Source organism: Marmota flaviventris, chromosome 12 (genome assembly GCF_047511675.1).
Source record: "Marmota flaviventris isolate mMarFla1 chromosome 12, mMarFla1.hap1, whole genome shotgun sequence".
NCBI lineage: Eukaryota > Metazoa > Chordata > Mammalia > Rodentia > Sciuridae > Marmota > Marmota flaviventris.
Window position 1 is genome coordinate 108108476 of NC_092509.1, and position 140057 is coordinate 108248532.

General features: G+C 52.9%; 3 protein-coding genes, 2 long non-coding RNA genes and 1 pseudogene across 6 annotated transcripts; 3 read left to right on the forward strand and 3 right to left on the reverse strand.

Moving 5' to 3' along the window:
- The first annotated feature begins 16017 nt into the window (after positions 1-16017).
- Aldh9a1 (aldehyde dehydrogenase 9 family member A1) lies at positions 16018-35828 on the forward strand. The gene is made up of 11 exons (XM_071600366.1): positions 16018-16249; positions 17516-17661; positions 20066-20195; positions 20989-21123; positions 22720-22916; positions 23663-23803; positions 26526-26714; positions 26922-27009; positions 31194-31335; positions 33411-33523; positions 35166-35828. Exons 1-11 carry the CDS (start codon positions 16069-16071, stop codon positions 35258-35260), a joined length of 1557 nt encoding a protein of 518 aa, XP_071456467.1. The 5' UTR covers positions 16018-16068; the 3' UTR covers positions 35261-35828.
- Positions 35829-40038: 4210 nt separating this feature from the next.
- Positions 40039-53988, reverse strand: Mgst3 (microsomal glutathione S-transferase 3). Its single transcript, XM_027922836.2, has 6 exons — positions 53880-53988; positions 44918-45041; positions 43944-44017; positions 43173-43230; positions 41290-41362; positions 40039-40280 (listed from the first exon to the last, which is right to left on the reverse strand). Exons 2-6 carry the CDS (start codon positions 45032-45034, stop codon positions 40144-40146), a joined length of 459 nt encoding a protein of 152 aa, XP_027778637.1. The 5' UTR covers positions 45035-45041; positions 53880-53988; the 3' UTR covers positions 40039-40143.
- LOC139701431 (uncharacterized) lies at positions 41727-49869 on the forward strand. Its single transcript, XR_011704024.1, has 2 exons — positions 41727-43634; positions 46365-49869. It is a non-coding gene; the product is annotated as an uncharacterized lncRNA (long non-coding RNA).
- Positions 53989-54311: 323 nt separating the features above from the next.
- On the forward strand, positions 54312-57409 carry LOC139701430 (uncharacterized). Of its 2 annotated transcripts, none has more exons than XR_011704023.1 (3): positions 54312-55279; positions 55399-55468; positions 57184-57409. It is a non-coding gene; the product is annotated as an uncharacterized lncRNA (long non-coding RNA). The 2 variants fall into 2 exon arrangements; XR_011704022.1 differs by having other exon boundaries at positions 54312-54705.
- A 36615-nt stretch (positions 57410-94024) lies between these two features.
- On the reverse strand, positions 94025-94142 carry LOC114081343 (U2 spliceosomal RNA; annotated as a pseudogene).
- Positions 94143-101784: 7642 nt separating this feature from the next.
- Positions 101785-116836, reverse strand: Lrrc52 (leucine rich repeat containing 52). Its single transcript, XM_027922830.2, has 2 exons — positions 116215-116836; positions 101785-102227 (listed from the first exon to the last, which is right to left on the reverse strand). The coding sequence occupies exons 1-2, from the start codon at positions 116834-116836 to the stop codon at positions 101902-101904; spliced, it is 948 nt and encodes a 315-aa protein (XP_027778631.2). The 3' UTR covers positions 101785-101901.
- Between the last annotated feature and the right edge of the window lie 23221 nt (positions 116837-140057).

Sequence of the window (140057 nt, forward strand, 5' to 3'; positions counted from 1 at the left end):
GGAAAATGGTCTTTGGAGAATTGCAACCAGAGCACTAGGGATGCCTATTGAGACGGGTCTAGGAGGTTTCTATGGGGACTAAGATACTACTGTGGTGGCTTTAAGATAAAATACTCCATGAGTTCATACTGGTAATCAGGGCTGCATGGTTTTTACATTTTTTTTTTTTTGGTATGTATTTGCCTTACGAAACCAATGCTAAGAATACCAGTTTTTAGCACCAAGAATGATATAATTAGGATATCACATAATCACTCGTTTAATTTTCTTTTTCATTTTCAGAGATTACTTCTTAATTTCCTTTATATACTGTTTTAATGAGCTTCCGGGCTAGTGTGCAGAAACATTTCAGCTACATAGAGATGGGCACTGACCCATTCCTCATGCACTTTCATGGGTGCGGCCTCGTTCATGAGCCCCACGCTGTGGGGCAAGATGGACAGGTACAGACATTGCCTGGGTGTGATCTCATTTTAACTTGGTGGTGGGGTGGCAGGACACCGCTGTAGAGACATAGCCTCTTACTCCTCCCACACTTGCTGGCCAAAGAGAGAAGACCCAGCATGTGGCAGGGTCCCCTTGGGACCTCTCACCCGTTTTCCCGCAGTCACCTCCCAGGTGGCCTCCTGCACTCGGGTCTCAGCAGCCCCATCTCTCACCCTGCGTGGTGATGGTTTGGGTAGAAATGTTTGTTGCTCTTCTGGGGAAAGTTGCTGGTGGCTCCCGTGGCCTTGAACTCAGTGTCTTAGCCCCAGGGTCATCCAGTGTGCGCCTCTAGCCCCCCCATCCCCCTACTAGGTCCCTGGCTCTGGTCAGGTGGCTTCAGTGACAAATTCTGCTTTGGGAGTGTTCCTTTGGACCTTACTACCTCTGTCTTCCCTGCCTGTATGTCCTTCCTCTATGTGCCCAAGTTTCTACTGCTGCGTTCGACTCCACGTCATGCCTCATCAAAGTTTCCGGTGACCTCAGGTGGCTGGGTTCCATCTGCCCTTCCTGTGTTGTCATTGTGACTTCTCCACACCTCAGCTGCCTCCCCTGGGAAGTGGGGTTGATTACCGTGTCAGGGCTCCCTTGCCCTCAGAAGCTCGCTGGTCCAGCTCACGTCACTGGATGCTCTTGACCACACTGGGGCTTCAGCTCCCACCAGTGGGTTGCGTGATGTGCTTGGCTTACTTATTTCAGTTAGTTAACTGCATGTTTGTCAGCTCGTGAAATGTGAGTACAGAATGGGCCTTCTGTGGAACTGCACTGAGTCATCTGGAATGGCCGAGTGCAACAGCGGGTCGCCCAGCCACTGCCGCTGTCTGCCTGTGGGTGAGAGGCTAGGGGGCAACAAGGACCCAGGAAGGTCTCGCACCCACAGCCTGCCTTAGGTGTTTTTCTCCGTCTGCCATGTTACAGAAACCCAACCTAGAACTCAACAGGTGATACACGTGGGGTTTGCTTTATGCTCCCCCTCCAAATGAGTCTCCTTCCGTAGACTCAGGCAAAAAGCCTCGTCCCCACACCAGAAGAAAATGCTTGCATTTTTATGTTTTAAGTTAAACTAAACATGTCTAAAGGATGTATGTAGTTTTCACAATTCTACCCTGTAACTCACTTTTTTTTTTTCTTTTTTTTGGCACCCAGGGGCTCTCAACCACTGAGCCACATCCCCAGCCCTATTTTGTATTTTATTTGGAGACAGGGTCTCACTGAGTTGCTTAGTGCCTCGCTTTTGCTGAGGCTGGCTTTGAACTCACAATTCTCCTGACTCAGCCCCCCAAGCTGCTGGGTTTACAGGCGTGCATCACTGCACCCGGCTGTAATTAAGTTTTTAGATCAACCAAGTTATTCTCACATCAAATAAGAAGGTTTGTACTTCACAGTATTTTTGATGGTTACATAAAGCAATTGATATTATGCCTGGCTTATTGATTTCAACTACAGTAATCCTATGACGGAGATGGGATATCTTTTTTTTTTTTTTTTTTTCTTTTTTGTGGTGCTGAGGATTGAACCCAGGGCCTTGTGCATGTGAGGCAAGCACTCTACCAACTGAGCTATATCCTCAGCCGCCTTTTTTTTTATTATCCCATTCTATGGATGAAAAATCAGGTTTAGAGATTTTAAGTGACTCATCCAAGATTACACACCAGTAGGTTGCAGGACCAGGAAGAAGCCAGGTCCTTAGATTTCAGGGTCTATGCACTTACTGCTGTGGCACCCAGTAGGGCTGACTCCTTTGGGCCTATGATGTCAAACTGCTGAACGTGAATTCTGCCTGGACTCATTATCCAGAGTGCAAAATGCCTTCCTGTCAGATAAGTCAGGGTCCACAAGGGAGTCATTAAGTGATCATCACCATCTCTATTCCACTAAAAAAAAAAAAAAAAATTCCTTAATTTCTATATCACTGTCTAAGTAGTTTACATTAAGGAGACATTTGAATCCTAGAAGAGATTTTAAATTTATTCAGCTGTCACCAGATGGATAAGGAAGAAGATAAACAAAAGTCTACAGAAAGATGATATTGGAAATGACTGCCTTCTGCAGATGGAAGTCAAACACATTTTTTAATCCAGAAACATATTTGGATCCAAGGTTCATCTGGCTGCTCAAGAAATACTTCAGTGTAATCAAAGGCCTTTTTCTACGCAAAAACAATTTTTAGGTTTATAATTATTCCATCCATTTGCTGAAGAGCTGTTTTGATCTTAAAAAAATGTCATATCAAGAAAGTTGAAAGAATTTAGAAACCTGCTTGATCTCGTGATAGACTGTTCCATTCTAGAAGAATGTTCTATTCTTAAGAGGAAGGTGGATGGTACTCAGTGCCTTTATGAGCACAAGCCAAGCAAGGCCTTGTTATTTTAATCCAGATACAAAAGTTTCATGAAGTAACACTCACCTCACATGCATTCAGACATCTTGTTCTTCACTTTCAGCTACTAGGGATGTTGAGGTGGAAGGATCGGTTGATTTTATGAGTCTGAGACCAGCCTGGACAACATAGTGAGTCTCTGTCTCACAAAAAGCAACCAGTAGAGTCAGGTCTGGAGCACCAGAGAACACTGCCCAAGTTACATGTGGTCGACTCATCCCAGATGACTACACTGATGGATAACTACATGAAAACATAAAGAACAATTTTCTTTCTTTTTTCCAGTACTGGGGATTGGACTCAGGGGTGCTCTACCACGGAGCTATATCCTTTATTTTTTATTTTGAGATAGAATCTCACTAAGTTGCCCAGGCTAGCCTTGAACTTGTGATTCTCCTGCCTAAGCTTCTGAAGTTTCTGGGCTTACAGCCATGTGCCACCATGTCTGACTAAGAAGAACCAGTTTTCTAGAAAGGTATTAGGCAGGGAGCATGAATTCTTTCCTCAGATACAATGGCATGTACTTTCTGGAAGACAAGAAGTTCTGAGAACCTGTGTTGGTATCAGGGTGATGGCACACGTCTATTCACCATGAACAAGCACATCAGTACCACCTTGGTGCTGGGAGCGTTGTGGACACAGAGTGAGCCGAGCCAGGACCTGGGCTCCAGTCTCACCAGTGGCTGCTGTAAGGGCCACTGCAGAGCAGCCTTTCCTCAGCCAATGAAAGAGGACAACAGCTCCCACGGTGACCTGCCACTCAGAGCACAGGTTCAAACCAATCTAGGCTGCATCTAGATTATGTTTCTAAAGTTCATTTGTCTGAAAGCTTTCTCTCGTGAAGTCTCGATAACAAAGTGCTAGACTTATGGTGCATAAGTCTCATTTCCTCCCAGTCTTGGTTGCACTCCATGTTCACCAGATCATTTAAGGTATTCCATTTAATTAAAACCTTATCTTGTCCTCCAGTGAAAAATAAAAACAAAACCCATCCCTTGCTTACACACAATAATGATCAAGACACCCAGAAGACTTCAAATAACATGACATACGATAATACTACTCTTAAAAAGTTACATGACTACAGTACACAAATTATAATCACAATTATAAACCCAAGTTTGACACCCTAACCCTTCAAAGCCAAGGCAAACCAAGCAGCCCTGATTAGCTCAGTCTACCGGAATGTGCTCTGGTCAGGTGGACTAGATATGGGAGCAAAGTGGGGCTGCCAACCTGGAAGGGGCAGGAGTGGCTTAGAGTAGGATACAAGGACCAAGGGGCATGGACAGTGATTCTGTGAGGCTGCTCAGCACAGAAATGAGCTGCCTCGGGGTGGTCAGGCCCTGGGGTTTGTGACTTACCCCACATCTTGCCAAAGGCTGCTGCCACCTGGTGCAGGGGTATTTCTTTTTACTGTGGCCAAGCACCCCGCTTCAAGTTCTCAGGCACCCAAAAAGCAACCTGGCAGTAAAGATCTCAGAAGTGCAGTGGACGTTGGAATGATGCTTCCCTCATTTTTAGAGTACCCCCCCCCCCCCGCCCTTTTGGTACTGGAAATTAAACCCAGGGGCACTTTGCCACTGAGCTACATCCCCAGTCTTTTGTATTTTTTTGAGTCAGGCTCTTGCTAAGCTGCTGAGGTTGGCCTTCAAGTTGCAATCCTCCTGCCTCATCCTTCCCAGCTGCTGAGTGATGCCCCACCTCGAAGCCCTTCTTCTAGCTTCCTGACCTCCATCTTTCCTAGGGCTCAACTTCCTGCTTATGTGCAGGTGCCACCTAGTGGCGGCAGCTGCCTTGCCTGCTTTTCAGGGCAGGAAGTGCTTGGTATCCACTAAAACAAAAGGGAGGCAGGTAGAGTGCATCAGGCGCTGCCCAGATTCTCGGATGGGTACTTGAGTGGGTACTCGGGTGGGCCCAAGCGGAGGCTCCCTGAGGCTGAGCATGGAGACCAGACCCTGCGCATGCATGGCAGCTATTGGAGTCTTCCACTGCTAGACTCCCCTCTTGCCATGTGCAAGCTTCTCCATGTCCTTCTGTGAAAAATCAAAGCAACAAAAACACTAAAAGAGGTCTGTGAGCAGGGCACAGTGGTGCACACCTGTGACCCTAGTGATGTGGGGAGCTGAGGCAGGAGGACTGCAAGTTCAAGGCCAGTCCCAGCAACTTAACAAGACTCTCAAAATAAAATTTAAGAAAAGGGTTGGGGGTCTGGGGTTGTGGCTCAGTGGTGGAACCCTTGCCTAGCATGTGTGAGGCACTGGGTTCGATTCTCAGCACCATGTGTAAATAAATAAAATAAAGGTCCACTGTATATATATATACACACACACATATATGAGAGTGTGTGTGTGTGTGTGTGTGTGTGTGTGTGTAAAGGAACAAGCCTGGGGATGCCAGTGTTAGCTAGCATGTACAGGAGGCCTGGGTTCCATCCCCAGTACAACATACACACACACACACACACACACACACACACACGAATGTTTGACAGAACTGTAAACCTAGGAGAGAGCGAGCATGGGTGGACCCAGGAGGTTCCGGCATGTCTGGCAGCACTTGCCCCTCACAGTGCCCTCCCTCCTGCTACCCTCTCCATGCCTGGCAGATCCACTGGGGCCATGGAACTGCCCTGGGTGAGTGTCCTGGTAAAAGAAGGCCAGCCCACCTCCCTAACGTCTCACGGTTACCCATTGCCCTGTCCTCTACTTTTCAAAAATCCTTTTTTTCTTTTCAGACTCATATTATTGGTCTGTAACATCTTACTTGCCTTCTTTTTTAATATTTATTTTTTAGTTATAGGTAGACACAATATCTTTATTTTTTATGTGGCACTGAGGATCAAACCCAGTGCTCTCAGATGCTAGGCAAGCGCTCTACCTCTTGAGCTGCAACCCCAGCCCCCTTACTTCCCTTCTTAAGAATAATGCTTTTAGAGGGGCTGGAGTTGTGGCTCAGTGGTAGAGTGCTTGCCTAGCATGCATGAGGCACTGGGTTCGATCCCCAGCACCACATAAAAAAATAAATAAGTAAACAAATAAAATAAAGGTATTGTGTCCATCTACAACTAAAAAAATTTTTAAAAAGAATAACACTTTTAAGAAAGAAACATATACACACGGCAAAAATGTAAATATTTAAGTAGATGTAAAATGAAAAGAAAAATCCCCGCCCTTCCCCTGACTTCCATTCCAAAATTTAGCCACTGTGAGTACTTGGGTATGTGTGATGGTGAGGCCGTGGGACCCAGTTTGGTCAGACATCAGTCTAAATGTTGTTGTGCACGTACGTTTTAGGCATGATAAACATTTGCAATCAGTAGACCAGGTAGAATTGGCAACCTGCATAGTCTATGTGGGCCTCAGCTGGTCAACCAAAGGCCTTACAGCAAAGACTATGGTTTCCCAAAAAAGAAAGAACTCTCAAGAGTGCAACAGAGGAGCTGGGGATGTGGCTTAAGGGGTAGCGCGCTCGCCTGGCATGTGTGCAGCCCGGGTTCGATCCTCAGCACCACATTCAAACAAAGATGTTGTGTACTCCAAAAACTAAAAAATAAATATTAAAAAATTCTCTCTCTCTCTCTCTCTTTAAAAAAAAAAAAAAAGAGTGCAACAGAGAAGCCCTGCTTGGTTCTCAGCTCGCCGCCCAGCAGAATTCCAACTCAAGACTTCAAGGTCAGCTCCCACCTGAATTTCCAGCCTCCTGGACTGCCCTGCAAGTTTCAGACTTGCCAGCCCCCACAGTCAGCCAGTTCCATAGTCTCCCTCTGTCCATGCCTGACTGATTCCTCTTCTCCGGAGCATGCTCACTGACACGTGTCCATGATGTAGGTGGGCCACTGTCTCCCGAGTTGCCTTGCAGTCCTGTGACCAGAGGCTGAGAGTCGACTGGGCAACTTGGTGATGTCTTGGTTCTTGTGTGCAACTGTCTGATTAGACAGTGACCCCTGCACAGAGATGGAAGCACACGAGGCAGGTGGAAGTTAAGGCAGGTTCACACAAGTCCCCTGGAGAGAGTTGCAGGTGGTCCAGGACCCTAGGCTTTGGCTTCTTTGGTGGTGGGAGGCCTTGGCCACGCCTGTACGGCCATGTGCTCTGTAGCTGCTGTTGGGTGGGAGGAGTCTTCACCATGCTTTGTGAAAATTGGGGGCTTGCACCTGTGTGCCTGGATCGCTTTGTCCTCTCTGGCCTTGTGCCACTGGTGGAAGGTCATGTGATGGTCAGCTGACCTCCAGACCAGCTTGTGGGTGTGCCCATGGCCTAGGGTACAGGATGCATAAATCTATAGGAGAGTGTGCTGTGCCTTTTTCTGGAGTGTGGAAGAAGACTGGTACCTCTGGGTTGGTCAGTGCCTGGTTGGGGTCCCTTCCCTCATTCCTGCTCCTCTGTAGCTAACTACCTAGGCTGACATTCAGCGTGCCTGAGTTCTCTCTGCTGGCCTGGGAAGATAAGTGACAGGAACACTTCCATGCCTGACCACTGAACGTCTTGCTCTCTTTCTTTGCTGGTGACCTGCAGAGGGATCTGAAAGCATCCTTGGTGGCCATGTATTGAAGATGCATCCTGAGTCCTTTGGTAACTTTGTGGGCAGGGTTGCTTCTGCCCTGCCCATGTCCACAGATCTTGAGGCTCTGGTGTTAGGTAGATTGCAGATACATTTCTAGGAGCTGAGGCCATAGCACAGTGGTGGGACACTTGCCTAGCATGTTTAATCCCCTGCACCACTAAATAAATTAAAAATGTTTTTATTGTGTTCAGCAGGAGGCTAGGAACAGATGCCCTTGGCTAAAAAGATGGTGTCCTCCTGTGTGTGGCAAAAAGTCTGGTAAAACTGTTGCTATGGTAACCTGAAAGGCAGACATCCTACTGTGCTTCTGGGAAGGGGGTAGGAGGAGCCAGTGTAAGCCTGAATTGGCCGCTTGCTCTTGAGCCAGGTACTACAAGAAAGATGAGGCCACTGGTGTGTAAACAAAGGAAGGACAAACAAAGGACATCTGGACCACGTCCACTCAGAAAAGCCGCCTGCTCATGCCCTAAGAGCAAGGGCTGAGTCGCAGAGTGCAGGCCTGTCGGGAAGGCCCGAGTTCGTCTCAGTCCCACCTGCTTGGCCTACAGACAGTTCCGAGGCCACGACAGTGACAGAGGCTTTGGGGAAGGGAGCAGAGATAGAGCAGGACTCCAGGGCTGTCTGGAAGAGCACTCTGGGTGAGGCTGTTAGCACCGAGCAGGAAAATTGGACTGAGTGTGTTTAAAGTTCTGAAGTGAGAGCAAAGCCCAGAGACCGCAGGAAACCCGGCCTGGAACTCCTGGTCACCCGCGGGGCGGGTGGCCTGGGCCTGCAGTCCCAGCTCCTCGGGAGGCTGAGGCGGGAGCCGCTCTTGAGCTCACCAACTGGAGACCAGCAGGCAACAGAGCGAGATGCTCTCCTCGTGCCGCCCCGGGAACCCCACCGACTTCAACAGGAAGCGAACCTCGGGCTCCTTGCAGCAATCAGGATGCAAAAGCGAACCTGTAAGGAAAGCCTACTCCGCGGGCCTGCGTTAGGGTCCCCCTCCGTCACGGACTTTCAGCCTCTCCACGGGATGTGCTTTGGAGGGTCTTCTTGACGTTTCTTCTGCTTGAAGCTCCTTGAACTTCCTAGATCAGCAAGCCTGCCATTCCGCCTGTCCCTTCCGAGGGACATCGGGCTGGGTCACAGACAGCCCACTGACATGTGTCCGCTTGCTTTTCCGTTTCTCTGTTTCCTTCAGAGTTTCTGCCGCTGTCTTCAAATCCACTGATTTTTTTTTCTTCTGCATTATCTCATCTGCTAATGCCACCCAGTGTATTTTTTATTGCAGAAAATATGTTTTTCATCTTACAAATTTGACACAGGTCTTTTATTTGTCTCCCACTTTCCTCCTCATGTTTATGATTTACCCCGTTTTATTTTTTATTTTATTATTTTTTGTACCATGGACTGACCCAGGCATGTTTCACCCCTGAGCTACATCCTCAGCCCTTTCTCCGTTTTATTTTGAGACATGATCTCACCGAAATGCCCAGGCTGTCCTCAAACTTGGGATCCTCCCGCCTCCTCCCTCTGCCTCTGGAACCTGATGGGACTACAGGCATGCACCCTGCACCTGGCTTACACTTTACCTTCTTAAGCACACAAAGTGTGACAATGGGCTTAACACCATCTGCCATCTGTGTGGTCTCCAGGTCTGTTTCTTTTGACGGGTTTGCCAACTGGCTACCGGTTGTCCTTTTCTGTTTCTTTGCATTTTTCCTTCTGAGGTGCTGGGGAGGCTAAGCCAGTGCTGTCCTACTGACCCCACCCCCAGTCATACCTGATAATTACTTGTTGGCTCCAGGACACTGTGGTTTTTAACCTTGCTAGGTGTTGGGCTTTTTGTGTGTGTTCCTTTAAATAACCTGGAATTATTTTTTTCTGGTACAGAAGTAGGCTGTTTGGGTTGGTGGGTCCTTGTGAGGCCTGCCTTTGAGCTTTGATGGGCAGCGCAGGGCAGCCATCAGCCTGGGGTTTGGTCCCTCTGTTGAGGCGCTCCCCTTTTGAGGACTCCCCTAGCACCCTAGATGTCTTTCTCCTCTGGAGGGAACCCAAGGTGTTCCATTCCCTACATGAGCTCAAGGGGTTTTTCTACCCATTCCTTTCTGGTGGCTTTCCCTTGGCTCTGGGTAGTTTCCACCTCAGATTGAGGGACTTTGCAAGGAGAGTAGTGGTTTCCAGTGGTTGGCAGTGGGAGAAACGGCAGGTGTTGGTCACAGAGCCAGCAGCTCAGTTACACAGGATGAACAAGCTCTGAAGGTCTAATGCACAGCATGGTGACTGAAGTTACAATACCATGAACTTGAGATGGGCTAGGAGAGTAGGTCCCAAGTGTTCTCCCCACACGCACTCACCCCGTGGAAACCTGGCAGGGTGATGGATAGCTGATCTTGGTGATCACTGAGACTGACCAGGTGTATCAGAGCATCCCACTGTAGCCTTAAGTACACATGATTTTTATGCTGGTTACATCTTGGTAAAACGAGGGAGGTCAATGGGGGGGACTCTACGGATCCCTAAAACTCTTTGGACAGCTCGCTCCTTTCTGGAACTGCCCCCACAAGCTCTGCCCCGTGGCCTTCTCAGCTCTTGACATTGCCCTTCCTGCAGTGTGGCCTGGAAACACCTTCCAACACCTTCCAACACCTTCCAGGCAGAGAGCTGGGAACTCAAGGGTCCCCTCAGCTCCCTTCTCAGAGAGCACTGTCCTGTGCTTCCTGTTGTCCAGTGTCTGTGCATTGTTCCCTGTCCTTTGTCCAGTCTTCTCATTGCTTAAGGCAGCAATGTGAGCAGGTGCCCTTGTCGCATCATGGTTGAGAGCAGGAGGCTCTCACGGCTGAGGACAGAGGAGGACTCAAGGGCGGTGGACGCCAAGGCCCCTTGCAGAAGGCTGTGGCAGGCTTCTCTCAGACCTTGGCTCTGCTGCGGCAACACACAGGCCCGTCCCTCAGACTTGTCAGGCCTAACCGATCGGCCTGCCCTTCTCCCTCCCAGCCTTTCTTCTGGCTCCTTTTCAGGTGTCTGACACCTGCGTAGAAGGCCAGTGAGTAACTGCTGCTCACTGAACCACTTCCGCCCTTCACGTCTTTTTACATGGCTCCTGAAGATGCTCATGTGTTAAGGGCCGGAGCTAAGAAGTGGCTCCGTCACCACACCTCCTGCCTGCTCCTCCAGCTGCGTGGTTCCTCTCCTCTGGGACGCAGCTTGCCTCCAGCCCAGCTGCTCTCAGCTCCACCTTCTTTCCTCCTCGTTTCCAGCAGGTGATGTTTTTCCTGCTTCAGAGAAAAACGACTCCCTTTATGCTATGTCCCTTTACTTTCAAACTATGTCCACACTGTGTTTTTGTTATTTTTGGGGGCACGTGATCCTAAAGCAGCATTTCCCAGAGAGGGTTTAATAGTTGTCACCTGCCACACAGTGATGGGCTCTGGAAGTCTGGGAGTCTGGGTGTGGAGACACCAAGCAGATTGCTTCCTGCAGCATCTGCTCAAGCTCCAAATGTGTAGTGGGCACTGTGATCTCTGAGAGGAGGGTACACACGTGCTGTCATCACACTGACGTAGCAACAGAACCCTGTTTAGATGCACACCCCACGGAATCAGTGCTCTGGGTCAGAGTTCGGAAGCAACGCCGTGTTGTTTTGAGCATGGTTGAGATGCTTGTGTCAGAGTCACTTTGGATGCTCGTTGCTGACATGAAAGACCTCGCTGTGTCGCGGTGCCAGAGCGCTTCTGTCAGGAGCTCAGTGGACTGGCTTTCCAGGGACCCGGGGATGCTGAGGCATAGGACGGCAGAGAAGCAAGACCAGGGTGCCTGAAGGCCTAACTCTTTGCAGCCACCACGTTATCCCTCAACCGCTCAGCATGACGGAGAAATCCATTAACTTCTTGTGTAAGCCACTGCCATTTTTGCCTTGGACAATGCAACTGACCTGAAAGCTAATTAATTCAGAGATGAACCTACTTTTGACTAATTATGTATACTGAGGAATTTAAATGTTTTCTATTCTTTATCAAACACAAAAAGATCTCTTTTCAAAGTGATTTTACTGGCTGCTCCATGGCATGAAACCAAGAAAGCAGACCAGCAGCTTCTCTGTAGGTGGGTGAGCCAAAAAAAAAAAAAAAAAAATGTATGCCCCAAACAATGGCATATCTATGTACGTCAAAAACCCTTCTCAACTTCAAGAGTCAAATAGACCACACACAGTAGTACTGGGTTCAAACATTTTTAACCATACATATTAATACAGACGTGAACATATATGTAAAAATAGACATGAAAATATTTAAATGGATATGGATTTGCGTGTAGTTATTTTTCTTTTGAGATGGATGTTTACAGTTTTGGTAAAATATAGGATATGATTATACAACTGAATATATATGAAAATTTATGGGTAGGATTTGGGTTGTCATTAGGGTACATACACATAAAAATGAATGCATATAAACATGGAATATGTATGTGAAAATACATACGGATATTCAGTAATATTTTTAACTTTTGTTTAAAAGGCTTATGATTATGGTAGGGTTAGGTTTAGTTCTGAGCTACTACTTTGGTTTAGGGGACGGGTTACCTTTGGAACATATGTATCAGTATATATGAATAGAAATATGAATATAGAGGTAATATTATATATTAAATATATATATACACATTTTATGGATTATTTTTAAGATAAGCAATATTGTCATATTATGTGTGAAATCTGGGTTTTGCCTATGGAAATGAGTATGTGTGTGTGTGTGTATATATATATATATGTATATATATATATATATATATATATATATATATATATATATGTATATGTATATATATAATATCTATGGGTTTTTATGTAAATTTATGACCTTATATCCCCAAATATTATAGGTACATTCATATAATGTTATGGTTTATATGTATAGAGGTTTCTCTGAGGTGCATTGGTAGGTATAGAGCTAATGTAGAAAAATAGTTAGGGCTAGTTTAGAGATGGAACATTTTTATCCATATACAGGAATACAAATATGAATATATATATGTAAAAATACACATGAAAATATTGAAATGGATATAAACTTGCATATAGTTATTTTTCTTTTGAGATGGATGTTTACAATTTGCTTTAGTTATAGTTTATAGTTATGTAACTGAATATACATGAAAATGTATAAGCAGAAATTTGGTTGCTATTAGGGTATATTCATATATAAATGAATGTATATGAAAATATATGAATATATATATGACAATATATTTGGATACTCAAACTAAAAATAAATAAATAAATAAAAAGATAATATATTTTATAAAAAGAGACCGTATGTCTTATTTTATTATAAAAGGACAATAAATATCACTTGTTAGGGACTAAACACAATCATAAAAATAGCAATTTTTTTCCAAAATTGGAAGTAAAAAATTATGAACTACAACAATCAATACATTATGAAATATATTTTTAAAAAGGTGATTTTACTACAGAATCTGTGTTACCCACATGAAATGTAAGCCTTATTATCTGTGTGCAGATCAAAATTTGGAAATATAATATATATATATATATATATTTGGTACTGTTGATTGAACCCAGTTACCACTGAGCAACATCATCAGCCCTCACCCTTTAAATTTTTTTGTTTTTAAATTTGAGATGGGGTCTTGCTAAGTAGCTTTGGGCCTCTCTAAGTTGCCCAACCTGGCCTTGAACTTGTGATCCTCTAGCCTCCGCCTCCCAAGTTGCTGGGAGTACAGGTGTGTGCCACCATACTCAGCTTTTCTTGCAATTTTTATGATCTATGAATTAGATCAACAGACATCATGATTATATTTTGAAAGTAAACATCAGAAATCATGATGTGACAAGTCAAAATTTATTTGTTGGGCAGAATATTTTAAATAGGCATTGTCCCATAAAATTTGAGATACAGCCAGGCACCACCAACACATGCCAGTAATCCCAGTGATTCAGGAGGTGTAGGCAGGAGGATAGAAAAGTTTCAGGCCAGTTTCAGCAACTGAGCAAGACCTTGTCTCAAAGATTAATAACACTGGGGTGTAGCTCAGTGGTAAAGCACCTCTGGGTTCAGTCCCCACTAGCAAAAATAAAAACAAGCAAACAGAACTTAGGGTGTTTGTACACATAAATCGCCCGTCCTTGCTGCAGTAATCCTGGAGACCTGCGGTGCACATCACCAAATCCTGGTGTCACCATCTGCTTCTGATGGACAGTAGTTGTGATAGGAGAAGCAAATGTGACTCCATTTTGTTTTATGACTTCATCCTGTAAAACAACCATGCCATGTAGAAGGGTCATGACTGGGGCAAAATGTTCTTTTCCATTTGCTATAGAAACCTTTAAGAACACGGAACTACCTAATGGGGCTCTGTGTCTGTAACTGGGGTGACTGGGCTGTGATTGGTTAAGCTTCCCGCCGCTTGACTGCACTCTCCTGCTTCTGTAACCTGGCTTGCTTGCATTGGCTGGACCCCCTAACATCCCTTTTGCGGTTTTCAGGCTTATAAGGAGTGCCCTTGCAATTGTTCGGGGCTGACAGGGGAACAGCTTTATGTTCTGGTCAGCCGCCACCGGTGTGCTTCAATAAAGGCTTGATTCGATTATACGTGAGTGGTCTGGATGTCAGTTTATGAAACCCCAGGAAGGAGCTTTAACTATAACTTAATAACAAAGGTGGTCCTCTGAGCTTGGCCCAGGTGTTCTGAGTTTGTGCACTACCATTTCCATTTGAAGACAAAAACCTGCACCTATCAGAAGCATTGAAAGGATTAACGAATTGGTATGGTGTTGGAAAAATTCACCAGAATAGTTATTTTCTGCTCTAAACCTAAAACCATACTCCTAATATTGTGCAGATGTGCTGGTAGCTAAAGGCAGGCAGGGGGAAAAAGAAAAGAGAAGAGAAGAGAAGAGAAGAAGGAGGAGGAAGAAGAAAGAAGAAGGAAGAAGGAGAAGAAGAAGATTTCTTCCAGAGGATGCAGACTACCACGACTGCATCCTCTGGAGGAGAAACAAGCTGCAAGAGAACGTCCACATACATCATGGACTGATTTCTCTTCATGAAGGTCTCTATGCAGATGCACAGAAGTTGAGTAAGAATGCATAAGACTGCCTTTGTGCAAAATCCCTTTGCTGTCTGAGACCTTGTGTGAGCCCAGGCAGCAGGTGGAAAAGATTTCCCTCACCCCACACCTTTACATGTGGCCTTGGCCCTTTATGCCCTGTACACCAGGCTTGTTTGTGTCACTGTTTGTCACCATCAGCATTTACATTGCTTTTAGAATTTAAAAGCATTTCACATCATAGTACCGTGTATCTCCGGCCTTCACAGTAATGCTTTTTTTTTTTTTTTTAAGAGAGAGGGAGGGAGGGAGAGAGAGAGAGAGAGAGAGAGAATTTCAATATTTATTTTAGAGAGAGAGAATTTCAATATTTATTTTAGAGAGAGAGAGAATTTCAATATTTATTTTTTAGTTTTCAGCGGACACAACAAAGATGTTGGTATGTGGTGCTGAGGGTCGAACCCGGGCCGCACGCATGCCAGGCGAGCGCGCTACCGCTTGAGCCACATCCCCAGCCCCACAGCAATGCTTAAACAAGTATTATACGTTTTAAAAAACCCCAAGTCCCAAATTTTCAAATCTGGGAATACTTCAGTGAAACTGATGCAGGTGCATTAAGACAGGACGGACGTCATAATCTAGAGCTTGTATACATTATAATTATAGATTATACACTAAATTTAAGTTTTTATTGGTGTTCCCCATCTGGTCGACGGGACAAAACAGGTTAAGGATGAAATAACGACTAAAGTAGGGCCTCTGGCAGGCCAATCTTCTGCTTTCTCTGGGCGATAAGATCAAGAGTGAGATCCTGGGATAAGTGCATGAGATGACACGCTCCAAAAATGCTTTGACGGTGTCCTGCCAGGCTGTGTGTAGCCCGGGTCTAGCTTGCTCGGAGGCTCTGGGACCTCAGGGCCGCGCGCGCGCGCGCACACACACACACACACACACACACACACACACACAAAAGTGCTATGCAAATACGGACCAGGAAAAGGGTGTCCCCTCAGCCGTTGGGGTTGGGGGTGGAGGAGCCGAATGTGCAGCTCCACCCTCCTGGTGCAGTCGGGGCAGGGCCTCGACCCCCCAGTGTCCTAGCTCCGCCCCCCGAGGCCGCGCTCTCCCCCAACTCTGATCTCACCACGCCACGCGGCCCTGCTCCACTGTCCACTTTTTCTGCTCAGGCCAGCGCCTCCCCAGCGCCCCGGCCCCTGGGACCTGCCGCCCTCCCAGGGACCAGTCTTCGGCGGCCCCGCCCTCTAGGGGGCCTCATCTCCCCCCGGCCCCGCCCTCTAGGGGGCCTCCTCTCCCGCCGGTCCCGCCCTCTAGGGGGCCTCATCTCCCCCCGGTCCCGCCCTCTCTGCCCCCGCCCGCCGCTCTTCCTGAGACCCGTCCGCCCCTGACCCCGCGGCAGTGAGGCCCCGCCTAAACCCCGCCCTCTGCCCCGCCCCGCATGCTACGACTCGCCAATCAGGCCTCTCTCCCACACTACCCGCCCTCGGCCACGCCCAGAACGCTGCGACACGCCCCCGCAGGCCCCGCCCCGTTCCGCGGCCGGGCGCCCACCTCCGCGCAGATAGATGGTCCTCCGAGCCCTGCTAGCCACGCTGCCCACGCTGCTCCGCGCCCCTCGGCCTGCTTGCGTCGCCGCCATGAGCACTGGCACCTTCACAGTGTCGCAGCCCCTCAACTATCGCGGCGGGGCCCGCGTGGAGCCGGTGGACGCCTCCGGCACCGAGACGGCCTTCGAGCCCGCCACCGGTAACGCGCGGCGGTCACCCTGGGGCGGCGCCCCGCAGAGCCGGCCGGGCCCGCGGCCGCCCTCCTCCGCACCGTCGGGGCGCGGGCAGAGCCGCGGGCAGGCAGGCCGGGTGCTCAGGGAGTGCTGGGGCAGGGGGCAAGGGACAGAGGGCAGGGGGCAGGGGTGGCGGAGCCGTGAGGCCGCAGGCCGAGGGGCTGGGCGTTGAGGTAGCTCGGCCCCCCGGGGACTGGGAGGGACAGGGAGGGCCGCGGAGCGCCGCTGGCCTCGGCTGGGCGGGAGCATGGCTCCGCCCCTCGGGCCCGGAGAGGGGACGAACAAGGCTCTGGGACCTTATCTACCTGCAGTCTGCCTCGCTGCCTTTGCCGGACAGCTGCTCAAGTGTGTTACAGACATTGCAGGCTTTACTATCTCCGGAAAAAGCGGAGTCCCCAGGAATTCTTGTGAAAAGGAAATGTTGAGTTGCTATTCTTAAAGAATTTTTGTTGATTTAGTTGAATCTGGTTACAATCCTTGGGCTATGGGTCTAAAGAAATTGATTTTTTTTTTCGTATTTTGCCCCAGCTAGGGATAGGAAATAAAGTTGGAGTAAGAAAGACTGTTTTCTTTTTGGGGAAAAACATTTCTTGCTTTTAGTAATGTCTTTTTCTGATATTGCTGCTTATTAACCATATTTATCCAGTGTCAGTGGTATGACTGAGTTAGAGAATAGAAAGGGATTTGAAAGAGTTTACATCCAGAAGACTGATTCCTTTCAATTCTGATTTCTCAAGACCCTGAGATTCTTATTTTTTAAAAATTATTTTATTTTGTGTTGTGCTGAGGATGGAACCTAGTGCCTCACATGTGCTAGGCAAGAGCTCTACCCTTGAGCTACAACCCCCCCCCCCCCCCCCCATTGTGAGAAGTAGTAAGGAGTGTTGCACTGATTTTTTAGAAAGTTAATGTTAGTGAACTCAACTCTGAATACAGGACAGGGGTTATCAGCCCAAACATGGTTAGTTTACAACACGGGACATGATCTTTCTCAGTCTGAAATGTGGTTAAGTGCTTTTTTCTGGAGAGAGGTCTGCAACTTTTATTAGATTCCAAAGGGGTCAATGACTACCAAAAAAAAAAAAAAAAAACAACTACTTGCATAGCAGTGGTCACTAAATCAGACCATACTTAAAAACAGGAAGGGGATCCCGAAAAACACATTAATACACAATTTTATTTAAATATGTTGCAACAATTTGAGATAAAGCTGACTTTCCCCCTTTTTATAGGCCGAATAATAGCTACTTTCACATGTTCTGGTGAAAAGGAAGTAGATTTGGCTGTTCAAAATGCAAAGGCTGCTTTTAAACTATGGAGTACGAAATCTGGCTTGGAGCGGTGCCGAATCCTCTTGGAGGCTGCCAAGATAATAAGGGTGTGTATTAATATATTCCCCTCTGCCAAGATAATAAAGGTGTGTATTAATATATTCCTCTCCAGAAGGCTCCTCACATATTGCTCCAAGGGTTCTTTGTAGTTAAATTTGGTGCAACATTAGGTTTGACTTTTCTTTTGGTGCTGGGATTGAAGCCTGGGCCTGACACAAGCTCTCCCACATCCACAGCTCCAGGTTATATAATGTTTGTTGAAGTGGAAAAACATTGCCACGTGTTCCCTTTGGTATGAAAAACAAGCTTTCATTTCTTACTGGATCTTGGCTTTTGGCCATCTCCCTTGGCAGATTTTCTTTTCTGTATTTGTTTTGAATTATAATGTACTTTATGTGGCTTGTCTCCTTTTTTTTTTTTTAATGCATTTTGTATGTTAGTTCCTTTTTATATTTTTTCTTCTAATACTTAATTGTATCTTCCTTTTTTAGTTTTTAATTGCCTGGAAAGATGTAATAGATTCATACATGCTCCCTTTAAAAAAAAAAAAAGAGAGAGAAAAGAAAAAAAGACCACATAAATTCTTAGAATCTTATAAATGGAAACTAATGGGTATTCATCAAGTAAAGTTGTAAAATTCAGAAGAGTACACATTGAAATATGGGTCATGCATAGCCGAGTAGTAGGACTGTGGGGATTCTTCTTTTTTTGGGGGGATACTGGGGATTGGATTGAGGAGCAAGCAGATTCTCACTAAGTTGCTTAGGGCCTCACTAAGTTATGGAGGCTAGCCTTAAACTTGTGATCCTCCTGCTTAGCCCACTAAGTAATTGGGAAGAAATTGATTTTTTTTTTTTCTTTCGTATTTTGCCCCAGGTAGGTGTACTATACCCAGCTTGGTCTAAATGTGTTAAGTAACAGGGTTTGAGAGTTGCCCTACTTGCAAGAGTGTGTATGCATTTGTGACAACACATGAGGCTCTGGGGTCAGAGAAGAAGATGGTGTGTCAGGGCACAGTGTAGCAGGCAGAGCTGACTTGAACGCGGCTTTCCAAGGCTCCTCCCCTCAGGTGATGCCTGTCCATTTGTACATGGGTTGTACCCCAGGGGAACCCTAAACCTATGAGACAGCCTGTCTTGGGCTGCTGGCACATCTTGCCCTTCCTGTCCTCTGGAGAGAGATTATCGTTAAGCCCATTTTGGGGGTTCAGAGGGAAGGGTCACTGAGATTTTTACCCTGAAATGTAAGCGCATGTCACCAGGAGCATGCAGCGGAGAGCTTTGTGTGTCCATATTGCTCCAGAGTTCTCTGCCTGACAGAGACGTGGCCTCTGCCTCCCAAGCCTTTGCCGTTCACACCACCTGCCCGAGTTCTTGGCACAGAAGCCTGGACCATGCAGAAATGTCAAAAGTCATGGAGAACTTTTTCTTGACAAAAAAAAAATTCCTCTTGTTAAGAATTTAATTTGGGGCTCAGTGGTAGAGTGCTCACCTAGCATGTGCAAGGCCCTGGGCTCGATCCTCAGCACCACATAAAAATAAATAATAAAGATATTGTGTTAACTACAACTGAAAAAATATTTAAAAAAAAAGAATTTAATTTTATCATTTTAAGCTGATAATTATTTTAGTTTGTCCTTTTTTTCTTTTTAACAATTCATGAACATACGTGGTTATGTCTTCTTGAAAATGTCTGTAGGGGCTGGGGTGTGGCTCAGTGGTAGAGCGCTCGCCTAGCATGCACAAGGCATTGGGTTCGATCCTCAACACCACATAAGTGTAAAATAAAGATATTGTGTCCACCTGAAGCTAAAAAATAAACATTAAAAAAAAGCCTATAAATCTAGCAGCTTGGGAGGCTGAGGCAGGAGGATCACAAGTTCAAAGCCAGTCTCAGCAATTTAGCAAGGCCCAAAGCAACTGGGTGAGACCCTGTCTCTAATAAAATATAAATAAAGGACAGGGGATGTGGATTGGTGGTTAAGTGCCCCTGGGTTCAATTCCTGGTACCAAAAAAAAAAAAAAAAAAAGAATTGGAATTAAAATGATTTCTATTAGTCCTAAATAGTATCTATAATATCTTTTGCTCTGAAATCTACTCTGGGAATAATGCCTTTTCTTTTTGTACATTTCCCTAAGGACTGTTCTCTCTCACCATATGCTCAGGCCCACATATGCACACACGAAGACACAGAAACGTAGCATCACTCTTCACGAAACTGTTTTTCGACTGAGCTTGTAAAGAGGTTGTGGGCTTAAGTGTCTGTCGCTTGGTGAACTGGAGAGGAGGGCAGGAAGCATCTCTCTGCCAAATGCCACGGGGCCATTCCTTTCATTTTCATTTAAAGTGAAAGCTGTTGCTATTTTAAAAAACCGAGTAGTGTATGTCGTGTAGGCCCTGAGTGCATCCAGATGTACGTGTCTTAAGGTTCCTCTTGTGTTGTGCCCTCAGGAGCGAACGGATGACATTGCCATTGTGGAGACCATCAACAATGGCAAGTCCATCTTTGAGGCCCGCTTGGATGTGGCATCTTGCTGGCAGTGCCTGGAGTACTTTGCGGGCTTGGCTGGGTCCCTGGCTGGTAAGCTAACAAAGGGCAGAAGAGCAGAGGTTTTGAGTTAAGCTAGGTCAGAGCTGAAGTCCGGGGTTCACAGTATTCTCTGGGGCGGGGAGGGGGTAGGTTTACTGGTTTTCCTTATCAGAGCTGGAGCTGTAATCTCCACTTCTTGGGTTGTCTTTAGGATTAGATGACATGCGGCAAGTAAAGTGTCTGGCATGGTGCTTGAGCTTTGCACCAGGTTGCAGGAAAAACAATTTTTGTAGACGTTAGCTTGTCATATTTACCAGTGTCACCTGTTTAGCAAAAAACTCTCTGACAAGTTATGAAGTTGGCAACAATTCATATTGGGCAGTTGGTAAGGCCCACCTGAGCATGGGGAGCCACAGTCTGAGGTGTTTGGGTCCTCAGACTCTCCCCTATTCCAAGCTTCTCACATTACCATTTTATTTCATCAAAGGTATCTTGGTAGAGGAATTTTTAGAGGATTAAGTAGGATGAGTGCATGTTGTGAGCTTGATGCCAGCCTAGGCAACCTGGTGAGACCCTGTCTTAAAATAAAATTTTATAAAAAACCTGGGCCTGTAGCTCAGTGGTAGAGCACTACCCTAGCATGTGCCAGGCCCTGGGTCCAACTCCCCCCACCCCCAACAACAACAAAAAAACAAAGAGAGAAAGAGTGGGCACGGTGAGCAGTGTCTTGGGGCAGAAGGAGGCTGGCCTGCCTGGAGTGTGGGCAGACCAGGCACTGGGGGTGCTGTTGGTGAAGCTTGGCAGCACGGCCTGCATTCCTCTCTGACCTCTGCCTTCCCCTTAGGTGAACACGTCCAGCTCCCAGGAGGATCCTTTGGTTATACCAGAAGAGAGCCACTTGGGGTATGTGTGGGGATAGGAGCCTGGAACTACCCCTTTCAGATCGCCTGTTGGAAGTCTGCTCCTGCTTTGGCCTGCGGTAAGAAGCACTTGGTCCTGCACCAGGAGCGTCCATTCCCCCCATCCTCTCCCCCTCACCTCTTCACATTCGCACAATTCAGAGCACAGTGGCCTCAGAGGACGTGTCCCCACCTGCCCTGCCTGGCCCCCAGGAAGCTGATGTTCAGGTCCCACACTGGATCACATCTACGAGGTCCCACTTTTTATTTGCCCAGCTAATTTTTGTATATGGGAAGAAAGAAACCTGATTTTTGCTCTTCAATCGAATTAGATTTGTCTTTTCTGGATAAGAATTTCTAGCATGTCGCATCACACAACTAGACTGGTCAGGGTCATTCCAAGTGAATTTGGGGACTAAATAAAGACACAGACACAGAAAGAACCTTTTCTTTGGGTTCAGTGACCACTCATCAGCCACAGATCCCACAAGGGGGGCAAGGCAGGCAATAAAGAGAGTGAGGAGCAGGTGCTGAACCCTTTTATTGGGGAGAAGCCATTCAGATGAGGCAAGGGGTCAGGTTTCAGGGGGTTGAGTCTAGCTTCTGATGTCTGCGGTCAGCAGGTGACTGACATCTAGGAAGGCCACGCCCATCTCGTGCTGTGTGGGGATCATAGGCAGAGCTAGCAAAACGACACAAAAAGACACATACGTCCCCTCCCAAACAGAGGGCCAGTGTTGGTTCAGTCCACCCTGTGAGCTCAGTGCTCATAGTGCACACACACACACAGCCCATGGCTGGCTTGCCACATCTCCACACTCATTCATTGCTTAGAGCTAAGGGGCACTTGGTTCTTATGTGGCAGCTCCTGACAGTAGCAGGCCTGTGACTCGATTTGGGAACAGAAGGCAAAGCCCCTTCTTTAAGGGTCTTGAGAGAAATGATGGAAGAGGTCCAGTGGCCAAGTAGGTGGCCAAGTGACTAGAAGAAGCAGTTTTCTTGTGCTATATAAAAATAAAGAATCTGTAGGGAAAATGTTTGTTTAACTTAAAATCCAGTGTTAAAAACCTGTTAGGATGCCACGTTGAAGAGTTTCTCGTGTCCTGTTGCTGTGGGTGCTCTTTGTTTTAGTGGATTCTCTTTAGTGGTACTTAACCACCATTGAGCCACATCCCCAGCCCTTTTTATTTGTTTTTTAGAGACATGGTCTTGCTAAGTTGCTTAGAGCCTTGCTAAATTGCTGGGCTGGCCTTAAACTTTCGATCCTCCTGCTTCAGCCTCCTAAGCTGCTGGGATTACAGGAGTCCATACTCCTATTTTGAGAGACAGTGTGATAGAGGAGAGGAGAAAGAATGTCAGAATCAAGCCAGCAGCTCTGGGGACTCTAGCCTGAACCCTGCAGGTCTTTAGCGTCAGCTTTTATAAAATGGGACTAACCATACCTACCTCTTGGTGCTGCCGAGGGTGTTAATGGGATCATTATGTGCACAGCCAGCTGTGCAGGTGTAAGGTGTTTGAGACTGGGCAGGTGTGTTTAATGATAGAAGCCAAAATGAAGGACAAGGTATGTCTATTAAAACAGCAATTGTGGGATCTGAGGGGGGACAGGAAACACTGGGATTATTCTGGTTTCGTAGAGACCGGGTCTCGAGTCTTTGTGTTTTGGGTTCACACAGGTAATGCTATGGTCTTTAAACCGTCTCCCTTCACTCCCGTTTCCGCCCTGCTCCTGGCTGAGATCTATGCGGAGGCTGGCGTGCCTCCTGGGCTCTTCAATGTGGTGCAGGGAGGGGCCGCCACGGGCCAGTTTCTGTGTCAGCATCCCGATGTGGCCAAGGTCTCCTTCACTGGAAGCGTGCCCACTGGTGTGAAGGTGAGGTGGCTTCTGGACGTGGCCGGAGAGCCTGCCCGGACTGTATGGGACTCTCTTTGGCTTCTGCCTAACCAGTTGGAAGGGGCAGGGGGTTCCTTGGGGCCAAGCTCTGGAGTTCCCCGTAGGAGTGTGGAGGGGAGCTCGCTCGCGTGGGGTCCTGGTTAGGCAGGTGGGTGCAGCCCCTGCTCCTGCCTGGGGAGGTGACGTGTCTCGGGGCAGGCCTGGTGGCCTTGTGCCTCCCACAGAGGAAGGGTGTTTTCCCTAGTATTTCACGTCTGTCGTTGTGACCTGAGTTTGCGTTCTGGGCTTGCGGCCACAACACTGTGGCAGTCACGAGGCCATTCTGACTGTAGTGGTCCCAGGGAAAGCCCTCAGAGTTTCAAGGGGCCTCTGTGGATTCTCTCCAGTTTTCTGGAAGAGAATATTTTAATCAGCTAGGTATTTTATAGTACTGGGGTTGAACCCAGGGGCACGCTCCCACTGAGCTACCTCCCACCCCTTTTTATAATTTTGAGACAGGACCTTGCTAAGTTGCTGAGGCTGGCCTCAAATTTGTAATCCTCCTGCCTCAGCTAGGCTTATAGGCACATGCCATCACACCTGGCTCTGGAAAAGAAAATTGTAAATAGGCCAAGGGCACCGTATGTTGAGGAGAAAGAGGCTGCGGGTTGTGTAGTCAGGCTGAGCTCTGTAGAGTGCAGTCTGATTGAGTCCTACTTCTGAATGCTCTGTCTTTCTTTTCCAAGATCATGGAACTGTCAGCTAAAGGGATCAAACCTGTGACCTTGGAACTTGGGGGCAAATCTCCACTCATCATCTTCTCCGATTGCGACTTGGAGAATGCCGTGAGGGGGGCGATGATGGCCAACTTCCTCACTCAAGGCCAGGTGCGTACTGTCACTGGAGGAGGCTGGGGAGGAGCCGCTCTGTCTGCAGCATCTTCTACTTCCTCCTGAAGACCTTTGAGACAAGAGAGTTGCCTACACAATACAGAGACTCCCCATGAGCCGCTGAAGTGTAAACACTCTAACTTCATGGCTCCTCGTGGGTGTGTACCTCCGCGTACTTACTAAGTTTCTCCAACTACTTGAGAGGAAGTCGTGGGCCCTGGCCCCTAAGCTCCATGCCCCTCAGTGTTCCTAAGAACAAGGGCCTTATTTTATATAAGCACAGCACACCTAGTAAAATCAGAAGATTCACCCTGACAGGGTGGTACTAATGTGTAGTTATCAGTAAAATTCTGCCATTCGTTTGATTGATGTGCTCTTAGCAAAGGAAAAAAACTTTCTCATTCAAGGTTCAGAGATGGTGCTGCATTCAGTTGACTGCTTTTCTTTTTCCTCCTTCCAAATTACCACTGTTTTTTAAAATCGTACACAGACCTGGGCGTGACAGTCGTTTACCTCTGTGTGACGCGCAGTGATCACGGCCGTCTGTCTCTCATCTCTTTTTGCTGGAGTAGCTCCTCAGGTGATCATCTTTGGGGACCTGGACGTTTGCTCTGTAGACCTCCTTGGGGAGGTCTGACGTTCTTATCAATCAGCTTCGCATCAGTTTGTGCCCTTATGGTGGGGATAGCACGGTGTGTGACGGGGTCTGGCCATGAGCCTGCGCTCAGGGCGGCCCTCACTGAAGCCTCGCCTGTGCCTCGGGGAGCTAGCTCCTAGGGACATCTTGAGCCACCGGTCCTCGTCAGGCTCTCGCAGCCCTGTCACCAACACCGATTCTCGCTGGCGCCTGGTGAGGGGTTTCCCTCCGCGGGCCTCCCCTTGCCAGCCCCTCTGCAGGTGCAGCTCGCCCTCCGCTGGGCATCACGGTCGAGGGCTTGGCTTCACCCCGTGTCCTGCTCCATGGTGTCTTTGTCTTGGTGCTCGGGGTTGCAGATGGGCTGGTGGGCGCCGCGCTCTGGCCTGCCGAGCTCTTTGCTCTTGGACGTTCTCGCAGGGGGGTCGCGTGGCTGTGCTGCAGGCTTTGGAGGAGCCTCCACACTGTTTCCACAGTGGCTCACTAAGTCACGTCCACTGAGAGAGGGCGGGGCTCCCCTCCTGCACGTCCCTGAACACGCTCCTGTCTTCTGTCTTCCCGACGGTAGCCGTCCTGACAGGCGCCAGGCGAGGGCACTGAGAGTTTGATTTGCTTTTTCCCAGCAGCTAGGGCTGCCGAGCACCTTTCACATACCTGCCCGTCGGTTGTATGTCTTTGGAAACATGTCTGTTCAGGTCCTTTGCTCCCTTTCTAATCAGGGCTGTTTGGTTATTGGGGCGCTTGTGTGAGTTCCTTACACACTGTTATTTTTTTCAGTGAAACATAACAGAGGCGCTGGGGTTGTGGCTCAGTGGTGGAGCACTCGCCTCTCATGTGTGAGACCCTGGGTTTGATCCTCAGCACCACATAAAAATAAATAAAGATATTGTGCCCATGTATAACTAAAAACAACAACAGCAAACGGAGTTTGCCACTGGAACCATTCTCGAGTACCCGGCGGCATTGAGTACATGTATGTTGTGTGCAGTTAGCGCCGCCACCCATCCGTCTCCAGAGCTGTCTCATCCCTCCACACGGAAATTCTGAAATCATTAGGTAACAGCTCTGTTCCCTGGTTGCTGCTCTGTGACCTGGCTGTTCCAGGTCCCTTACAAACAGCACTGTACAGTATTCCTTCTTTTACTTGTGGCTTGTTTCACTTAAGTGTCTCCAGGGTTCATCTGTGTTGCACTGTGTATCAGAACTTCTTCCCCTTTAACAGGCTCAATAGTATTCCGTGGTGTGTATGCGCCAGGTTGTCCCTCCAGCCTTCAACTGAGGGACTTGGGTCGTTTCCATCTCCTGGCTGTTGTGAGAAATTCAAATTCTAAATTCAAATACTAAACAGTCTTCACTGAGGAAGTGAACTCATTGCCCAATTTTTCACTGATGTGCGCATGTCCAATCTGTAGAAGTCCCTGCCTTCAGTCTCAGATGTGAATCCGGAGGAGGATTCACGTGTCGTGTGGTCCTTCCTGAAGGAGCCTCCCTCCCGTTTTCCACAGCGGCTGTACCAGCCCATGTTCCCGCCAGCAGGGCCCCCATTTTCAGTTTCTCTACATCCTGACTAATATTTGGTATTTTTATTTGTCCGTTTGTTCGTTCTTTCTTAACTGGCCAATCCTCCCCACCCCACCCCTTTTTTGATACTGGGGGTTGAACCCAGGGGTGCTTAACTACTGAGCCATCTCCCTTCTCCCCTGTTTTTAGAGACAGGGCCTTGCTAAGTTGATGAGGCTGGCTTTGAACTCGTGATCCTCCTGCCTCAGCCTCCCAAGCCACCTGGTCCCTTCCTTCTTGAGATGCGCAGCCAGGTTGCTCATGAGAAGAATGCAGGAGGTCCAGGCCTCGTGGGCACGACGGCAGTGGACTTAGGAAATTCAGATGAACGGAATAAAAATAGACTTGTGTTTGCAGAGTGGTGTGAGCACAGTCACACATACCGTCCTTATTCAGCACAGGGACAATTTTTAGAGATGAAAATATCCTTTAAAAAACTTGTTGTGCCTCTTTTAAGTTTAAAGCTGTGGGGTTTTTGCTTGCCCTTCCCCCTTACGCACGTTTTGTCTTGTACCTGTCCCTTAGGTTTGCTGCAATGGCACAAGAGTGTTTGTGCAAAGGGCAATTCTTGATAAATTCACGGAAGAAGTGGTGGAACAGACCCAGAAGATAAAAATTGGAGATCCCCTTCTGGAAGATACAAGGATGGGCCCGCTCATCAACCGGCCACACCTGGAGCGGGTCCTGGGGTTTGTTAAGTCCGCAAAGCAGCAGGTGACAGTGAGGAGGCTGGTGGGTGAGGGGCTGGGTGCCCTTCTCTGGGTTGTGTCCAGAGCTGGGGGTGTCCTGATCAGTGTGGCACTGCGGGGTGGGCGTGGGGTGGGGTGGGGTGCTGGCTGCGTCTGCTCCTTGGTGGGGGGTGGCTTCGGGCTCCAGGGGTGCCTGTGGATGACCCAGGTGCTTTCTTCTCTCCTTGGGCAGGGTGCCAGAGTGTTGTGTGGCGGAGATCCGTATGTACCCAAGGATCCCAAACTGAAAGATGGATATTACATGAGACCTTGTGTGTTAAGTACGTCTTCTCGTTTGCTTTTACATGGTCTGACTTAAACAGTGAATGGAGAGGAACTCATATTTGTAAGCTGTGTGTCTGGTGTGGAGCAGGAGCTGGCAAGCCATGTATCTCCACCTGGGCAGGAGTGGATTCCTGCGCTGCTGCCAAGCCCTCTGGGGTCTCAGGGGAGCCTCCGCCTGGTTTGCCTGGAGCGGCACCTGCTGTTCTGGAAATACAGAGTCCAAAAAGGTGAAACGGAGAAACAAAATGGAAGTGCATGTTTGATGAAAAATTAGGCAATGAGTTCACTTCCTCAGTGAAGACTGTTTAGTATTTGAATTTAGAGCATCAGTGAATGAAACCAATATGTCAGATGGTGTGTTAATCTTTTAAAAAATATGTAATTTTAATAATATTAGCATCTCCTTTTAATCTTAAAAACCTCTTGGCCTGACTGTCCAGTCCATATGGTCATCCTGCTGAAACTCCCTTCTTTCCTCCTGCCTCAGAGGGAGCTGCTATTCTAAACGCTGCTCCTGCCAGTCTCTATCATTACAATATGTTAAACGGATCTCCTATGAAAATGTAAGTTTAGGCTTTAGAAAACTCTATAGAGGTTGAGTCATGTTGTATAATTCCTTACATTTTATCTGATAAACTAAGCTGATTCCTCACCATCCCGAGGTTGACTGTGGTGTCAGTTTTTAATACTTGATGTTTGATGTGGCTTAACCTTTAACCGTTACTATAGGCGGAATCACTGATGTTTAAAAGCTGTAAACCTTGCATGCATTTCACGGATCAGCTTGCATTAGTAAGTGAATAGTGAATAGGAAAGCCTTGGACACTATGAAATAACAAGTGTAGGTTCCATAGTAGTGTGCATGGATTATCCCAAATCTGTTAAAAGCAAAATGTCTACCGAGGCAAAAGAAGGAGTGGACTGTGCATACCATTGTATTAGTGGTAGATTTCTCTGCGTGCTGGGATTAAAGGTGATTTGGGTTGTTTAATGTGCACTTCTGAATATTTTATGGAGAACGTATATTTTCCAGGTAGAACAAAAGTGAACAGGCTGTACCCCTGAGCAGGGAGCTGGAAGCTCTTGATCTTATCCAGTGACTCTGAAAGCCTGGTTGTGTTTGCTGCATCAGTGTCACTTGGAAAACTCATTGAAAAAGCAGATTTCAGTTTCTTGCTGTGGACCCCTAAATGTCCCTTTCAGGGGCTGAGGCCTAGAATCTGCATTGTTTTTTTTTTTGCAATGGGGCCTAGAGTCATTTATTAGAATATCAATGTGTGCTATGTTAAATTTACCTGAGTAAATTTAAAAAGGCAGAGATTGTGGGAACAATTTGCAGTAAAGTCATTTGGAATAAATGATTTCTGGGGCGTTGGATCCAGGTATTGCATAATCCATACTGATTTTTTAAAATTATTAATTTATTCTGATTTGTTATATATGATGGCAGAATGTAATTCATTTCATATTACACATATTAAGCACAATTTTTCAAGTCACTGGTTGTACACAAAGTATTTTCACACCATTCCTGTCTTCGTATATGTACTTAGGGTAATTAGAATCTGCCTTTAATAGACCCACACTCATGTTTATGTCCGTCAGACCTTGGGAATGGTTCATTCCAGAGCCTCACTCTTTCAATTCCCCGCCAGGGTTGGAGGGACTGACACGTGGTGAGTGACAGGTTTCAGGCAGAAGCCTCTCCAGTCCTTACATGTCAGCAGCTCCTTTTCATACCCTCTTTCTTGATTCCCAGTACAGAACTCGCTGCCCACCACCCTGCTGTACGTCAGTCTGTATAAGATGGTAAAATATCTTCGGGGACTATTGAGTGATGAATGAACTGTCTTGAGTCCTTGGCTGTCCTGGCTAATGGTTTCCCTAACAGTGGTAAACAGACCACTAGTTTCTGAAGAGTTAGAACCTAACAAACTATCCTTAAATACAGACTCAGTGTTTGCCGTGTGTCTTTGAGGATAGTTCAGGTGTCCCCAGAGTACAGAGTGACTTTCAGGTGTCTAGTGTACTGTGTAAGGGTCCAGCCTGTCTCTCTTTTTTTTTTTTTAGAGAGAGAGAGAGAGAGAATTTTAAAATTTATTTTTTAGTTTTCGGCGGACACAACATCTTTGTTTGTATGTGGTGCTGAGGATCGAACCCAGGCCTCACACATGCCAGGCCAGCGCGCTACCGCTTGAGCCACATCCCCAGCCCCAACAGCCTGTCTCTTGAGAGGCTGTGGGATAGCCGTCTTTGTAGATCTGTGGACAGTGGCCTGGGGACTGAAAGCTGGTGTTTCTAGGCGGCTCCCGAGCTCTGTTTGCCCTGAGCCCTTTTTGCAGGTATAACAGCCTTTCAGCTAGCAGTTCTCGCTCTGGTGGTTATGCCAGGTGGACCGGTCGCAGGTGAGTGTGGGAGAGCGCCCCCCTGCTGAGTCTCGGGGTTCAGGTTTAGTAGTGGACATCCGGATACAGGAACTTCTTTAGATGTGCGTATTTTAGATGTCCAGTATAAGTCAGGTCTCTTTAGGGAATTAGCCGTGTAAAGCTTCTTCTTTTTTCTTTTCTCTCTTTTTTTATGGTCCTGGCAATTGAACCCATGGGCGCTTAACCACTGAGCCACATCCCCAGCCCTCTTTGTTTTGAAACAGAACCTCTGAAGTTGCTGAGGCTGGCCTCAAACTTGTAGTCTTCCTATCTCAGATTCCCACGTCACTGGGATCCCAGGTGAATGCCACTGTGCTGGGCCACATAAAGGATCTTAAATGCATTTTTGTGTAAAGTGAACACCTCCTCAATTATTTATTTCTAGTTTATATTTTTATATTGGGTTTTGATGACATTGTTTTTAATTCTAATTATATCACAGTCATTAAGAAGATGTGAAAAAAATATGTAACCTTTTATGTATATAGTTAGTTATTTATTTTTGGCATTAGAGACTGACCTAGGGACACTTTACCACTGAGCTACATCCCCAGCGCTTTTTAGTTTTTATTTATTTATTTATTTTTTAGTTTTTCGATGGACACAACATCATTATTTTGTTTTTATGTGGTGCTGAGGATCGAACCCAGCACCCCGTGCATGCCAGGCGAGCGTGCTACTGCTTGAGCGACATCCCCAGCCCTTTCGTTTTTATTTTAAGACAGAACCTCACTAAATTATTTAGGGCCTCACTAAGTTGCTGAGACTGGACTTGAACTTGTGATCCTCCTAACTCACCCTCCTTTTAGCTAGGTGTGTGCCAGCTACTACACCCAACTATGTGTAACATTTTAAGAGAAATTTGGATGATACTGTATACAGTTTCATATCATTTTTAAAGTGAGTGTTTTATCATGACATTACTCAACTAAGTTTTCTTCAGAGACTTTGCTTTTAGGGCTGGGGCTGTAGCTCAGGGGTAGTGCCTAGTGTGTGCAAGGCCCAAGTGTGTGCTCACTCTCCAGCATCACAAAAACAAAAAATACTTTGCTTTTAGAAGCTTCATAAAAGTGTTCTGGGAGGGGTGCACACCCATCTTCCCAGGGATTTGAAAGGCTGAGGCAGGAGGATTGAAAGTTTGAGGCTAGCCTGAGCAACTTTGCAATTTGGTTGAGACCCTGTTTCAAAATTAAAAAAAAAAAAAAGGACTGGAGTTGTGGCTCACTGGTTCAGTGCCCCTGGGTTAAGTCCCCAGTACCAAAAAACAACAAAAAAAACAACCCCTAAACCAAAAACCTTTCATGAAGTTTTTTTTTTTTTTTTTTTAAATCATTAGGATCATTTCCTCTATTTTAGATGCTTAGTTTGTTGCTTCCTGAGTTTTTTTTTTTTTTTTTTTTTTTTTGGTACTGGGGATTGAACCCAGAGTTGGTCTACGACTTTTTATTTTTCACTTAGATACAGGTTCTTGCTAAGTTTTTGAGGCTGGCCTTGAACTTTCCTGCCTCAGCCTCCTGGGTCGCTAGCATTGTCGGCTTTGCCTGGGCGCCGTCCTCATTAGCTATTTCCTTATGGTGAGTGACAGAATGTGGACTTAGGATCACACCTGGCTGCGAGTCCGTGGTGAGTCTTGTGACGTTGCCAGGTGGAAAGGGTGCTGCAGTTTGTGTCCACTGGCAGTGCACGCTGAGTGTTCTCCTGTTGACCGTGGACTCTGGCTCCGGTGACGCGGGCTTTGTTGTGAATGTCTGCAGCTGATTGCCGAGACGACATGACCTGTGTGAAGGAAGAGATCTTCGGACCTGTCATGTCCATCCTGCCCTTCGACACTGAAGCCGAGGTTCTGGAACGAGCCAATGACACCACCTTTGGACTGGCAGCTGGCGTCTTCACGAGGTGTGTGCAGGACGCCCAGGCAGGGTGGAGGGGAGAGAGGGGAGGGTGGAGGGTGGGGCTGCAGCCTGCTTAAATCTGTTGCTGCCCGCTGCCCTCACCGGGCAGCACTTTCTGTTTGCTTCAGTTTAAGTCAGAAGATGCCACAGCAGTGTTGAGTGGTTTGCTGTGAAGGCCCGAGACCCTGTTGTCAGGTGTGAATTGAGTTCTAGACTTTGTTGATGAAAATTCTGTCCTTTTGGTCTGTCATTGAATAAGGCCTTTAGGGTTCTGATCTGTGTAGAGCATTCAGTTAGGTGGCTTTTGAAAACATACCTGTAAAGGAATTTAAATGCCGTGTGCATGTGACTGCTGGTCAGTAGCCCTGAAGATCACGGTCTCTGGTGTCTTGGCAGTTCCTAACTGGAGCGCACTGGAGCTCCCGTGGGGTCTCTGTGCTGTGGGTTCCTGGGCTGCTCTTCAGTGTGACCACCGTGAGTGATCTTGTGATGAAGTGATCTTCATCCCAGGAGGAGCTTGTAATCTGTACGAAGTCTAGTCCCAGGGACAGAGGTAGGGAGATTGGGAGCCAGGGATCTGTGAAGACTCCTGCGGGTTTCTGTGACACACGGGAACATGATTTGTCCTTGGCGGTAGGAACGCCATTTTCTGAGGCTGCTTTACACAGGGGCTGCTTGTCTCTTGACACCCGTGTTCAGCGTTTGGTGGCTTCGTGGGCAGAGCCTGGAAGGAAAGCCAGGCTCCCTTTTGGCCCATGAAGTAGTGACCCTTGAGCTCTGGGGAGGCCCGGCCCCGCCTGCTGCTGTTCTGCGGCCTCGCACAGCCCGTCCACTCCCCGGGCTCCCAGTGCCCTCGGCGTGCGCGACCACCCAGTGGTCTTCATCCCGGGAGGAGCTGCCTGCCAGTTCGCAGTCGCCCCCCAGGTCCTCCCCAGACCCTGGTGACGCTGATCCACTTTCTGTCCTGTGGATTTGCCTGTTCTGAAAACATTCCGTGTAAATGGGCTCATAGGACGTGTGTCTTTTGGGACTGTCTTCTTCCGTTCCTCAGTGTTTGAAGCTTCATGCGAGATGAAGCGTGTTGATATGGGCTGGCTGCCCCTCTCCCCTCCTGAACGATATTCCATTGTACTGATTCGCCGCCTTTGGCGTATTCGTTTGTTGACAGGCGTTGGGCTGTTTCTGCTGCTGCTCCGTGACCTCGCACAGCCCGTCCACTCCCGTGACAGCCTTGGGCTGTTAGGAAATGCTGCTGCTCACGTTTTGGCTGGCGCGGGCACGTGCATTCTCTTGGCTGTGCGCCTGGTAGCGAACGTGCCTGTCCCTGGTAACTTCACGTTCAGCTCTCTGAGGAACAGCCAACCTGTTCTCCAGAGGGAAGGCACCATTTTACGTTCCCCCGAGGATGCACGAAGGTCCCAGCTCTGTACACCGTCATCAGCCCTTGTTGTCTGTCCTGAGTTTACCAACCCCGGTGTGGAGAGCTGTCTGGTGGTTTTGATTTGCATATCTGTGGGTTTTCTTTTCGTTCTTTTTTTTTTAATATTTATTTTTTGCAGTTGGACACAATACCTTTGTTTTATTTATTTTTAGGTGGTGCTGAGGATCGAACCCAGGGTCTCGCATGTGCTAGCGAGCTCTCTACCGCTGAGCCACAACCCCAGCCCCTCTTGTCACTCTCTTGTTAGTCTTATTTGCAGCACAAATCTTTATTTTGACAAAGTCAATTTTGTCTGTAACTTGGTGTCAATTCATGCTCAGATGTCAGGTCTGTGACCTGTGCCCGAGCCCCTGTGTGTGAGTGCTGCTCGCGGCTCTCTAGTTCCTGCACCATTTGTTGAAGACGGTTTTCTCGTGGAATTGCTCTGGCAGCCTTGTTGCTGTTTACTTTGTGGATGTCTTTGGGATGAAACTAAATTCTTAACTTCTGCCTGTTTTGCCTTGTTGATAAAAGTTTTTAAAACATTTTGAAAAAAGAAAAATTTGGCAAGGCGTTAGGGCCCTTAGAACCAGCAGTTTGACTTTTCCTGTAAAGTCATAGCACAGGACACTGTAGTAACCAGCACTTCTTCTTGGTAGGGACATCCAGCGGGCTCACAGAGTGGCGGCTGAGCTTCAGGCGGGGTCCTGCTTCATAAACAACTACAACGTCAGCCCGGTGGAGCTGCCCTTTGGGGGCTACAAGAAGTCAGGTGGGTGCTGGCGAGTGCAAAGCACTGGCTCAGGCGGGCCATCGTCCCCTCTGCAGACCGGGGCTCTCAGCCTCGTGAGAGCAGATCGCGAGGCAGGATGGAGGCTCCTGGCCCTCCCAGTGCACCGTATCTCTGGAGGCCAGGCATCTCCAGGAGGCTCTGCTGTGCAGCCGGCTGGTGGACTGCTGATGCACATCCCGGAAAGGTTTGCCGTCGGGGCAGAGTTACTTTTTCTTGGTGGTCTGCAGTTGCTAAACCCTCCTTCAGGGCTACCTTACCAGCTCTGCCCACTGTGGGTTCAGGCCAAGTGCCTCTGAAATAAACCCCGGGAAGTTTACAAAAACCTCTCCCTTGGCCATTCAGCAGTCAGGTATGGTGACTCTCGTCCCGCTCCGTGGCTGTGGACTGGCTCCTACGCCTGAGAGATGCCGAGGTCTCAGGGTCATGGGGTTTCAGGCTGCAGGAGTGTAGCCATTTCTTAGAACTTCTTTCTTTTGGAAATTGCTGCCTGTAAACATCTACTGATTCCCACACTCCTCTTCATTTAGACTGAAAATGGGCTTGGGTTTTGCCCAGGCGCCACTCTAAGAGTCTGAGCCCTGGTTTCTGGCAGTGTTCACGGCCACTACGGCGTTGGTGAACGTGCGACCCGTGAACTCTGCTCAGCTGGGTGTTGATCTGACTCTTGTTGGTGTTCTGGTGGTATCATCCTGGCTTTCCCTGATTGTGCTCCCCTGGACCCTGTTGTCCCCGAGGAACAGCAGAAGGTCTGAACACCAGCTGCAAGGGCAAGCAGGAGCCAAGTGCTGTTCCAGGAATGCAGAACCTCAGTGCGGGACATCTGCACGGGGTCTGCCACTTAGGCCCCTGGGGTCCTAGGCCAGGGTTTGCTTTCTTTGTCCCAGGCGTGCCTGTGGGAGTGAGGAGGTAGCAGGGTCTGCCGAGCAGTGCTGGTTCCACCAGCCATGTGCTCTGAGGACACGGGACGCAGGATAGCTGGGACTTGCCGGAACCTTTGTGTGTGGCATCCTGTGAATGGCGCTCATGGAAGCATGTGGTTTTGGGGGGACCTGGTCCTTGCCTGTCTATCTAGGGCATGGGGTACTGTCCTCTGAACACAGTGACCTTATCCATGAGGGACTGGGCGGTGTCTTCGACTCCGAGTCCTCAGAGGAATCAGCAGCGGGCCCTTCCCCGTGGGAGCAGGCAGGGTGCAGACAGCGGGTTCTCTTAGAGATTTGGCTTGCGAGAGGCTGACAAACCTGCTATATGGAGTTAAGTTTTAAATTAGTACCTTTTGAGACAACAGGTTGATTGTTGTGGAGACTGCTTTAACATTTTTAGCAGGTTTTCTTAATAAAAAACCTGAACATTTTTGGACCTTTACCCAGAATAGTAGGCACCCAGCATTAAGATTCTTCTTGGTGAGAAACAGACCTGTGCATTTTCCTGTCCTTACCCCCAAAGACCCGTGGACCTGCCTGCTGTCCTAGAGCCAAGGCTGATCCGTGGGTTGAGGACGTCAGCCCCAGGCTTCAAATCCCAAGTCCCCTGCCTGGTGGGCAGGGCCTGGCTCTGGGCAGTGGGGGCCTTTCAGACAGTCGCACTGCTGGCTCATCCTGGCCCTTTCTCTTCCTTTCAGGGTTTGGCAGAGAGAACGGCCGGGTGACAATTGAATATTATTCACAGCTCAAGACCGTGTACGTGGAGATGGGCGATGTGGAAACTGCGTTTTGAACAGCCACAGTGAGGCTGTCCGCGGGCGGGGCTCTCTGGACAAGGCGGTGCTGGGGTGGAACCAGGTCCTCCCAGCCAGGGTGGGCATTCTGCCACTAGTGTGCCCAGCCTCCTGGATCCATTCCAGGTCCAGACTTGGGGCCGTTGAGGGTAAGGGAGTGGTCGTGCCTTATTCTTCACCTTTCAGTTACCTTCCTAATCGAAAATGTGTTGCAAGTGCCACTTAGACACGAATCCAGACGGTTTTGATTTTCCTCAATGAAAATTTCTGTGAGATCTTTAAAGCCAGCAGCACACTTCCAGAGAGCAGGCAGAGGGGCCGGGACGCCCCGTGCTCCGCCCGCGAGCACGTTGGTTCTCTGGCCTGGAGAACGTGTTCTGGTGGCTCCCAGTGGAGTCAGCAGAGGCGACACCTGCATGTTCACGGTTTTAGTCTCGTCCTGTCATTCCAGCGAGGAAGTTGCTGATGAGGGGACCCGACTTTGGCCGGTAGCTTGGGGGGTGGGGGGTTCCACTCCCTCTTTGTGGGCGGGAGCGCAACAGTGAAATTAAAGTGCATCTGCTGTTGGTCCTTGTGCTTTTGCTTTGGACGCCACCCCTCCCGGGGGACACTGGGACACTGGGCTCAGGCAGAGGGCTCAGGGACTGCTCTTGGGAAGCGCAGGGGCAGATGGAGCTGCTGTGAGGCACTCCATCCGTCCCTGCTGCCCATGAACAGAGATGTCCTGGAGAGAGACCGGTGATCTTCCAGCCACGTCTTCCCTGCCCCCTTCTCTGTTTCCAGACAGGTAATGAGTGACAGCCTGCATAGCATCACAGATAGGGACAGAGATAAGGAAAGGTCCTCGTCACTGGGCTAGACCTGACCATGTCCTGTTTGCGCCGAGGTCACACGGGACACCCTGCCAGGCCACAGAGGTCCCCCACTGTGTCTTGGAATGCTTGTTTAACGTAGGCAATAGGAACCCCCCAGGAAGGCACATGTTCCTGATGGTCCTACGGAGAAACAGTGGGGCGGGGGCCAAGGTTTGAGCACCCAGGTGCTTGCTGCTGCCCCCTCTGTTTAACACACTCAGCCAGCACAGGCCCACGCCTGACCTTGAGGTGTAGAAACCGTTGGAGAAGTCTTGGTCCCAGGTGGGCCCTAAGTGAGCATGGGTGCAGGCCAGGTGTGGGCTCCAGTGCTTGTGCTTCCTGTGCCCCTCCCTGGTTCCCATGTCTTCCGTGACAAGCTACCACACACGCAGTGGCTTCAAGCAACACCAGTATGTCACCTTTCAGCTCCGGCGGTCAGTTCAGAATGGTCTCACTTGCTGGAAACCAAGGAGTCGGTGGGGCTGCCCTCCCTCCGGAGCCTCTCGGAGACTCCAGGGTTGGGATGTGGAACATCCCCCAGAGGGCATGTGTTAAAGATGTGGTCCCCAGGGAAGCCACAGGACTTCAGTTGATGGGGCTGGTAGAGGTCCTTGGGTCATGGGGTGTGTTCTCAGGGACCCGGGGATCTGGCCGCTTCCTCTTCTGCCTCCCAGCCACACTCTCCTCCGGGACAGCTGCCTCGGTACAGGCCCAGGACAGTGCAGCCAGCCCCTCGGAGCCGAGCTCCAACCCAGTGAAGACTCATGGGCTTCACACCTGTGGATTGAACCCATGAAAACTGCGTCTGTGGCTTGGGGGTGCGGCGCAGTGACGCAGCGAGTGCCTAGCAGTGCAGGGCCCTGGGTTCGGTCCCAGCACCTCACAGACCTGCATCTCTGCCAGCCACATCCAGGTTGTTTCCTTGTTATATCCATAAACAACGCAATGTGAGGACACCCACGTGCTGCACGTGGGGGTGATGTGCGTCACGGGAGGAAGCGCCAGGTCGCAGGAGAGGTCTGTGCCCTTTGCTGAAGGCACCAGCACCAGCCACCTATGGACACTGAGAGTACTGAAGGCAAGAGCTGCCCTGTCCTGGGATCAGAGGAAACTTGCACGTTTACCTGGGCGCTGCTCAGGGTGTCCTGAGCACAGGGCTCCTCCCATACATGTGCACTCTGCCGTCCCGGCTCAGGCCCGTGGGTCTGAACCTGATCTAAGGAGCACGGAGTTCTCCAGATGGTGCTTTTAGAACAGTGGTTCTCAGCTTTGCATGTTAGAATTGCCCAGAGAGCTCTAAACACACCAAGATGCTAGTTTAATTAATCTGGGAGTCTGAATTCCTAAAATGTTCCCAGGTGAATTGAGAGGCTGAGGACCGCTGGTGTAAGAGCTGTTTTCTCCAAGTACGTAGCCACCAGCCACATATAGCTACTTAAATTTAGACTAAATAAAAGATTCACCTTGTTGGTCAGATGTGGTGGTGCACACCTGTGATCCTAGTGACTTGGGAGGCTGAGGCAGGAGATTGCAAGTTTGAGGCCAGTCTGGGCAACTTAGATCCTCAAAATAAAAAGAGCTGGGGAGGTAGCTCACAGGTAAAGCGCCTCTGAGTTTAATCTCTAGTATCCAAAAAAAAAAAGTTGCCAGTTCTGGCCACATTTCAAGCCCTCAGTAGCCACCTGTGGCTACTGCTTATTAGACAGTGCACAGGTCAGATTATTTCCATCATGTTGGAAAGTCCTAGTGCATAGTGTTGCTCAAGAGGACTGAGCTCAGAGATGGCTCCGTCCTGATGAAGGAGGAGGGCACCTTAGAGGTGAGAGGGAAGTGGGCACTTTGGCAATCCTTTATCCAAAGTACATGTGTGAAGACACGCATTGAGTGTCCACATACTTCATATACAAGAAGATACGAAAAATCGTGGTACATATGTGTAATGAGAATTGCAATGCAAAAACCACAAAAAACCCAAAGTACATGTATAACGACATGGGTCGGCATGAACATACTTCATACAAAGGTACGAAAAACTGTGCTCTATATGTGTAATAGGAATCGCAATGCATTCCGCTGTCATGTATAAGTTTAAAAAATTAAAAAAGAAAAAAAAAAAAGCACTCCCAGAGTGGCGCGGCTGCTGGCTTTTGCTGAGTTCGCCGGCAGGTGGCTCCCGTTTCCACGCCTGACTGGGCTAGAGCCCAGCCCCTGGTCACATGACCCTCCCTCTCCCACTACAAAGGGCGCAGGCCTTACTGTTCTGGCTTCAAGTTTAGTCCTAGCCAGGCGCCAGGCACGGTGCACACAGCCACCATCCCAGCTGCAGCAGAAGGATGGCAAGTTCAAGGCCTGCCTGAGCAACTTAGCGAGGCCCTGTCTCAAAAAGGACTGGGGATGCAGCTCAGTGGTAAAATGTTCTTGGTTCAGTTCTCAGTCTAAAAATTAAAAAATGAATTGTAGACATTAAGTATTACTAGCATATCAACTTAGAGCCGGGCACGCTGAACCTCAGAGAGGTTGAGCAACTTGTCCGCAGGCACACAGCCACCCTTAGGTGGGTTCTACAGGCACAGTATGGATTGATCAGGCTTTTCTAGACTGCCGTGGTTGGTTTTTTCCATCTACAAAACTCAGAATGTGTTTCCCTGTAGAAGTAAGTTGATTTGGGGATGTGCAGTGCCAACAGCTTAGCTGCTAACGGTGGAGTGATCAGGTGGTCGCAGGGTCTTTTTTGTCTCTTTCTTGGTGCTTTGGGAACACACACCTTCTCTGGCCTCCTGGCCGAGGCCTGGCGTCAGCAGGTGCTCCAGCCTCCCGAGGTGCGCTTCATACAAGGCAGGAGCGGCTCGGGCTTGTCTGCGTCACCTTTTCCAGTGAGGACCCCCACTCCCACCTACCATTCACCACATACAGGAACGTTTAATGTCAAACAGGGTAGATTGAAGTGTGGCAAACTCATTTTTTTCTTCGCTGGTGAAAATTTCTTAGGAACTAACAATAGAGCACACACTGACCTGGTCCAACGCCTAATTGAGTGGTAAGGGCCCCACGTGGTCACCAGGCCAAGGCTGACCACAGCACTCCATCCGTCACCAACTCGGCCCCAAAGCGTAAGCAGTAGGGTGGTGGGCTGGACATCTCCTGGACCCCAGCGTCAGGCCTGTGTCCACACTCTCCCTGAGCCCTCACAGGTTCTGAACACTCGCAATGTGGCCTGTGCGAATGAAGAACTGCCCGCCTCCCCCATACTCCAGCAGGCTGCTGGGGCCCCGAGCCAGACAGCGGGTCTGGAGGCTGTGTCCTGTCAGTGGCCCCGTGAGTTCTCGGGTCAGTAGTTGCACTCTGCCCACTCGCATCGTCCTCTAGGTCAGCTGCACCCGTGCAGTCTTCCCCACTGTACCTGTGCAGTCAGGTCTCTGTACTCCAACGCGTAAGGTGACATTCTCCCTATTAAGTCCCACCTTAGATCTAGTCTATTGCTTCAGTTGTTCTTGAGCAAATAGAAGCACACTTTTTAAAAATATTTTTTAGTTGTAGTTGGGCTTAATATCTTTCTTTATTTTTATGTGGTGCTGAGGATGGAACCCAATGCCTCGCAGATGCTAGGCGAGTGCTCTACACAACCCCAGGCTCTAGAAGCACTCTTCAACAGAGTTTCTAAAGACCTTACTTTTAATTATGAGCGCAGAGTGATGAGATAATGTGTCCTAATGGAGCTAGGAGAGATTTTGTTATTTTCTCACTGCTGTGCGTGACTGTGAACACATTGCCACAGTCGGACTTTTTCTCAACTTTACAAGCTGCTTAGGAGTCTGCTGGCAGGGGAGGGGGGATCCTCAATGCCTGGGGCTCTTCTCATCTAGGAAGCACAGGCTAATCCTGTTGAGAGGCTCAAGAAGAAATGGCAAGTCAGGAGGCTGAGGTCTGAGGCCCAAGCCAGGTAAGTTTTTATTATATTAAAAAAAAAAGTAACTGGAAGTGAAGGTAAGTCACTCAAGACGAATGAGTCTTTGGGTTCCTGTAGCTCTTCAGTGGCAGCATTTGGACCCCCCACCCAAGCCAGTTCTGACCCAGCCCAGATGCTGGAACGCAGAGCACACGGTGGTGCCCATCAAGGCAAGGAGCGCGAAGGAGCCCACTGCACCGCGATTCCGCTTGCTGGGGTCTGAAAAAGAAGAGAAGAGCGTTTCCAGGATGTCCACAGGCCACTCAGTGACGGCATCTGGGACGATCCCCTGGACAGCCTGGCCTGAGGTTGGCCAGCCCCAGGCTGGGGGTCCATGAGATGCTGCAAGAGGAGCCAGGGGACTCAGGAGAGTGGGGTGGGGGGGGAAGCAGCTGTGCTCCAGGGCTCTGGGAGAATCTCCCTCTTAAAGAGTAAGTGCAGCCCACATCCTCCCGGTCCCGGAGGGCCACCTGCCTCCTGCAGTGTGAGCAGAGGCAGGTTCTGCAGTCACCAGCTGGGGTTGGATCCTACGGGTCCGTACTTAGCAGCTGGGTGACTCACAGTCCCACTCTTTCTAAGCCTCAGTTTTTCTTCTGCGGAATGAGATCTGTCAAACACAGAGTTGCTATAAAGTTGACATGCAAAATAGCAACTGGCATATGGAAAATAATTAAAAGTAAGTTCAGCCTAGACATGGTGGTGCACAGCCGTAGTCCCAGTGCTGGGAAGTCTGAGGCAGAAGGATCACGATGAAAGCCGGCCTGAGTGACTTAGGCCCTCTTTCAGAATAAAACTGCGAAGGGGCTGGGATGAGCTTAGTAGCAGAGCACTTGCCTAGCACGTGCTGGGATCTGAGTTCCATCCCCAGCACCACACACACACAGATGTTTGTAGCCGGCACAGTGGTGTGCACTCTAGTGTCAGATACTCAGGGGGCTAAGGCAGGAGGGTCACTTGAGACCAGCCTAGACAACACAGACCCCAGCTCAAAAAAAAAAAAAAAGTCTTGATGATTCAAAGGTTGGTAAAAATTAGAAGAGGCCTTCACCTTAATCACCCAGCTACTTCCCCTTTTCTTGGGTCCCGATAAGGCTGGGGTGTGGCACTGTAGAGAGCTTGTCTCTATCCTGGGTTCCATACCCAGGCTTCCCCCACCCCGCCACCCCCCACAGGAAAAAAAAGCCCTGCTAGGAGGAAAACCCCAAGAGCACAGGACTCAGGCACTCACCTCCCGTGTAGTAGCCATAGGCATAGAGAACTCGTCCGATGATCCAGACCAGGCCCAAGCCAGAAGCTACCCGCTGAGAGAGAGCAGAGTCAGGGTCTGTGCTCAAGAAACACCTGGACCAGTGATGACTCCATGGGTTGCCAAGGTATCCCCCCACCCCGCGACCTCTTAGTGGGATTCAAACTCTCGTGGTTCTTCTGTGACCTGCTGGTGGCCTGGAGTTGAGTACCAGCCTTCTGCAAAGGAATCACTGTCCCAGCCTGGAAACCTGGGGCCACAGCTCAGGGGAGGACAGGCAGGCCCAGGGGAGCCAGAGAGGAAACTGTGGTCCCCAGTGTCCCCTGCACTCCACCTGCAGCGTGCTGTGTCATCTCCAGTGACGCCACCACAGGAAGGGGGCCGTGGGGAAACAGCAGCAGCCACACGTGGGGCGGGGCTCCCAGGAGAGGGGGAGAGGGTTCGGGTTATGACCTGAACATGGGGCCCTGCAGGGAAAGGCCTCCCTGCCCCCAGGGCCCTTGAGGAGAGAGAAAAACATGCACGAGGAGGACCTTCCATCTGGTGCCAACAGAAGAAGGGGGCCCAGGGTGTGGGCAGACGCTCAGGCACCTTTCCGACTGGCAGCCAGCACCGTCCCTGGTGGCAGGCTATGATGTCAGGGTCATTGTTGGAGTGGATTTTGGACAGAGTCAAATACCAGCAGGAGGATGGACACTGCGATAAAGGCCCCAGCCTCCCAGGTCAGTGCCCGCAGGCTCTGCGGCCTCTGCCAGGCCTCACTGGGACCTCCAGGATAGCAAACAGGGTCGTCACAAGGTCGACGCTGTGCGGGGAGCAGCTCTAGGAGCGTCCTTAAGAACTGAGCACTAGGAGTGGGATTTAGGGCCGGGGGACACCAGGCTGGAGAGACAGGGCTGTCCAGACGGCCAGTCCAGCCGCTTCCTAGGAATGGGGACCAGAACGATGCACCGGCCCCAGGAGATACAAGAGCAGCTGATGTTTCTTTTAAAAATAAGAAACAACAGGCCCTCCCGCTGACGCACTGCAGCAGGGCCTCTGGCAACCTGGGGACAACCAGGCCGTCCACAGATGGAGGGCTAGGAGGGCTTGGAACCAGGACGTGGGGCCACAGCTCAGAGAAGCTGACCCTGGAAGGCAAAGCCCAAATGGCAGCTAACTGGGTTCACGTAACTTCCGGAGGCAGGGGTGTGGCCCAGGCTGCCGTGGAGACCTCCAGGGTGGTGTCCACTCTCACCGCGGCTCTGCCGCCAATCCCTGCTCCTCTCCCTGCTCTAGGGGCCTCATGCAGCTCCCCAAAGAGCACAGGCAGGCTCAGCCTGGGACTAGCCTTGGTCTCACCCTGGAGAAGACAGAGTCCGGCTCCCTCAGTGAGCTCTGCTTCACCATGGCCACCTCTGCAAGACCCTCCTTCCTGACCGCCCATTCAGGACAGCCCGCCATGCTCCCTCTTACCTCCCTGCTTTGGGTCTGTGCGCTAACCACCACCTTTTAGCACCTTCTAGCATGCCAGGTAATCCACTTAGGCTGGTGTCTACACCCCAGGGAGACTGGCTCTGTGTCCTTCACCGCCATACCCTGGGTGGGGGGCAACCTCGCTGTGGGCATGAGTGAACGTTCACGCTCGCAGACCTCCTAGAATCAGGCCTGAGTTCAAAGTCTTATTCTTCTATTTGGTGGCTGAGCTCATAAAAGTTAAACAGTGTCCAAGAGTCTTTCCCTATCTATAAAAATGGGGGAAAGGCCATGGACTTTAAAGAACTTTTAGAAATAGTTGAATTCCTTTTAAGTGGATGGTGCCTGGGCATTGAGACTCATCCAGGGAAGGAAGCGCAGGAGACTAAACCCAAGTCCGTGAAACTTACCGGGTGGTAAACACCTCCAACTGCTAGAAAAAACAGGAAGGGAGGGTACATTTCCAACCTGGAAGACACAGAGAGAACTTTTAAAAATCGCCCTGTGTGGGGCTGGGGATGTGGCTCAGTGGCAGCGCGCTCGCCTGGCATGCGCAGGGCTCTGGGTTCGATCCTCAGCACCACATAAAAATAAAATAAAGATGTTGTGTCCACCAAAAACTAAAAAATAAATATTAAAAAATTCTCTCTCTCTCTTAAAAAAATATTGCCCTGTGTAAATATGCCACACACAACCAAGAGACATTTCCATTCTTGCCTGCAGGTCAGAACTCAGAGCAGACATGAACACTGAAAGAGGGAGAGGCCCAGCCACAGACCCCACCCTCTTCTGTGCTGGACAGGAGCAGCGGTGACTCAGAACACATGGGCGGAAGGACTTCACTTGCAGCACACTCTGAGGAAGGTCTGCAGGTCACAGTGGGCTCCTCTCCCCACTGGGTGGGGCAGGGAGGGCCGAGCTCAGTGTGGACGGGTGCAGATGGGGTGTAAGCATCAGAGCTGCTGCTGGAAAGACTCCGGAAACCTCGCTGTTGGCAGAGCTCTGGACTCTGCTGCCTGGCCAGTCCGTTCACACCCACGGTTTCTTAACAGTACTGGGCATGCAGTGCCCATGACCATGGTCATGGCTATCGCTCAGCAGATACAGAGCTCCGGGGGTGAGGTGTCCGGCCCAGACGCCCACCCTGCCTGGGCTCCGGCACCCCGCAGGGCCACACTCACGTGTTCTGGTGGGCTCTCTGGATGCAGTTGAAGAGGTGCCCGTTTTCAGGGTCTGTGCTGTACATGACAGGGTACTGCGGAGAAAAGCACACATGGCCACGGGGAGATGAAGTTCTGAGAGTTCAGATCAACTTAAAAACAATGCATCCTAATCGTCACCTACTGATGGACGACCGCTGGACTTCTACTTAACTATTCTCAGCAACAGAGTCCCAATCTCGGAAGTACATTCCGTGTGTCTATTAACCCTCCAGGAGCGCACCTCAGAGCTATGCTTGCACAGGGACAGGGGACAGCAGCGGCATGTAACAGACTCGTGCTTCGCATGGGTGTCTGCATCAGTGTGGGTCTCGGGTGCATTACAGACGCCTGGGGATGCTCCTCCTGGACCATCAAACACCACACCTTTAAGATTTCCCCCAGTGGGGACACAGGTGTGACTGAGTGTGAGTTTTAAGCAATGTCCACTGGAGGAAATGGAAGAAACTAGATATGGAAAGTTTAAAAGAAGCTCCAGTTAGGGAGTCCAACTATAAACAGAGACAGACATCTAATTGCTCATCAGGGACAACTTCAGACATTATCCTTGTAGATGAGCCAGAACCAGAGGAGGTGTTCAACACACCCCCTGCTGTGCCGGACAGTGAGCCTGGGCACAGCGGCCTCCTTCCCCCTTGGGAAACAGGCAGTCCCTTGAGACATGGTCCCGCAGTGCTGCCTGGAGCCCTGTTTAGGAGACACACTCTGCCCAGCACGGCTGCAGTGAAACACACCCTGCGACACCTGCGCCCTGGTCCTGCTGCAGAGAAGACAAACAGTACTAGTGGACACTGCCTCCCAGCAGCTCCGGCCTCTCCTGACACTGAGGAGCTGGGTCTCCTGAAACAGCCCCCAGCCGCCCCTGCCCCCCCCCCCCCCCCGCCCCGTGCCTGAAGGCGAGTCCCGAGGAGCCCCAGCGCCGGCTCGCCACTCACCTCCACCTTGTACTTCTTGCGGGCCTTGCCAACGTTGACGGCCAGGTGAAGCACCATGACAAAGCTGGCAGCGCCAGTCAGGAGCACAAAACCGTACTCCTTGGACAGGACGGCCATCGTGGCTCTGTGGAGGAGGTATGCACACGAGGCCCCGTCAGCACGGGCCTCACAGCCACGCGCACACACAGGCCCAAGGAGACGCTCGAGAGGCCACCAGAGCACCACCCACCGCATGCCCGGACACAGCTGCAGCCAAAGTTGGACGCTGAACGGCCCCGTCCAGGACTCTGAAAGCAGGGCCGCGCTCCCCAGCCTATGAAGCTGCCTAGAATATGGGCTTGGCAGCTCCTGGGAACCAGGCTGCCATCAGATCACCACTTCAGAACTAGCCCCAGAAAGTGTTCTGAGTCCTTTGACTTTTTTTTTTTTGGGGGGGGGGGCGGGTACTGAGCCCAGGGTGAGCCACATCCCACCCCCAGCCCTTTTTATTTCTTGCTGAGACTGTCCTTGAACTTGCATCCTCCCATGTGTGCCACTGCACCCAGCAGCAAGAGACTCATAAGGAATTAAAAACGAATGTCCACAACTGCAAATGCAGTCCGCTAGGCGCTCACTCCTGGCAGAAGTCACTCTGCTCCCTGGCAGGAAGGTACCTGTGCGGAGCACGAGCTGGTGGTATACGCACAGCAGAGTCAAGAGGCACCTTGAAAGGCAGGGGATCAGCAGGAAGGGGGAGCCCAGCTACGGCCAGCATGGACGGTTTGCAGAGGACTGTGCCATCAGGGTGGGGACAGGGGAAGGGCTCGGGGCAGCAGAGGACCTGCTCTCCCTGCAGGGCTCCTCTACTGGAGCTGCGAGAGACCCTGCCCAGGAGCCAGGCCTGGAAGGAGGCCTTCACCTCCGGACAGCAGCCACGTGCTCCGCCCTGATTTCTCAGGCTCCAGGGCATGGAGTGGAGGTCCCTAGCCCTCAGAGTGCCTGAGTGTATCAGCACGCAAAGGAAGGGGAGGGCAGCCCAGTGCAGGGTGCCCACCCAGGCAGCCCCAGCCACACCCTGGGATGTGTGGGCCCTGAGCTAGCAGACAGCTTCAGGGAAGGCTTGAGGGACGGACAACAGACACACAGCTTCTGCCCTGAGCATCCTGTGGAACACATGCATTTTGCTGATGGCACTGTATTGATGACATTCCTGCTCTGTGTCATCTGCAGCCCCCCCACCCTTTTTTGAGTTTTAAAATGAGTTTATTAAAGAATGTTCTTAAGAAGGCATAAATTTTTGATGTGTCATTAAAGAAAAGGTATGTGTCTCACGCTGTATAATAAAGGTAATGTAAGAGAATACAGTTATAAGCTTCTGTTTGCTGGAATTCTCTGATAGTACAGTGTAGTCATTTATGCAATGCTAGAATAAATTTTTAAAGTTTCTTCTTTGTTTCTCTTCAAATAGTGATGAATAATAACAGAAGATGGCCTGAAAAAGTCAATTTTTTTTTCTATTCAGTCTGTAGTATTGGAGCCAGTAATTTTACCATCACAGGCTACAATTTTCACTTTATCCACTTTAATAAGTTCTGTCATGTCTCTGAATTCAACGTCATTCAATGCAAAAGCCCACACAGCATCGCAGAATCTGTTTGTATGTAGAGAGCCCCTGAAATTGACTCTGTTCCTGACCCTCTGCGCCAATGCTGAATTTATAGCCTTATCAAACTGAAGAAGAACTTGAGGGGAAGTTGCGGGGTGACCTGCTGAGGCTGTGTGAGCTCACTCAGGCTCTCTGATGACGACTGTTGGAGTTTCGGTATAACTGAAATGCCGTGGCTCATGAGGAAGAGACTGCTTTTTCTTCAGGTTTGCATGGTTGTCCTGCGGGCAAGGCGCTTCCAGATGGGGAACCCACAGACGTGTGCCTCCAGAAGCCTGGCTGGAGGTGCCCACGTGCTGACCACCTCTTCTCACCCATCTGCAACCCTTTTATAGACGCAACAAGATAAGGTTCTCCAGGTGGAACCAGGGTCAGACCTTGACCTCTACCCAGCGCTGGACACAGTGCAGAGGCTGCACCTCCGACACCTGCAGCTTTGCTTCCTACAGATCACAGGCACCTGAACTGAAGGGCGGCGCAGTGCCTGCGGCACCTCTCCCGTGGCTGGCCACTCGCCGACACAGAGAACAGGGTAAATGGCTCCTATTTCTTTTCTTTCTTCTTTTTAGTAGTAACTTGCACAAAGACAGAAACCATAGAGTGCTGCCACTCTATCTTCTAGATCCATGGTTCTCAAACCTCGGTGGCATCAAATCACCTGGGCCTTGTTTGTATGCACCCCACTCCCAGGGGTGTCCTTAAGACTGTGCATTTCTAACAAGTTCCTAGGTGATGCTGATGATTTGGGTCAGGCTCCACATTTAATGTGGCAAATTTCTGTCACTATTTTGGACACAAATTCTGCAGGTGGTGACTCTATTTATCTGATTCAACCAGAAGCACAGTCTCGTCTTGGTGATCACATTCTACTGAGCTCTCGGAGGCTCCCAGGGCACCTTTCTCCTGTAGTGTCCCTGGAACACGATGATGGGCTCCGAGGTCCCTCTGCAGAGCAAGCCGTATGCAGCTACGCCCGTGCTCCCTGGAGACCAGTTCCTTCCTTCAGCTCGGGCAGGGCTCAAGGCTGTGCAGGCGGCACGATGGCTCAGTTTCTTCTGAGACTCGTTTTGGAGCCTGACTTGTAACAGCCACTGGGTTCCTGGACCTCTCCTCACGGTCATGGCCACCGTCACCAGACCAGACTCTCTACAGTCAAAGGAAGAGGAGATTAAGGGCCCCCATGCTCATTAGGCTGAGCTGACCTGGGGGGCCCACCCCATCCAAAACCAAGGATTGGGGGTGCCTCGACTTCTCCATGACGTCAAGTGGGAGGCGAAGTAAGGATTTAATGGGGTCACCAAGGAGCCTCTGGTGGAATTCCCTCCCACCTGGCAGAAATAGCGAAACGGGAAAGAACATCACAATGTGTGCTCAATGCCTCAGTACGAGACAGTCCGTAGAGGGCTCCCCACGCGCCGGGCGCTCAACAGACTTGCTAGTGCTCCTCGCCCTCAGACGCCCTGGGTGGCAGTTACTGCCCTCACCCCCTTACACGGGGGTGGGGGGCACTGAGGCCGAAGGCAGCCCCATGGCTGGGGAGTCAGCCGGCGTCGAGCGCAGAGGGACACCAGTGTTCACGCTCTTGGTGTCTGGACCAGGCTGCTGGGCTTGCCCCTGCCCACAGCCTGGATGGCTCCTCCACGACCAGGAGCAGGGGAGGGCCCCTCTGTGGGCTTCAGCTCCAGGACAGTCCTGCCACCTCCTCCTGGGCAGCTACTCCCAGAGCAAAAGGAGAGGGACACACCACGGTGGCAGCCCAGGGGAGGCCAGCGCTGGCCCGGGGTCGGGGACGGGATCGGCGGCAGGGCCAGGTCTGCTGCGTCCTTCCAGCAGGGAGCACTTCACCAGCAGAAGTGTCCTCCTCCTGATGGATGGCCCTGGCTGTCGACCAAGACCAAGAGCAGCCTCCCTGCCTGATCCCATCTTAGGGAGAAGCTTTTGCTTTCCACCATAACCGTGATGTTAACGGAGGCTTAGAGGTCACTTTAGAAACTGATCATCACTACAGAATACTTAAAACAGCAGCACTTCTATTTTAAAACTTTCAACGTCTGTCAAAGTATTTATTACTTCCAAACATTCCAGGTTGGGGGAAGGAAACCAGGTGGGGCACAGGTGCCCGGTGGGGCCTGGAGGTCTGCGTGGGGTGGAACCCAGGGCAGCAGCTCTAGTGAGGCCACAGCACATGGGGCCGTGAGCCACAGGCACCCTGGCAAGGCCCATCAAGGATGGGATGCAGGGAGGCAGTGCTGGTGTGACCCCAGAGTCACCCTCACCCAGTACTGAGGGTCGCGCAGGGTTTCAATGAGGCCCAGGCTGCTCCTCTGGGAATCCGCTGATTCTCCCGGGGACCTGACTCTTCTGGGGCTCTGCTGGGCCTGACCCGTAATTCCTGGGCCGCTGCTGGCTTTATCTCCCGGGGCAGGCTTCTTTTGCGCGCAGCAGGGCAAACCCACAAGGCTTCCTGAACTCCCCTGTGGGAACACTGCCCGGGCCAGGCACCCTCTACTTCACCCGCGTCCCTCTGCCTGCCCAGCAGGAACTCCCAGGGCACCGCCCGGGTGGCACCCGGAAGAAAAGGCAGGCTTTGTGGATTTAGGGACTTGCCTCCACAATTGTCCCCACAAGTCCCGTTCCGGCACAGACCTCGTACTAAACATCACTGGAGCCTTCAGGCCACAGACAGACACCAGCGTGGACACCAGTGACTTCTACTCCCTTTGTGAGCTTGTCTCTTCAAACTGTGCTGCACGTTTTCAGCCGGTGTCTCTTATCCTAACGTCCCTGGTGGGAAGGGGACGAGGACACATCACCTCTGCTGCCCCACGTTTCAGTGTGTCCTCCTCTGGTGGCTGTGCTGCGTCCCACTGTTTTCACGTAGGGCACCTATTTTACACGGCAGAGTCGACATCCCTGTGAGTTCCCCGTAAGAACGGCCACTCAAGGGCTGGCTGACCACGAGAGACGGCCTTCCCCCAGTCCCTGATCCCGGCTGGTTCAAGGAACTCCGAGGGGACTCGGGGGCCCACCAGTCCACTTCAAGCCCACAAAGCAACAGGTCTCCAAGTGACCTCCAGGTAGGGCAGCTGACCCTGCCAAGCCCAGGCGGAGCTCAAAGAGAAACGCAGGAAGTGGGAGGGAAGCGGCCCAGAAGCCGTCTGTCCCTGGGATTTCTCCGGTTCTCCCTACATCTGCAAAATGCAGCTCTGGTTCACTTCCACACGACACAGAGGGAGTTTGTTTCAGTGTCAAACCTTCAAATGACTGTTAGACTGAAAAGGAATAAAAACCTGGTGATAAAAAATAACTCTTCTCCTGCGGTGGCTTCGCGTATCCCAAAGGCAGGTCAGTCCTGTGAGCAGGCACCGTTACTCAGCCAGCAGGCAGGCCAACAGCGGGCGCAGGTCAGGCAGTGGTCCTCCGCCCCCGTACCCTGTGGTTCCTCATCAGCATGGCGGGCAGAACACCTCCCGTGGACTGTGAGCGAGGAGGCTGGAGACCTGTCCCTCGGGTGGTGAACACGCTGCCGTCCCGTGTGCTCAGTCACACAGCCACGGCCTGGCTGTAGAATCGGGTTCAGATGGCGCTGGAACCCCAGCCCGGTGGTGAGCCGTCGGGACCGGGGACGACTGTTTGATGCTCTGCTGGGCAGCGGGAGGGAAGGGTCAGGGCCAGGGAGTGGCTCTGGTTATGTGGGGCAAGCTTGCACCGGCACAGCCTCATCGAGGGCCTCTGGAGCTGGGCTGTGACAGGGCTCGGGACACAAGCTGAAGGGAGCCGTGTCTCCCCTGGGACCCGTGGGCAGGTCTGCTCTTCAGGGGTTCAGGAACATGGGATTTGTGGGAACACAGAGTGAAACCCGGCTTCCCCTGCAGGTGTAAGGAGTTTCCCCAACAGGTATCCATGCTTAGGGCCCTGTGACCCTAACCTAGAAGCCCTGGGCCAGGCTAGCTGAGCCGCCCATGGGATGGGCTCCCAGAGACAGCCCACTGGGTGCTCCTCAAGGTCAAAGGCTGCAACCTCAGAGGGCATGGGGGAGAGAGAGGAAAGAGACTGCAGGACATGCAGGCAAAAAAGAAAAAAAAAGCACCATTGTGACAAATTTTATTAAATGAAGGTGACTGGATCAACATGGTGCAGGACACACTTTACCCAGTGGACGCTGACCCCAGTGTCCCAGCCTAACACCTTCTTTAGCATTTTCTCAGAATGACTGTTTCCAGTACTCACTCTACCAAGTGCCATGCACCGCTAGGAATGCAGGGCGTCAACGCCCATCTGCTGTGACGGTCACCAAGACTGAGGTCATCATGACACTCCAGGCAGGTGTGGGTGCAGAGGCGATGACACGGGAGGATCAGATTGGGAAGAGAGCCCTGAAGGACACTGACAGTGACATATCGGGACATGTGTAAGGACAACAGCAGGTGCACCCAGAAAGGGCTTGGCTTTATACCGGAGAGAGGGAGACCGTGTGAGAGAAGGGAGGGGACAGGTCAGAGGAAGCATAGGAGGAAAATCCATTACTATAGACACCAATCAGCACATTATTCAGATGGGTCAAACCCACTGATGCTCCGCTGGGCGGCGGGAGGGAAGGATCCCTCTCACAGCATCTCTGTGACACATTACTACCTCTATTTCGCAGATGAGAAACTGAGCATCAGAGAGGTTAAATAATTAACTCAAGATCACACAGCTATTACAAGCAAAACCTGGATTCACAGTCCCTGGCAACCTGGCTGCAGAGTCTATGCTCCACAGCTTTTCAATGAGGTTGAAGAGCAAGTCTGACAACATCTGACCTCTTTGAAATATCTCCACCTCCCCTGACCCTCTCCTAAGCATAAAATAAATTAATAAGAAGAAAGCTAATAATTAACTCCAAGCCTATGACTGATTAAAGCCTGAGATGTTTCTCATTGGAAACAAAAAGAGAAACCTTGGGAAGGACTGAGAAAGGGACACTTCCATTTTATTGTCTGTCAGCCCTGCGGTGTGACAAAAGGAGCGGAGATCAGAAGAGGGAAAGCACAGGTCTGGGTGAAGCAGAACGCCCAGAAGCTGGCACTCCATTTTGACATCAGGATTCCCTTAACTGACACAACTCGGGAGTCCCGGGGGCAGCTAAGCTGCGACTTCCAGCCAAGGGGAAGTCTTGAATGAGTCACAGTGACACACTTGGGTTTTCCCACTAGAAGTGCAGGCAGACTGCAGTTAATTCTTAGCAGATGCCGCATCCCTGCTGGGGTACCAGCCCCCCAGGGAAGGACCCGCCTCCACATCCTCACACCTGACTCCACTAGGAACAAGCTTGGGCACAACCATTTGCATTTCTGAAGAATATGTCACTTCTTAAAAAAAATAAGTGGGACTAAGGTATCTTAAAATCCATGCTCCAGTCAACGAACAGGTCAAGTCTAGGAGGTGCTCGGAGGACAACAGGGAGACCCATGAGATCCTGAAAAAAATCGCATCTGGGAGGTGGCACAGTTCTTCTGTCCCCTCATTGCTGCATTCCTCCCCCAGGCAGGCAGGGAAGTCAGTGCTGCAAGAGATTTTGTTTTACATAGAAATAATCTACCTGATAACTGTTGGCTTCTTGTTCAGGAAGATGGTCTGCTCATAAATAATACTAATAAATTCTACTGCAAAAATAGTAGCAGCATATTCTTCTAGGCAAATATTGCTTTAAAATGCTAAATGGTTCTTGGTCAATTGTGGCCAGCAATGGTGCTCTGAATAGTCAGAATGTGTGAATATAGGGACTGAGACCTTTCCGTACAGTGAGATGTGCCGCATGCAGTGAATTGCTCTTCCTGCTGATCTCATCCCCCTTACCCAGATTGCCAGGGGCTTCTCAGCATCTCTGAATAATGGGTAGAGTGCTAACCTCCGGGTGAAGAGGTCCCCTCTCAGGACGGTTTCTCCAGGACTCCAGGCCAGCAGGAGGAAACCCAAATATGGGGGAAGGCTGCCTTTCTCTGATTTTGTTCCCTAACCTACAGAAGCCCCTGGAGTGCAGTTTCTATGCTGGTCACAGTATCACTGTCATTTTATATATAGTAACATTGGTTAAAAAAAAAAAAAAATCACTTGACAAAGTTTTCTATTTCTGTAACATTGTGTCAGGAGGGAAGCTTAACAAAACCTCTTCCCAGGGGTGAAAGTATTTGTTTGGATTCTGGAATGCTGATTCTATTTAATTCCTTATTTAACTTCTGTAAGTATAAACATTCTTAATTCTGAGAGAGATAATGTTGTTGCATTTCTAAGTTCACTAAAGTAAAACATGCCTGTAACTCTGACCAAAAACCTTGGGTGCTTTCCAGAAGGCGCCAGGTGACCTGCAGATTTCCCAAGACGCCTCGTTCCAGCTCCCACCCCCAAATCTGCAGCAATTCTGCAAACCACACCTAGGCCCACAGCGTACACGCCAGAAGCGCCCTTCACCCTGGGCTAGGGGACTGAAGTCCGGGGGCCCAGTACTCACTCCTTCACCCCCTCCGCCCCTCTGTCTGCTTTTCTTCTTCTCCCTTCCCACCCTCACTGTCCCCCAGGCTATTCGTAAATTCGTGACTCCCAAGGAAAGTATTAGCAGAAGCCACAACTTCAGGCAATGACTCACGGACTAGTCTCCAGTCCCTCCCAACGCCCCACCTCTGTGGCTCCCGGCCTCCCGGTGGTGGCACCAGTTAAGCAGGGCACGTTTCTGAACTTCAAAGGAGAGAGGAATGCAGATCCCCCACCCACCTAGAGGGGTCTCCTGCTCTGGAGCAGCGGTAGGAAATGACCCACCTACAGGTTCCACTACAAAGGTTCCAGAGTCAGACGGACGGAATGCAATTCCCTGGGGGCTGTCCCCGAAGGCTCCTAGCAACACCTCGGGCTGGCGCAGCGCTCGCAGGCCCTTTAGAAACCAGCGCTTTCGCTCAGGCCTCAGCGCCAGCTCCTCTGCGGTGCTGCGCTCGCCCATCGGTACCAGACAGAGCTGCATTTGGCAAGGTGGGAGGGGGCTCCAGAAGTCTGCACGGCCGAGGAGAGCCGGCGAGGAAACGAAGGAACGGGGGAAGGGTTGACCTTGAGACTCCCCCTGACTTAGAGGCCGGGCGTCGCTTGGATGCTCCAAAGCACTCCATCAGGGAGGGATCAGGGGGTGGAGAGCAAAAGGCATGGAGATGCGGAGCTCGGATCTGGTAAGGAAGCGGGCGGAGAGCCCTGCTCAGCCCCAGCGGCGGGGACGCAGGCTGCGCCCAGTGCAGACCCCCAAGTGTCCCGAGGGCCAGCCCTCCCGCAGCCCCAGGTGCTGGCACTCACCTGGGTCACCTCCGGAGCTCTGGTGCAGACCCGAGCTGCGCAGCGCGTAAGGGCGCGGCTCCGGCTCTCGGCTGCGCCGGGCGGGGCGAGGGGCGGAGCCTCGATCAGGCCCCGCCCCGCGACCACGCCCTCCGAGGTCGCGCCCCGGGAACTGGACCCGGCGGCGGGGCTCCCTCCTGCCCCTGGCTGCCCACGGACGGCCCCTCCGTCCTAAGTCCGTGCATCCGCTCGGTTCCCCGGCGCCTTCGCGGCCCGCTGCTCCGCGCTCCGTCTTCGCGGGTCCGGTGTGCAGAGTGGTGGCGCGTCCGTGGTTTCGCCCGGCAGGGCCACCGTAGCTCGGCGCCGGCCACCCGCGGGGACGCCCGGGGACGCAGGTCGCGTGCGCCTGCGCGGGAGCTGGCGCGTCCTGCGGGGGGGCTGCGTGCGGCAGCTGTGGCCGCCGAGGCCCTGGGCGCGCCCCATGGCTCCCGAGTCCGGCGCGCACCTCCGGGAGGACTCGGGCTGGCGCCAGCCCCAGCGCCTGCCCTGCTGCTCCGCGGTTCCAGCTTTGTGCGCTTTCTCCTCCCCGAGCGAGAGCTTGCGTTTCAGGGTGCCGGCGAGGGTTAGAGGGCTTGCTTTAGTTGAATGTTGGACGCAGCGGAGAGGCTGGGTGCGGTGGCGCAGGCCTGTGGTCTCAGCGACTGGGGAGGCTGAGGCAGGAGGATCGCAAGTTCGAGACCAGCCTCAGCAATTTAGCAAGACCCTGTCTCAAAATAAAATACAAAAAGACCTGGGACTTTGACTCAGTGCTTAGCACTCCTGGGTTCAACCCCTCGCACCCCACAAAGTAAGCAAACCGGAAAACTGCTGCGTCATCCAGGGAGATCTTATTCCTCTGCTGACTGTGGCACAAAAGAAAAACCGCAGGGCAGTGGAAGGCAGGTTGGAGAATTAGGAGAATCCCAGCCTCCTTTTCCCAGATAGGCCTGTTGGACCACAAACAAGGACCTTCTTTTAAGTCTCATTATAAAAGTTGTCTTTGTTTATTATAGAAATTTTGGAAAATATAGGGGAAAATAAACCAAGAAGTTCACACACACACACACACACACCACACACATAATGGAGTCATACTCTCTGTACTGTCGTCTGCACTGTCCAGAGGCAGAGAATCCCTTTCCTTTCTTGAGTGTTTCATTCCGAAGCAGGGCTTAGCAGTGGCTGCAGGTCTCTTCCTGGCCAGGGTGAACCCCTATTCTTTCCCACTACGGGGTACAACTGTGCAGGAAAGTCTGCGTGCATACTTCTGGCGATTTCTTTTGCCTCAGTTTCTTTAAAGAGCGATTTCTGGGCCAGGAAATACATTTTGATATCTACTAACAACATGTATTTCTGGAAAAGAGAATCTCCTCTAACCCTGGGTATGGAATTCAGTTTTCATGTATTTCTTTTTTTTTTTTTTTTTTTTTTAAAGAGAGAGTGAGATAGAGAGATAGAGGTAGAGAGAGAGAGAATTTTAATATTTATTTATTTTTTTTAGTGTTTGGCAGACACAACATCTTTGTTTGTATGTGGTGCTGAGGATCGAACCTGGGCCGCACGCATGCCAGGTGAGCGTGCTACCGCTTGAGCCACATCCCCAGCCCAGTTTTCATGTATTTCCAAATGGGAATAAGACCTTATCCGCAAGCTGTTGGGAAGTTCCAGTGCAAGGGAGGTGGAGACACAGCGGTCCCATTAATGACGGAAGCAGGACTTGGCTGGGGGCTCCGCAGCTGCTCTGTCCCGACTTGAGATGACTTGAGACTTCACTCACCGTTGGTTCCTTCTCAGTCACAGTCCGGCTCTGCTTCGAACCTCTTCAGACTGCTCTTGTACAGTCACCACTTGCCTCTGAACTTTCTGTGGGCTTTCAGGCTCTGCTCCCTCCTGGTCCTTTCTGCTCTCCTTTACTGGCTCCTCTTCCCTTCCCTGCCTCTTGAAACCTGTTTGAGATTCTCCGAGGCACTGCCCTTCGGTTCTGTGCGCCCTTTGGTAGCTGCAAGGCGCTCCCTTACTGACCGCATCTACTGCTGGGACTCATTGGTTGTCTAGAGCCCAGATTCCCTCCTCCTTTGGGAGAATCCCTTATCTCTGCGTCTTCTTTGAAGGCAGTAGCCACTGAATCTCTGAGGTTAAAGGGCCAGTTCTCCCTCTTTCCACCCTCAGAGGAGGTAAGGGGGTGGGCGTGTGCCTTGGGGTTTGCCAATCCGATGCTCAATTCCAGGACTCGCCCCTCAAGAGAATCAACAGCAAAACACAGACATTGGGAGGTCTCATCAGTGATGGGCAGTGGGGACCAGGCTTCTCTGACAGTCCTTCCTGACCACTCCATTAAGAATTGCAGCCTCCCTCTTCCCAAGGCACTCCTTAATCCCTTTTCTTGTTTAACTTTCCACCATCTTATGTATTTTTTATTTAGTTAACTTATTTGCTTATCATCTGACTTCCCTACTCAGATGTAAATGACACAAATGTACACAGTCTGTCCACTCACTGAAGGCAGTAGCCACTGAATCACTGAGTGCCTGGCACAGGGTGGGCATGCGGTAACTACTTGTTAAGGGAATGAATGAACGACTAGCTCTCGGCACCTCCCTGGGTTTTGATGAAGCCTGTGCCTGCAGCCGACGCTGTGAGCCCTGACAGTCCCCTGGGAGTTCTGCCTGTGAGCTAGCCAGCAGCCAGTCTCTGCTTCCTGCAGGTGCTGACTGCATTACGGCTCCTCCCCCAGGATGCCCTTGGTCAAGGTCACATTCGTTACTGTGCAGTCAGACTTGGTGGGATCCACAAAGAAGACAGGCTTGCCAGGGAGGTGGGGTCTGGACCTTGGTCGGACTTGAGATACACATTTGGAAATCAAGACACAGAGATGGTGTTTGAAGTCACCTGCAGCCAAGGGCATCATCTGAGAAAGTACCCAGGCAGAAACCCGTACCACCCCTTGACCTTTGCTCCTGGACTTGGGAATCCCACTGCTCTGCCACAGACCCCAGCATGGCCATTGCTGAGCTGTGTGGCTTTGGGGAAAATTACATGTTTTCTGAACATATTTTGCATTTTTATCTGTAAAATTAGTACATTAAGACCAATGCTGCTTGGTTCTCGGGAAGGCAGCACGGAGTCTGGGCCTCCTGGAGGTAGTTAACACATGGCGGCTTTTATTATTTCCAATTCATGTTGATGGCACCTCAGGATAGTTCCTGTGGGTCCTTTGCCTAGTTCCGCCTTAAGCCTCCTCTGCTTTGCACAAGTACAGAAGTCTTCCAACTGGTCCTCCTTTCAGATTTCACCATCATTGCCACCACGGCTGTCTTCCTAAAGCAGGTCTCTTTAGTGGCCGTGACCAGTGCCGGTGGGTGAACTGCAGACTCTCGGACGTGACATTTCAAGACCTCACCAGTGTGGCTCCCAGTCACTTCTCCAGAATCCTCTCGTTTGACATGAGCAGACGTTTGTTCCGTGTCTGTGGGATGCCGGCTCTGATGGAACGTACCTTTTTAACAGGGGAAACTGTCAATAAAAAGAAGCTAATGGCAGATTCTGAATCCCAGCCCACTTTGTGCAGCTCCAACAGAAAGCCTGAGTCGACGTATTTCTCACAGTCTGGAGCGGGAAGCCTGCGGTTGCTGCGCTGGCATCTGGCCAGCCTTCCTGCTGTGTCCTCACCTGGGGGAAGGGCGAGCGCAGGCAGGTGCACCAGGCGAGGCGCCCTGTCTGTGCTGGCCTTAGTGACCCAGCGCCTGTTAGGCCCGACTCCCGACCCTCCCACTGGGGGTTAGGTTTCCAGCACAGGAACTGGGGACACACATACAAACCATAGTGGTGACTGAGAGTCTAACCTCAGGCTTTAGGAGCCGAGGAAAATTTCCCGTCCTCTCTGTGCTTCTGTGACCTGCCATTAGAAGGAGCACGTTTCAGGAAGCCATTGCTGTTCCCAGCCTGAGTCCCTCCGTGGGGCACGTGCTTGCACATCCAAAACCTGACCGGCGGGCGAGAGTTGGGCTCAGTGGAGGGCAGCCACGGCCTGGCACGCCTGGCACAGACCCTGCCAGCCGTAGCCTGTGTGCACCCTCGCTCACCGAGGCTGAATCTGCTCATTATTTTAGCGAACTTAGAATAATATGGAAATAGAGCTAACAGATGTTGCCTAAGGGCTAGATGTGGGGTAAGGAAAAGAGGGAATCAAGGCTTGTGTTTGCTGTCAGGATGGAGAAAGGTGTCAGTTACCACTCAGAAAGGTTGGGAAGGACTTGGGCAGAGAAGTCGAGTTCTGTTTTGGACATTCGTGGAAGTGTTGACAGGCTAACTGCTGTTGAACCAATAACCACACAATAGCAACAGCTGAACACATTAGACTTTTCTTTTCTTGTTCATAGAACAGTGAAATGTGGGTATTCAGTGGAGGCCACAAGACAGAGCTGGATTCACCAGTAAGTGCACAAAACATCCTCCACTGAATACCCACCGGAAGTTGGCAGTGCTCAGCCAGGTTATCAAGGTGCAGCTCTAGTCTGTGCCCCTGTGTCTCATTTTAAGGCTCCTCCTAGGTGTCCAGGAGAAGACAGGCTTGCGAGGGAGGCGGGGTCTGGACCTTGGTCAGACTTTGAGATACCCATTTGGAAATCAAGACACAGAGATGGTGTTTGAAGTCACCTGCAGTGCGACGGGGTGAAGTTAGGACAGAGGCCCCTACTATGAGGCTCTTGGGCATTTGGAGTTGGTAAAGGAAGAGCTAGCAGAAGTCAACAAGCAGAAGGTGCTGGTACAGAGGCCAGGGCGGAGGAGGAGAGGTACAGAGGCCAGGGCGGAGGAGGAGAGCGAGGGTAAGTGCTGTTGGAATGTCGGGTAAGACTTGGAAAGGAAGTGATGTGAACAAGAGCAGTTTCCAAGGAGTGATGGGGAGGGACCCTGACTGGAGGTGGCTTGGAGAAGGAACTGGAGAGGAGGAATTTGAGATAAGTGTGCAGAGACCCCTTTGAGATGTTTGGCAAATGCTATTTGCCACTAAAAGAACAGGAGTCCTCGAATAAATGCTGACTCCAGATGCAGAGCAAACAAGTGCAGAACTAGCATGGGAGGTATCTTCTCCTACATGGGTCCCCAAAGAGGGTGACGGGCTCCTAGGGTGACTGGCTCCGAGGGTGATGGGACCAGAGAATGACGGGACCAGAGGGTGACGGGACCAGAGGGTGAGACCAAGGGTGACGGGCTCCGAGGGTGATGGGACCAGAGGGTGGTGGGGTCTGAGGGTGACAGGATCAGGGCATGTTCAGTGATTCCAGTTATCACTGGTTGAGGCAAGACCCTCAATGGACATTCATGCTGGTGGGTGATGTCTGATAAGGAGTAGGATGTTCACATCATTTCACAGTTATTTCCATAGACTACATTTTAATACCAAATGCTTAGTGAATTTACAGTAGAGAAATCAGACAGCCCATATCTCATGTAAGTTAAAACATTACTAGTCGTAGGACAAATGAACACTGTACTTCCTGATTGGATGCTGTTAGAATTCGAACATGAGTCACTTCCAAAGAAGTTTGACTTACATGTAATTGTGAGAAACGAACCCAAAATAAGGACCTTCTACAAAGTAACTGTCCTGCTCACTTTAAATATGTCAGTCATAAAAAGCAGGGAGAGACTAAGGACCTGGGCCAGACTGAAGGAGACCAAGCAGACAGGACAACCCGTGTTGTGCGCAATCCCGAGTGAGACTCTGGCCCTATGATAGACGCTCTGAAGACAGAGACAATGTTGGAATGTGGCTGTCAACAACCTGATTGACCTTGGCAGAGGACCCCAAGTTCCAGATGGGCATGCAGTCTGGCCAGTGCTTTGATTTTAGCCAGATGAGTCTCTGAGCAGAGAACCCAGTTGTGCTGTGTCCAGTCCTCTGACCTACAGAAATTGTGAGTGTAAATGGTGTTGTAAGCTGTTAAGTTCGTGGCAATTTGTTATGTAGCAAAAAATGTGCATGCAGCCGCTCGGAACGCAGATGAGCCCTGGGAAGGTTTGGGGTCAGTGGGAGAGGCACTGACCCTCTGAAACCTGGTGCCCCAGGTACGTTGGAAGTTCCTGGAGGGCGAGCCCTGCACACAGGATGATGCACGACCTCCTGGGGTGGGCAACAGGCGCTGCAGAGCTGTTGCCCCTGGGAGCAAGCTGATGTCTTACAAAGGGTGGCTAGTTCCTTAGTCACTCCGTCCACAGCTCAATCCACCCAGGTCCAGAAGTCCAGGTTTTGGTCCTGCGAGGAGAGTACAGAAGGCAGGGTGCTGGACGGAGTCAGATGGCAGGAATGACTCAGCTCAAGGGCTGTTTGCTGCCAGGCTGTGCCCATAGGCACCCAAGCACTCTTCCTCTCAATTTGAATGGGCACCACCTCCTAGTCTTCCATAGTTAGAATTAAAGAATATGTTTTAAATTGAGGGAGGGAAACAGAGGGAGGGAGAGAGAATGTGAACCATGAAAAGCAGCCGTCTCCTGCCCGACTCTGGCCCTCCCCCAGATTCTGTCTGGCCGTTCCTGATCCCCGCCCCCCACCCCCCACCTGTGGCCGTCTCCACACGGTGGCTAACAGCCTCCCAGTCTTGATTCACCAGCTTCACCCTTGCCATTCTCTGATGGGGAATTTAGCTCACTTCCATCAGTCTCTTCCCCACCCTCCGAAACAGCAATGTCGCCCTTCTCCATTCTTCCACTTGGAATCAGGGCCTCACCAAGCAACACACTAAATCTCCACTTGAACTTTCTTCTGCAGTGCTGAGGTTTGATCCTCGGGCAGATTGGCAAGAGCTCCACCCCTGGGCTGCGCCCAGCCCTTTGACCTCAACTTCTTACTCCACGGCAAGACACAGGGTTTCTTAACTTCCCTCGTTGGATCTCAGCCTTTGCCCCTCTACCCTGCTTCTGCTTTCCTGCCTCTGACCATGAAAATACCTCAACAATATCCTGATTGATAATTGTACTTTGTCCTGAAATTTTGGTTAATCTTTCATAATTTGTAGATCAATTCTTTGAGTTTAATGGCTAGTGTGAACACCACAACAATGTGTGCTTTTACAGTGGCATGAAGTATTGTGGTGGGGACCCTCTCCCTATTTGATGCCTGACATCATAATGCCCACGCTCCGCGTGGCTGATGGTGCACATCAGGAACAATGTTCACAGTTTAATGTTCCTTGGTAGTTCAGGATCAGATTGTGGACCCCAAATCCTTGGGTGTCTCTTGCTGTAACCCAGTGGAGCCGTAGTGGTTATGGAGATGCACAAGTGATTTCCTCCGGAAGCTGTAACAGCATTGTGTATGGAGCTCTCAGTGAGTGTCAGGCACTTTGATGGGCTACTTGCTTGTTTTAACCCAGCAGCGACCCTGTGTGACTCCCACTTGCCCAGATGAGAAACGTGAGTGAGCTGGGACAGCTTCATTTGGATGAAGACTGGCGTCACGTTGGGGTTTGCCTGACCATCACTGGGTTCAGCACTGAGAGTCCTGCACCCTGGGAGTCCCCTCAGTCTTGGACAAGCCAGAATTGTTGGCCACTTTGCAAGTCCAGCCTCCATATCCCTCTCTTTTTAAAAAGGTGATAATGATAACAGTGATGACCATTTCCGTGGCTTGGGCTTTGCTGGTCTTTGGCCATCATTACCTCATTTGCTGATGGATTGTCTGAGTTGGGAGCTGTTTTGGTCACTGTGAACAAAAGATCTGACCAGAGCAAGTAAAGGGGAAGGTTTATTTTGGCGCATGATTTCAGAGGTTCGTCCGCAGTTGGCGGACTCCACAGCTCTGAGCCAGAGATAAGGTGGAACACTGTGGCAGAGAGGGTGGCAGAGGACAGGAGCCCAGGACATGGCACCTGGGAAGCAGAGGGAGAGCCCCTCCCACCCAGGAGGAAGCAAACCCCAAAGGCCCAGGGACCCCCTTCCTCCAGCCACACCCTACCTGCCCACAGCTGCTGCCCAGGTAACCTGTGTCCGTGAATTAATCCACCAGTGAGGTCACCCTCCCATAATCTAATCATTTCACCTCTGAGAATTGGGGAACACCTCGCATCTAAACCATAACCAGAGCTCTTTTTACTTAAAAAAACAAAAACAAAAGAACTTTTGTGTGTGTGTGTGTGTGATACTGGGGAATTGGCCCCAGGGGTGCTGTACCACTGAGCTGTATTCCCAGCCTTTTTATCTTTTAATTGTTACTTTGAGACAGGGTCCCACTGTGTTACTGAAGCTGACCTCAAACTTGCGCTGTACCTGCCTCAGCCTCCTGAGTCCCTGGGATCATAGGCGTGTGCCACGGCGCTGGTTTAGGAACAGTCAGTTTTAAATCCATCCGTCGGGGAAGCTCCGGGGCCTGAGGCACCTGTATAGAACTTAGATAATCGCGTTCAGCTACTTCAGTTGCCACCAGGACACACCGGGCCAGAGGGCAGCTGGCCTTCCTGCCTTGGGAATCAGCCTCCCCACGGGCCACTCTGCTTCTCCTCTCAGGGTCCTAAGACGACTTTTTATTTGCTTTTAAGTCTTGACTTTCCCCCCTTTAAAGTAACTTCATTGATAAAATGATTTAGAATTCAAAAGTTACAGGAGTGGAAGGTCTCTACCCCATATTTGACTGGCTACTCAGTCACCTTCCTCAGAAAACAACAAATATTGTCTTCCAAGTGTCCCGAGTCCCCTGGGGACTGCAGAGAGGCTCCTGTTGGGCCACAGACCTGACTGCCTCTTGGCGCGGGCGAGAGGGCCTGCTCCTCTCGGTGACAGGCCTGGGGCTCCAGGTCCCCAGCACTGGCACCTCAGGGGGCTGGCGGGGGCCTCAGGACCTGGGAAGGGCGTTTCTGGAAACTGCGCTGCAGCCCTTGGCCTTGGCTGGGAAGGCCAGGTGAGGGGCTGATGTGACGTGGCCTCGCGCTCTGGTCCATGCCCACCCCGCAGGGAAGTGTGTTCGCCCTGCCTCCGGCCCCGGTGGCCCGGTGGGGTGCATCATCCACTCCCTGCTGATGGCACTCAGGTTTTAGGGAGAGATACATTTAAAAATAAAAAGTAGGTATTTATAGTTGAAGGCTTGGCCCAGCTAAATAAGGGGGAATGGGGCGAACCACCACGGTTCTGCCACGAGGCATTGCTCACCCCAACCCTCTGTTCACATCCTCCCACCTCTTTTTCTATGAACGTAAAAGAAAATGTATTTTACAGTGACATCAAATTAAACATCAAAATGGCAAATACTCACAAGTAATGAAGGCTACGTCATTGTATGGAGGGATGGATGTTGTGACGTTGTAGGGAGGCACCCCCTTTGCTATCCTCATTACAGATCTGTAGGTCTGTATGTCTGTGTGTCCATATGCCTGTGAGTTACTGTACCTATCATCTATGTAACTCTCGTGTGTCTCTATGTCTCTTTCTGCCGTGAATTCTGTATAACTGTGTATGCCTTCACCTGTCAATTTATTAACCATCTATGTATGTGTATCTGTCCTCTATGCCTGTGTCTACCCAGGTGTCCAGGTATGTGTGTATGTATCATCTAAGTTTCTATCAAGTCTCTACCCATTGATCTCTCATCTCTCTTTGTGCCTACATGTCTACCTGTCTCTATTCACCATCTCTTCACCCATGAATGTATGTATCCATGTACCTGTCATCCACGTAGCCATCTTTTTGATTGATTCAGGAGACTGTGGAGAGTGGAAACTTGAACCCTGATCTCTGATTGCCTAATGGCTGCATTTGCCCTGGGAGCTGACTGTGCAAACACGCAGGTCAGGATGCCCAGTGGTATGGTGATGCCAGCCGGGGTGGCTGCTTTTGAAGGCAGGCAGCTCTGATAGTCGGAACCTTGGATTAGATGCCGGCTCCCGGGGTAGAGAATTCTGGGTGCCACAGGATGACCTTGATGTCTTGCAAGTTTCACTGCGTCCTTCAGACTGCCCGCTTTGCTAAAATTTCCTCACAAATAGCCTTCTGATGGCAGCCCACACAGTCCCCGTGCTGAGCTAGCTCTGGTGTCGTCAGCCTCACCAGGGCTTGGCTGCCCCCGGCCCAGCTCTTTCTCTAGGTGTCGGTCTGTCTTTCCTTCATCCCCTCATCCCTGCTCCGGATCCTGGGTCAGCGGCCACAGACGCGGCAGCAGACTTCCTACCACGCACGCGCTGCTGTCTTGCTTCTTTTATTTGAGACTCTTTTATAGAGGTCTTCTGTGTACCTCAGGAGCCACCCCTTCTCTTTTTCCTCTTTTCTTTTTGCGGAGCTGGGGGTTGAACCAGGGCTTTGTGCACGTGAGGCAGACACTCTACCAACGGAGCTGTACCCCAGCCCCCCTTCCCTTCTCTTTATGTGTTATCCTCACCCGTCACCCTCCCGCCATACGTCTAGTATTTCTTTCTCATTTGTGGTGCCGGCTAACATACAGAAAGTGCTACCCCCGCCTCCCAGGACTTCCACTTAGAGCAGAAGTAGAGGATCACGACCCCAGCCACAGCCAGGGCTCCACCGACTCTGTCTCTGTCTCTTCCACACACACACACACACACACACACACCTGTGCACGCACACTTGAATACTATCTAAGGCAGGAACTAGAGGATCACCGGCTCCCAGGCCTCGCCCGGGCTCCACCCACCACATCTGTACCCTGACCTGCATTCGCTCTTCTCTGACTTTGTGATAATTTCTTTGTGTTAATTTTTAAGAACCGTTTGTGGATAAATGTCTACAGAGTCCAGTTCATTTTTGTGGTTATTGGCTCTTGTGAAGTACGCTTTGTGAATTTTGTTTCTTCTTTTCTCCAAGGTTATGCTCATGAGATGCATCTGGAGAGCGCACAGCGCGGAGCTCATTCCCTTCAGACTCAACAGCGTGCCACGTGTGAGGAAATCACACTTTAAACCTAAGCAGTCCTAGGTGTGTGGCCTTTAGGGTGGCTTCCCCTTGGGTCTGGGTGGGAAATTCTCCTGTGGACACTTGCACTTACAGATGTATTTTGGTGCCAGGTGTACCATTTCCCAAAGGCCTGGAGTTGCTGGCCTAATGGAGTAGGGCAGCTCATTAGGAAGTGCCAAACTGTTTCAAATGTCCCTGGCCCCCTAGCCCCATTCCCAACAGGCGGTCGGTTGCTCAGCAGCCTTGCCAGCACTTGGTGGCAGACTATCAAATCATTTTTCACAAGTTTTATGCTGATGAGAAATTTGGTTCACTCTGTCTCCCTTTAACAAGCTTTTGCTATTGCAAAACTGTCATAAACCCAACCTCATAGATGGCCTTGGTGACTTCTGTAAGTGTGGGTGTCGTGTGTCTCCTCCGAGTGGTGGCGACGCTGGTGGCTCCCTCAGTCACCCCCACTCAACCTGTCGCCGCTACCCTGGCCGCCATCAGGCTTCTCGACCCTCCCAGGGCCCCCGACAGGTTCCCTCGGTCCTGGTGTGCCCTCCTAGTTAGCGGTACATGGATTGTGCTTACCTGGTTACAAGAGCACACAAAGGGCGAGTCTGACTCGCTTATTCATGGCCTTTTTCTGTGGAGACTGCAGTCCTCCTCTTTTCCCCATTGGGTTTATCGTCTTCCTCGTGAATCACACAGGCTTTATTAAGTCGAGGGAACCAGCTCTTCTCTGTGTCACTTGCTGTGAATGTCTGACACTGACGGTAGACGCCCCGTCGACTGCCTTCACTCTCAGGAGGAAAGAGTTTGTGTTCCCATCTGCGGACCTTTTGCTTTCTGGCCCTAGGCTGTAGCCTTCTCGAGAAGGGCTCTGTCTGCCTTCCCTTGGGTTTACTTCAGGAATGTGCCTGGTTTGGGGTTCAGCTCCCTAATGTATGTGAGTCTTCGTTAGTTCACGTCTAGATCTTTGAGGCTCCCACGTGGGGGCGGGCAGTAGCTGCCCCCCAGCCCTTTGCCAGTGAATCCGTACTTTTCCTCTGTGTACAAAGTGCCACCCTTAGCGCAGTGGTGGATTTGGTCTATTTTTGGCTGCCCCGTATTGTTTCCTTGGAGTCTTCTTTTCTCCTGAGTAAAGTTCTGCACACGGAGTTCAAAGGCCAAGACCACTCTGCTCGAGTGACACCGCTCCTCTGAGGACAGAACAGAAAGCCGCGAGTGTTTGAATTAAGCACAGGCAGCAGCGAGCAGGGTCGCAGGTGGACACTCAGGGTTAGCCCTCAGGTGCCTCTGCCCAGTCAGCAAACCTCCAGGAAAGGCCCCCTCGCAGTAGACGCTCATTCCAGGGCAGCCAGCAGATCTGGGCAAGCAGAGGCCTCTGGTGGAGCCTTACAGGAGAATCAGCGCACGTCTTGGTAACGTCCCCTTGATAACTGAGAAAAAGTGGGTCACTGGCTGCGAGGCACAGGTAGGGCAGGGCCAGTCCTGGAGCCCAGCCCTCCTGGTCCCTGGGTGCTTGCCTTTGGGCAGCGACCCTCTAGCCTAAACTTTCTGGTTCAACCCACTAACCCTCTCGGGCAGGTGGGGTGTGGCTGGGGAGGTGAGGCCTGGAGGGTGCAGCCTCTTCCTCCCTCTCTGCTTCCCGGCCTTAAACAGAGAGCTAGGTTTATACAAGGCCCAGGACTCAAGTTCGTGACCACAGGGCCCGGACACTCACACTCAGGGCAGCCCCCTGAGTGGTTGTTTCCAGGATTTAATGTGGTACAACATGGGTTCTCGATGTTGGGGAGTATTATGGGCTGACTTGTGTCTCCCCCAAATTTGATATCTACCACTCAGTAGACAACAGTGCCTTGGAACGTGGCCGTGTTGGAGAGGAGCCCTTAGGAAGGTTTTCATCACTCCGGCAGACTTATCCCATATGGCTGCTGTCCTCCTAAGAGGGGGACATTAGGACACAGATATGCACGAGGGCGACCTTCTGAGGACCCCAGAAGGAAACGGTCATCTTCACGACAAGGAGTGAGGATGGAGAAGACTCCACACCTGTCGACACTTTCCTCCCGGCTGCAGGTCTCCAGCGTTGGGAGACGACACATTTGCTGAGCGCGAGCCACCCAGCCTGGGCACTTTGCTGTGAAGCTCCTAGAGAACTGGCACTGGGCGGTCTGCAGTTCTGGATGACTCTGCTCCACTCAGTTATTCACTGGCTACTGTCTCCTGCCCATTCATGGTGAAAGTTCATGGACACAGAATGTCATAACCCTGGGAGGGACGTCAGGTCTTGTCAAGCTCCCCTCATTTTGCATTTGAGGCGGAAGGGAGAATGCACACTTACTGATTAGATATTTTACATATGTGAGGGTCAAGAACTTCTGTGTCAGTGCAGGGCCCCTCAGAGGCGAGATGGCTGGACTGTGGCTGGCTGGGTGGAGACTGTGGGCAGGTGGGGTGTGGCCGGGGAGGTGGGTCTCGGGGAGAGGCCTGGAGGGTGCAGCCTCTTCCTCCCCCTCTGCTTCCCGGCCTCCAAGAGCTGAACAACTTTCCCCCACTGGGCTCTCAGGCCGTGACGTCGGCCTCACCTTGGTCTCGAGTGATGGACTCAGTCCCCGACGGACTCAACCTCTGACACCGGAGCCAATCAGACTTTTCCTCTCTGTGTTGTTCCAGCCAAGTATTTCGGTCTCAGTGACTCTCGGCTGACTCACACGACAGATGCTATCAGGCCTCCAAGGTGGATGTTATCCCCAGCCGTGGACAGGGAGATGCCCCCGAGAAAAAGTGGGTCACTGGCTGCGAGGCACCGGTACCAGGGCGGGACTGGAGCCCAGCCTCCCGAGTCCTGGGTGCTCGCCTTTGGGCAGCCACCCCCTAGCCCAAACTCATTGAGCTTCCATGGCCCCATCTCTTTCCTCTGTAGGTCGCAAAATGCAGCAGACGGACGCTGCTTGGGGTGTGTTTGAAGGTGACACAGGCAAACCAGGGGCCTCCCATGACTCAGCCCCAGTGACCCCAATGGTGAGTGTGGAAACCAGCAGGCCCTGCTGGGCGCCTCCCTCAGACCCCACCGAGTGTGAGAGGCAGAGGTGCAGGGTGGGGGGGCCCACCTTTTGGAGCGGGGGTGCTGAGCACAGGACCAGCAATCAAGGCTGGTGGGAAAGAAGGGGACCCGTGGTTGTGCTCCTGAGGACCGGGTCGTGCCGAAAGAAGAGCAAGGCTGCGGTAGACCACGGAAGGAGGAAGGACCACAGCTGGTGGGCCACGGAGGAGGGCCAGTGCCTCAAGACGGGTGCAAGGTGTGCGGAGGGGGAAGAGGGTCAGCGCAGCAGAGTCAGGCCAGAGGCAAGAGGAGTCCCCTGGGAGAGTGGGCGCACTCTGCTGTCACCCATGCCACCTTGTGGTGGGTCTCCAGGCGCTGACTTCCTGGCCTCCCCTGGATGGCACTGAGGGGTCTGCAGGGGGATCCCAAGAGGTTTGAGGCCAGATGAGAAGCAGCCTGTGGCTGGGAAATCCCATCATCAAGATCATGATCCCTACGCACCCTGGTTTGGTAATGGAAATGAAATCGGACTCTGATGCTTTTACTAAAAGCATGCTGTCACTAGCTCATTTGCTTAATTATTCCCCGGGACACATGTGAAGCCTCTGGTGGAAAGGAAAGTGGGGGCGGGAAAGGTGCCCCACTCTCCCCACCTGAAGAATGATTCAGCCAGAGACACGCACGGGTGGTAGGTTTGGGTTATGGGCCCAGGAGACAATAGTCAGTGCCTACGTAGCACTTGCCAGGTCCCGTTCTAAGCCCTTCTACTAACTCACTCAATTCTCTCAGCCCCTCTATGAGGCGGCACCTTATCGTCCCCCTTTACAGGCAGGAAACTGAGGACGATGCCGGAGCAGGCCCCTGGCTCAGGAGCTTGTGCTGCATCTTGCTCACACCCCGGTTCTACTCGGAGTGGGTAGCTCAGACCTGCCTGGGGACCCGTCCCTCTGTGCCCTCTGTTCCTGGCGCAGTCCGCCCCGCCGTCCTCCCTCCTGACTGGTGCTTCTGTGAAGAGGCTTCACTTGAGCATCTGGTGCTCCTCCCCCTGCCTCTTTCCTAAGCACTCCAACCCCTCAGACCCTCGTGAGGCAGGAACTGGGGGGCGTTAAAAGGGCAGGGGCTGGGGCAGGCGATTTCCATTGCACTTTCCAAGACTCAGCAGGCAGAGAGCTAGTAAGTGATGGAAGGTGACATCAAAAGCCACACACACACCAGCCTGCCAAGTTGGGGGAGTGGCACTGTGGATCCACCCAAGGCTGGTGGACCTGAGGTGCACAGGTGGACAGTCGTGCCGGCCCCGTGAATGGTCTGAAAGACTGCAGTTGTCATTCTTCTGAAGATTGGCAGGGACTTGAAGACATCAGTAAGGTGGAGAGAGGAAAGGAAGAGCTGAGCAACTACCACTCTGTTGCCGGAATGTTCACGAGACCGACCTGCTGCTTGCGGCACCCCACTTGGCTGTGCCAGCTCAGAGCCAGACTCCCACGGAATGTCGACTCAGCTGTTAAGATTCAACAGGGCACCAAGAGAAACACCGGAGGACAAACGGGAGACTGACTGGGCAGAGCTGCTGGTGTGTGTGTGTGTGTGTGTGTGTGAGAGAGAGAGAGAGAGAGAGAGACTTCATTAGAGTGAATCTGGTTTCATGAGACAGTGCCCAGGAGGCCATCAGAGCATGAGGTAAGCAGCATGGTGTACCCCTCATGGAAGAGGAAGTCCTTCCTTTTAAGAAGGACTGCATGTAAGCCGCAGGCCAGGGACTCAGAGGTGCTTTACAAGGGCATTATTATCCCCTTTGGGCAAGGAGAAGGCCTGCTCAGTTTGGACCCAGGCGGGAGGGCCCTCCCAGTGACCAGGGCTCCCTGCTGTGCCCTCTGCCCCTCTGTGAGTTCAGGCCTGAGCTGACCTCACAACAAGACTGACAGCAGACCTTGGATTTCCAGGGGCAGGACTGGAGCAAACCAGCCATGACTGCTCAAGGACACTGGCTTTTTGTTCCTGGGCGTCAGATAGTGGGCCCGAGAACAAGGCCACAGCGCAGACAATCGCCGATTCTTTTTTGCACTGACTCAGCCGTTTCCTGCCCTTTTTCAGACTTTTCAAACATTTCTGTCTGCTCCCCTTTGTGATCTCCCACTAATTTTGCCTTTTCTTCCTGAATCTCCGGTCCCTGTCCCGTCTCTAGTCTGCAGAGCCGAGGCCAGAAGGGCATCGCCTCACGGACGCCTTTTTAGAAACGACTCTGCGGGGTCCTCTTCTCCGGTAGCGGTGTGTCCTCCCGCACTCAGAACCTTGCTCTGCCCACAGGCCCAAATCTTCCCGGAGCCTGCGCAATCATATGACCTGCAGCAACTGTCCCCTCTAAGGGACGATCGCTGCGACTTTTGCTTTCCCGTCTCAGCCGAGCAGGGCAAGACGCAGGCCCAGGCCTGGGCTGTCCACCACCGTGGGCAGCAGGCCCCGGGCTCCCCGGCACTTCTGGCCCTGCCCTTCCGGCCACTGCTCCCGCGTCCCAATCGGGCACCGGGGGCCTCACTGCCGTCCTGCACCCCATGACGGTCACTGTCACCTGCCTCAAAGCCAAAGCCCCGCGTCCTGAGCGGGGCCTGAGGGAGACCTCTGTGAGCGCAGCCAGCCCTCCCCACTTCCAGGCTTGGGCCCTTCCCAGGAGAAGGAGCGTCCCCGCCATCTCCCAGGACGAGGTGGCCCCTGCATTTCAAAATCTCTGTGGGTCCCATATCCTGGATTCCTGCCTCCCCCAAGGTAGCGGCTGTCCACCCTCCTTCTGCTTTCAGACACGTTAGAAGGTGGAGGAGGGCAGGCTGACTGCACCCCTGATTTTTTCCTTGAATTTAAATTAAATTAATCTTAACTGATGCATTAGAAAGATACAAGTGATGTATATTTATGGGGGAGTATGTGATGTTTTGATATAGGTACACATGGTGCAACGTTATTTTCAGGGTAAAAATATTTTTCTCCTAAAGTACATACCATTTTCTTTATAGTGAAAACATTCAAAATCCTTTTTTCTAGCTTTAAAAACATAGTACATCATCCTTACCCATAGCAATATCCAGATTAAAATAGGCTGTAACTACGTAGATAGAAATGGAAAATATTGGACAAAACATATTGAACAAAACATTTTCCTGTTGATTTTCAATTGTAATTTGGGAAGTATTTTTAAAAAATAATTTGCCACATTGTAATTTGTAGTATTTTCTAATGCTCTTTAAAATTTTTTCTAGCACCTATGCAGTTAATGAACGGATATATTAAATTACATGGAGTTGCCAGAATTTGGGGGGGCATCAAAAATAGTCCAATTTCGATATTTTTCTATAATTCAACCCAATATGTGAAAAGGGAAAATTTTACTAGAAGTATTGTAAAGTAAATCCTTTTTTGATATAAAGGGTTACCTCCTAAGTATTGGTTTTATAAGTTAAGATTTTACATATTGGGCTCCCTTACAGCAGAACCATCTCAACCGTACCAGACTCTGTTTTGCACATGTGTGGCTTGGTATCCTGAGCAGAAATCCAGGAATTCCAGGGCGGCTGGAAGCCTTTCAGCACATGTCCCTCACAGCATTAGCCACAATCCTGCCTGACAAGTTGGAGGTTACTGACTTTGAAACTGGGCCAGTTGCCGAGAGCCAGTGCGTATTCTTTCCATGACCCTTGAAAGCCGCCTGTTTCCTATTACTGCTTTTGGGTCTTGTTTGTTTGAGACACGTTACACAGTCCAGTTTCCTGGTTCATTTCCAGCTCTTCCGCCACCCTCTTGTACAGCCCTCTTACTTTGTGGTGGGTCTCACCAAAGATACCAAGTACTGAAAGGGGCTTCTGGAAGTTATCACATTCCAGCAACAACATTGTTTAAACATCTGACAATCATTTGCGACCAAACATCTCTGGTCTCATCCATGGAAAATATCACACATAGCAAAGAAAATTGAAAAGAGCTGCAGAGGATATCTGTGCAGCTTGCATTGTGTACTGTTGGGACGGCTCCCGGGGGACCTCAGACCCGGTAATTATTACTTCAATTTAACCAGTGGGATGTGCTCCCTTGCGTGGAGAGTAGGGATCAGAGTCTGGTTTTGAAGGCGGACTTGAGAAATCAATTAGTCCATCCTCCTCCCACCTGGAGAGTCAGCATCATGGGGCATTGAGTTCGAGTCCAAGGGGCAAAAGGAGCCTTTTGGACATTCCTGGGGGGCGGGGCCATTGCTGCTGGTGCTCGCCCTTGCCTGGTGTGGTCTAGAGGAGGTCGCCATCCTCAGAGGGCGCTGCAGGAGAGGCAGCTGCACATGGACTACTAGCTCACAGCCTTGGGAGTCATCCGCTAGACCTGTCTTAATCCCTGCTTATCGATAAGAGCCCTTTAACCTCTAGATTTCTTTCTTTATTTTAAATATTGTTGATGGGCCTTTATTTTATCCATTTATTGATATGTGGTGCTGAGAATCAAGTCCAGGGCCTCACACATGCCAGGCAAACGCTCTGCCAGGCGATGGAAACAGACTACTGTCTGTGCTAGTCAAGACGTTCAGGGGGTCTCATTAAAATGTAAAAATAAACGGGTGAAGGATTTTCACACTATACTGAATTTAACCTAACATATCTCAGGGCGTCATGCCATCGTGGTATTGTGCTGGCAATATAAAAAGGAGATAGTTTACATTTTTGTTTCCGTGGGGGTCTTAGAATCAGTGTGTATTTTAGTATTGATTTGGACTAGCCACATTTCAAGTGCTCAACAGCCACAGGTAGATGGCAGCTGATCAGGGCAGCACAGCTTTGACCCATTTTGTCCCTTCGTCCCAGATGTGGTCCACATACAGGAACTCAAATTGAGCAACAGATGTACCACTGACATTAACTTGGAAGTAATTCTTGAATACTTATTATGTTTGCAAAATTGAAAACTTTGGGACTCCATGGGTGAAGCTGTTACTGACTCTGTAGTTAGGCAGGAAATTTTTTGGGGTGGGGGATGCCCCTGATGGATAAAGCACCAGGTTTCCCAGAGTAGCCATCCCTCTGTTCTCCACTCCCCTGTAACCTAATGCACAGGTCTCCAGGAAACTGTGATCAAAACCCCCTTTTGCGCCCTCTGCCTGCCCTAATCTGAGAAGTGAGACCGAGCAGGTGGCTTTTGTCCTGTAGAACAGGGTGGCTTTGGGGTCAGGAGAGACCTGAGTCCAAGCCACCCCCGCTGTGTCTGGGCTGGGAGCTTGTGAAACTCTGTAGCGTCTGTAGCACCCTCACGGGGAGATGTAATCATGGGACAGGACTGCTCGTCTTGCGGGGCCTGGAGGGGTTGGATCAGATTCCTCCTGGGACGTGTCCTCCGTCCGGCCTTTCTGTTCCTCTACTCCCTTTCTCGGGGCCTGAACTGGTTCCTTATTCTCCATTCCCAGAACCTCCATTTCTGCCCAGGCCCTGTTCGTGGGCCGGCTTTAGTACTGGTGAAGCACCAGTGATAATGGCAGTAACGGTCCAGTTGGCATTCCACGTCCGTGGGAAATACTCCTTGAAGTCCTTCTCAATTTCGTCATCTTTTGTTTCCGTTTGACCAGCTGTACTTCTGCTTTTGACCGGTGGGCGGCAGCATTGCCTAAGACATGGCTCGGAGCTGCGGCTTTCCCTGGTTAACTCCTTGTGGGGCCTTGTCATTGTCTGTGGCTGATTCTCTCCACCTGTGAGAGAACCTTTTCATCAAAGAGCCCGATATAGGGGCTGGGGCTGGGGCTCAGCGGTAGAGCACTTGCCTAGCACGTGCGGGGCCCTGGGTTAGATCCTCAGCACCACATAAAAGTAAATAAATAAAATAAGGTTATTAAAAAAAAAAAAGAGCCTCATACGCTGGACCACACTGTCAGCGCCAACATGCTAGAAGGACCCAGGAAACAGAGCTGCTGCCCATCAGACACTGAGAGTCCGCCTGGCCCAGAATCAAGGTGCCCACTGAGAGGGGGCAGCCCCCCGCAGGTCCTGGGAGAAGTGAGGTGCAGAGAGGCCGGCTGGCTAGCAGAGGCTGTGGACAGCCATCCAAGCCTGGTCTTGTGGGTTCCCGGTAATCACCGGGAGTGGCTCTCCCGCTCTCAAAGTCCCCTCGTGAGGGCTGCTCTCTGACCTGGAAGGAAGTGTTTTAGAGGAGTGCTGTGGGCTCTTTCTGTTGGTCACCTCAGTTTCTCGGCATTTCTCCCACACCTGACACAGTGGTGCAGCACTCTGAGTGCTGGTCTTTCTCTGTCGATGTGCAATGGCTGATTTAAAGTTCTGCTAGGCTTTCCTTTAACTTTGCTGATTTTTTGTCAGATGGCCCCAGTTAACTGATTTGGTCTGACCAGTGATTGACATGAGAAAATTTACAGAGTGCAGAAAAGCACCACCGAGAAAATAAAAACCACTTGTTGTTAGTGATAAAAGACATGTGTCTCGGAAACTAGGATAAAAGACTGTTGGCTCTTGTTCTAGAGGCAAGGACTGCATCAGAACGGCTTCCGGACGGTGAGTCAAGGCCTGTGGATTCTGTGACTAGCCACACCAACACAGGACCGGGACGCCGTGGCTGCTCTCGGCGTGTTCAACCATCTGCACACCATTTCTGTACTGACGTCTTAGGGACCTGCCGTGTGCTAGGTTCTGTGCTGGCTGAAGGGAGGGGAGTTGAGGGGAGAGTAAGTCACGGTCCTGCGTCCTTACAGCTCCCTGGAGAAGACCGACAGGCCAGGAGGTACTTGGGGCGTGCTCAGTGCCACCACAGGGGAGCCTGCCTCCTTACAGTGGTGGAGGGAGTCCCTGGCTGCTCAGGACCCAAGCTGAGCCTTTGAGGGCAGACAGACAGGAGTCGTCCCAGCTGGACTTGGGAAGCTGGGAGCAGGATGCTGCAGGCAGAGGAGAGACATCCACCCTGGATTGCTGAGGGCTGTGAGGAGCGGCGGGAGCCTCGGAGTGAAGCTGGACGCGCACGTGGGTCTTGTGGACGGGCAGTAGAGGGAGATGAGCGTCCACAGGGAGGCAGGGGTGAGCCACGCTGAGCAGTTTTGAATGTCACCTTCTAGGGTTCGATGACAGGCGGATGTGGGGTTAAGGGAGTCGGGGACATGTGGGACGATTCCCAGGCTTGGGTCACAGGGTGAGTGGTGGAGATACAGAGGGAGGGCAGGGCTGGGGACGGTGACTTCAGGGGATCTGCCCAGGAGACAGCTGTATGGAACGGCTGTGAAGGAAAAGATGTGCGTGCCAGCTGCGTTCTGTTGGATGATACTGCCGCTTGCTGAGGACTGACTGTGGGCCAGACTCTGTATTGATTCTTGGGTTACACCCTCTTAACATCCCTCTAGCCACATGGACAGTTGAGGGAGATCGTCCAGGGTCACGGCCTGCAAGCAGCAGGGCTGGTTCCAGAGCCTGTTTCTCCACGGCTGGGGGCTAAGGGGGCATCTTCAGGGAGGTGAAGTTGAAGCGACAGGTGGAGGTGAGACTTGGAGGGACGGGGTCCGGAAGGAGAAGAGCGAAGGCCTGAGGCCGAGCTCTGGGGAGAGGGGCCACCTGTGGCACAAGTGGAGGAGGAGGACGTCATGGAGACCAGGCGGAAGGCGCCCCGGGGGGAGCAGCACAGGAGCGCACTGCCCAGAAACAGAGATTCCAGGAGGGAGCGGCCAACAGTGGTGAATGTCGCTGGGACCCAGGGCAGACGGGGACGGGACCCATCTGGGCTCCTTGGCCTCCTGGCACCTGCTCCACATGGTGGCTGATGGCAAACCCAAGCACCTGGTGTCCCACGGGCAGCTCGCCTCCCCAGCTCCCCCCCTGTTGGTCTCTGATGCCCGCGTCTCACGAGACCACCCATGCCACATCCTGCTGACCCCACCGGGGCAACCTTGCTCCGTCCAGCTGTCCCTCCCCACCTGTCCCCTGGGTTGGCTTTTGGTTTCTGCCTGAAGGTGCCTGACTTGCCTTGGCCGTGTCCTCTGCCCATCCACCATGCCGAGAGGCTGGAGTCTCACCGCAGCTCCGAAACCTCCCCTGCTCGCCTCTGCTCAGGACATGGGTTCCACCGAGGGCCACCTAGGAAGTGGCTCTAACTGTTTTTTCTGCCCCCCACCCCACATGGGGGGGACCTGCTGTCCAGCTGGAGTGGAGCAGCCGTGCGCTTCCTGGGACCCCAGGTGTGCACGCCCTCCTTCCCGCTGCGCACTGCTCTTTATCTCGCGGGTCCGAATCCTGCTCATCTTTTAAAGGTCTTCTCTAATATGGTTTTCTCTGTGGAGTTTTTCTTGGTCCCTCCTCCAGAAGTCATTTAAACCTCTGCTGGACTGCCCTGGCTGTGGCCTGCACGGCCTCTCAGCTGCCGGGTTCCCACTTTACCATTGCTGCTGTCACTGTTTGGTGTCTAGTCTCCACCTCGTCTGGGTTAAGAAGCAGACCTTACCTCCGTCTCACCGCCCCTCACCTGGCCCCTCACCTGGGCTGGGCGTGCAGGTATGTTTATTTATTAACTGGCAGGGTGGGTTCCCGATGCCACCAGCAGATTCTGCCACCCTAGATATTTCCTTCTTGATGGTCCCTTCAGCAGAGCCTCCCTAGTGCTGTGACCCCTCAGCTAGGTGGTGACAGAAGGGCTTGGGTTGATGCTGGCTTCTCACTGCCATCTAGAGAACGGCACTGTGTGAACTGCAGGTCTCGGAGCAGCTCAGCACCCAGCCTGGCTGCTGTGGAGGGGTTTACTGGTCGTCCTTTGGAGCAGGTGGGTGTAGAGCTGACAGGAAGAGGTGCTTGTCTTGGGGATGGAGCACTGATCCCTTGGAAATAGCTTCATTTTGGAGTCTGTATTACGTTTCCAGGTTTCCCTTGAATCACAGATAGAACCCGATTAGGGAACTGGAAGCCACAGCCAGGCCACGGGATCCAGTTTGGTGGTGCCTGTCTGTCCTGCTTGTGAAATTCAACCTGGAGTGTGGGGTTTCCGTGGCTGGGCCTGCTCTGCCTGGGTCTTGGCCGCCTCTGGCCATTGAGGGATGTTGAGAAAATGCAGTGGAACCGCGGGAGGGACCCAGGGAAACCGTCTTCTGGTGTGACGTTTACTTGGTTTCACGTCAAGCGTGAAGCATACCGTGTGAGTGTGTGGGCAGTGCAGTTCTTACTTCCACCGGCTTGGGCAGAGTTAGAGCTGTGCCTTGCAGGGGAGGGAGACGGGGACTCGCTCTCTGCCATACAATCAGTAAGAAGTTTCAATCCTTGGGCCGTCTCCAGCCAAGACGGCCGGCCCCCAGCTGTTCCTCCCCACCCTTTCCTGCCCACTCCTTCTTCCTGTCCAGAGATGGGCTAGCTAGTGGGCAGTCGTGAACCAAGGCAAATGCCACCTCTCTGTTAAAATGCAAGGCACCCCGGTCCTGCTGTGTGTGGAGGGTGACAGGAGACCCCCATCTGCTGCGTTTCTGGAGCAGGTGCTGCAGGGGCCACAGGTTCTTTCTCCATGTGGCCCCCAGGGACCATATGACCATATTCCAAATGTGCAACTCACAGCCTGGGGGGTCCCTCCCAGTGTGAGTGTGTGTGTGAGTGTGTGTGTGAGCATGTGTGTGTGTACGAGCGTGTGAGTGTGTGTGTATGTGTGTGTGAGTGTGTGAGTGTGTGTGTGTGTGTGAGCGTGTGTATGTGTGAGTGTGTGTGTGAGCATGTGTGTGAGTGTGTGAGCGTGTGTGTGAGCGTGTGAGCGTGTGTGTGTGTGTGTGAGTGTATGTGTGAGTGTGTGTGTGAGTGTGTGTGTGAGTGTGTGAGTGTATGTGTGTGTATGTGTGTGTGTGAGTGTGTGAGTGTATGTGTGTGTGAGTGTGTGTGTGTATGTGTGTGTGTGAGTGTGTGTGTATGTGTGTGTTGTGAGTGTGAGTGTTTGAATGTGTGAGTGTGTGTGTGAGTGTGTGTGTATGTGTGTGCATGTGTGTGTGTCTGTGAGTGTGTGAGTGTGTATGCGGTACTGGGGATTGAACCTAGGGGTGCTCTGCCACCGAGCCACACCTACAGCCCTTTTCATTTCTTATTTTGAGACAGGGTCTGGCTAGTGGCCCCAGCAGGTCTCGACCTACATCCTCCTGCCTCAGCCTCCCAATCCCTGGGATCGTAGGCACTGGCCCACTGTGCTCACAACCTTCTTTTTACTCCCTGTTTAGAAGGACAGCGTTTGGCATTTCTATGTCAGCACTACAGAGACCCTTCCTTGATTCTCTGCTCCTGTGGTCCTGAGCTCTACATGATTTCCCTTCAAGTCAGCCCTCTACGTCTTCTGCCCTGCTTTAACCCGTGTCTTACGATTTGGCTTATTCATAAGGAACTTGGAATTGGCAGGCATCTTGATTTCTAGAACAGAAAACTAGACGGGGGTCTTTTAAAAAGGGGACTGAGGTTCAGACATTTTGTACGGGTGGGCTGGGGTGTAGCTCAGGGGCACAACACTTGCCTGGCATGTGTGAGGCCCTGGGTTTGATCCCCAGCACTGCCCCCGCCCCCCTCAAAATCAGGAATTTTATACGGAGCCTGGGATTGAGAATGAGGAATTCAGATTTAGAGTTGATGGATTTCAATTCATGGAGTACACCAAGCAGGTCAGCAGATCAGATGACCTTTAAGACTGGCCAAGCCTGGAGAGTGACCTCCCTGGAGAACAAATTGTGTCTCTGGTAGAGGATGAGATCTTGACGATGACCTCGAGTGGTGGACAAGGGAGGGAGTAAAGCCAGCAGCTCGGGGAGCCCAGTGCGTGGGGCACATCATTATAACAACACGAGTTTCCATTTAGCCACCACCCAGTGCGCGTGAAGAAGGCTTCCTGTCCATGGCCATAGCACCCTGAACGCGCCTGTTCCCGTCTGATCTTGGAAGAAGGCTTCCTGGTAGCTCATTTATAGGTGAAGGAGCTGAGGCCAGGAAGTTGGGTCAGTTGCTCCAAGGTGACCCACAACACCTTCGGTGACCTTGACCTCGGCTTTCAGCCTCCTTACATACATTGAAGGTTCGTTTTGGTGAGCAAACGTGGCAGACAGAAGGCAAATGCAGTGCACATTTAGGTCCCTCCCTCTCTCCTGGACGGCCAGCCGCTTTTGTCCTGTGAAGTCTGACAATGAGAAGCGGGAACCCCGAGAGCTGCGCTGGGGAGAGCAGAGAGGAGCAGGAGGGCGCGGAGCGCAGGCTGAGGCCCGCGGGGAGTTGGGGTGTTTGGGAGCCTGAACCTGACGGCTGCCTGGGCTCTTGGGAGTGGGGGGGAGGGTCTCGAGACGGTTCATTTCATGATGGAGGTTCCCTGGTGCTGTTGAAAGGAACTGCGCAGAGCTCTCCGTCACGCCCAGACCTCGCTGAGAGCTGCCCGTTCTCCCTCTGGACTCAGTGCAGCTGCCCCCTGTGTGGGACATGGCTCGCTGTCATGAGTTCTCACTCTGTCCAGCGGCTGGGCAGGGACAGAGAGGTCAACTGCATGTGAACTCCATGCGAGGCAATGTCAAGGAGGACCGTGGGGAGCAGGCCGGGGAAGCCAGCTGTCCCATCTCTGTGGCTCTGTTGGTGCGGGGACAGCCACCTCTAGGTGTCTCAGATTTGCATTCCGAGGTCCTCATTTTGGAGGCCTGAGGCCCAGGACTCTGCTCTTGTCCGATGCCCAGGAGAGCTCCTTCACGGGGACAGAGATGGCACAGCTCCACGGGGAGATTTCCTTTTGGCCACTGTCTCCCGTCGTGTGGCTCATGGCCAGCATGGTCTTGTGACTGATCCCGTCGTGTGGCTCATGGCCAGCATGGTCTTGTGACTGACTCCCCTGGGCCGTGAACGCTGGGTCTTAGCAGAGTCAGGGCGGGGAACGGGAGAACTGAGGCCAGAGGTCACCCTGGCACGAGCCTGTCTGAACGTCTGGGACTCGAGGTCTGATTTTGCTGGGCACTGATACTTTATCTGAAGCCCGTTAGTTCAGGGGCAGGAAGCGGATTGCTCATTAATTATGCACCAACGTTGAGAACAGACTTCTCTTGTGCTAACTGATCGCAGGAGCTGCAGCTGAGTGTGAGTAGAAGCAGATACTTCTCTTCCTTAAGCTACTTCCTCCAGCAGCAAAGTGTGACACTGACTAGAAGGCTGGCCAGTGCTCGGTCAGCGGTCAGCCCTGTGATCTCCACAGCCCCTTCTTTGGTCACAGACTTACATCATTCACCCCTGGGTGACATCTGGAATGATCTGCCTCATTTGGACGACCAACCTTGGGTACTGAGTCTAGAAGCCACCCACGTACCTGTGACCTGGCCTGGTGGGTGCTCAGTTTTGTATTGGATACGACGCTTTGGGCTGCATGAAACAGTCAGGAAGTCAAGGTGTTGGGTCTGCCTGGGCTGCCACAACAACGCTCCACAGAGGGGTGGCTGGGGGACAACTCAGACCCGCTCCTTCCATTTTGGAGGTTGGGAGGGCCGAGGTGAGGCCCGTGCCATGGCTCCTGGGTGGCACTTTCTCTGTGTCTTCATGTGTGGACACGGCATGGAGTCTCTCCTAGCTCTCTTTTATAAGGGCGCCAATTCTGTTTGTGAAGCTCCACCCCATGACCCTGTTGCATCCACCTCCTAATACCATCACCTGGGTCAGGATTTCAAACTCAAAATATGGATTTTGGGGACATAAACATTCAGACCAAACCAAGTCAGATGAAAGAAAAAATCACCATTTACCAGCTGCTTTGACTGAAAAGCCCACTGCTGATAGCCACGGCCGAGTCAGAATGGCGCCTGGCATTTTGCCAACAGTATTGGTTGACAGGCGAGGCATTACTGTCCACCTCGGCCGCTACTTTGGAGTTCTCGCGCTACTTTGGAGTTCTCGTGGGGATTCCCGGGGATTCCCAGAAAGTTCCCATTGGTTGGGGAAGTGCAGGAGGAGGGATTTCCGGAGGAGATATTTCCGGCTGCTGGTTCCTGGACTAGCCACGTGGCATTCGGGAGAATTCCCCGGGAGCGTGTGTGAAGTGTTTAGGTGGAGTTCAAAAATAAAGTTTGTTCCTGCTTCAGTGGCTCGTGATTTGTGCCCAGCCAGACTGCGGCATTTGGTGGCCCATACGGGGAACGTCTGAAGCTTGGGGGTAAGTGAAATTGCTCACCCCCGAGAGAAGGTGAGAGAATGGGTGACCATTTCAAAAAACAATGTGTTCTTGTTTTGATTTGTTTTGTTTTTGTTTCAAGCTGCCTATCCCTAGAACTTTCTCAGGCAAACTGGGAAAAATGGTTGGCTCAAGGTTTGAAGTTGTTTGCCCCTGAGGAAGAGATAGAAATAGACCACAAATGCACATGTCAAGAAAATAGGAAAATTGATACAACGATTTTTTGTACGGTTTTTGTTTCATTCTGATTCGGTTTTGTTTTGTGTTATCTTATTGGGTTACGTTATCTTTATAGTAGATTAGAAATTAGTAAAAAACAAACTGAAAGAGTGTTAAGTAAATTGTTAGAGGTTCAGAACATGGAGAAAGACATTTTAGATCAAGCAAAAGAGAAGGTCTCTCGAGCTAGTCAGACAGAGGAAGAAAATTTAAAGGAAGAAAGCTTAGAGGAGAAACAGCTATTAGGAAAAAAGCTACAACAGGAGGCTGAGTGGCCCTCAACCCCTGTAGTTGATAGATGGGATCCTGAGACAGGACCTCAAAGATTAGCATGCCCTGTACTTGAGCAGGCAGGAGGGCAGCGAATTCACCGTGCTTTAGATTTCAAAACAGTGAAGCAGTTAAAGGAGGCTGTAACAACCTATGGTCCCCAAGCACCCTTCACTGTAAGCATGGTCGAATCCATTACCAACTTGGACATGACGCCAGCAGATTGGGCTAGCATGTGTAAATCTGTGCTAAATGGAGGGCAATATTTGTTATGGAAGGTTGCCAATGAGGAATTTTGCATGGAGATGGCTAGGCGAAATGCAGCAGCCGGATATCCTCAGAGAAATCTAGATATGTTGTTAGGAAAAGGACCTTATGAGGGTAAACGGCAACAAATTGAATATGATCCTGCTATATACTCACAAATTGCTGCAGATGCAGTTAGGGCATGGAAGACTTTACAAGGACATGGAGATTTACAAGGTCAATTATCTAAGGTAATACAGGGAGCTAATGAATCTTACGTTGAATTTGTAGATAGGCTTATTCAAACAGCTACCAGAGTTTTTGGGGATACAGAACAAGCAATGCCATTAATTAAACAACTGGCTTATGACCAAGCAAATCGTTGGTACAGAGAGGTCATTAGACCATGGAGACATGGAGATTTAAACACATATATTAAATTATGTAGAGACATTAATGAACAAGGGAAAGTCTTGGCAGCTGCAGTACAACAGGCTTTAGATGCCAGGCCAAAAACATGCTACAATTGTGAACAAACAGTTAAAAGGAATTGCCCCATAGGAGGAGGGTTTAACAAAGCTAGGTATCAAAGGAGTAGAATACCGGGTATTTGCCCACGATGCCATAGAAGGAGACATTGGGCTAATGAATGCTGTTCTCAAACCACCATAGAGGGTACTCTGTTATCAAAAAAACAGACAAGGACCAGATGTTTACCCACGATATCGTGGAGAAAGGCATCGGGCTCCATTGCCAAAAAATGGACAGGGAGGCCCAATGGTCTGGGGCCCACAACTACAAATATATGAGGCACTGGAGTAACCCAGCAACACAATGGAGGAACCCAACAACCCCATCAGGGTAGTGCCCAGGACACATTATCCATCAGATCCCTCATCAGACAAACCAGAGGGAGCTCAGGGTTGGACATCTGTGCCTCTGCCAGAGCAGTACCAACTCCAGAGATGGGAGTTCAAATCATTCCCACAGGAGTAAAAGGACCTCTTCCCCACGGAACAGTAGGTTTATTGTTAGGACGCAGTTCTTCTACTCTATAAGGACTTATGATAAGTCCTGGGGTAAATGATCCCAATTATGAAGGTGAAATAAAAATTATAGCCAGTTCTCCAAAGGGTATTATTAATAATACCCAGCCTGCATGATAAATTTTCTAGTCGTACTGTAGAAAGAGGTTCCAGGGGATTAGGCTCCACAGGTGTAGATTGGGCTATGCTTTCTTTAAATTTAGATTCTTGCCCTATGCTAAAACTAAATATTCAAGGACATGAATTTAATGGGATACTTGATACAGGTGCAGACCTTAGCATCATATCTCATCAAGAATGGCCAAAACATTGGCCGATACAACAAGCCACTCAAATGCTTCGAGGCCTAGGAGTGGTGACTAATCCCCATAGAAGTGCAATGGTATTAGATTGGAAGGATCCTGAAGGATGTGAAGGAACTATACAGCCATATGTATTGGATCATCTTCCTATAAATTTATGGGGATAAGATGTCCTAGATCAATTAGGTTTGACATTAACAAATAACATCAATCCAAATGCGCCCACTGTTAGGGCTAGGCAAGGTTTTAGGAAAGGAAAAAGATTAGGAGAACAAGAACAAGGTATAGCAGCACCAATTCAAATACATCAAGGAATAAATAGACATGGATTGGGTTTTCAGAAGGGGCCACTGAGACAATCAAAATTACTTGGAAATCAGAAAGACCAGTGTGGGTTCCTCAGTGGCCCCTGACTAAAGAAAAGATACAAGTAGCCCATGACCTGGTCAAACAACAATTAGCGGAGGGACATATACAACCTTCCCTATCTCCCCATAATACTCCCATTTTTGTCATTAAAAAGAAATCTGGTAAATGGAGATTATTGCAAGATTTAAGAGCCATTAATAATGAGATGGTTATTATGGGACCTGATCAATCAGGGATTCCTCAATTGTCTGCTTTGCCAAAAACCTGGTACGTTTTAGCTATAGATATTAAAGATTGTTTTTTTTCAATTCCAATTCATCCTGAGGATAGTCCACGTTTTGCATTTACTATCCCTTCACTGAATCATGAAGGTCCTGATCAGAGATATGAATGGAAAGTACTCCCTCAAGGGATGGCTAACAGCCCAATTATGTGTCAAATTTATGTTAACAAAGCAATCCAGCCACTTAGAAATCAAAATCCTGAACTACAAATATTTCACTATATGGATGATGTATTGTTAGCACACAAAGATAAAAACACATTGCTGGAATGTTATGCCACACTTACAAACTTATTAAAAAATTATAATCTAGAGATAGGAATAGATAAAGTACAATTAAATTTTCCAATTAATTATTTAGGAGTTCTATTATCCTTAACCATGGTCCGTCCACCAAAAATTCAAATACGAGTAGATCAACTCAAATTACTTAACGACTTTCAAAACTTATCAGGAGACATAAATTCGATAAGGCCTTATCTAGGCATACCAACAGGAGAGTTGGGACCTTTATTTGATACCCTAAAAGGTCCATCAGATCCAAATTCACCCCACATGTTAACGCCTGAAGCAAGAAAGGCATTAAAAATCATTGAAACACATATGGAAAATATGCTTTTGGATAGAATTGATATAAGTTTGCCTTTATTATTTATTGTACTACCAACAAAAAATATTCCTACAGGAGTATTTTGGCAAGAAGGTCCATTATTATGGATACATTTATCTTATTCTCCTAACACTATTCTTACTAGGTATCCTGAGGCTGCAGGACAATTAATACTCAAAGGAATAAAAGCAGCAAAGGGAGTGTTTGGAATTTCTCCCAATAAAATTATTACTCCATATACTATGGATCAAATTGATGACTTAGCTAATGAGTTAAATACTTGGGCAATAATCATGTGCAAATCTAATGTTTCATTTGATAACCACTTACCATCTAATCCTTTATTGTCTTTTTGGTCTTCACATCCTGTAGTTTTTCCAAAAATGACAAGAAAAACACCTATCATGAATGCTCCAAATATATTCACTGATGGGTCAAATAATGGTACAGCAGCAGTAGTTACCCCTGATCAAACTTTTACATTTTTTAGTACCCAAACAATCAGCTCAAAAGGTAGAGCTTAATGCAGTATTACAAGCTTTTGTGATGTTTAAAGATTCTGTATTTAATTTATTTTCTGATAGTCAGTATATAGTTAATGCTATAGTATCCCTTGAAGATGCTGGTAGGATTTCCCCTTCATCTACTGTTTTCTCTTTGTTTTCCAATACACAAAGTCTAATCTGGGACAGAAAAGATCCATTCTTTATAGGACATATCAGGGCACATACAGGATTGCCTGGAGCCCTTAGTTTGGGCAACGATTTAGCAGATAAAACTACACATGACATACATATTTTCTCTACACTAGAAGAAGCAACAAATTTTCATAAAAAGTTCCATGTCAATGCTAATACTTTACAAAAGCGTTTTAAAATATCTAAGGAACAAGCTAGACAAATAATAAAACAATGTCAAAATTGTGTGACCTTTTTACCACAAGTTAATCTTGGAGTCAATCCTAGAGGATTGATACCTAACCATATTTGGCAGATGGACTTCACACACTTGCCAGAATTTGGAAAATTAAAATATTTGCATGTTACAGTTGATACTTCTTCTGGATTTTGATGGGCTCCCTTCATGCCAGAGAAAAAACTAAAGATATTATAGCTCATTGCTTACAAAATTTTGCCACTGTGGGCGTTCCAAAACAGTTAAAAACAGATAATGGTCCTGGCTATACTTCTACCTCTTTTAAACAATTTTGCTCATCATTTGGCATTACTCACATAACAGGAATTCCATACAATCCTCAGGGACAAGGCATAGTTTAAAGAGCTCATCAAACTATTAAAATGTACTTATTAAAGCAAAAAGAGGGAATTGGGAAGGGGTATATATCCCCCAAAGATAAACTTAAAATAACCCTTTTTACTCTAAACTTTTAAAATTTGGATTCATCAGGGCTTAGTGCTGCGGAAAGGCATATGTGTCCAAAAAATGTACATAAGCCCAAGGTACTTTGGAAGGATATTCTAACAGGACAATGGAAAGGTCCTGACCCAGTGATTATCTGGAGTTGGGGTTCTGTTTGTGTGTTTCCACAGGGAGAACAGCAGCTGATTTGGATTCCAGAGAGACTAACCAAAGCAATTTCTACAGACCAAAAAGAAGATGACTTGACTCAAATCCATAACAGCTGATATCCAGAGCTCCAGTTTGGCTATTCTTACATCTGTGACAATGATTAACCAGGATGCTTTTTTCAATATCTATTTTATTATTGCCTTTTCCCACATCATAAAGTTCTATTTTATTTTTTGAGCTCATACAGACCTAGGTTAATGTTTTTCTGATCAGTTTTATTTTTTGACTGTGGAGTTTTAAACATTGCAATGGAGATTTCACCTGTGTAAAGCTACAAGGCCTTTACTATTGTCTTATGTGTTGTACGTTTGTGTGCACACTTGTGTTTGGTGTTGTATGTCTGTGTGTGCGTATGTCCATATATCATATATGAGGAGCGCTCATGAAAAAATGGATCCGAATTTTTTTTTATTCACGTGATTTAAATGGTTTAATTTAAATTGGGTAAACAGCTGTTGAGGATTGTTTTAATATGTGAACAAATAAGGAGGTTAACAGATCTGTTTGTTTACTTTCACCTTTCCTTTTCATTATATTTAATAATTCTGTTCAGAATAATGTAAATTGTTCAGAAAATTGTTTTCTTAGTGCCTGTTGGAATGTTACATAATTTTTTTTTTAGCCATCATTGTCAGAATTCCTACCTTCATCCAAGTGCCGGTGAAGACAAAGATAAAACCAAACTACAGCTTCTTTGATAGCTATCACAGTAAACTGTATAAACTGATGCATCAATGAATAATATCTCAACAAGTAATGCTCAATCAAGGAGTTGATTTACTTTGGGAGGAAATGGACATATTGATAGTTTCCTCCGCTTTGAACTGCTTGCAGAACTTGCCTGGACTTTGTATCACTTGTATGCATTGTGAACTATCTGTTGGTGCAGCGAATTGTGGAACTGCTGGCGTATCTTTGCTGATGGTGTCATCGGTGGTACAATTTTTCCAAAGGAGCCGTCAATTGGCTTGGTGTCGTGGCATTTCTGTATCCTCCTCCCTTCTGCTAGTGATGGTCTAAAATTTGGGGGCCAACAGAGGTGAGGCAAAGAATCTTACCCCCCCACTGGCACCAAGGCCAAATTTGGGGGCCAACAGAGGTGAGGCAAAGAACCTCACCCCCCCACTGGTGCAAAGGCCTATCCACAAGTATGGTTTTATGCCGGATCGGTAGTCAGTGACAGGTATGATCCAATTGCAGTGGTACCAACCTAAGACAGGAGGCTGACGCCTTGAGGTCAGCTCATCCGATGATGGGTAAGGACCATATGTAATATTGGACAGCCTAACAGGCACGGTCCCTAAGCCACATGCTTGTTGTTTAATTAAACAGAAGGGGGGAGATGCTGAGAGCCACAGCCGAGTCGGGATGACGCCTGGCATTTTGCCAACAGTATTGGTTGACAGGCGAGCCATTACTATCCGCCTCGGCTGCTACTTTGGAGTTCTCATGGGGATTCCCAGAGAGTTCCCGTTGGTTGGGGAAGTGCAGGATGTTGCAGTAATTCACTTGCAGGTCAGCATGGGAAAAGAAAGAAGAAGCAGAGCAAGCTAAGCAGTAGCAGAAGAAAAGTCCTTTGTTGTGTACAAGCAATCTTTTTATAGTATTGTGAAGAAAGAAGGCAGCCTTCCAACATCAATAAATCAGGTCTTTCAGCTAATTAAACATAGCATACAGAAGTTTTACTTTCTAATCAGAAGTGACCCGCTTCTCATGGCTAATCTATTCTCGGCCCGGAGTATGTTGAGCTCTGCTCTTTGTTAAGAACAGATAATAAATTTTTTCTCAGCACCCTCCTAGCCCACTTGGCAGAACATCCCGTTTGCAGGTAAGTTCTCCCAAGGACAGTAGACACCTCGTTTTCAAGCATGTCTGCTGTTACCTATCTATACCTTGACAGAATATCCCCTTTGCAGGCAGACTCCATCAAGGACAGTAATAGTAACGCAGTCACATCTGATTCTCTACAGCAGGAGGAGGGATTTCCGGAGGAGATATTTCCAGCTGCTGGTTCCTGGACTAGCCGCGTGGCATTCGGGAGAATTCCCCAGGAGCGTGTGTGAAGTGTTTTGGTGGAATTCAAAAATAAAGTTTGTTCCTGCTTCAGTGGCTCGTGATTTGTGCCCAGCCAGACTGCGGCAGCCCACACCTCTTAGCCAGGCTGACTGTTAAGGGGTCAGCTCTGCCCCACACCTGGTCTGCGGCAGGTTGCCGGGTTGGCAGTACGGCGGTTAGAAAACCTGCAGAGACCTGAGTGACGGGTGCTGAACCGATCTGGAATCCCTCTGAGGAGTCTTGTGACCTTCTGGGGACTTGGTCTCCTCATCTGCCTCACCAGAGCATTATGTGGAGGTTTAATGAGCTACTACAAAGACCGCCGGCTTTGGAGTGGCCCCTGGATCCGCCACTGACCGAGGTGCTTGTGACACTTGATTGTGGATTGTTTGTGATTTAAGGTGATAGCATGAACATAAAACCTGAATAGCCTGCCTGGCACCTAGGGCCACGCAGGGAACAGCAGCTATTAACTGAGAGGGTTGTTAAAAGTGGCCGTTGGTGGGTGGACAGGACCTGGACATGTGAAAGGTCCGTAGGGGATTTTCTGGGCAGTAAGGCAAGCCTGGTGTGGGAATGTCCTCTTACCTACACCACAGCTGTGATAAAGGACGGACACCACACGAGCCTGCCCTGGGGCGGCACCTGGGGGCTCTGGCGCTGCCTGGGTGCGTTTCCAGGAGTTTGTAGAGGGGAGAGTCTGGCTCAGTGTTCACTGCACTGCCTCAGATTGCCTCGAGGGTCAGATGGTCTTAGTGACCTTCATGGTGGTGAATATTTCTTCTCTGAGGTGGATGGTATAAATCTGAACTAAACTCATGAATATGGTAGACCAAGCTGAATAATTCTGATTCAAATTAAAAAATGAAACTAGGGTGATTACTTTTCCTCCGACGTAAGCTGGCTTTCGAACACAGCAGTGTAAGCTGAAGCACTTAAAGGTCAGTTCCACGATCCACCTTTTACATAAGGATCCCGCGAGCTCAGCACAGCAAGGCGCGACGTCAGTGCTGGGACGCAGAGGAGCAGGTGGTGTTCTGTGGGGCCAGCTGCCACGTGACCCGATGGCGGGACGTGCCCAGGTTCCTGTGGGTCAGGGGGCGATGGGTGTGGGTGAGGTGGGGCCTGGTGGGTGTCTGGGAGGTGTTAGAGGAGGTGATGCTTCACCAGGAGGTTGCAGGGTGACAGAATCTAGAGAATCAGGAGGGTCTCAGGTGTGTGGTGTGGACACCTGTTGTCCAGAGAGAAGTGCGTGCCGAGGCTGCAGGCCCTGGAGGGCCGCAGTGTTCTGCGGAGCCAGGGAGAACTAGAGAGGGGGGGACTCAAGGCAGAGGCCCTCGATGGTGGGGCTGGGAGAAGCGTTTGACTCCAATGTGTTCCTAGAGCTGCCCTTGAATCCCTCTAGGATGTCCAGTCTCAAAAGGCAGCTGGGAGAAGACGTGGCTCTTGCCCGCTCATCGCTCCAACCAGACTGTCTTGTCTGGGCTGAGCCCAGGGCCTCCCGCAGCCTGGGCACGCCTCTACCCCTGAGCCGCACCCCAGCAATCCTTGAGGACTGCGGATACACACCCTGGGGTCCAGAGATGTGCCTGCCCTCCCGCAGGGAGGAAGCAGAACGGCTCTGGATGGGCGTCTCTGACTCCCGAGCCCACGAAGCACTCTGAATTCCATGTTGTCCTCATCTGATGGGCCAGGACTTCGCCTCGGACAGCATCTGGGTGTGAGGTTGTCCGGTGCAGCCTGGAGCTGCTGGTGTAGCTGCGGGTGCCGGGGCCAGGGACCCAGGGAGCCCTGAGGGACGGAGCGTCCAGAGTCCCGTCTCCGCGGCTGAGAGGGGTCTAGTCAGGAGGCTCCCAACCCTCCGATGTGCTTGCTCTGTGAGCTCACACCCCACTAACCCCACCGAGATGCGTTTCTGCCTGGGTTTGGCGCTCTCTCTCTCTCTCTCTTCCTCTGTTCCTCAGTTTCCTCCATTAGTCCCTTTCGTCTTTCTCAGTGGTTTTCTGTTCCCAGTTGGTAGTGTTGGGAAAAGCCCAGACAACTGGGCTTCTGAGAGTCGGTTCTGCCAGGACCGCCTCTGTCCCTGCGCATGTCCCTGCTGTCTCCACACGGCGTGTTCTTGTGGCTGAGACCCTGTCTCCCCTGTGCCTGTCACAGACTCCCTGCCCATGTCCCTGGGGCTAAAACCCACCTAGTACCTTCCGGCCACCACTAGGTGTTCTGAAAACATGTCAGCTGAAGCTGCGGCTCGGCCCCGGCCTTGCTTTACACGTTGTCTCTGAAACCACCTGGGGCTCCTGGCTCTGTCCCCCGCCTCCTCTGCCCGCTGCAGCATCCTGGAGGGTCCCGGGCGGGCAGCGCGGAGCCGTGCTGGGGAGTGCTCGGCGGCCTCTGGGGTCCGCAGGTCTCCCTCCTCCTCTCACCCTGGGTGCCCTTCTCTTCTTGCCGCCCCCTTTCAGATGCTTTGACTCAGTGCTCCTCGTGGTGTTGGTGTAATACCTGCGGCCCAGCAGGCCGTGTGGGGGTGGCTGCCCCAGTGGGCGCGTCCTCTCTGGGCCCTGGTGACAGAACCCTGGCCACCCAGCACAGCCCCCATCTACACTCTGCCTCCGGTCTGTGCCCTGGGTGGACTCGGTGCCCTGGGTTCTGATCCTGCCTGTGGACTGGGAGCTTGGGCCGTGTTTGGACCTCTCTGAGCCCCTATTTCCTCACTGTACAGAAGAGACCTACGGTGGCTCTGAGGTTCAAGTGACAGCGCCTGGCTTGTGCAGATGGCTCCTGCGGTCACTGCCTGGTGGTGGCTTTAGTTCCTCCCCTCTCCCTCTTCGACTTCTGTCACCCAGCTCGGTGGGGCTCTGCTCCTGTCACTGAGGCCAGCAGGGAACACTACCGTCAACTGGCATGACCCCTGGTGTCGGGGACGCGTGTTGGATCTGCCCTCTGATGTTTGACATTGCCCTTCTGTCACACTCTGCGCTCCTTGTTTTATTTTGGTCCCCGATGTAGACAAAAGTCCCAAAATGATGATGATAAAGACTTTTAGCCTCTCAGCTACCCGCAGTGTCCGGCGCTTGCTCCCCTGGTCTCCACTGAGGCTGTGTGGCCCGACCCTGAACCTGGACCTGCTGGGACACACTGAGGAAGTGCAGCCTCCTTGTCTGCCCTGGGCCTTGCCAAGTGCCTCCTGCCTGGGGCAGTGCAGCTCAGGCCTCTGTGAGTCCTAGTCGGGGACTCGCTCTGACCACTTTGACCATCCCCTGGCCATTCCCATCTCCGGGCATGTGCAGAATCACCGGAAGCTTAAGAAGGACGGATGCCCAGACCACACTCTGGGCCAGCAAAGCCCGGCTCTCCGTGGGTGGCATCCAGCTGCGGGGTCTGAAAGCTTGTCGGGGGTTCTTTCCTGTGGCTGAGGCCGGGAACCCCTCTAACGGAGGTCTCCCCATTCCTCCACCTGGCGAGTGGGCTTCTGTGTGTCCCAGGGTGTGCTGGCCCCACTAGGCTTGTAGCATTAGCTTTTAGGAGGCCATGGTGTCTTAGGGTTCCAACTACGGCATGAAAGTCACAGTTGACTGTGCCAGAACAGCTTGTGGGCCACCCAGGCCCAGCTGCTCCCTGACACGCGGTGTGCCCGGGAACAAGGTTCCCTTGCCCCAGGTCACCGGTGCCATGCTAGAGCACTGACAGGGCTCCCGGAGGTCCTAAAGTATTTATAACACGTACAGTGTTTCTGCAAGGTGAGTCACCAGGAGCAGGGCACAGCTGCCACCGGCTGCTTGGGGAAAGAGCTTTCAGCCCTAGCAAGAGGGACTCTGTCCCCCCTGAGGACTGAAGCAGGAAGGCGGTTAGGCTCCTCGTCCACCTTGGTGATGGTATTTTGCAGAGGAATCAAGACCGTTCACAAGACGGTGCTTGCTGAGATACAGTTCACAAAGTGTCACTTCGGCTGTTTTAGGTGTACAGCTCAATGTTTTGTCTCGGACAGCCAGAGCCGGCAGCCTGCAGCCGCCACACAATCCAACGTTAGAATTTCCATCACCCCCCAAACCAGGTGCCCGCCTCAGTGCGGGCCTGCGCCAGCCCTCACCAGCAGCCTGGGGCCTCCTCCTGTCCATCTGCGGGGCCAACCGGAGTGTGGCCTGTGGGCGTCTCCCACTTGTGGAGTTCCGGGCTCGTGGCGGCCGTAGCTTGCCCCGGCGTTGGTTTCTTGCTCTTCTTTGCTGACTGGCACTTGACTGAGGGCATGTGCAGTCCCTCTTCGTATCTGCTCTCAGCTGGTGGCACGCAGCTCCTTGCCTCTTGCTGTGAGGGTTTGCTCCAGGAGCAGCCCGCCTGGCTTGCTGGGCGCACACGAGCCTAGTTACTCTCTTGAGTAACTAGCCGGGGGCGGACTCGCGGTGTTCTGGGGTAGATTTATGCTGAGCTTTTTAAGACACAGCTGACTTATGCTCCAAGGAGCCTTACTGACTTATATCCCACCAGCAGCGAGCTGTGCCAGCGTCCCCACACTCTCCAACAGTGCCACCCTTCCATCCTGGGAGCGGAGCTGTGTGTCCCTGGTTTTGGCTGCTTTCCGGGGTGGCCGAGGGCGAGGAGCATCTCTTCATGTGCTGTTTGCCTCCAGACCTCAGGTTTGGCTTCACGTCTCCTCGAATCTTTTGCCCATTTTCAAATTGGTTTGCTTGTCTTATGATTCTTATGATTCTCCCCCTGCCCCCATCTCCTCCACTGGGGATTAAACCTTGCTTTTTATTTTATTTCAAGGCAGAGTCTTGCAAAATTGCCCACGCTGGCCTTTATCAGTCTCCTGCTTTAGTCTTCCAAGTGGCTAAGATCATAGGTATGTGCCACCTTAAGAACATTCACGTATTTAGGACCATGAGTCCCTTATTAGATATGTGATTTGCGAATATTTTATGTGACTTGTCTTTTCACTTACCCTCCCTCCCATTTTCCCTCCCTCCATATTTCCTTCTGAACTAGGTATTGAACCCAGGGCCCCATATGATCTGGTGAGTGCTCTACCACTCAGCCAAGTCCCCGGCCTTTTATAAAATTGTATTTTGAGACAGGGCCTTGCTAGGTTGCCCAGGCTGACCTCCAGCTCGCTAGCCTCCTCTTCAGTCTCCCAAGTATCTGGGATTACAGGTGAGCACCACTGTGCTTGGCTCTTTTGACTTCATTTTGAAGCTCGTGTTTAATTTATTTTTTATTTTTGGATCTAGGGATTGAGCTCAGGGGCTCTTAATCACTGAGTCACATCCTCAGCCCATCTTAAGTCTTAATATTTTATTTAGACACAGGGTTTTGCTGAGTTGCTTAGGGCCTCACTAAGTAGCTGAGGCTGGCTTTGAAATTGTGGTCCCCCTGCCTCAACCTCCCAAGCTGCTGGGATTACAGGCGTGTGCCACTGCGCCTGGCTCAGGTTTAATTTTGATGAGGCACATTCTGTGTTTTTGAATCACACTTTGATGTTATATCTAAGACATTTTTGCCTACTCAAGAACACAAAGATTTCCCACTAGATTTTAGAATTTTTTCCTAATACTTTTTATAGTTTAGCTCTTATAGTTGGGATAAGATTAATTTTTTTTTTCAGTACCCAGGACTAAACCCAAGGTGATCTACCACGGAACTGTATCCATAGCCTTTTGTGAGACCTCAGGGTCTCACAAAATTGCCGAGGCTGGCCTTGAACTTGTGATCCTCCTAATTTAGCCTCCCAAGTTCCTGCAGTTACTGGCACACACCAGTACTGGGCGTGGATCTCATTAATGTGAGTGAGTTCTCGTGTCTGATCTAGGTAGAGCTCGACATCAGTCTTCAGGCCTGGGGCTATCCAATTGTCCCCACACCATTTTTTGGAAAGGTCGTTCTTTCCTCTGAATTGCTTGATGCCTTTGCTAAAATCGACTGACCATGGGTACAAGGGGTGAATGTGGCCTCACTTTGTCTGTCAGATGTGTGTGTGTATATCTTTATGGTCACTGTCAACTGTCTGCATGACTAAGTACCTGTGAAATTTTGTAATGAGAAAGTGTAATCCTCCAACTTAGTTTCTGTTTGTTTTGTTTTTAAAAATGTTTGGCCTACTCTGGGTCCTTTGCATCTCCATGTAGTTATTAAACTGATAAGAAAAGACACTACACTTGATCTCAGCCAAAAGGCCAAGAAGTGATCCATGTAAATATTAAGATCAGCTTTTCCATTTCTGCAGAATAGACTGCTGAATTTCCCAACCATCTGTTTTTGTGTTGTTGCACTCATAGATCAGTTTGGGGAAACAATTTCCATGGCAACAATATTGAGTTTTTCAATCCACGAGTACATAATACTCTTCATTATCTCAGATTTTCCTTCATTTCTCTCAGCAATGATCTGTAGTTTTGGGTGCACGAGTCTCATAATCAGTATCTTTTTGAGAGTTTGTGCCTCCCTCCTGAGTCTCCTGAAGGCCATGGCGGGAGATGCACAGCCGGAGAGTGGGTGGGCATGGCCTGGGCTGGAGGGCCAGCTTGGATGTCAACCACCCTGTGACCTGGGTTGGCAGCTCTCTAGAGTGGGTGGTCTGAAATTCAGTCAGCTCCGAGGCTGTGACTCTGGAGGTCAGGCACGAGTGGACTTGAGACACGAGACAGAGAGTGTGTCTACTCTGTGGTGCTGGGGCAGCTGGCGGCTCCGTAAGGGACAGCAGACCTCACCTGGTCAGCAGGCAGCTGTTCGAAGTGGAGGAGCGAGGGTTGCCTCTCATTTGACCTCCAGACAACTCACCGAGTTAACTGTTACCATCCGCATTTCACACCAAGGAACTGACGCTGGGAGGGAAGAGTCAAGCTCTCCAAGTCACCGAGGGGCCAGGGGCACAGCAGGACCTTCAAACTTCTTCTTCCTACCCCACCACCCCACGGGCCTCGCCGGACTCTGACGAGGGATTAGTGCAGCCTGCTTATCTCCATCGCTCCACGTTTGAAAGTTAAACTTCCCAGGATGCAGAAGGCAGCGAGGACTCCACCACCCGGGGTAGGGAGGAACACGGGGCTGGGTTCCCAGGGACCACGCAGTGGGCTACAGGGAGCAGGTGACAGTCGCCTGTGGGCAGAGATGGACACAGAACGCAGCCTTTTTCTGGTACGCAAGCTCTTTTGGACTAAACCTCCTATTTACAAGCATAACAATTTGGAGGCCGAGGGGACATCAGCGATCTCGGCCACAGCCTTTACCTAGATGGATGGACGGCTCGCCCTCTTGAAGCCACGCAGCTGGTGTGCTGACCTCAAGAACAAAGCCAGCATCTCCTGAGGCCTGTCTCAGAGGACAGTTCTCCTGTGTGGGTGCCACGGGGGCTGCTGCCTCCCAAACCAACATGTTTGAGGGCCTCCTTTGTGCCAAGGATCATATTGAGTCCCCTGTACGGAGTCTCCTGGGGCTAACATGCCGAGCTTCATCCCTTCGCAGGAGCAGGAAGAACTGGCCATGTGTTCAGGTTGTGCTGTCCCCAGGGAAACGGCGGTGTCCCTTCAGGGTGCTGAGTTTCTCTCTGTCTGTCTGTTGGATGAGGGGTTAAGTCTGGATCAGCCTAAGGCGATTTCCTGGGCCTGGTAATCCCTGGGAGGCTCCTCAGGAGGAGACTGCAGGCTTCAGGCTCCGGGCGGGTTGCACAGGCTGGTTTGGGAGGGCTGCCATCCAGGAGGGTCAGGAGTTCCTAGTGTGTGTCCTGCACTGAGCCAAGTTCAGCCGAGGCCAAGAACTGTCAGTCATTTCTGAGGCCAACTCAGAGCCTGCTGCCTGGAGATGCACCCAAGTCACTTTCATGAGTCCAGGGGTGGCAGGCTACCGGTCCCCAGGCTGCACCCCGGGTGCTTGTTCTTCCATGTAGCCTATTGGCCTAGGTACTGGTTCGGCCTGAAGAGCCAGCCACACCCTGTCACCTGACTCTGTCCAACTCTGCCTGCAAGGCCCCCATCCTCAGGGTTCCTCGGTGCCCCTGGGGGGCATCAGAACTGTCATTGCCAGAGCTGTTTCCAGTGCATCATCTCCACCATCTGGCTCCACAAAGAGCGAGTAATCCCTTTAGAGTCTTAATAGTCCTCCAGGTTTGTTTGGCCTTATTTTCTAACATTAGCTTTTAGACCCCTGGTGCCAAATCCACAGGTTCTGGGTTGAATCTTAAGGAGGAAGCAGTTGGAAACAGAGAGAGCCAGAGCAGGATCAGAAGCACAGCTGGGTCTGGGAAAACGTATGTCACCGATTTCCCAGAAAGGAAAGTCTCTTCTGTGCCAAGAGGCAGAGGACACTGGTAGGGAAAACACGAGCCTGGCTCCAGGTGGCCTGGGTGGCGCACCCCCAGGTCTGGCAGGTTGAGGGGTGAAGGAGGGCGCTGGGACCTGTCCTGCCTTGGCTTTCTCATCCCACCCCGGGGCAGGGATGTCCTTCCAGCCGGTGAGTGTACCTCACTCGGGAAGTGCGGCGCGGCTCTGAGCGGAGCCTTCCTCTCGGGTGGGCCCGGGCGGTGGTGGGTGTGCACACTGAAGGTCGCCCTGGGCATGCCCAGCCCCCCAGAGGCCGTGCTCTGTGGAAGGAGCACTGCCCTCGGCCAGAGCCTTGTCTGACTGGGCACAGCCCTGGCAGAGAAAGAAATCCCAACAGGTGGCCTCCGGGAAGGGCGAGCGGACACTACAGGAGGCTGGGCACGCCTGCTCCTCCATGACAGCATGCGGTCACTGGTGCCCCACCCCCCTCTTGCTTGACTTAGTCCTGCACCCCCGTCATCGCCGTTCCCTTGCAGATGAAGTGTGTCTAAAAGCACATTTACTTAGTGCCCTGGCGGCAGACTCTGCTCTGGGCGCTGGGAGACGTCAGTGAACAGGTCCAGCTGCTGCTCAGGGGCTGCCTTCCAGTGGGAAGGGGTGGACACCTGTCACCTTCGAGCCTCTGTGTGACTCATGCGTCACTTCTAATGATTGTCAGGTTGAAAGTTGAGCAGAGGGAGGGACTGGAGTAACCAGGTGAGGGACTGGGTGAGGGCCGGTGTGGCCGGGGCAGGGTGAGCGATGGCCACAGGAAAAGCTGCTGATGACTAGGTGAAGGCAGGTGGCGCAGGCCTCAGGGCGTGAGGGAGGGGCCGCCTGGGGCAGAGTGCTGTCGGTTCCCCTCAGTTCTCCTTTTGTCCAGCCTGAGTCCATCCAGGTGAGAGGTGCACCCAGCTGGCCCTTCTCACTGCTCTCCGGCGCTCCACGTCTCACGGGGTGGCTCTTCCAGCTCCCTGCCGTGGCCAGTCCTGTTGCCGGGGATGTGCGCAGGTGTGCTCCACTGGGACTCCTGTGCTCATTTCTGTGGGGGGCGGCACCAGGGTGGAGTGCACCGGCTGGGCCACAGGGGCCCGAATGCGACTTAGGAAGCCAGAGCTCTCTCCAGCTGCTGTGTCTGCCTGGGTCCTTCAGCCACTCGGGCTTCCTGCAGCCCAGTGCACCACCATCACCCAGGTCCCCTGTTGCTGACTGTACAGGACTAAGTGGGCACCTCTTGTTGTAGTTTGTATTTCTCTGATCACTAAGAAAATGAGAGCCTCTCGGAGGGCTTGCCAGTCTGGGGGGCTCCTTCCACAAATCGCCTGTTCATATTCTTAGGCCCGTTTTTCTATCTGGCTTCTGTGTTTTTCTTCTTGATTTGCAGGAGTTCCTCATGTGTTCTGGATATTGCCCGCTGCTGTTTTTAGCAGGTTAGATTACAGGTGGCTCTGGTGGTGACCTAGTCCAACCACCTTGTTTTACAGTTGGGGAAACTGAGACCCAAGCGTGGAATTGACTTCTTCCAATCCCACGTTGAAGCTTGAGTCAGGACTTTCCGCCGTATCTGGTGACGTGGGAGCCTTTTACCAAGGCAAGAAAGACAGGAAGGTAGCAGGAGCTGTAGGGCCCTGTGTCCCCACCACCTACAAGGTCCCTTGACCCGGCTTGTTGGCCCAGGCAGCTTGGGGGCCCTGGGTCTGACGGCCATTCCTCCTTCCCGTTTACACAGTCCTGCCTTATTTAGGACTATCCTCTTCCTCAACCAGCGTTTCTCAAATTTCAGGTGAATAAGATTCGGGGGCGGGGGGTGGGGTGGGGCTGGGCTGTGGCTCAGTGGTAGAGCGCTCGCCTAGCACACGCGAGGTGCTGGGTTGGATCCTCAGCACCACATAAAAATAAGTAAGTAACATAAAGGTATGCGTCCAACTACAACTAAAAAAAACAAAGAGATCCAGTGGAGAACTCATAACATGCAGAGGATTGCCGGCCTGTCCCCCCTGTGGGTGCGGAGGACTGAGAGCCCACGGGACCCTGCTGCAGAAGGACCTTATCTGGAGAAACCCTCAGCAGATAGCTTCACGAGCTGCCCGATGGGTCTGTCCCCCTCCTCTAGTGACTTGTGTCGTCTCTCAGGCTGCAGAGGGACCATGGCTATCCCCAGCTCTCCTGTCCCCAAGCCTCCGTCCTCACCTCCTTCTGAAAGGCCTTCCTGTGTGATCCTGGATGTCTCAGGATCGAGGCCAGCCATGGTGTCCCCTGGAAAGCCCTCCTGGATTCTCCTGGGACCTAGGTCAGGAGCCAGTGTCGGTGGAGAGGCGTGGCGGGGGAACGAGTGCTGCCGAGCTGTGGCGGGGCCCTGCCCGTGGTGGGGCGCGGCCCTCGTGGGCCTGGGCTGCTTCTGGAGGGAGCCGCGGCACCTCCACCAGTGTGGCCTCCCACATCACTCCATGGAACGCACACTGTCACGTGGAGCCGCCGCTTCACGGCTTTGTCATGAAGCTCACCGTCCCTGTCCTTTGGGACCTTACTCTTCCCTCTCCAGAGGCAACACTTAAAATGCATCTGGCTGTTGTCCCTCAGCTCATCGCCAGAGCATCTGCACAGACTGCTGCTACCTGGCCGTCTGGTTAGGCACAGTCCACTGTCCACTGCAGAGGAGGGGCCGACCCCGCCCCGTGCCTTCCTCTTCCCCAGGCCTCCTTGCTCCGCTGGTCCCTGTGTCCAGCCTGCTGCCCGGCTCCTTCGGCCCCCATGACCTGTGCCTCCAGCCACTGCTGCACAGACCAGAGTGTGCCCCGCCCCCAGTCATCCTCCTGCCCAGGTCCGGTCACTCGGGTGCTCCTGCCGACCACCCTGACGCCACCTCTGAATTCACCTGGCCTCCTCGTTCCCCACCGGGCCTCGGCCCATCGCCCTCATTGACACTGAGGTATCTGGTCTCGCCTCCCTCTGCCTCCGCAGTACAGCCCAGAGGGACCTTGCTTGTGTTCTTTCTTGTCTTCGTGGCGCCGAGATCACACCCCGAGAGGATGACACCATTCCCAAGCCTGAACGCTGGCACGGGTTCCGGGCGTCGAGCTCCCTGCTGGGGTGGGTGAGGCGACCCGGTGCACCACAGCATTCTATTTTCCTGGAACACAGACCCCCTTCCTCACAGCAAGGTGGGGCCACGGAACTGCCTGAGGAAGTGACATGGGCGCTTCCAGGCCCTGGCAGCCACTGAGTTCTGCCCTGGGGTGGACCTCTGAGGCCACGCCCTGCGCCCAGCCTCAGGGTGCAGGAGGGCTGCCCAGCCTCCCAGCCACAGAAAGGATCAGGCTCTTTCCCACCCCAGGACTGCAATGCTCAGAGGGCTCCCTGCCACCCCCTTCTTAGCCACCTGCTGGGTACCCACCTCCCCTCAAGCCCCTTGCTCTGGGAAGCCTTCCAGGCCCCACTGCCTCCTGGAGAGGGGCCTCCGGGGTTCGCTCGGCTCCAAGCGCACTGCCTACCCCGCCTCACCTCTCCACCCGAGGCCGTGGGCTTCCTGGTCTCCGCAAGGCAGGCGGCACCTGGGCTCTGTGGCTCGTCCCCCTCCTCCCGTGGCCCCTCAGGCAGCTGGATGCTCCTTGTTCTCTGGTTTGAGTCCTTGCAGGGAGGAGGCTGCTGGGGAAGGTCCAGGCACGATCTCGGGTGTTGGCTCCTGTGAGGAACCACACTCCAGGTTCGTTTGTCAAGGCGTCTGGGTGCTCAGACTCCCCACGGAGAGCGCCCCCGTGGTGTGACTGGCCACAGCTGGGTGACTCCTGGCCTTACCAGCTGTGGAATACTTAGCAAGTCACTTAACGTCTCATTTCGTAATCTGATGGGAATATAGTAGTACCTTCCTCCCGGGTTACCAGGATGCAGTGAGCTCATGCACACACAGACTCATGCACACACCTGTGCACACAGGACACTTGCACACATGACGTAGGCACACACAAGCACACACACACAGGCATGCACACATGCGTGCAGACACACGCACACACACGTGTGCTTATAAGTGTCCAGTGTTAGTTGAGAGTGGCATTCCCATACAAGCTGGTCAGTTTTGGCTAAGGTAACATTGGAGTGTGGGTAGCATTAGGGGAAACTGGGTGAGGGCTGTGGGAACCCTCGATGCTGTCTCTGTAGCTTTTCTGTAAGTCTGGATTATGCCATAAGTTATTCAAATGATTCCTATTATAAGCCATATTCATTTTCCTCACCATTTCCCCATGTGACTTAAGCCTGTAATGACTGCCATGAACAGATGAATAAGCCGAGCCACACAGAAGGCAAATGCTTGTCCCCAGGGCCCCTCACCTCAGGACACAGAGCAGGGACTTGCAGACTGCAGAGTCAACACGGAGCCTCCTTGGCGTGAGCCACCACCTACGTGCTGTGTGGAGAGGGAAGACCGGGGCAGATGGCCTCTGCCCGCAGGGCCACCACCACAGGCGGAGGACCAGGTTCACAAGTGGTAAGTACAGCGTAGGGCTGGGAACCCGCTCCTGCCCAGGACCCATCTAGGAAGCACGCGCCACAGGATGGGGGGTCCTGACTGAGGGCGTGCTGTCACAGTGGAGCTGGAGAGAGCGCAGGCGGCCTGCGGGTGGCCCAGCTGCACGAGGCCCTGGGTTCCATCCCCAGCACCTCACACAAGACCAGACAACACAACAGGTCTGGGGTCATGGACAGCCGGCTCCATGGGTGGGGACTTCGCTCTGAGCTTGATATGAGAACCACTGATCAGGTAAGAGAAAAAGAGACCTGCTCTGGGTGTGTGACCGGCTCAGCCCTGCCCTCCTCTGTCCCTGCCCTTCTTTGAGCTGCCCTGAGAGCTGGGCCAGGCTGGAGTCCACACTGCTCCCTTGGCCACCCAACTCCAGCCTGGCCCGCTTCCCGTGTGGCTTCCAGCTGGTGGCCAGCCTCTGAGCCTCGGGACACCAGGGAAGCCGTGGCCACCGAACTTGGCCACCGAAGAGGGATGTGTCTGAAGCTGGGCACGGTGCTGGGTGTGGTAAGGGTGGACGAGTGGTGGCCACCTCTGTGTGCCCACACTGTGGTTTTGTCCACGGCTTGTGTGACGACCTCTGGGTCCTGTTGCTCCGTGTTTCCCAGAGAGGCAGATTGCGACAGGAGAGAAGGGGTCTCTGGGGGGCTGTGCTACTTTCCAGTGGGGTCACCACGGGGTGCCCAGTCTGGGATTTTCACTGTTCAAGCGTATTAAGACTGTAGGGTCCTTAATGACGGAGAGCTGGAGTGCAGGGCTGGGCACTTGGGGACATCCTGACCCGCTAGCTGCTTGCTCTTGGGGAGGGGCCTAGATCTTGTGCTTCTTGTATCCCTCCTTGCTGAAGCTGGTTTGGGAAGTTGGTCTGGGATGTGGAGGGTGCTCACCGAACATGGGCCCGCTGACTGGGGGCTTCCCCGGCACGTGCCCCTGTTTCTCTGTGCTGTTCCCCCCTGCCTGCTGAGCTCGGGGAGGTGGCTGGGGTTGGCAGCGCAGGAAGGGACCACTGTGGAATGACCAGCAAACTATTTATTTTACTAGAAAGCTTCAGTCCCGGAGGCTGCTCCACGGCAGAGAGAGGGGGCGGAGGGCGTCAGGGAGCCTGGGCGCAGCGGGAGGGGGTCCTGGCAGCTAGATGAGGTGAGGGAACGCCGTGTGGCTCGAGGTGACGCTGGTTTGGAAGATGCGCCGGCCGACCTCCACCTTGTGCCCGGCCTCGTCGTCCGCCTCGTCCTCGCTGGACTTGCGGCGGGCATTCTGGTAGAGCACGGCACACACGCCTGTGAGCCAGGCGGCCACGGTGCCCGCAGCGAAGATGCAGAAGCCGATGAGCAGCAGGAAGATGTAGTCCCGGCGGTCCAGGTGGGTGAGGCACATGTAGCGCAGCGGGTTCCCCACCTGCGAGATGGGCCACCCTCGCAGCTCCGTGGGCTTCATGCACGTGGCATTTTGGTCATCTGTGAAGAGAAGCACAGGGTGGGGGGAGATGAAAGAGCAGAATTCCTGAGGGGACCCGGGGTGCCGGGCCCCGCTACTTAGTGTGGACCCTCTCAGGAATGCAGAGCCTCAGGCCCCTCGCAGGCCTGGGACTCGGAATCGCATGTCAACACAATCCCAGGCATTTGGTGGCACATCACAGTTTTCAAAGCCTGTGCCTGGACGGCTTCTTCTTCCAGGCCGGTGCACTCAGGACACAAAGAGGGGTTTTTGAGGGTCCTCAGGGAGGGAGAGACCCCAGGGCCAGACGGGGACCATGAGTGCACCAGCTGTCATGGAGCCGGAACTCGCCAGCCCTGTGAGTCTTGCTGTCTCCCTCTCCTCCCTGTCTCTCTTCCTGCCCCTCCTTTCCCCAGGTCCCCTGTCCCTCTCTTCACCTGTGCCTGAGCCCAGCAGAGGCCGTCAGCACCACCTAAGAGCAACACAAACCGCTGCCTCAGCTCCAGGAGGGGCGACATTCCTGGAAAATGTCTCAGTGCGTCTCCCCAGGAGAAGTCGGGGGGCTCAGGAGACAGGGTCCCACCAGAGGCAGCTCCCCCCCTCCGTGGTATTCACACTCGCTGGCCGCCCACAGGCCCGGCAGGAGTCTCCAGTCCTTTCCAGCAGTGCACTCACCTCCCTGGTACTCCTCCGAGACCTCCTCACATCCAGCACGCAGACGTCAGTAGGTGGCGAAAGGAGAAGGGGTTCTGGGGCTGGATACCCCAGGGCTCCATCTGGACTCTGTCACATGCTACTTCTGCAAACTTTGAAGGCTTCTTGGCTATGTCTCTGGATCCCACTTCTTGTCTTGCCAGGCAAAGACGGATACTACCCTGAGCGAAGTGTGCAGGACTGACAGGCAGGGAGAGGCAGGCTCTGTGCAGAGTCCCCGGAGCGCTGCCCCAGCCCTGCGCCTTTCTAGCCCACTCAGTCCACCCTGCTGATGCAAGGTGCTTATGTGGGTGCTCATCTGTGCATGTTTGGGCCCGGGCTGAGATAACCACAGTCAGAATCATAATAGCAGCTAATATATCCTAAACTTCACCACTTGCTCTGCCTCTGAGCCCCAGCCCAGACCCCACTTAATTCTTCCAGAAGCCTCGAGGCACAAATCACCCTTGTTTTGCAAATAAAGAAATAGAGACTCAGGAGGTTTCACCCGGCTCCAGAGAGCCCCGGACCCAGGCAGGAGACGAAGACGAGAACCCACTAAGCTGCTCTGCTTAGTGGGAGCTTCCATCAGAAGACACCGCAGTGGGGAGCTGCCTCCAAACGTGGGGCAGGGGCTGGCCGCGTGGGAGCATGGATGTGCCTGGTGACCCAGGAAGTGAGGGAAACAGGCCCACTTGGGGACACCCCAGCCGGAGCCAGAAGAGGAGAATCAGAGAAGTGCGAGGGGACAGGAGTAGGCTGGGGAGGGCGCTGGTTTGGGCGAGGGGAGAGAGCAAGTCTGCTCCACTGGGACCTCGACTCTGCCAGTACCTCAGTGACGTCCCCCAGGACGACCATGGGAGGCCAGCCATGTTGTTGGGCCTCACTGTGGAGGGAAGCCAGCCCGGGACAGCCCAACATGCTCCGTTTGCCACAACCCCAGAGGGGAGGAGAGGAGAGGAGAGGAGGGGAGGGGAGGGGAGGGGAGGGGAGGGAGGGGAAGGGAGGAGAGGGGAGGGAGGGGAGGGAGGGGAGGGGAGGGGAGGGAAGGGGAGGGAGGGGAGGGAGGGGAGGGGAGGGGAGGGAGGGGAGGGAGGGGAGGGGAGGGGAGGGAGGGGAGGGGAGGGTGCTCTCTGGAGGGGCATGGACCAGCAGGGAGAGCACCCGAGGGGAGGGAAGGGACAAGGGACATGAGGGGAAGGGACACAGTCATGCCCGGAGTCCCTTTCCAGCCAGCCTGGCTCCAGGGCTGGTGGGCTCTACCCAGGAGGCTTGGGAAGGGGGCCAGAAGCTTTGGGAACTGCTTGGGATTCCATCGAGAGAGGCTCAGGTCACGGGCCCACACTGCCAGAGACACAGGATATGCAAGAAAAGGTGTATTTGCAAAAGAAAAACGTGGGACTCCGAGGGTCTGAGCTGTGTCTAAGGGGTTTGTCTCATTCTATTTTAAAAAAGATTTAGCTTTTAAATTAGGGCTTGGGTGGCGCAGATGAGACTAAACATTCAACACACATTTCCCATTTTGGAGCATTAACTTCGAAGGGCGCGATGAGGCAGTGATTTAGTGCATTGTTAGGCTGCTGCTCAGGGGGCTGTGGGTGGCTCTGTCGGGAGGGAGGCCTGGGTTTTCCTGCTGCCAGGGTTTGGGCTCTCTCCCGCCTCCTGGTTTGTTCCCCATGCTCCTGCCAGTTCGCTTCCCCCAGGGCTTACCCTGGCTCCAACCCTCCTCTGACTCTCCGTGGGGCTCAAAGTGACATCCAGACCACCTGGCCTTTCAGTGGGGCCCTCAGCTGCCCCTTGTCGCTTTGGCATTCTGCCTGGGCTGTGCGTCCATGGCTCCGTCTTCCTGAGCTCGCCTGCAGCGGCCTCCTCCCACCGCCCTGTGCTCCAGCCGCTTTCTGCACACTCTGCCTCAGCACGCTCCTCCACTCCTCAAGGCTTAGCCTCAGCGTGTCTCCTCCTCCGAGGTCTTTCCCGCCATAATCCTCAGCTCTGAGGACTTGAGCTGTCCCCCTGCCCAGCATGCGCAAAGCCTCCTAGCTTCCCGGTCCGGTCCGCACTCAGCCCTGCCCACCCAGCACAACGGCTCTGCACACGTGCGCCTTTCCCCCACAGACCTTGAGCTCTTGAAGGCGTGCACCGCGGCGGACACCCTTGTTCCTGTTAATCAGAGCTCTCACGCGTTGCCTAAGTTCTTAATTTGTAAATATTTGGGGATTTGCTCGTAACGTTTTTTATTATTGGATTCTAGTTAAATTCTACTGTTTGATCCTTTGAAACTTCTTGGAGACTTGCTTGGTGGGTGAGCATAGGCCACTTTTAGTGGATTTTCCTTATGCTCTGAACACAGGTCTGCCTCTGTGGGGTGCGTGGGTCTGTGTGTCCGTGCGGGGCACAGACCTCCTGTCTCTGTGGCTTTCACCTGTGAACGTCTCCGGTCTCATGGTCACCGTGCCTGTCAGTCGTCTGTTGTCCCATGAGTGGGTCCGTCTCTTTTGGACACTTCTGCCCACTTAGCTTTGCACATTTGGAAGCGATATCACTAGAGATACAGAGAGCTGGGGCTTCTGTCTCCTTGGGGGTTTCCTTCAAGCACCGAGCAGCGTCCTTCTCTCCCGTGACGCTTCTTGCCATCGAGGGTTCTGCTTTGGACCTGGGTGTGGCCGCACAGAGGCTCCTCAGCACCTGCCTTGTGCACCCTCTGCACCCTTCACTCTGTCGACGTCCTGCGTTCAGCTCGTATTTGAAGCAGCATGAAGCTGGGCTGTGTTTAGGATGCGAACTCTGACCCTCGATGTGGCTTTGCTGATGTGCTTGGGTTGGCCTCTCATTCCTCAGGTTTGCTGTCCTGCCCTCCCTCCTCCTTCTCGGCTTCTTGTTTATGATTTCATTTCCTTTTCTGTAGCTTGTTAGCTGTACATTCTTTTTCTATCCCGATGCTGGCTTTGGAGATCAAACACCCATCTACTGATCCTGGAGCCCTGGATATTGCTAGTTATCATGTGAGGTACTTAGCAATGTTCAGCTCTAGGTTGAACTGTGCACCACCCACAGCTAGGCTCAAACGTTCCCACGCTGTGGAATGAATCAACTATGACCAGCCCTTCCCTCTCTGGCGCTCTTGACTTCCCTGTCTGTCACAGAGGGTCACCAGGCACTGTTGTGCACACAGTGCACTGTACAACACCAGGAACTTCATTCACACGAGACCTGCATGCAGGCCCCGCGAGCTCTGTTCCTGCAGCCTCTCTCCAGCAGGTCCAGGGCGTCTGCCCAGTTAATGCTTCCAGGCACGATGACAGATGTCATAATGTCTGACTTCTTGCAAATATTACTCAGGAATCACAAACTGGTGCTTTGTGCATTTCTGCACACAGCATGGTGCTCACAGGCAGAAAACACGTGCTCCTGAGATAAGGTGCCAGGAGGAACGAGTCTCTGGGGCGCACAGCCAGCCTCATCAGGGGCTCTCCTCCAGAGCGCAGCCTGGAGCCCCGGGTGAGAAGGAGCCGCTGCCCTCCGTGGCCTGCAGAAGGGACCCCAGTTCTGGGCAGGCCTCTGCTGAGGGTTCCCCAGGGCTTGGTGCCTGGAGAAGGCAGGCCCTCCTGGGGGTCCCCGCCCCTGCGCTTGCCCAGGAATCCTCTGGGCTGACCGGGGGCACTGTACAGTGAGAGCGTGCCACGGGAAGGCCTCCCTGGTTGTCACCTGCAGTGACTCTCCAGATCCCACTTTCTATTGGCTAAGCCTTTGTCAGCTTCCCCCTGAACCCAGAGGAGACCGATGCCCCACTCCTCAGGAGCCCAGCAGAGGTGCAGGCTCCTCCCCTTCTTACTCCGATGGATCCTGCGTCCATCAAAGGAACGGGGTTGCCGCCTCTTCACCTGCCTTCTTGCCGTGAGCTCTGAGGATGTGCACTTCTGTCTCTTCTGTCCCCTGTGGTGTCCTGTGTGTGTCGAATACAGACGGAGCTCGGGGCGTTGAACGTACTTGTCATCACCAGCCTTGGCTCCTGCCGATGACACGCTGCTCAGCTGGAGGACAGGGACCAGGTGGGTCAGCCCCCGTCCCACCACCTTGGGTTAGTCCACACCAGGCGAACACCAGTCACCACCCGCGCCATGGCAGTCTGGGAAGGACGCAGTGAGCTGGGGGTGTGAAGTCCCTAGCAGGGGGAGTGAGTGGTCTCCAGGACCAAATGAAGGGTCCACCTTGACTTGGGAAGGACACCTCCTCTGTCCTCTGTGATGTGGGGGAGGAGCAAGTGTGGGTGGAAGAGCCACTGTCACACTGGTGCAGAGGGGTCCTTACCCACCATTACTGCACGGAGCTGTTAGCCAGCAGAGGACGTTTTCAGCCACCTTTGTGTCCCAGGGCCTGGTGCCCGGCCAGTGCTCCAGGGAAGTCTGTCCAATGTGAACACGAGGACGGGTGGTTACTGGTCAGAGCTCCTTCAGCTTAACCTCCGTGTCTTTGGTCTGCGGTTAGGGCAGAGTCCCAGCTGAAATTTGGAGGCGTTGTTTATTCTGGGGTGGTCCAGAGGAGGGGCTCCCCAGCGGGGAGCCTCTGCTGGCAGCCTATCTCCATCACCACCCGGCCACCCGGCCAGCCTCGGGCATGGTCCTCCGGGCGCCTCTGGTCCAGATGGGCCGCTACCTCTGCCCACCTGGAGCTGCCCCTCCTCACCCCCGGCCGTCGTCCCAAGCTGGTGAACGTAGGGTTCAGCTCCCGCCCGTGGGCAGCCAGCGGCCACCTGCTTCCGTCATGGAGTTCCACTGGACACCGTCACTGCCGTTCCTGTGGGTGCTTTCTAAGGCTGCTTTTGTGCCAGTGACAGAATCCGGTGGTTGGAGCCGAGACCCACGAGCCTGGAGTATCCACGACTGGCCCTAGAGACGACACCGCTGCGCTGTCTAGTCCCTCGGTGTCTTCGAACCTACCAGGCAGAGCTGTATTTGCAGAAGCCCAAGTCGCCGGGACCTGGACAAACCCAGCTTTGCCTGGGGCCCAGGATTCCCCTTTGGATGGGCAGCGCCGAGTCTCGAAGGTTGGACATGATTCGTGGGTTCCGTGGCATCTCCCTGCTCACAGGTGTTCAGGCTCCGGGCCCGGCCTGTGGCATGCCGGTTCAGGGGGTCCCTCTTTCCTGTGACCCCTTCTGGTGTGTTAGAATCTCAGCAGGAGAGAAGGTCACAGTGTGAAGCCTTGAGATGACTTCATCCTACCCAGGGCACCTCTGCTGCCACCTTGAGAGCAGGTGTGGTGAGAGGTGAGCCACTGCGGCAGGCGGGACCTTGGGAGCTAGAGAGACCTCAAGTTGCCGTCAGTGCGGCTTAGAGCTGGGCGTGCTCCTCGACCAGTCACACGCTCTGAAAAGCTACGCAGCGGAGAACGGGTATGTCAGAAGCCTTGCTGGCTGGCAGTGCCACCGCTCCCAGGGCCAGGCAGAACAGGGCGTCCCCTCCCCCCTTGCCTGCCTCCCACCTTCAGCTGGAATCACACATGAAAGTCCCGCCCTCACAGAGGGCCTCCCTTCCCGCTCAGCGCCTGGACCCCCGCCTGCTCCCAGTCACCGTCTTCCTGGCCTCAGTGACCGGTCAGCAATGAGCGCACTCGGGAGCCGGGCTGGGCGCCTTGGCCACGGTGACACCCACTGGGTGATGATGCCCATACCCCGCCCTGCCAAATGCCCGGGCCAGAGCCTCTTGGCTGTTAGAAGACACACTGGAAATGACAAGGGCTTGTCCCACGGGACCTCGAGTCCCGTCGTAACAGTTTTAATTGGATGAATTAGCGGCCAAAGGCACTGTGCCTGACCAGCACCGGGTAAGTGCTGTGGCCTAGGTTGTCACTGTGAGGTCCCTCCCCTCCTCCAGACTCCCTGCGGATGGTGACCCCAGCTGAGAACCGCACCGCGTCTGTCCTCTACTCTGCATTTCAGGTCAGAACATGCGGATGGTTGCTGACCCGCAGGACCCTCCCTCTCCACAGCTCACAGTGGGGCTCAGCTTCCCCCACCTCCTCACTGTCCCTGCCTCAAGAGGGGCCCATGTCCCTAGAGGTCTGTGTGCCCGAGGCTGGGTTCTTTGGGGGGTGCCACCAGTCCTCGGGCTGTTGGGGTGTGCCTGCGAGGGGTTAGTGAGTTGGCTCTAGGCATCTTGTGTGAGTTTCCAGACACACGGACACGCTCTCCTGGAGCTGCCAGTCCATCCGAGAAAGTAATGCAGACTTACTGGTTACCTGGGCTTGTGCCTAAGTCAGGGAGTACAGGGACCACCTGGCACAGCTTCCTGGGGACCTCTTGAGGCCTCCTGCTCTCTACCCGAGGCCTGCGGGAGTCCCCTCTGGCACTAGTGCTGGACCTGCCAGACCCCGGAGCAGGTGACCCGGGAAGTCGCTCAACACCCCGCCAGGCCGACCCGCTCCCTTTACCTGGCATCCGCTCTCTGCCAGGTCCCCCAGGCCGGAGCCCTCCTCCTCGAGGGGCAGAGGGTGAGGTTGGCTCCTCAGCCTTACCCTGCTGCTTTCCCGAGGCCCAGCAATGTTGGGCGCCCCGGGGCCGTGTGTAGGTCTGAGGAATCTGAGCTGGAGGAACACGGGGACCTGCCTGGGAGTGTGTCAGCCTGCCCGGGACCCTCCTGAACACACACCATGCCCCTCCCGCCCCCCCTGGGTTTGGGATGTCTGGGCTCCTGGCTCTCCCCGGAGGCTGCCCTCCAGCCTTCTGCAGGGGCCAGGAGGCCAGGGAGTTTGCTGGAGGGCACAGGAACCAGGTGGCGGAGCCCCGGGCAGCCTGCAGCTCCTTGCTGCCCGGCGGTTCTCTGTGTGTTGGCCTCTGGCCTTCATATCAATTTCCTGATGGAGGAGACGCTGGCACTCATGGTGGAATCGTGCAAGGACCTGAATTCATTCTGGGAATCTGCGTTTTGGCAGTTGTGGGTGACTTTGTACTTGGTGGGTTGAAACGGGGCCATTGTCCTATTACAGCAGTCTTGAGCATGGGATGTGGTAGCCTTGGAGTGAAACTAGGATGTTCCCTGCTCAAAATGCCCTCGAGAGGACTTGGACCCTCAGCAGCACATGACCCAGCCCATCTGCTCCCTGCAGATGTCCCTGCGTGGCTTTGTCCCCCGCCTGCCTCTGTGGCACTGTGCCCAGGCCCCTCCTTGCTGTTTGGGCCCCACCTCAGGGCTGCCTCAGGACTGTGATTTACGAGTGACACAGAGGGACCCTCTGGCCTCACACTGCCCCTCTTGACCCCTGGTAGCCTGGCGCTTTTGCGTTATCACCGTTGGTTGTTATTCCCGGTCAAACCGTGACTGTCGGAGCAGACGTTTCAGAACATGACCATCCATTAGCATCTCAGTGAGAATCACTTTGCTCAGCAGTGGGAGCTGCTCCTGAGCTGGGGAGCACAGGACATGGCCCAGGGTTTCTGGAAGCTGGTCTAAGGGCACTTGTACTGGCCGCTCACTGAATCCCAATCACAGGCGATGAGCCCAGGGTCCTCGTGTTCGCTGGAGGTTGAGGACCAATGTCTGAGCAGTGGAGCAGTCAGGGGCACAGAGACCCACCACGGGGCTGTGTTCCACCTCCCCAGGGCGCTCACGGCGGGAGGAGGAGAGTGCAGGCCTCCGAGGCCTCTCCTTCCCCAGTGCCCTTCCTAACTCTGCAGCCAAAGCCTCTTCCAGGAGACCTCCACCTGGGTGCCAGCTCGCCACACTCTCTGGGACCCTGTCTGCTGACTGCTGCTCTCCTCTTACATCACGTGTGTCTTCCTTGTATATCTAAGTCCTTAACCTACCAGTACAAGGAGACTCAGAGACATCGGATCCTGCTCCCTTATTCTAAAGAAAAGTGAGACTTGACCAGGACATAACTTTCCCCAAATCACACCGTGGCTTTGCTGAGACTAGGACAGAGCTTCCTGGCTGTCACCCCAATGTCACATCTCTTGGAGCCCTGTATGTTCTACAGGAAGACAGGATCATGACTTCCTCTGGGATCAGACCTCCCCAGCGTCATGTGACAATGCTGGACACAAGGTGAGCTACAAAAACATCTCACACTGAATAGGCTGGGACGCCTCAGGAAATAAGGAGCATCATGACCCTGGAGAGACATTGAGTATGCATGTCAGGACTTGTCCACATGGGGCTTACCTGGAGGATGCTGGGCCCTGCAAGCCCAGCTTTGGCACCCCATGGCAGGGGCTTCTCTGACCACCGTGGTAGCTACCACCTTGAGTGGCATTTACAGGAATTGAAATGAAGTGGAATTACAAATGCCCCAGTTGTACTAGGTAAATTTCAAGAGCACCATAGTCACATGTGGCCAGTGGCTACTGCTTGGGAGGCCACGTATGTAAATGGTTCCTACTAGTGCAGAAACATCTGCTGGACAGACTTCGGGGATGGAGGGACACGGATGTGGGAGCCAGATCCCTTAAGTCCAGGAGCTCAGAGTCGCGGATGCTTTTAAGAGCCTGCTGAGAAGCATCGGACCCTGTCCTGCCAGAGAACGCTCACTGCCTCGCTCACCTTCAGACGGCACCAGGGACTGGAAAATCACAGCTTTGGCCAGGAATCTGTTCCCCTACTTGCTGACCTGGGCTAAAAAGGAAATGGATGTGTGGGTGTGTTTTAACCCTGTGCTGCTTGGCGCAGGGAGCGCCCCGCCCCGCCCTGGCTGGGGAGAGTGAGGATGTGGCTCCTGGGGACGGACTCTTCTCAGCATATCTGGTGAGGGCACATTGGGGGTCTCTTCTGACTCAGACCCTCAACGACGACAGCACCATATCTCTGCCCGATTTGGGCAAGTGTCAGCGTACCCTCTTGCTGGAACAGGGGGACCAAACATTCACTTTCTCTCACCCCTCTGCAGGGGGCGCCCTGGGCCAACATGGGACAGGGCATGTTGTTGCCCCCCGTCTTTTCCACCCTCTCCCTTTCCTTCCAAGGCCTCTGTCCCTCCAAGGTTCCCTCTTGCCAAATCACCCTCCGCTGGTCAGGTGTCCCGAGAGCGGGCTCCTCCCCCTGGGGTGGGCAGGGCTGATAAAGGCCAGGGGGCTTCTGGGTTCTTCCAGGGCTCCCCGAGGTTCCATAGGGTCCTCTTCAAGACCTTGACACCTTCTGGGACTCAGAGGGGGGAACCTCTGATGGGTGATTTCGGCTCAGGGGCAGGCAGCGTCGGGAGGTTTTCTCAGTATTCTTAAATCATGAGACTTCTGTCCCTCAAGGTCGAGTCACAGTGCCCCCCACAGCGGGACAGGCGTCTTGCCCCACCTCCCAGGGCCGCCTGCACCTCTACCTGCCTCTGGAAGTGGGACGTTCTTTACAAGTTTTGTTATTCGTTCATTAAATATTAGGGACTTTCAAAGGTGGAGCTGTGAGCTCAGACCGGGGGAGTCAGGAGCACCCCCTTGCTGTCCAGCCCCGAGTCTCAGCGCTGACTGGGTCTGGACCCCTGTGTTCATGATCATCTAACCCCCAACTCTTCCCACATCACATTTCCCGCTGCTCCCCTTCCGCACCTGGTCCTGCCTCCTGGGAGAGCGCGCTGTCCTCGGTCCGGTCCCTAGCTTGCTGAGCCTTGGTGAGTCCCCTGCTTGACCAGGGGCCACTCGGCTGCTTGGCTCCCTCGTCCCCTGACCTCCTTGTCCCACCACTGTTTGTGCACGAGCCGCTGCTGTGCCAGGCTACAGCTGACGGGGGCTCATGAACACTCATTTCTCACTGTGACAGCCCTAGGTGGGTTGGTTCTATTATTATCTCTGTCTTAAAGATGAGGACACTGAAGTTCAGAGAGGTCGAGTGACTTCTCCGAGTCCTCTCAGGTAGTGAGCAGCAGGGACAGAGTTCTAACCCACATCTTTCCCTGCAGGACCAGAGTCCTGCCCTGGGCTCGGCTGCCCGTGCATGGCCGTCCTCCACGGCTGTAGCGGAGGCTGGCCCAGGTGCGTGTCTAGGCACAGTCAGGTCATTTTTGCTCTGTTTCGTTCTGCTGTGCCTGACTGGAACTTGGGACGTGCGTGTGGTGACCTGGAGTTCTGCGACTCTCCCGCACAGCCCCAGGACTCTGGCTCGTGACACCCCTGAGCACGCGCTTGGTGCACAGTAGGCAGTGAGCAGAGGAACAGGTGGCGTGGAGCCGCTCGCTCTCCCTGCCTTGCTCTGCCAGGGCTGCGCACACACGGCAGGCAACTGCGCTGTCCCCAAGGCCGCTCGCGGGTTAGCGCTCCCCGTGCTGCGGATCACTAGCTCCCGCGACTGAGGGGAGCCATTTTAAGTTGGCGTTCGCTGTGTAAACAGCCAGGTTGCTCAGCGCATTTGATACCGGTTCTTCCTCTATCCTGAAACGTGGGTACCGGGAGAGGGGTGGGCTCTGTTCTAGAACAAGGCAGAGATCACCACTTTGAGAGCCAGTGTGAAAGAGACGTTCAGACCACCAGGGTCAGAGTCACCAAGGATGCGCCCGAGTGGACGCTCCCCCAGGAGCCGCACCATGAGGTTGAAGGGAATGAGATCTCCCGTGTGTGGAGGTCTGGCTGGAGGGCCGGAGAGGCCCCGGGGACATCTGGCTCTGGGTTCCAGTCTGTGCCCGTGTGTGAGTGTGTGAGTGTGTACCTGTACCTCACATTGTATGCCATGTGTATGGTTTGCACGCGTGCATACATGGGGCATGCCTTTGCACTTGGTGTGAGTCCATGCCGTGGGCACGTGTGTTCATGTGTGTGTGGGATTGGATGTGGGGGAGGGAGGGGCCAGCCTGCACGCGGCCCACGAGACTGAGCCCTGAGGCCTGCGGGTGGGTGGCAGCCCGCCAGGCCGTGTGGCTGGTCTTCCCCAGCGAGGCCGTCTTGGGTGTGTGGGCCTCCGTGGAGGAGAGGACGTGGCGTTTGGGCTGCCGGGCCTGCGCTGCCTGCTGGGGCCCGCACCGCGACTCAGTCACTGCGGGACCGACTGACGGAAAGAGGGTGACTGGGTTTCACAGCTGGCCTAGTTCCACAGAGAGACCCTGCTGTGTTGGCTCCGAGGCCCCGAGGCCATGAGTTAAAGGCTCCATCTCCAGCCCCTGGTGCTTTTGGGAGGTGGTGGACCTGTAGGAGCTGGGCCTTGGGGGCAGGAAAGGGTCCTGGGGCTGTCCTTGGAGGGGAGTGGGGACGCCGGCTCTCTCCTTTCCCTTGGTCCTGGGCTGCCCTAAGGTGACGCTCCCTGGGCCACACGCTCCCACTGTGCCGCGCCACCTCCCCAGGCCCAGAGCAGGCCAACTGACTGAACTGACCCCTCCAAAACTGTGACCAGAGAAACCTTCCCTGTTTTACAGAAGATCGTCTCCGGCATGTTGTCACAGTGGCAGGGACATGGCCTCTAATAAAGAACTGAATTTGAAATCTCAAGTCACTTTATTGCCACTTACTGGCTGTGTGATTCGGGGCTAGTCTACTTTCTCATCCAAGGCTGAGGGCACAAAGTTTAGGGGTCAGTGTGACACTCAAAGGAAATGTGACGTGGTGTGTGAGAAAACCGTCCCAGCAGCAAAGCTGTGTAGAGTGTAAATTATTCTTGGGTTTGTCTCAAGGGCTCGACGTCTTACAGACGTGAAAATGGTGCATGGGAGCCACGGGGCCTGGGGCCACGAGGCTGTGCTTCTTCATGAAGTGGGCTGGTGGGGTCCCGCGGGCCACCTAGCGGCAGCAGCTGCCGGTGCCTGTGCAGGTCCCCTGGCCAGGGGACGGAGGGTTTGTTGACCCCGAGAGACACACTCCTTATTCCTGTGGACTTGTGAGCTTGGCAAGATGGGCATTCCCTTCTGGTTCCCTTGCAAACATCAGGAAACAGACCTGGTCTATCACCTGCTCAGCCATGGACCGAATCCAGTCGAGTAGCCAGAGTAGCCCACCGGAACGTTCCAAGGCTCAGCCTACAACGCAGTCTGAGAGGGGAAGTGCGCAGGACCAAAGCAGCAGGCTTGGGGAGGGCCAGGGGCCAGCGGCTCTGCTCTGTCCAGCTAGGGCAGAAGGCCCCTGGAGACCCGTGTGTATGGTGGGGAGGGCGGGAGAGGAGTCCTCACGTGGCTGAGAGGTGGCTCCCGACAGGGGCCCTTTAGGAACTACCAGGACTGCGGGAGGAGGCTGACGCTGACCCTTTCTAGAAACCATCATAGACAGCGGTGGGCAGAAGTAGGAGACTGTCTCTGGCTCTTGGAGGAGGTGGTGGACAGAAGCCAGGCGGCCTGCCCAGGGGAACGGCTGACCGTTCAGAAGGTGGTCTGAAGAGTCTCCTGGTGAACTCTACAGCTCAAGCTGGAGTGTCCGGAGCAGCGTCAGGCACCTGGCCACAACATGCTCACCTCCGAGTCCCCACTTGCTCCGCTACTCCAGGCCCTGGCCAGCAGATCTGGTGACATGTCCTGGAGGGCAGGAGGGCCAGGTATACTTGCCCACCCCCTGGGCTCCCTCTGCCCGTCCTCTGAAGCCTGCCATCTTGGCTAGGGACATTCCTAACACATGGCCACGTGGGGGAACTTCCTACGGGTGGCTCCAGGCTTCCTGTGGGTAGTTATCTCTCACTTCTCGGGAGCTCTGACCTCGCTGGACTGTCGTGCTATTGGTGGAGAGGACGGTGGAGGACAAGGACAGGAGAGTGAAGCCCCCAAGGAGGGGGCACGAGGCCCTGGGCAGCCACAGGGGCCATGGCAAGGGCAGAGTGGTCACGGCCCGCTTGGAGACCTCCCACTAGGACCTGAGGCTCCCCTGTAGCCCGGGATCTCCCTGCTGGAGAGCGAGCACTGTGACCCGTCCCCATGGATCTGCACAGAGCTGCTTCCTCGCTGCTGCCTTGTGAGTTCTTCTGCCCACTCCCGTCCCCCCCCCCACCCCAGGCCTCCCTCCTTCCTTGCTGAACTTTCCTTCTACGCATCCTGCACCCACCGGGCTCTCCGTGGCCCATGATGACGGAGCTGACCGACAGAGCCTGGAGAGACTCAGCCCCTGAGGGATGCAGACTAGCACTGTCCACCAAGGGCGCAGCGTCCCCGAGGTACTTTCCACACACACCAGGATACAACCCTGCATATTAGGGGACACCAACGTACCCACTCTGTGAATCAGGAGCCCGAGGCTCAGAGGGGTGAGGACTTTTCCAAGGGCAGCCCACTAGCGAGGGCAAGCTGACCAGAGCTCAGCTCCTTGGACTCCTGCTCAGAACTTGCCCACTGAGCCTCAGCCCCCCAGTCCGGCACTCGCCCACCCTGACGGTCTTCCTGGGACCAGCCGCTGCTCCTCCTCACTTCTCCCCCACGCCCACGAGCGCTCACCTGGGTGGTCCAGATGGGACACTATGAGGTAGATGGCGAAGTCCAGGAAGGAGCAGTTGCACTTCCAGGGGTTTCCACTCAGGTGCAGGGTCTGCAGCACTGCGAGGTGGTGGAAGGCCTCGTAGTCCAGGGTCTGCAGGCCGGTGTTCCTGAGGTCCAGGTGCCTCAGGGAGCTGGTGTTGGCGAAGGTGTACTTGTGGAGAGACAGCAGACGGGGGTTGTTGGCGATGCTCAGCTGCACCAGGTTGCTGAGCACGGAGAAGCTGAACGGGGAGATGGAGGTCAGGTTGTTGGAGCTGAGGTCAAGGTAGATGAGCTTGAAGACCCCGATGAAGGTGTAGTCCATCACCTCTCGGATCCGGTTGTTCTGGCAGTCCAAGTAGACCAGGTCGCTGAGGAGTCCCAGGGGCATGGCTGGCAGGTCAGTGAGCTTGTTGTTGTTCAAGTACAGCCTCCGGGTGTCCAGGGGGATGTTGAGGGGGTATTCTGTTAACTGCATGCCCGTGCAGATCACTTCCTGGGCTTGACACTGACAGTTATTTGGACACTTTGACCCCGATACCAGCCCCATTCCGAAGGAAAAGAGCAACCACCGGGGGCCCGCGCCCGAAGCCAGGGACATAGTAAGAAGCCAGGACTGCCCTTGTTCCACTTCCTGGGCTCCCTCCGTCCTCTGATCTGAAGGCTGCCCCGGGCGGGTGGGGGAGGGATGCTGGAAGGAACTGTAACACTCTAGCTTTGTGCGAAGCAATTTTCCATTACAGGAGAGCTGAGCAGAAGTTGAAATGCGAGGCCCGGTGCCCTGCCGCCCAGCGCGGCGGCTCTCGGCCCCAGCCTGCTGCTGGAAGCTGGCCCACTTGGCGGCTCTGAAAGGTCTCACCCTTTCCCTGCGTTTGCAAGTGAAGGGGAGCCAGGGGAGAGCCACATGACAGTGAGGTTGCCAGTTGACACCTTTGTGATGTCAGCAGCCCGGGGGACTGCCCGGCTGAGGGAGAGGCGCACCTCTTCTGGTCTGTGTGTGTCCGGTAAGCTGCTGTCCTGGGGGAGTGGGGCTCGGTGGCTTTGGCAGCATGTGGGGTGGGGACACGACGGGTTCAGTGTGTGTGTGTGTGAAGGTCAGCATGTGCTGCGTCCCTGCCAGCTCCTCACACAGGGACAGGGAGGGTCCACCCAGGCTGGACCCCAACATGCAGGCATGGGGACCGTGGGGACCTCCCCCCAGCCGGGCAGCGACTACATGATGGTCAGCTCGTCTTTCCTTGGGCTTGGAACTGGGAGGGGTGCAATTTGTCAGGAGAAGATGAGAAAGGGGTGCCCCTTTGTGACCAGCCGGGGCACCCTCTGATCAGATGACCTTGAGTGAGAGTCCTAGCTTGCGCTCTTGCCTGTCTGCGGGGGAACCGCTGTGAATCTAGTGTTCTCCATGACTTCTGATCACCTACAACCTACTTTCCTTAAACCCAATGTGCCTAAACACCCTGAGTGTTTCTTACACCTGTTTTCCTCCAGGACTTGGAGATCCTGAGTGCCTCCTGGTACGAGTTCCCACTCACTACTCCCTGGAGGATGACGGGAGCTTGGAGGGAGGGTCGGAGTCTGCGGCGTCAGCACAGGATGCTCACCTGTGGGAGAGGACACCCGGACGAGACCAAGACGGAGCGTCTCAGGAGTTAGAATCGTATTTCTGGGGAAATGGGATTTTATTCCTTAAAATGTTCACATGCAACTTGGCGGTAAGTATTAACGACCGTGGAGTCCGTGTTCAGCGTCTCAGGGTGCGTGGCCCTGGCCCGGGGTGCACAGCCGTCCAAGGAGTGAGGTGCCCGTCTTGGTGGTTTGCTTCCCTGCTGGCTTCTCTGCCAAGAGGGAGGTGCTGGTGGGTGGTGCTGACGGAGCGACTCAGTCAGCACTCCTGGGCGACGGCCGTGACCCACGGACGACTAGGAGTGTTTCCCTAATGGAAAGTGACCTTGTTTCAGCAGCAATCCCACTCACTCACTCTAACGACCCCAGTGACAGCTGTACGGGTTGAACCATGACTTAATTGATAGGGAGCCACCCTTTCCACATAATTAAAAAAACCTATTAAAAAAATAAGATCCTGCCTAGATCTTCCGCGATTGCCCAGGGGGGAATTTGAACGTCAGTCTGCAGAACAGAATGGGTTCTCCCCGGGGAGCCGGAGGGCGAGGGGGGGTCAGCGTGGTGGAGGCGGCTGGGTGGGCCGGTGTGGCAGGGCCCTGCTAGGAGGGGTGCGTCGTCCTCTCCCTCTGCAGGACAGATGGTGGCCGCCTGACCGGGGCTCCTGGAGGGCTGTCCCTGACGTCGTCCTCCTCTCCCGGTTTCTCTCCTGCACAGAGCCTGCACCTGTGGCCTGCGTCCGTCCATTTCCAGCCTTCCTGTCCAGGCTGACGTTTTAAGACGCAGCCGTGCCTCAGCCCGGAGTGCCAGCAAAGCGCTGTGGACGGCCAGCCTCGAGCAACGCTCCTGCGGCTCGAGGTAGCGGGGCAGCGATGGTCCCGAAGCCTGAGCACTGTGGGGCTCACTTCCATTTTGCCAGGCTGGACCAGATCCCTGAAATGGGTCCCTCTGTCAGACTGAGCAAATATCTGTCAAATGAAGAATGAACAGACAGAAGAAGGGGGATGGGAGTGTGCCATTTCCCAAATCCCCTGATCTCAGAAATTAAAAAACAAAACAAAAAAACACTTTTTTTCCCCCAGAGAACAACTTGCATGATTATTTTTTTCAGAAATCTTGCTCTGGGAGGGTCTGGATCAGGCTGTTTGCCCTTGGTTGAGTGGCTCAACTTCTCTGGGCTTTATTTTCTCATCTACCCGTCTTCCCTGGGACTTGTCCCCTACCCTGCCCACACTCCCTCAGTGTCCAGGCAGGGTCAAAGTCTGGGTGAGGAGGGCCAGATGACTTGGGAGTCTCCTTAGGGTTTTCAGTTCCCTGGTGGCAAGGGCTCAGGCATTACCAGAAAACCAGCAGCGGGGGGAGTATCCTGGGGCCAAGAGAAGAGCCAGCCTGCTCCTTACCACACCAGCTCGCCCCACTTATCAGGGGGCTGCAACAGCAGCTCCTGCTATTCCCAGGGAGTTAGCCAGTGGCCCCCCTGTCCCCAGCTGGCCCACGGCCCTCCCAGGACAGGTGGGGTGTCAGGTGAGCCCCAGGCTCCTCCCGGTGCAGCTCAGCTGGGGGGTGGGGGCAGCTGTATCTGTGGCGTCCCGCCTGGGGGCGGGAAGGTGCTGGCAGCTTCCACACAGGTGACCTGAGGGGCAGGTGGGCACAGCTGAACTTACACAAGGAAAAGGCAGGAGGCAGCAGTGCAGAGACACAGGGCGGTGGGGACGCTGCCGCCTCCCAGGGCTTGACTTCCTGTCTGTGGAGAAGACAGACGCTCAGGCCCTCCCAGCTAAAGACTGCATCCAGATGTGGCCGCCGAGGACCCCAGCCACAGGGCAGAGTCGAGGGCTGCCAGGTCTGTGCCCTGGCACAGGGCCAAGGGGAATTTGACCTTGGCACACTTTTATTGCTCAGGAGGAAAATAGCAGAATACTTGCAGGACCCAAGGACTTATGAAAACTGCCAGTGTGCTCAACTCAGGACTTCCCCGGGCTTAGCAACCCGGGCCATGAGTCCGCATTCTCTGCTTCCCGGACAGGGAAATAAGGGCTCCTGTCTAAAGAAGGTCAAAGCTCAAGGGCTATTGTGCAGCAGCTCCTACGTGTCCACTTCACCCAGACTTTGACCCTGCCTGGACAGGGCACTCTGAGGGAGTGTGGGTGGGGCAGGGGGCAACTCCCAGGGCAGACAGGTGGAGAAGAACAGGAGGCCACCTGGGGGAACGTGTGTGGGGGCCGGGGGCAGTGGGAACCTGTGTGTGTGTGGGGGTGGATCCTGTGTGTGTGTGGGGGGGTGGGAGCCTGTGTGTGTGTGTGGGGGGGTGGATCCTGTGTGTGTGTGTGGGGGGGTGGATCCTGTGTGTGTGTGGGGGTGGATCCTGTGTGTGTGTGTGGGGGTGGATCCTGTGTGTGTGTGGGGGGGTGGGAGCCTGTGTGTGTGTGTTGGGGGGGTGGATCCTGTGTGTGTGTGTGGGGTGGATCCTGTGTGTGTGTGGGGGTGGATCCTGTGTGTGTGTGTGGGGGTGGATCCTGTGTGTGTGGGGGGGGGTGGGAGCCTGTGTGTGTGTGTGGGGGGGTGGATCCTGTGTGTGTGTGTGGGGGGGTGGATCCTGTGTGTGTGTGTGGGGTGGATCCTGTGTGTGTGGGGGGGTGGGAACCTGTGTGTGTGTGGGGGTGGATCCTGTGTGTGTGTGTGGGGGTGGATCCTGTGTGTGTGTGGGGGGGTGGGAGCCTGTGTGTGTGTGTGGGGGGGTGGATCCTGTGTGTGTGTGTGGGGTGGATCCTGTGTGTGTGTGGGGGGGTGGGAGCCTGTGTGTGTGTGTGGGGGGGTGGATCCTGTGTGTGTGTGTGGGGTGGATCCTGTGTGTGTGGGGGGGTGGGAGCCTGTGTGTGTGTGTGGGGGGGTGGATCCTGTGTGTGTGTGTGGGGTGGATCCTGTGTGTGTGGGGGGGTGGGAGCCTGTGTGTGTGTGTGTGGGGGTGGATCCTGTGTGTGTGGGCGGGTGGGAGCCTGTGTGTGTGTGGGGGGGGGTGGGAGCCTGTGTGTGTGTGTGTGGGTGAATCCTGTGTGTGTGTGTGTGGGGGTGGGAGCCTGTGTGTGTGTGTGTGGGTGAATCCTGTGTGTGTGTGTGGGGGGGGTGGGAGCCTGTGTGTGTGTGTGTGGGGGTGGATCCTGTGTGTGTGGGCGGGTGGGAGCCTGTGTGTGTGTGTGGGGGGGTGGGAGCCTGTGTGTGTGTGTGTGGGCGGGTGGGAGCCTGTGTGTGTGTGTGGGGGGGTGGGAGCCTGTGTGTGTGTGGGGGGTGGGAGCCTGTGTGTGTGTGTGTGTGGGTGGATCCTGTGTGTGTGTGTGTGTGGGCGTGTGGGAGTGTGTGGGGGGGTGGATCCTGTGTGTGTGTGTGTGTGTGGGTGGGTGGGAGTGTGTGGGGGGGTGGATCCTGTGTGTGTGTGTGTGGGGGGGTGGGAGCCTTTTTGTGTGTGGGGGGGTGGGAGCCTGTGTGTGGGGGTGGGAGCCTGTGTGTGTGGAGGAACCTGTGTGTGTGGGCGGGTGGGAGTGTGTGTGTGTGGGTGGGAGTGTGTGGGGGGGTGGATCCTGTGTGTGTGTGTGTGGGGGTGGGAGCCTGTATGTGGGGGTGGGAGCCTGTGTGTGTGGAGGAGCCTGTGTGTGTGGGTGGGTGGGAGTGTGTGTGGGGGGTGGGAGCCTGTGGGAGGAGGTGGGAGCCCAGTCTGCCCCAGCACTGAGGTGCATGGTTCCACTCGGGAGTGGAAGGAAGGAGCCAGCAGCCCGAGGTCCCAGGTGCCGCCGTCTCCGGGCCCCCAGGCAGCGCCTCTGCAGCAGTGCCTCTCTCCAGGGCGCTCCACGGGCAGCCTCAGCCAGGCACGGTCCCGGGAGGGATGGGATACGCTCCACTCAGGCGTGTGCTGCCCTGTGTGTGCGGTGAACCCAGGGCCAGTCTGTGCCGCAGGACTGCAGCCCTCAGAACCAGCGGCTGGGACGACAGGGGCTCTGCTGTGGGTCTCCTGCAGATCTCAGCGCGTGGCGCGGCATGAGCTCTGAAATGAGAAGCCGCACCCAGTGCTTTGGGCCAGCGTGATGCCTTCTGTGGGCCTTAGTGTCCTCTTTAGTAAAACCGGGTGCTGGGTGCAGCTGTGCCCGGGTTGCTGCACAGGAGGCTTGTGATTGGAGGAACGATGGCGACCGCCTGTGTCGGGCAGTGGTCCTTCCAGCCGGCCATCTTAGGGATGCAGAAACAGGAGCTCTAAGCACAGTGGCTGGGGACAACTGGCCTGGGCGGGCGCAGGCCTTCGCTGCTGAGCTGCAGCACCAGTCACGTGCCAGTGCTGGAGACGGCTCGGTCGTCCTTCTCAGCTCCTCGCAGGGAACCGTCACCTCTTTGCACTCGAGGGTACCTTGACTTCACATGGGATGGGGCCACTGTTTTAATGCAACCCGTCTGTATGTTGGGGTTCCTTGTCTTTCAGAGGCTTATGATGCCTTCCAGCCTTGACGTGCTTACACTAAGCTTTGAGATTGTTCAGTATAAATCTCTCCCTTTTGCAGGGAGAATAAACCAACAGGCAAAGCAGTGCCTAAGCTCACTCAGAAAAGGAGCGCTAGACTCAGCTTCAGTCGGCCTCCAAGGCCTCAGACCCCCCCAAGTCCCTCCTGCTGCGAGGGAGTCCTTCCAAGAAGTCAGGGCGCTCTGTGCCCCTGGGCAAACTGGCACAAGCAGAGCAAAGCCCAAGGGCGCACAGTGCTCTGCGGAAGTCTGTCTGTAAGCAGGGACAGCTGCCCGTCTCCCACTCCTCCTCAAGCAGTAGTCTAAAGGCAAATTTGGAGGCAGTGAAACCTGTATTTGCGTTTTGCGGGCTGGGGAGGTCACAGAGGAGACCGAGGGAAACTGAGTCCCGTTTCCTCTCTGCTTTGGCAATCTCATGGGAAGGGTCTGGAGAAAACTCGGGGTGCAGAGGTGAGGGCTTTGAATACAGGTGCTGGCCAGCTGGCCAGGCTGCTCCACCAGGGAGGGATGGGCTGGCCCGGCCTTGGTTTGGAAGGTGAGACCCCGTGTTCCTCTTGCCTGGGCCTCAAGTTTCCTAATGCCTTTGGGGGGCTGCTCCTTTGGGCAACTCAGAGTGGTCAGTTGGAGGACAGGCCTAGCTCATCCTGAGGGTCCTGGCAGGACGGAAGGACAGGTGGTCAGCCGAGGGGTCACAGCAAGAAGGCTCACTTCCCTGGGGCCTTGGGAGGAGCAGCTGGGCTCCCTGAACCCGGAGCCCCTGGGTCCTCCCAGGGGAGGGCTCCTGCCACACCTCCCTGGACACTGGCCGTGCTCCAGGGAAGCGTGTGTTGGCTTCTGGGTAAACGCGTGCCGTCCTGCGGAGTCTCCACGAGTCTGTGATGCGACGTGGGGGGCCCCAGCACCGCTAGTGTCCCAGACTGGCCTGAGCATCCACAGTCTGCCCTGGGCCTCAGTGGCCCCTGCTGCCTCCCTCCCTGGAGAGCTGGCTGAGAGGGCGCAGGTCGGGCTGTCCTGTGCAGTGCTGGGCAGCGCCCCTCGCCTGGCAGCAGCCCCCGGCCTTCACCCTCTCGCACCCCAGAGCCTCTAGTGCTGCCCCTAGTGCTGCCGTGGAGAAGGCTCCGCAGGGCTTCCCGGGATGGGTGCTGCGGCTGTTGCCCTGGTAACAGGACCATTAGCTGAGTTCCAGTCTCGCTGTGCGGTGAGGTAATGTCTGCTGCGCAGCCTGCCTGTCGCCCCACTCCCCCCTGCGCCTCGTGCCCAGCCCGACTTCCGGCCCTGCCACCTGAGCGTGCTCCCCACGGGGCTGCACGGCTCAACGACACCCTTCCTCAGGCTCAGACGCCCCCTCCGGACAAAGCCCCACTGCCCACCTCCCTGGCCCTCACAACCCTGATTGTCCCCCGCCGTCCACCCACCCGACCAAGCCCAGCGCAGCCCTGCTGCATGCAGAGCAGGTCCTGGTGGGGGGCTGGGGCTGGGACAGAGCCAGGAGGAGTGCGAAAGGAGACCCTCACGCAGTGACCTTGGGCTGGAGGCACACAGTGCATGTTTGAGTGCATGGGTTTACATGCAGCTTGTCTCTGAAATCAGGGCTCTTGCTAGGCTGGACAACCTTAGCAAAGTTTCTTAACCTCTCTGTCTCACTTTCTTCAATGCAAAGTGGAGGGGATGGTGGAAGGGTCCTCCTTGGGGCTTTTCTGCCCAGGTACAGAAAGTGCTCGGCTCAGCGTCTTTGAAGGTGGAAAGGCACCAAGGTGTCAGTCGCCTGACTGGGTGGTGGAGGGAGGGGCACGGTGGCCTGGGCAGCAGCAGTGGCCTGGCTGCTGGCCTGGCCGTGGTGGGAGCTGGTGCAGAGGAAGCAGGCCTTGCGGGACAGGCGGGGTTGTGTCTGGGGTCTCTGACTGACTTCTAGGAGGGCCAGTGGCTGGACTGAGTCATCTGTCTCTCGGCCCGTCCCCAGCAGGAGTGGCTGGGAGCAGGGTCTCAGCCAGCCCCAGAGTCCGCAGCACCCTCCCAGCACACGCCCCGGTCCCGGGGTACCTTGGCGAGGGTCGCGCAGTGGGGCCTTTCTCACTTCTGGGGAGAAGGTGGGCTTGGGAAACACCGTGCTCTGCTAGACTGCCTGCCTTTGGGGTGCGGTGCCCTCACTGGGGTCTGTGTGACACAGGGGCTTCTTGCGTGACACACGGTCTCTGAAGCTTGTGCTCAGCCTTCAGTGGCTCGGTCTTCACCTCTCCCCGTGGTTCACTTTGCCTCACTTCAAGTTCCCCTTGGGGAGTTGGTGGGTGCTTGGTCTTGAAGTGAGTTTCTCTGACCCTCAGTTTCTTCCTCTGAACGGTTGGTGCAGCTGCGGCCTGGTAAGAGGCGGATGCAGCTCAGTGAGGAGAAGGCGCCCCGTGGTTGCTGGTGAGCTCAGGACCTACCTCCTGGACCCACGTCTGTGGCTTTGCCCCTTTTGCTTGCTTGAATAGAATGGTTTCCCTATTTCATCTGCCCCTCTGCTGGGGGTCACCCCGACTTATCGTGCTTTGGGATGACTTTTTAAGAACTCGGGGTCATGAATGCCACACCGGCAGAACTGGGTCACTGTGCTGGTGTCGGGTGGTAGGAGAGAGTCTGTGTGCCACGGGGTGAGGAGTGAGAGGACGAGGGGTAGGCGTGGGTGGCTTTCCTCGCTGACTTCCTGGTGCCGAGATGCTCTGAAGCCTCGTTCCCTGCAGGTAACAGAGTGGGGGCCGCGTGAGTTTCCACGGACTCTCCTCTTCTTTAATCAAACCGCTTCAACATGGCAATTTTCTAAATATTTTCCCATCATTCCAGGTACTCACACTTTCAATAACCTGCACATGGATTTCAGTGCTATTTAATTAAGCCCTAAACCTATAAAAATGCACATTTAATACTCCGCGTAAACCCTTGACTTGCTCTCTCTGAAGATGAGCTGGCGAGATTTCTTCTTGAGCTCAGCGTTCAGAGATAATTAAGATTAGTTGCCATAGAGAAGGAGAGAGGAGCACATTAAAATGTATCATGCTTTTTGTGTTTAGGAAATTCATTTAATTAAATATTCAGAGCACTCAGATCTGCTAGACCCAGGCACCTATTAATCTGTGGACGGCTGCGGCTCCAGTGGGGCCACTCATCGGGGAGTGTGTCGATGGTGCTGCTCTCTGCCAGGATCCTGTAATGGCTCCCCATAGTCCTGGTCTGGGGGTGCGCAGTCTTGTTGACATGGGGTCCTCCAGTCTTCCGGGTCTGGACCCCAGCTCCCCTCCAAGCCCACTGTGTGGGACAGCTCTGGGGTCACTCGGGTTGCCCCAGCCTCCTCCTTCTGCGAGCTCCTGCTCACCATGTAAGACCCGCTCGAGGGTGAGATCCTGGGACTCCTCCTGCCGAGCCCCTAAGCGTCCTCAGACCTTGTACCTTCATGACATTCTCCTCACAGTGCCCCATGGCTGTGCCTTTCTCCCCTGGCTGGGCTCCGAGGGCAGGCACCTGGCTTTACTAATTTGCATATTTACATACTAGGTCCTGCGCCCTCCTGAATCCCTCCTATTGAAGAAATGAAGTTAACAATGTCACTTTGGCAGTTAGTACGCTTTGTGATGCCGTAATGATTTTTTAATAAACTTTATTTTTAAAAATATATCTATATTTTTAGTTGTAGCTGGACACAATAGCTTTATTTTATTTATTTATTTTTATGTGGTACTGAGGATTGAGCCCAGGGCCTTGCACGTGCTAAGTGAGCCCTATACCACTGAGCCACAACCCCTGCCCACCATAACGATTTTTTAAGGGAGCAATTGTCTTGTCTTATCCGTGGTGATGCCTGTAAAGTTCCGCAGTTTGCCGCTGGAGTATCGCTCAGTGATAGGGCACTTGCCTAGCCTGTGGGAGGCTCTGGGGTCGATCCCCAGCCCTACAAAAAATGAAGTGCAAAAGTTGTGCAATTTCATATTGAAGGATAATTTTCTTCAGGTACCTGGCTGCAGTATATAAAGCTAAATGCAGGGTTCACGGCTGCCTCTAAGGTTAACCAGCAGAAGGCTGGAAGTTAGAGTCTACAAGAACCACTTCCTTCCTGATGGGAGCAGCACCTGGTCAGTACTAAATGCTAGCAGGTGACATGACCTGGTGGCTGGTGGTGGCTTCCCGCCAGGGGACATGGCAGCCTGCTGAACTTCTCCTCAGTTTACCTTCTGTAGACTGGGGATGATCATAGTGTATCACTGAGGTTGGCTTGGGCACTGAGTGAGAAGCTCAAGCCACTTGGTGAGCCCGGTGCCTGGAGATGAGAATGTGTTCAATGAAAGGAGCTCTTTGAATTTACGGTGGTTCTGAGTCATTCCTAAAATACGCGATGACAATACAAAATAAAATAATGACACGCTTTCCCAAAGAAACAGCAGTTGCTGTCATAATTGCCACTTGGTGGGTGAGTTGGAATATGTTTCTAACAGGTAGTGGAGACCCTCGGAGGTTGTAGCCTCTCCAGAAGAGTTCTGGAAGCTGCCTGGCTCAGCCGTCCCTCAGAAAGAAGCTGCTCCGACCTCTGCTTCTCACCTGTGCTTCTGAACACCTGCTAGCGTTTAGCCAGACCAGCGGCGAGGTCTCTGGAGCCTCCACTGGAGGGGGTCGGGACACAGCCTGTGGATGCTGACCTCCGGTCCCCACACAGAGCCACCCTCCTGAGAGTGTCACCTACTGATGTGGAACTCTGGGGACTCGGGAGGGCCACACCTAGGGCTGCCTCCTGCTTCACTCCCCCTCAGACCTGTGGCTCCCCAATCCTGCCTCTCATTTGGACCAGGAAAGGGGAGGGTGGGACACCTGAGGAACAGATCCCTTAGAAATCAGGTCTCGTGTCTCAGACATTCTTCTCTGAGGTCACGCATTACCGAGGAGAAGAGTCACTTCATCGGATCATTTGATCTCTACTTTTGTCCTTACCAACCCACTCTTTGCTTAAGGAGAAGGTTTCGCAGTGGACTTGGGGTACACCTGATTCTGGAGTGTCGGAAATCATGAGCATATCAAGGTGTGCAAGTGTCTGAGGACGGTCCTGGGGTGTCCCTAAGAGTCGCACGTGTGCACCTGAGCATGCTTGCCTGGGCCAGGAGAGGCTGCTGCCTCTCAGAGACCCCTGCTGTGAACCCATCCTCCTCCTCCCTCCTCTCAAAACCAGAGGCTAAGGGGCGGGTGACTGGTGGGGTTCAGGGCCTGGGGGATGGTGCTTTCAGAACCTCGCCTGTGGCCCTGTCCTCATCCGAGAGAAGAGACAGCTGCCTTTGGGTCTCTGGGTCCACGGAGCCGGGCCAGGCCAGCAGTGGGCAGGAAACAGCCCTTGGCCCCTGCTGAAGCCGTCCAGCTGTCCTTGACAGACAGCACCCTCCAGCCAGTGTCCCGGGGGAGGGGGTCTGGAACTGGCTTCCTGGAGGCTGGGATAGCAGTGGCCCCAGGGTGAGCAGCGGACAGCCGAGCTCCCAGCTTTGTTGGGGGGAATGGAAGTGTCTTTCCACAGAAGAGCCTCTGTTCCTGGAGCCATCAAGCAGTGCAGCTCCTTGCCCCCAGAGGGGACCGAGGGCACATTCAGAGACCGGGAGAAGCTCACGGGGCTGGAGGGCAGCCGGGGAGCCTGGGTTTTACGGACAAGGCCAATGTGGCCAGTTGATGGGACAATCAGAGCAACACAGGGGACCAGACAGAAGACTTCTTTTAATTGAAAAGTAATTCATGCTCATGGAAATAACTCAATAATAATAATAAAAAAAAACTGTCACTGAAAACGACATCCGCGTCTTGCGCCCATTGTTCTCCATTCCCAGAGGCGATTGCTGGGTAGAGCTCCTCCACGCGCGGGCTCCAGAGGTGTTCTGGGCGCCATCTGCACGTGGGTTTTATGCAGCAGTATATCTTGGAGATGGCTCTGTGATGGCACATATATCCATTAATCATCTCGACAAATATTCGATTGCCTCCTGAGAGCCAGGCTCTGCTTGCTCTGGGCTGAGCATCCAGCTGTGGAGGAGCCAAGCCAGGCCTGAGCCCTCAGCCTTCTGTGACAGGAGAGAAAACAAGCACACGTGCGCGTGCGCGTCAGGTGGGGGTCTGTGCTGCTGAGCCCAGGGACAGCAGCCTGAGCAGAGAAGGGACCGGCTCTGAGGAAAGCTGCCGGGGAAGACCACCAGGGACATGCTGGAGTGACCGTGACGTGGGCAGGGTGGTCAAAGGCCCTGGGTGGGGAGGTGGACGGCAAGTCGGCAGGACAGGAAGGGGGCCCGGGTGGCTGGGGCAGAGCCAGTGGGTGTAGCCGGGAGGAGGCAGGCAGGGGACAGGCCTGTGGGCCCTGCAGCTGTGGCCAGGAGTTTGGGTTTGCTCTCGGGGTGTAGGAAGCCCCTGGACAGTCGGGCAGGGGATGGTAGCCATCTGTGGTTTAAAACAACCCTCTGCCTGCTGTGTGGCCAGAATGAGGGGGCAGGGACGCACCTTGATCCAGTGAAGTGAGGGGAGGTAGGTTTGTGTTGGGGCGAAGGCCTCTGGAACGTTGGAGGTGGGGGAAAGGGATCAAGATTGTCCCAGGCTTTGGGTCCCAGCCCCTGGACCTTCCTCCCCCTTCAGGGGAGGAGATGGCCGAGCTCTGGCCCGAGTGTGTTAGACTCCGGATCCCTGAGCCACGTGTCCGTGCCCGATTCCAGGAGTGACAGGGTGTCTAGGTCAGGGTGCATGGCCCGGGTCAGGACTGCAGAGACTTGAGTGTCATCGTCCCCACCTGGTCCCTTGTATTAGGGAGATAAAAAGGAAGCTGGCCTGCCCGTACCTGCTTCCTTATTATATGGCTATGATAGAATGTCGCATTGAGCAAATTGCTACTTAAAATATCACTGAGGAACATAGCAGTGTCATCTTTGAATGTCCCTGGCGGTTTCTGCAGTATGGATTCAGATGGAGCGTCTTGATCACCTGTCTGGGTGTTCTCACGGCTCCTGACGGTGGGTCTCAATGGCTCATGCTTTCTGCAGTGTGCTGACCGTGTCCACTCCACCACCCTCCCTGGCACCGAGAATCACCATTGCAATCACATGGACAGGTTCAAGTGTTCATTTTGCATGTCTTTGATTCTTTCAAAAGCTGACTCTTAGAAATGTTTATTAGGAAATTGTGTCCACGTCCTGCAAGTTGTCTGTTCATTGAAAATCTCCTCCTACTCCAAGGCAGACATACAATAGGTATTTGCATGGAGTCTGCAGTTGAGAAGGCACTTGTTTCTTAGGAGACTTTCCTTCGGGCGGCTATTGGCTTTTTATTTGGCTTTGTGACATACAAAAGTTTCATATTTTTACATGAACCATTGTGCTAATTTTGGAGGGTTGTTGCAGAATTTCCTCCAGTGCTTTTATTCCTAAAAAATCCTCCCCTATTTACAGACCAGGAAGAACATTTAGCTCTGTTTTTCTGTTAATTTTTTAAATGTTTGACCTTTAATTAATTTGCGATTTATTTGTCTTATGGTGTCAGGTGAAATATCTACATGGAATTGTTCCCAGATAATTTTCCTGGTGCCATTTATTACTTGAGTGGAGGGAAGTTATTTAGCCTCTCTTGGCCTCCATTTTCCTATTAAGACAGGATAATGTAAGTCTGCTTCGGAGTTACGTTGGAGGAAAAAGTGTGACCATGGATTCACTTTATAAGTGCCCTGGACACGTGGGTCCTTTGAGTCAGCATCCACGTGGCCCCAGTGGGAGGTGCAGTTGGTACCGTGGGTTCTGCAGCCGCAGGTCCTACCAGCTGCAGTTTGGAAGCATTTGAGAAAAGCATGGCCCTGCCGGGGGTACACACAGATCTCTCCTTGCCGCTGTTTTCTGAACAACATGGTGCACAGCCACACAGCAGCACTCTCAGGGCAGCGGACAGCGCTAGGAGCAGTCGGCGGAGACTGAGAGTGCGGGGCGCAGGTTGTAGCCCGCGCTGGGCCGCCCTCCCGGGGAGCTGGGCTCCCGTACTGCGCTGCGTGGACAGCGGCTCCTTCAGGGTAGTCTCGTCTCGTCTGCAGAGGAAGCTGCCCACAGGGCCCGTTCCCCAGTCCCCACAAGGCGAGGCTGAGTGCGCTGACGAAGCCCCGTGACCCACAGAGGAGTTAGGAGGCGGCTACTGACACCCAGTTTCAGGGTGAGGGGCAGAAGGAGCCTGGCGCCCTACTGGGGCTGGGAGGGGGTCAGGGGAGTGGTGGGCAGTGTGTGAGGAGGCAGGGCCTGGTAGGAGAGGACACGCTCCCCTCGGAAGTCAGGAGGGTCCTTGGGAGGCGGGTCTTGAGTTATTTAAAGGTGGGAGGCACTGGGCTGGCCTGGGGGGTGGGCCAGCAGCTCTGCATTGTTTTGGAGGCTGCCCAGAGGCTGGGTCACAGCACGCTCCCAGGGGCTAGCTGGGCGCTCGATGGCGGGTGGCCACCAGTCAACTCTTCACCTAGATGAGAAGACCGCAGCCGCCTGCTTCTCGTCAGAGGGGTGTGCAGAAGCCACTCTTGGCCACGAGGGGAGAGTAGCCCAAGATGGGACATCGCATCTAAGGTGCTCCGACTTGACCTTCCGTCCCTGAAGCCACGTGGGTGCGGACTTGTCCTTCCTGTCTGTTTCTTTCTGCCAGCTTGACACAGTGCGCCGGGCAGGAGGGGTGGCAGCAGGTCCACGTGTGAGGACCTGGAGGGAGAGCACCTCTGGGACGCAGAGGAGCCGGGGCCATGGGGGACGCCACCAGCGACCCGCCTTCTTCCACGCTGGGAATTCCATCCCCTCAGTCTCTGAGTGACCGGGGTTCAGCACAGAGGTGGCCCCAGGGTGCACCTGCCTGCGGGCTGGGGTGCAGGAGGTCCAGGCCGGAGGACGGCTTCGCTGGCCAGGAGTTGGTCAGGCCTCTCAGAGGTGAGGGCGGTTCTTGCTGTGGGGAGAACTGCAGAGGTCAGGCTTGGGAACCGTCCCCGCTCCTCTGCCGGCCTGTGTCCAGTCTGCGGAGGCCGCACTTCCACCTTTGCTCACCTGTGCTCTGGAAGCGCTGCGCCTGCGCCTCTCCCTCCAAGCTCCCGCTCCCTCCAGACCCACTGCTGGCCGCCCCGGCCCCTGCCCAGCGCCTCCCCAGGCTGCACCCTGCTCCGTGGCACGGTCTCTGGTTCACCGGGTGCTTGTGCACTGTGAGGCGGACTTGGTGCCTCACACCTGGCCGTGTTGGGGTCTCGGGGCACCAGGGCGGCCGTATCAGGGGCCGTGCTTATTCCTCAGATGGGGTGAAGACTTCAGAAGTTCCCGGTTGCTGTCTTGGGGTGAACCGGGGCGTCGTGCCTCCTGGTGCTGCTGTCGGCAGGGAGGAGGTGGTGCTCGCAGGCTCGGCTGGTGACGGCGCTCCCCGGGGAGACGAGGTTGCTGCGGGGGTGGAAGCTGCCACTTGTGCTCCTGGGGAGGAGGCTCCACTGTGGCCGAGGCAGAGCCCCACGCTGTGCCCCCAGGCCCAGCTCGGCAGGGCTCAGGGCGCGCTGACCGCAGGACGGTGGGGCGAAGGGAAGACGAGGCACCCCGTGGGGCGGGGTTGGGGCCAGGGAAGGCCTCAGGAGGGGCAGCTGCTCTCCCTGAACTTCGCAGGAGAAGAGACGGAGGAGGCGACTTGTTGACCTTCGGGTCAGAGCCAGGAAGAGTCGGGGAACTTAGCAACTTTCCTAAGAGAAAGTCATTTCACCCAGCAGCCCGGGAAGTCAGGAGGTTTAATTACAACTGCCTCACGAGCAGGATTTGAAAAGGAGTGGGAGGCTCATGGAAACCTTAATTGCTGCAAAAAGTTAAGGGGAGAAATGTGACAGAAGTGACGGTTCTGCATGTGTGTCATGTCTCATCTGTCAGTTCTCTCGACAGGCGCTCTGCCTCCTGCCTCCCCTGGGCGAGAGGAAGAAAAGCTCCCTCAGCTGCCGAGGCGAACACACCATTCAGGACGCAGAACAAATACTCCTTATTCCTTTTAGGGAAGAGAAGGTCTTCCTCGGGTTGCCTCGTCGTTAAGAAGAACAAAGAGCGTTCCTCCAGCAGGAACCGCGTGAGGCCCTTCAGAGCCAGAGCAAGCTGGGTGAGTCTTCCTTCCTCGGAAGATGAACGCAGCCGGCCTGCTCTCCCTTCCGGCCTGCTCTCCCTTCCGGCCTATTCCTGTGGCCTTCTGATCCTGGGGATTGCAGTAGGACGCTTATCCACGAGTGTGTGGGGACGGGCCCCTCGGCCCAGAGAGGAAGTCCTGGGGTGCCTGATGCCCAGGGAAGGACGGCGAGTGACATGGCATTGGCAGCACCTAGCTTGTGAGCAGATCCCGGCACCATCAGAGCATGGCCTAGACGCAGCCCATTGGGGAGGGGGATCCAGCCCCTGGGTTATCTGCCCAGGGACTGTGAGAGAGGGGGCAGGATCTAAGATGAGGTCTTGTATGACCACCGGAGTGTGGAAGTGCCAGAAAGCACACATCTGCCGGCACAGACAGACAGGGGATGTGGCTGCACAAAGAAGAGTGTCCATACCCTGCTAGACCAGGCATCTCCAAGGTCTTTCCAGCTCTAACTGTGATCCTGGGACCCTCTGAAAGAGGATTCAATGAGCTCTTTCTCTGATACATCCTAGACCAAGGGATTCCTCGGTATATCTACATCTATGTCTATCCTGGGTTTTAATAATTTACATTTGTCTAGTACTTTACAGTTATGGCAACCCAGAATTGCAGACTATGGTTGTCTATTGTCAAAATAATGCTATATAGAGGATTGATATCAGAATAAATAAAGAATTCAAAACACTTAACACCCCCAAACCCAAATAGCCCAATTATTAAATGGGCAAATGAATTAAACAGACACTTCTCAAAAGAAGAAATACAAGTGGCCAACAAATGTATAAAAAAATGTTCAACATCATTAGCGACTAGAGAAATGCAAATCAAAACTACATTGAGATTTCACCTCATACAAGCCAGAATGGCAGTCCTCAAGAATGCTGGAGAGGATTTGGGGAAAAAGGAAGACTTATACAATCTTGGTGGGATTGTGAATTAGTGCAGTCACTATGGAAATCAGAATGGAAGTTCCTCAAAAGACCAGGAATGGAATCTCTGCATGACCCAGCTATAACACTCCTCGGTATTCTACAGGATTAAAGTTGTCATAGTAAGTGAAACGTGCATACCGTGTTTACAGCAGCACAATTCACCACAGTTGGACACTGGAACCAAGCTAGGGGTCCATCAGTGGGTGACTGGATAAAGAAAATGTGAGATATATATATGCAACGGAGTTCTTCCATTCAGCCATAAAGAAGAATGAAATCATTTCATTTGCAGGAAAATAGATGAAACTTGAAAACATGATGTTAAATGAAATAAGTCAAGCTCAGAAAGTCAAGGGTGGTACTTTTTCTTTCAGATGTGGAGCTAGAGAGGGAAAAGGAAAAGAAAGCGGGGGTGGGGGATCTCATGAAAATGAAGACAGTAGAGGAAAGGGGCCAGGGAAAGGAGGAGGGGGAAGAAAGGGGAAATTCTGGGGATGGCATCGCCCAGATCTTATGGTCATATCGTGTGCATGTATGAATAGGTAGCGATGAGCCCTGTCATCACGTACAACTGCAATACACCATCAAAAATAATGCTATGTAACAAACAGCACAGACTCTCAGTGGCGTGCAACAGTATGTGTTTATTGCCCCTGTGTCCGGAAGTTGGTTGGTGGCTTTGCTGACCTTGGCCGGGCTCACATATCTGGGGGTTGGCTGTCTATCAGGTGACCTGGGATGGCCTTGACTCAGTGCCCTGGGAAACTCAGCTCTGACCTGTGCATCTCTTATCTTTCATCGAGCTAACTCAACCGTGTTCTCCTGGTGGTGGAAGAGGACGAGGCCTAAGAGAGCAAGCAGAAACACCAGGGCTTCATGTGCTGGCCAAAGAAAGTCACGTAGCTGCATTCAGCATCCAGGCTTGGGGAGATACACTTCACTCCATTTGCTGATGAAGTTGCAATCACCTAGCAAAGGGTGTAGGTAAGGAGAAGGAAAAATCATTGGTGCATACAGCCCTTTACCACACAGATGTTGCCACATTCTGTATAATCCTTTGTCCCTGAAGACTGGCATTATTATTTTCCCTTTTATAGATAAAAAGGGACATCAAAATAATAATAAATTTTCTAAGGCCACAAGACTGGTCAGTAGCATTTCAGAAAGAATAATACTGGCCTTCCTACTACAAATGCAAGGAACTTTCCATTGTTCCATATCATGCTTAATTAAGAGCATGAGTCCCAGGAATTTGACAGGAACCCTGTAGAGGTAGATTGGTAGTGTGTGGCCATTCATGTTGTGTGAGTTGGAGAATATGAAAACTTTTATTTATCTTTCTTAACCTATTTATAAAATCCACAGCAGTCCTATAAAATATATTTTTATGCAATTGTCAATTGAAGGAATTTAGTGAAAAAATGTTTGATTTTTATATGGTTGGTTGCTCTGTATATTTTTCAGGGTAAGGTAGGTTCTCTGACTAAGTATCCTTAAACCTCAGTGATGCAAAACAATAGAAGTTTATTTCCTGTTCATTTTGGCCAGAACTCAGGCACATGGCCACATCTAACAGCAGGAAGGCTCAGAAATAGAGTTAGCTACGTGATGACTGTTGATCAAAGGAAAGGGCCACATCATGGGTAAGTCCTGGGCAGCCTAGGTATGTACTAGATGACAATCTGAGAAGGGAGGAAGGTGGAGGAGAGGAGCCACGGCTTGAGAGTGTCCAAGGGAATGTGTAGACCTGACTTCTAGAACATATTCGGCACGTTCTCTACCCAGCAGGCTGAATGATCATTGTGAATTATCAAGTTAAGAATTTAAATCTGGTTTTGTCAGATTTAAATCCCATTTTTGTGCTTAAAAACCCTTGATAAACCCTTAAGGATAAGTGCGAAGTGTTGGTAACTTAAGTCCTCTAATATGTGTCCTCAGTCCGTCTGACCAACCTTATGGACTTCGCCTTCCCATTTGCTTTTTACTCAGCTATGATGGTCTTTTTAATTTGCCTAGAGGGGAGGATCTTTAATTGTGCTATTCATCATGCTGTTCTTCCATCTCCTAGGCCCTCTTCTCTGAAACACTTCTAGCCCTTTCCTTCTTGACTCAGATTTTCTCATTCTTCAGTTCTCAGCCTAAACATTATACCCTAATATAAGCCAAAGACAGGTTCAAAGCTAAGACACTAAACTACTGATCCAAGGGACTGAGAAAACACTAAGGAAGGTAGGTACCTACACACACACACACACACACACACACACACACACTCAAGTCACTGAAAGGCAAAGGCACGAGGTATCCTGGAAGACGAGTGGAGGAAAAAGACCAACCAAGACGACAGATACGGCAGACTTCTTGCTGGAAACTATGCAGGCCAGAAGACAATGGAGTGCGCTTACAGTGCGAAGAGAAAAACTGTCCACCCAGAATTATATAACCACAAAACGGTAAAAATGAGGGAGATTTCAGACCTCATCAGACAACAGGATGGAAACAGCTGTTGCCACAAGACTTGCACCTACCAAGTGCCAGGCGTTTTATTAGGCAGACAAAAATGACACTGGATACCTAGTTAGAGAAGCAGCAGAGAGCACCGACTGTGGAGTGAAGGAAGGGGAGTGTAGACGCTTCATTGCTTCATTTTCCCCTTTGGCTCCTGCCCTTTCTGAAACTCCACCGCATGCGCATTAAACTAGCACGGCCCCAGGCGCCTGGAGCTGGGCTCTCTGGTTCTGTTCGCCTGCTCCTTTATGTTTGGGTCTCAGTTTGGGTAATTTCTATTGGTCTGTCTTAAATTTCCTTGACAATTTCAAGTCTAAGGAGCCTGCTGAATGCATTATCCACCTGCTGTTTGTGTCTGGTTGTGCTCATTGCTTTACATCTCAGCACTGTTGATTTTTTTCCTTATTGTTGTTGAGTTGTTTTTTTTTATACACCTTACATTTTTTTTTTTTTTTTTTGCAAAAGTCAAATATCTTATGCAGGGCAGTAGGGACTGAGTTAAATAGTGGCTATGCCTAGAATCGTCATGTTTTCTTATTCCTGGACTTTAATGTGGGGGATGAGTCAACCTACTCGGGAGCTGAACCAGTTTGGGGGTTTCTGTTGCTGTGGTCATCCTCGATGCGGATTCTGAAGCCTCACCCCAGACTTGCAAATCAAAAGGTTCGAGTTCCTCTTGTGTTTGGACCAGGGCTGACCTGCTGGCTCTGCTTCAGGCCTGGCTGTGCACCGTGCCTCAGCGGGGTCTCCCCTGCCCTCACACCTCTCAGCAGAAGACCACTGTTACCCGTCCACACATGCTCACTGTGGCCTAGGGCTGGAGAGAGCGGGGTGAGCCTTCTTGTGGCGGCCTATTGTCCTTCTGGGTCTCAGTGGCTGCCTTTCAGCTCAGCTCTGGGCTGAGGCTTGGAGGACATCCCTGCTTCTTCCCGGGCTGCAGACTTGTCACCTCCTCTCCCCCTTCTCTCAGTTGCAACGGCTCTTTCACTAGCACTCGGGAGTGAGGGTGGTGTCTGTTCTCCACCAACACTTCAAGGTCTTTCTCTGTAGGAGAGATGGAGGACAGGACCCAGTGCTGTTCCCTGCATCTGTCACGGCCACGGCTCCTCTTCCCAAGGCCTGCAGTGCCTGGGCTGCTACTTGCTCCTCATCTGCCCTGTGTGTACCCAATGAGGTCCGTGGAAAAAAGCCCATGAGAGGGTATCAAACTCTGTGCTGTGGCTTGGTAGTCTCTCGCTCGTTGGGTACTTGTCTCCGGCTAGTTTGATTGACGGTCTCTTCCTGGCCTGAGCTGTGCCCTTAGCAATCTGTTAAAAGTTGTAGCTGAATTTTTCCTCTCTGGGGCTGGTGGCCTCTGCCCTGGTGATCACGTGTCTGTGCCTTTGTCTCCGTGGGGGTGCTGTGTTTTAGGTCTTGGTTCCCCGGGTTGCCCTTCAGCCTCAGCTCTGTGGGGGACTCATGAAAGCTCAGATTGTCCAGATTTATGTATTTTTTTGGTGTAAGGACAGGAGCAGTGTACTTTGTTTCCGACATCTTCAGTGGGAAAATAACATGTGATTCTTAAAGGATTGTTCAACTCTCTTCCTAGTTTGCCAGGTTCAGACAGTTTTTCTCCTAGTGCCATGTCCAGGCCATCTGTCATCAGAATGCTAAGCTTATTAAAAATGCGGATCCTGAAGCCTCACCCCAGACTTGCAAATCCAAAAGCCTAAGGGGCATTCATTTCATCAAGCTTGCAAGGTGATACTTCTGCATTTTCAAGTTTGAAAACTGTTGGATTCCAAATGAGCCACGTTGGGGCTCAGAGCCTGATACCCCAAGGTGCTGAGTTTCTCTGACCTCCCACCCTCTGGTCTCCTGCACCTCCAGCCCAAAGAGCAAGGCTTAGAAACTCTTCCTGGTACACGTCTTTCCCAGGAAGACTTCCTTTTACAAAAGGGCAGCTTTGCCAAGCTGCTCCTATGTCTGCAGTTTCTCAAAATAACCAGCTGGAGACAGACAGTCACTATACCGAGGAGGTTTATTTTATGGTGGAATGCTCTGTCTCCTCGGTCATATTTCGGGGGGGTAGGTTTTGCCCTACCATAGACATTTATTTTGCTAATCCCCTTAAATCTCATAATAAACGCACAAGTAGACACCATGCATCCTCTTCACAGAGGAGTTTTGTCTTGAAGAGGTCACTGATTTGCCGGGGGTCAGGGGCTCCCATGTGGCAGGAGGAGGACTGAGTTCAGGAGGCCTGACGGGTATCCCAGGGCTGTGCTAGAATGGAGTCAGGATTCACGTGGTTAGACTCCATCCTCGGCAGGCTGTTCAGGGCGTTAGCATGTTTGCGAGGCTGTGTACCAAATCCACACTTCGCTTCCCCTGCCCTAAAAACAAGCCCCACGCCCATTGGCAGCTACTGCCCAGTTCTGTCCCCTACAGTCCCTGGAAGGCTGGACATGGGGGCATGTCCCTACAGGACATCTCAGGTCAATGCATCATGTGGTTCATGGACGTCTGTGTCTGGCGTTTCCACCTAGTAAGGCAGAGGCCTCAACCACTGCATTAGGATGGGAATTTTATCGACTTGGATGAAAGGACTAACTCCATTCAGCTTGCTCATGGGGAAGGAGACAGGATGACCATTCCATCCCACTTAACAAGGACTTAGAGTGTCCCACGAGCCAGCCTAGAGCTGGGCCCTCTGCTAGGGGTGGTGCATACCACAGTGACCCCAGAGTGGGACCAACAGGTTTGTGGGTTTCTCTCCCTGAGTCCTGCACACCTAAGAAGCTCTTCGGGTGATCAGGATGTCAGTGGCCAGGGGCCTGCTGACCAGCTGTGCTGGAGGGCAGTGCTTCTCTTACCCTGCAGAGGCCACGCTGGAGCTGCAGGTGAGATCCAGACTGAAGCTCACAGTGGACCTGGGGTGGGCCAGAGAGGTGCCTCCTGACAGGCTCCCGGCCTGCGGACGGGCTGTTCCGGGGGCCGCCTGCTGGGGGGCAAGGGCTCAGACACACAAGGTCACAGAGCGACAAGCCCTGGCTCTTGCTTAAGGAGCTTACTGTAGAGTGCAGGAGCCCTCATGTAGCAGACCACGCCCAGTCAAGTGGCTCCGTGTCCTAGTGAAGACCCAAATGTGTTCTGGAGGAGCCGCCACCTCATGGTTGATAAGGAGACATCCAGAAAAAATAAAGTTTTTGCATTTATTAAACTCTTCATCAAGATAGAAATACGTGTTATGTATGGGACACACAGTTCCATCCAAATGGTTAATATCTTTAGAAAAAATGGAAGCTAAAGAGGTGGGCCCTAATTTTCCAGAATATTCACTGACGTGGAAAACTTCATTTCCTGATAATGCCGGGTAAATCTGTGTTTTGAGGGCACTCCATATGTTTCCAGTGCTTGGGAATCATTTGGTTTTATTATCCTCATTAACAGGCATAATGGCTGCTTTTTAACAGTCATGATCACCATCTGGAGCCTGGAAGCCGTAGTGTGAGGCTCAGGTGGAAGGAGCGGTGCTGCCTGGGCCCGGCCTGTGTTGGCTGGGCTGCCAGGTCCCCAGGGCCACAGCGTGCTGGACAGAAGGGGCACAGCAGAAGAGCTCCGAGCACAGGGCCCACCGTCTCCAGAGTGTGCCGCTTAATCTCATTCTAACCTTAGTTGCTGCGTGGTGGTCACAGTGCTCTCCTCACCGTGCTGGTGACCCCTGACCTGCTGTTGGCGCGGTGGCCAGCGGGCAGTGGGACAGCATCACTGCTCTCCCTGCTCTCAGAGCCAACTGGGCTTGAGCACTGGGCGTCCTCCCTGAGCTTCGCAGGGAGGGGTGGCCTTCTGGGGACGGGTGGCCGGACCACCCAGCTGATTTCGGCTGCCCTCCTGGGTTCTGCAGGGCTCCTCCCCACGCTGACCCCAGCCTGTCTTGGAGCTCTCCCGGCCTGTAACCCAGCAGCATGGAGACCAGCTCGTGCGTCTCACAGGGTGGTGAGTCACTTCCGGGCAGGGTGCTGTGGGGCAGAGTGAGTGAACAGGACAGAGAGGCCACCAGACTGGGGCTCGCAGCCCTGGTGCCCCACAGGAATCCTGGCCAGTTCCAGGGAAGAGACAACAAGGGAGACAGGCCGCGCTGCC

Coding starts and splice junctions, on each gene's coding strand:
- Aldh9a1 (XM_071600366.1), top strand. CDS start 16,069: ATGGTCCTCCGAGCCCTGCTAGCCACGCTGCCCACGCTGCTCCGCGCC. Junction 23,804..26,525: donor ACTTCCTCACTCAAGGCCAG/GTGCGTACTGTC, acceptor CCTGTCCCTTAG/GTTTGCTGCAATGGCACAAG. Junction 33,524..35,165: donor TGGGGGCTACAAGAAGTCAG/GTGGGTGCTGGC, acceptor TCTTCCTTTCAG/GGTTTGGCAGAGAGAACGGC.
- Lrrc52 (XM_027922830.2), bottom strand. CDS start 116,836: ATGTCCCTGGCTTCGGGCGCGGGCCCCCGGTGGTTGCTCTTTTCCTTC. Junction 102,228..116,214: donor GTCCCATCTGGACCACCCAG/GTGAGCGCTCGT, acceptor TTCTCTTCACAG/ATGACCAAAATGCCACGTGC.
- Mgst3 (XM_027922836.2), bottom strand. CDS start 45,034: ATGGCCGTCCTGTCCAAGGAGTACGGTTTTGTGCTCCTGACTGGCGCT. Junction 44,018..44,917: donor GCAAGAAGTACAAGGTGGAG/GTGAGTGGCGAG, acceptor TTTTCTCCGCAG/TACCCTGTCATGTACAGCAC. Junction 41,363..43,172: donor TTGGAGGTGTTTACCACCCG/GTAAGTTTCACG, acceptor GCTCTCTCTCAG/CGGGTAGCTTCTGGCTTGGG.